Source organism: Mangifera indica, chromosome 1 (assembly GCF_011075055.1).
Source record: "Mangifera indica cultivar Alphonso chromosome 1, CATAS_Mindica_2.1, whole genome shotgun sequence".
In the NCBI taxonomy this organism is placed as follows: domain Eukaryota; kingdom Viridiplantae; phylum Streptophyta; class Magnoliopsida; order Sapindales; family Anacardiaceae; genus Mangifera; species Mangifera indica.
Window position 1 is genome coordinate 419631 of NC_058137.1, and position 115441 is coordinate 535071.

General features: G+C 35.1%; 22 protein-coding genes, 2 non-coding genes and 1 pseudogene across 41 annotated transcripts; 15 read left to right on the plus strand and 10 right to left on the minus strand.

Moving 5' to 3' along the window:
- The first annotated feature begins 3877 nt into the window (after window positions 1-3877).
- Window positions 3878-7297, plus strand: LOC123216139 (laccase-7). The gene is made up of 6 exons (XM_044636511.1): window positions 3878-4070; window positions 4172-4323; window positions 5145-5389; window positions 5482-5610; window positions 5824-6774; window positions 6981-7297. Exons 1-6 carry the CDS (start codon window positions 3978-3980, stop codon window positions 7109-7111), a joined length of 1701 nt encoding a protein of 566 aa, XP_044492446.1. The 5' UTR covers window positions 3878-3977; the 3' UTR covers window positions 7112-7297.
- A 711-nt stretch (window positions 7298-8008) lies between these two features.
- Window positions 8009-10539, minus strand: LOC123215671. The gene is made up of 3 exons (XM_044635870.1): window positions 10356-10539; window positions 9294-9614; window positions 8009-8401 (listed from the first exon to the last, which is right to left on the minus strand). The coding sequence occupies exons 1-3, from the start codon at window positions 10426-10428 to the stop codon at window positions 8211-8213; spliced, it is 585 nt and encodes a 194-aa protein (XP_044491805.1). The 5' UTR covers window positions 10429-10539; the 3' UTR covers window positions 8009-8210.
- A 945-nt stretch (window positions 10540-11484) lies between these two features.
- Window positions 11485-13837, plus strand: LOC123195213 (fructose-1,6-bisphosphatase, chloroplastic-like). The gene is made up of 4 exons (XM_044608873.1): window positions 11485-12119; window positions 12680-12904; window positions 12983-13489; window positions 13583-13837. The coding sequence occupies exons 1-4, from the start codon at window positions 11670-11672 to the stop codon at window positions 13652-13654; spliced, it is 1254 nt and encodes a 417-aa protein (XP_044464808.1). The 5' UTR covers window positions 11485-11669; the 3' UTR covers window positions 13655-13837.
- A 659-nt stretch (window positions 13838-14496) lies between these two features.
- Window positions 14497-17131, minus strand: LOC123195207. The gene is made up of 6 exons (XM_044608862.1): window positions 16852-17131; window positions 16507-16753; window positions 16090-16275; window positions 15331-15988; window positions 15035-15222; window positions 14497-14920 (listed from the first exon to the last, which is right to left on the minus strand). The coding sequence occupies exons 1-6, from the start codon at window positions 17023-17025 to the stop codon at window positions 14892-14894; spliced, it is 1482 nt and encodes a 493-aa protein (XP_044464797.1). The 5' UTR covers window positions 17026-17131; the 3' UTR covers window positions 14497-14891.
- Window positions 17132-17699: 568 nt separating this feature from the next.
- On the plus strand, window positions 17700-20334 carry LOC123228008. The gene is made up of 4 exons (XM_044653192.1): window positions 17700-18230; window positions 18504-18682; window positions 19488-19851; window positions 20051-20334. Exons 1-4 carry the CDS (start codon window positions 17805-17807, stop codon window positions 20132-20134), a joined length of 1053 nt encoding a protein of 350 aa, XP_044509127.1. The 5' UTR covers window positions 17700-17804; the 3' UTR covers window positions 20135-20334.
- A 4359-nt stretch (window positions 20335-24693) lies between these two features.
- LOC123227999 (L-type lectin-domain containing receptor kinase S.4-like) lies at window positions 24694-26412 on the plus strand. Its single transcript, XM_044653181.1, has one exon. It carries the CDS (start codon window positions 25066-25068, stop codon window positions 26158-26160), a length of 1095 nt encoding a protein of 364 aa, XP_044509116.1. The 5' UTR covers window positions 24694-25065; the 3' UTR covers window positions 26161-26412.
- A 1510-nt stretch (window positions 26413-27922) lies between these two features.
- LOC123209403 (tubulin beta-1 chain-like) lies at window positions 27923-29712 on the minus strand. Its single transcript, XM_044627466.1, has 2 exons — window positions 28956-29712; window positions 27923-28742 (listed from the first exon to the last, which is right to left on the minus strand). Exons 1-2 carry the CDS (start codon window positions 29617-29619, stop codon window positions 28063-28065), a joined length of 1344 nt encoding a protein of 447 aa, XP_044483401.1. The 5' UTR covers window positions 29620-29712; the 3' UTR covers window positions 27923-28062.
- Window positions 29713-31351: 1639 nt separating this feature from the next.
- Window positions 31352-31445, plus strand: LOC123196183. The gene has a single exon (XR_006497628.1). It is a non-coding gene; the product is annotated as a small nucleolar RNA snoR26 (small nucleolar RNA).
- Window positions 31446-31567: 122 nt separating this feature from the next.
- On the plus strand, window positions 31568-31659 carry LOC123196188. Its single transcript, XR_006497629.1, has one exon. It is a non-coding gene; the product is annotated as a small nucleolar RNA snoR27 (small nucleolar RNA).
- Window positions 31660-33429: 1770 nt separating this feature from the next.
- Window positions 33430-34265, plus strand: LOC123214193. The gene has a single exon (XM_044633958.1). It carries the CDS (start codon window positions 33466-33468, stop codon window positions 34126-34128), a length of 663 nt encoding a protein of 220 aa, XP_044489893.1. The 5' UTR covers window positions 33430-33465; the 3' UTR covers window positions 34129-34265.
- A 271-nt stretch (window positions 34266-34536) lies between these two features.
- Window positions 34537-35650, minus strand: LOC123221286 (annotated as a pseudogene).
- Window positions 35633-37903, plus strand: LOC123221275 (fructokinase-like 1, chloroplastic). Of its 3 annotated transcripts, none has more exons than XR_006503251.1 (3): window positions 35633-36462; window positions 36747-37598; window positions 37723-37903. XR_006503251.1 is itself a non-coding variant. In XM_044644076.1 (2 exons), the coding sequence occupies exons 1-2, from the start codon at window positions 35674-35676 to the stop codon at window positions 37437-37439; spliced, it is 1482 nt and encodes a 493-aa protein (XP_044500011.1). In that variant the 5' UTR covers window positions 35633-35673; the 3' UTR covers window positions 37440-37903. The 3 variants fall into 3 exon arrangements, 1 of the variants encoding a protein (XP_044500011.1); XR_006503252.1 differs by having other exon boundaries at window positions 37726-37903; XM_044644076.1 differs by having other exon boundaries at window positions 36747-37903.
- Window positions 37904-38111: 208 nt separating this feature from the next.
- LOC123221266 (O-fucosyltransferase 19-like) lies at window positions 38112-43357 on the minus strand. Its single transcript, XM_044644065.1, is given in 9 exon segments — window positions 38112-38717; window positions 39447-39923; window positions 40137-40369; window positions 40462-40559; window positions 40562-40593; window positions 41376-41464; window positions 41567-41637; window positions 41741-41813; window positions 42507-43357. Coding segments are annotated over 9 exon segments (1836 nt in total). The 5' UTR covers window positions 43014-43357; the 3' UTR covers window positions 38112-38461.
- Window positions 43358-47508: 4151 nt separating this feature from the next.
- On the plus strand, window positions 47509-49700 carry LOC123220907 (60S ribosomal protein L35a-1). The gene is made up of 5 exons (XM_044643509.1): window positions 47509-47669; window positions 47763-47798; window positions 47882-48110; window positions 48206-48248; window positions 49480-49700. Exons 1-4 carry the CDS (start codon window positions 47638-47640, stop codon window positions 48245-48247), a joined length of 339 nt encoding a protein of 112 aa, XP_044499444.1. The 5' UTR covers window positions 47509-47637; the 3' UTR covers window position 48248; window positions 49480-49700.
- An 823-nt stretch (window positions 49701-50523) lies between these two features.
- LOC123220884 (neutral ceramidase 2) lies at window positions 50524-57056 on the plus strand. Of its 4 annotated transcripts, none has more exons than XM_044643494.1 (10): window positions 50524-50954; window positions 52270-52660; window positions 52949-53157; window positions 53468-53797; window positions 54060-54324; window positions 54401-54671; window positions 54772-54897; window positions 55481-55544; window positions 55813-55982; window positions 56286-57056. In XM_044643494.1, exons 2-10 carry the CDS (start codon window positions 52317-52319, stop codon window positions 56832-56834), a joined length of 2328 nt encoding a protein of 775 aa, XP_044499429.1. In that variant the 5' UTR covers window positions 50524-50954; window positions 52270-52316; the 3' UTR covers window positions 56835-57056. The 4 variants fall into 4 exon arrangements, with proteins under 4 accessions (XP_044499429.1, XP_044499421.1, XP_044499411.1 ...); XM_044643486.1 differs by having other exon boundaries at window positions 52291-52660; XM_044643476.1 differs by lacking the exon at window positions 50524-50954 and adding an exon at window positions 51284-51424 and having other exon boundaries at window positions 52291-52660.
- An 874-nt stretch (window positions 57057-57930) lies between these two features.
- LOC123228413 (mitochondrial uncoupling protein 1-like) lies at window positions 57931-61452 on the plus strand. The gene is given in 10 exon segments (XM_044653823.1): window positions 57931-58198; window positions 58634-58852; window positions 58952-59030; window positions 59227-59360; window positions 59447-59545; window positions 59642-59746; window positions 60012-60086; window positions 60348-60363; window positions 60366-60433; window positions 61064-61452. Coding segments are annotated over 10 exon segments (915 nt in total). The 5' UTR covers window positions 57931-58114; the 3' UTR covers window positions 61100-61452.
- Window positions 61453-61928: 476 nt separating this feature from the next.
- On the plus strand, window positions 61929-65223 carry LOC123228406 (E3 ubiquitin-protein ligase HAKAI homolog). Its single transcript, XM_044653812.1, has 4 exons — window positions 61929-62079; window positions 62434-62728; window positions 63216-63289; window positions 63983-65223. The coding sequence occupies exons 2-4, from the start codon at window positions 62480-62482 to the stop codon at window positions 65127-65129; spliced, it is 1470 nt and encodes a 489-aa protein (XP_044509747.1). The 5' UTR covers window positions 61929-62079; window positions 62434-62479; the 3' UTR covers window positions 65130-65223.
- An 807-nt stretch (window positions 65224-66030) lies between these two features.
- On the minus strand, window positions 66031-68933 carry LOC123192612 (reticulon-like protein B12). The gene is made up of 4 exons (XM_044605228.1): window positions 68177-68933; window positions 67818-67998; window positions 66622-66833; window positions 66031-66498 (listed from the first exon to the last, which is right to left on the minus strand). Exons 1-4 carry the CDS (start codon window positions 68241-68243, stop codon window positions 66329-66331), a joined length of 630 nt encoding a protein of 209 aa, XP_044461163.1. The 5' UTR covers window positions 68244-68933; the 3' UTR covers window positions 66031-66328.
- A 624-nt stretch (window positions 68934-69557) lies between these two features.
- On the minus strand, window positions 69558-72108 carry LOC123192603 (ataxin-3 homolog). Its single transcript, XM_044605217.1, has 2 exons — window positions 71748-72108; window positions 69558-70332 (listed from the first exon to the last, which is right to left on the minus strand). The coding sequence occupies exons 1-2, from the start codon at window positions 71994-71996 to the stop codon at window positions 69742-69744; spliced, it is 840 nt and encodes a 279-aa protein (XP_044461152.1). The 5' UTR covers window positions 71997-72108; the 3' UTR covers window positions 69558-69741.
- Window positions 72109-73496: 1388 nt separating this feature from the next.
- On the minus strand, window positions 73497-77383 carry LOC123192643 (OVARIAN TUMOR DOMAIN-containing deubiquitinating enzyme 3). The gene is made up of 9 exons (XM_044605274.1): window positions 77338-77383; window positions 76586-76729; window positions 76295-76454; window positions 76020-76107; window positions 75794-75857; window positions 75232-75337; window positions 75060-75114; window positions 74353-74406; window positions 73497-73876 (listed from the first exon to the last, which is right to left on the minus strand). Exons 2-9 carry the CDS (start codon window positions 76605-76607, stop codon window positions 73733-73735), a joined length of 693 nt encoding a protein of 230 aa, XP_044461209.1. The 5' UTR covers window positions 76608-76729; window positions 77338-77383; the 3' UTR covers window positions 73497-73732.
- A 599-nt stretch (window positions 77384-77982) lies between these two features.
- On the plus strand, window positions 77983-84207 carry LOC123192616 (acetyl-coenzyme A carboxylase carboxyl transferase subunit alpha, chloroplastic-like). Of its 4 annotated transcripts, none has more exons than XR_006496906.1 (14): window positions 77983-78115; window positions 78217-78266; window positions 78461-78867; window positions 78957-79031; window positions 80251-80358; window positions 80473-80633; window positions 80762-80876; window positions 80960-81114; window positions 81564-81615; window positions 81705-81773; window positions 82031-82108; window positions 82187-83348; window positions 83450-83626; window positions 83886-84207. XR_006496906.1 is itself a non-coding variant. In XM_044605245.1 (12 exons), the coding sequence occupies exons 2-11, from the start codon at window positions 78541-78543 to the stop codon at window positions 83345-83347; spliced, it is 2301 nt and encodes a 766-aa protein (XP_044461180.1). In that variant the 5' UTR covers window positions 78122-78266; window positions 78461-78540; the 3' UTR covers window position 83348; window positions 83886-84207. The 4 variants fall into 4 exon arrangements, 1 of the variants encoding a protein (XP_044461180.1); XR_006496908.1 differs by having other exon boundaries at window positions 77992-78095; XR_006496905.1 differs by lacking the exon at window positions 77983-78115 and having other exon boundaries at window positions 78122-78266.
- Window positions 84208-84751: 544 nt separating this feature from the next.
- On the minus strand, window positions 84752-85742 carry LOC123192634 (steroid 5-alpha-reductase DET2). The gene has a single exon (XM_044605263.1). The coding sequence runs from the start codon at window positions 85649-85651 to the stop codon at window positions 84863-84865; it is 789 nt and encodes a 262-aa protein (XP_044461198.1). The 5' UTR covers window positions 85652-85742; the 3' UTR covers window positions 84752-84862.
- A 3789-nt stretch (window positions 85743-89531) lies between these two features.
- Window positions 89532-99732, plus strand: LOC123192666 (mRNA-capping enzyme). 8 transcript variants are annotated; one of them, XM_044605324.1, is made up of 18 exons: window positions 89532-89641; window positions 90233-90435; window positions 90858-90975; window positions 91443-91594; window positions 91740-91823; window positions 91899-91961; window positions 92437-92568; window positions 92665-92865; window positions 93022-93141; window positions 93621-93667; window positions 96187-96349; window positions 96455-96595; window positions 97578-97700; window positions 97785-97883; window positions 98275-98364; window positions 98478-98559; window positions 99005-99135; window positions 99221-99732. In XM_044605324.1, exons 2-18 carry the CDS (start codon window positions 90310-90312, stop codon window positions 99341-99343), a joined length of 1995 nt encoding a protein of 664 aa, XP_044461259.1. In that variant the 5' UTR covers window positions 89532-89641; window positions 90233-90309; the 3' UTR covers window positions 99344-99732. The 8 variants fall into 8 exon arrangements, with proteins under 8 accessions (XP_044461259.1, XP_044461289.1, XP_044461283.1 ...); XM_044605354.1 differs by lacking the exons at window positions 99005-99135; window positions 99221-99732 and adding exons at window positions 98661-98720; window positions 98848-99004 and having other exon boundaries at window positions 89569-89814; XM_044605304.1 differs by having other exon boundaries at window positions 89570-89814.
- Window positions 99733-100358: 626 nt separating this feature from the next.
- LOC123192650 (protein DEFECTIVE IN EXINE FORMATION 1) lies at window positions 100359-106429 on the plus strand. Of its 2 annotated transcripts, none has more exons than XM_044605286.1 (13): window positions 100359-100864; window positions 100962-101072; window positions 101169-101251; window positions 101447-101564; window positions 101696-101862; window positions 102189-102703; window positions 102805-102875; window positions 103124-103380; window positions 104294-104475; window positions 104928-105211; window positions 105304-105421; window positions 105511-105693; window positions 105807-106429. In XM_044605286.1, the coding sequence occupies exons 1-13, from the start codon at window positions 100722-100724 to the stop codon at window positions 106122-106124; spliced, it is 2550 nt and encodes an 849-aa protein (XP_044461221.1). In that variant the 5' UTR covers window positions 100359-100721; the 3' UTR covers window positions 106125-106429. The 2 variants fall into 2 exon arrangements, with proteins under 2 accessions (XP_044461221.1, XP_044461228.1); XM_044605293.1 differs by having other exon boundaries at window positions 100773-100864; window positions 101428-101564.
- Window positions 106430-107079: 650 nt separating this feature from the next.
- On the minus strand, window positions 107080-111906 carry LOC123229171 (probable anion transporter 3, chloroplastic). 2 transcript variants are annotated; one of them, XM_044654818.1, is made up of 7 exons: window positions 111282-111906; window positions 109897-110123; window positions 109011-109359; window positions 108890-108934; window positions 107949-108095; window positions 107720-107870; window positions 107080-107621 (listed from the first exon to the last, which is right to left on the minus strand). In XM_044654818.1, the coding sequence occupies exons 1-7, from the start codon at window positions 111711-111713 to the stop codon at window positions 107431-107433; spliced, it is 1542 nt and encodes a 513-aa protein (XP_044510753.1). In that variant the 5' UTR covers window positions 111714-111906; the 3' UTR covers window positions 107080-107430. The 2 variants fall into 2 exon arrangements, with proteins under 2 accessions (XP_044510753.1, XP_044510745.1); XM_044654810.1 differs by having other exon boundaries at window positions 107720-107857; window positions 111282-111905.
- Window positions 111907-115441: the final 3535 nt, after the last annotated feature.

The following is a 115441-nucleotide window of genomic DNA, read 5'->3' on the forward strand; positions in this document are numbered from 1 at the left end:
ACTCTGTAGCTCACATGCTTAACACGTTTCCATTTGTTAATAATTATTGGCCAACAAACAATTAGTGACCAACTACTTTAGACACAAATTAGAACAACGTCTTGTCATGTAACATCCAAAGCTCAACCAAGTGTGAATTAAAGATCAAAATGACTAATCAAAGTTAGGTCAGATTCATTCCATTGAATTGGTTTAATTAAAACTCATTGATCAATTTGATTTGAATTCAATGATTATGCTGACTGATAATAGCATGGCTTTAGCAAAAAGTTTCACGATTTTGAGACCCGAGTTTGAGCATACCTCCATGCCACATATTTGTATGGCTAAATATAGTTGTTATTTTCATTCAGAATATTTTTGTTTCAATTGTATTGTATTAATAGTGTTGATGAGTTAGTTCGGATTGATTAGATCGGAACCAAGTGTAAATATAAATTGAGTTGAATTTGAATACTTTTAGTTTGAATAAAAAATAGAACAGTTTGACTTTCACTCAAGTGCATCGAGCAAAATTAAAGATAACATAAGTTTAGTTTAGTTCTTAAATCAAAGTTCAACTCAAGTTTATGTTTAGGATTTATTGTTTAAGTTTATTGTTTATTAATAAAATAATATTATTTTATCCAAAATAAACAAAACAATATTGCTTTCATAATTACTTATTTAATTTAAATTAAAAAATAGATCAACTCTCTGAATTTGAGTTCAATTGAAGTTAATCAAAACAATTAGAACGGAGTGAAACTGAGTTTGGAAATTCACACAAGGCCGGCTTTGTCGGGTTAGATTAAAAATGAGCCCATAGATCATATTAGAGTCTTGGACGTTTTGGTGTCAATTCACAAGGCTTTGTCATGCTATGACTACCTTTGTTGTGTGTACGTAGATCAAGAATTTCAACATCTAATTATCTTAATAATTGGAAAAATAATGTATTAACGAACCTAATCACCAACTAACTATGAAAAAAAAAAATTAGATCGTAGGACTATATAGAAATTAATGTCGTTGGTATTATTTTAAAAAGCCTACCATTGTTGTCTCCTGCATGACGAAATGGGAAAAGGATTTCCTCTGAACAATTAATTCTTCTCGATCTGTTAGAACATTACATTTTAAGTTGAATCTTATGGTTAATTAGCTCCAAGTTATACAGCATTCATTAGTTCTTGACCGACAAAGACATTAATTTCCTAATATTCTACTGCCGTTTCAGTTAGTTTACCAATTCTATGTGCGTATTATTATTCAATAAAATCAAGTCTGTATACCCACCAGGCCACCTCAAGCGGAACCTAAAATAATTGGTTAAGAGGTAGAATATTAAGTATAGAGTTAGAATATTCATATTTAAATATGTATTTTTATAAATGGATTTGAATATATATACTAATATCTTTTCATATATTTATATTAAAGTGAGAGATCCTAATGATGGGTTGTTGGCTAGTCTTTCTAAGGTTTATTGATTTGGTGGTCAAATTTTATCAAATAATTTTTTTTTTGAAAAAAACAAATTTGCATCTGTTCATAATATAAATTAGATTTTTAAATTTTTTATAGTTGTCAAATTTATTATCGATAAAATATGAGAAATTTTGGATATTTATATAAACATCTTATATTGCTTGAGAATGGTAATATAAAATTAATTAAATAATTTATAAACTATTAAATTGGATTAGTAATTAGTTTAAAAGTGATATTGTGGCAGATCTTATGTTCAAAATAAATAAAATCTTCACGTTAGGAAACCACTCCGCCCACATCAATTGTGTCCTCTTAAACAATGGTAAATCCCTATTGAAAAACACCTTATTAGGGTTGGTTAACCAGAAAACGAGTAGAATTTAAAGTCAACATTAAACATAGATTAATTACCGATGCATGTTTTACTTTGTTTAGAAGACTGGATAAAAATATTCATATTTATAGAATCATCAATGAAGTGAATAAAAAGTCCAAAGTTTGACTGGGTATTTTTCCTGTGATCCGAGAGATGACAGTAACCATAGAAGGGAAGAAGGCAAGCGACCAACTCTCAGCTATCTCTGGGAAAATAAGTATAGTCAGCGACTACCTAACATTTAGCCAACTATAAAATTTTAATACAAGTCTTGAACGTTTCCTCTTCCAACCAATAAAATAAAATAATTACTTGTCTAAATAAAAATAAATTCTTTGATAGGTTTGGCATGCAGCAGCTGCCTGGACAAAAGTAACAAACTTGACGACGACCCTCAGCTTCAATAAAAATTATCTGACCTTCATATGCCACAGGTGTGCCTTGAGATCTAGTTTAGGGTTAGTTCGAATTCAAACTCGGATGGAATGAGTCTTAAAACATTGCTTAATATAGATTGCACGAAAGCATTATTGTTAGATACATGTGTAACCTAGAAACAGTTTAATATTTTTTACAACAATTTGATTAATAGGGTTGGAGATCTATTTAATTAATTAATTATTTATAAAACTATGTGAAAAAGCAATCTTAGCACAAGTCCTTCCAGCTTTCAACGTGAAGAAAATAATAGTCTTATATGTTGTTCATCCTACTCATGACCTTTTTATAACACTTTTGAGTTAGAGTTAGATATTATAGCTTCCACTTGAGTTTGAATAAACCCCAAGCTCATCTCATCTCATCTTAGAATGAATCTTCCCTTAAACTTGCCACTTAATGTCGTATCCAAGAGTTTAATTAATTGACTGAGAAGAGATTTTGACCACAAATCAGTATTCACCAAATTTAGTTTATTTTCTGTAAGTGTGGAGAAAAGAATAGTTCCTATGCATTGAAAATAAAGTACCTAAATTTTTCTATATTTTATCATCACCATCTGCCATTTAACGACCCAAAGCGTAGACAATTCCTTTTACCGATTGAATGTTATTGGTGGTGAAAATTAATTTGAATGTTGATTTCCAATGAACTACAAACGAACCGTGCTTTAATTTGCAGGCTATAAATTATAGTTACATGAATCTGTGTAATTTGAAATAATTTCCTTCAAATTAATGCTGGCTAACCATCAACCTGTGAATTGAATGATTTGGGTATTGCACATGGCTGATCGGCCGCTTGTAATGGGACAATTGCATTCTAATTAATGATTGGGACCAAAAAAATGTTTGCCCTAATTGGCGCTCTTACAATTGAGGATTTGTTTTATCTCTAAGACACAACGCTGGTATACACAAGGGTCATGTTATCTGGTCATTTGGCGTGGGTTTTGCTCCACAACGAACTAGGGCGACACCTTTGGACCCATAAATGGTTTGAATTTAATACATGAAAAGCCTCTTTAATTATTATAACAAGAGATGTGAAGATATATTAAAATAACATGGTATCTAATCATCGTAATTTTGTTTTGGGTAAATTAAGATAAATCTGCATATACAATTTGTGTGTTTTTGTTTGCCTCAGTGCTTGCTCCTAAGATATCTTACAAAAACAGCAAGCCGTTATTAATAGAACCATAGCATAAATGTGAATTCAATATGTTAAAAGTGGAAATTTGTACAAGATAACAACATATAAATAATTTATAAGTCATTGTCAGAGCAACGAATTTCAAAAGGGACGGCTTGGCTAGTTTGCTTGAAGAACTTAAATCTGAATAAGTAGTTTTAGTTTATGTATACGTTGATGGCCAAACTAAAGCTGTTAGACAACGAAATTCCTACTAACTCCTTAAGTCCCTTTTAACTATTTTATCACGCAACTGAATCGAAGATTCCAAATGTACATGCAGATGCTTTCATTTTTAATCAGTTTTAATTTCTATGTAGATATGGCTGTTGGGATTGTAAAGAAGAAAGGAAATTTAATCTGGAAAAGCACGCTTTGGACGTTCATTGAAGTTGACCCTCATATTTTTCTTATAAATAGAGCTTGCCATTCTCTCTGTGTCTTCATTGTTTCTTAAAACCCTATTTTGTCAAGTGTCTTCGTTCTTCTTTTCAGCATGGCACGTTCTATAGGTCTGCTAGTGTGTGCTTTTGTGCTTGTGGCTTGTTCTTCAATGGCTTCTGCGGCAATCGTGGAGCACACATTTCATGTAAGCTTCACTTTCTCTCCTCTGTTTTCTTTTGACGTTCAGAATATAACGAATGTGATGAAGAGCAATCAGGTAATAACCGGTTTTACTGGTTTGATCAGGTGCAAAACTTGACCATCGGACGGTTGTGCAATCAGCAAGTGATAACTGCTGTAAACGGAAGTCTCCCTGGCCCAACCATACGCGTTCATGAGGGTGACACCCTTATTGTTCATGTCTTCAACAAATCACCCTATAATCTTACCATCCACTGGTAATTAACCCTTTTATATAGGACGTATTCCGTTAGAAGTGGATACGAATCAAACTCAGTTTGAATATCTTCGATTTTAGTTTGGTTTAAATTAAAAATGAACTAACCCAAGTTTAGTTTGAATTTTTTAAGTCAAAGCGAAGGTAACTCAAGTTTATCTTGATCTCAAAGTTTTAAGTTAAAAACTTAATTCGAGTTTATGATTTATTGATAAAAAAATATCGTTTTACCTAATAATAAGTAAAATGATGTCATTTTTACAATTGTTTAACAAACTCGAAACAAGTTATTGCTTGGCTTGCAAGCTAGATTGAGTCAAATTCCCTCTAGTTCAAGATTCGATTTAATTTAAAAAACGAGTTAACTCTCTTAATTTGAGTTTATCTCAAGTTTGACCTAAACGAATTTGAGATCACCAACACAAGTTGAATTGACTTTCAAAACCAACTCAACTCAGTTAAGGTCTATAGTAAGTCATGATACCCAATTTAAGATAATGTATAATATTATTAGAAGGTTATAGATGAAATGAACAAAATCGTTAAAAGATAAATAAATAATATCATATAATAAATAAATAAACTAATCTTAAACTAAGTTGTTGAATTAGAATTCTAACTCAAAAATTGACTCATTCGAGAATAGTTAAGAATTTGTTATGAGCTAACTCGTATCAGATCCACTTCTAGTTATATACGATGCAATAATCAATTTCATTACTATTTTTAAATGATTTAGATTTTGACAAAAAGAAAATCAAGAAAATTTTCTCTCAAATCTTCGAAAACTAATTAAATATCATGAAATTTATGTTTACGTAGGCATGGAATATTTCAAATACTCAGTGGGTGGGCAGATGGACCTAGCATGGTAACTCAATGTCCAATAAGACCTGGAGGTAAATACACCTACAAATTTACGATCATCAACCAGGAAGGGACCCTGTGGTGGCATGCTCACGTCTCATGGCTGCGCGCCACCGTCTACGGTGCTCTTATCATTCGCCCAAGAGCTGGTCAAGCCTATCCATTCCCTAAACCTCACAAGGAAGTTCCCATCTTACTGGGTATTCCTTTTAACTCTCCAAGCTTTTATCTACCAGCAATTTGAATTCAATTTGTTTGCAAGCTATTTACTTAATAATGTGATTGTACGTAGGTGAGTGGTGGAATGCCAATGTTGTCGATGTTGAGAACCAGGCTCTCGCCACTGGTGGTGGTCCTAATGTTTCCGATGCTTACACCATTAATGGAAGGCCCGGAGACCTCTACCCTTGCTCTCAAAATCGTAAGTGTAGAATAAATGAATAAAACTCTCGTCAACAGAGTGAAAACAGTAGCCGATTTCATATCAATTGAGATTATGTGAGTTAACCAGTTAAAGTCTAGTTAAGATTGAGTCTTACTAAAACCCAAATTGAGACGATATAATTACGAGTATAATAGATTTTATTTTATTTTATCTGATATGGTTCAGTCTCTGGTCTTATTAATCTTTCAGAAACATACAAGCTCAAGGTGAAACATGGAGAGACTTATCTGTTGCGTATAATCAACGCTGCACTCAATAACCAGCTCTTCTTCAAGATAGCTAATCACAATTTAACAGTGGTGGCCGTCGACGCCGCTTACACAACGCCAAAGGTCACCGACGTTGTGGTGATTGCCCCTGGCCAGACCACCGACGTCCTCCTCAAGGCCAACCAGCCAGCGGGCTCTTATTACATGGCGGCTCATGCTTATTCTAGCTCGCCATTCCCCTTCGATAACACTACCACCAGAGCCATCATCGAATACCAAGGTTCAAACTCAGCCACTCCGATCATGCCAGTCCTTCCAGCTTTCAACGACACGCCAACCGCTCACAGCTTCTACAGTAACTTAACCAGCTTAGAAGGGTGCCCCCACTGGGTCCCCGTGCCACGTCATGTGGACGAGCATATGTTTGTGGCCTTTGGATTGGCGCTGGAACCTTGCGTAACAAACGCCACGTGTCAAGGTCTAAACGGTCAACGATTCTCTGCTAGTATGAACAACCAGTCCTTCCAGCTCCCAACAAGTCTGTCAATGTTGCAAGCCTTCTTCTTCAACAATGAGAACGGAGTCTACACGGCCGATTTCCCCAACAAGCCGCCTGTTACGTTTGACTTCACAAATAGCAGTTTCAACAACGCCACGTCACTTCTGTTTGCACCAAAGTCGACGAGGGTCAAAAAACTCAAGTTCAATTCGACAGTGGAGATTGTCCTGCAAAACACGGCTTTGATCACAACAGAGAATCATCCCATGCACCTTCACGGTTTTGACTTCTACGTGTTGGCTCAAGGGTTTGGAAACTATAACAAAACGAGGGATAGGAAAAAATACAATCTCGTCAACCCACAAAGGCGAAACACCATTGCTGTACCAGTTGGAGGCTGGGCTGTCATCAGATTCACCGCAAATAATCCAGGTGAATTTATTAATTTTCTTTCATGAGAAGATTAGCAAGTCAAAACATGATAATTAATGTGATTTATGCATGATCCTTTGAATGCGATAGTCCAACGGGCAAAAAGAAGTTAGAAATGTAAGAAAATTGAGAAACAGAGGAAGTTTTCAGAGAGACTTATCAGCCAATTTTTCATTTTTCTTGTTTTGTGACTGAACTTTATACAGGTGTTTGGTTCTTGCACTGTCATTTGGACGTTCACTTGCCCTGGGGTTTGGCTACAGCTTTTGCAGTGGAAAACGGACCGACGCCGTCGACTACGCTGCCTCCACCTCCAGAGGATCTGCCCTACTGTTAGTTGCATTCTGAAACAAAACTATTACACTAGCTAGCTCCGATTGCTTTCGGAAATCAATCCTTTTGTATCTGTTTGGCTTTCAATGTCATAATTTTTTTCGGTTTTGAAAATTTTCGATGTAATAATTTACTGCTTCATATTTGTTAGCTGAAATGAATCAAAGTCTATTTTTACTTTTTATGTAAATCCCAACCTCCCTGCTCCACATTCTTTTATTATCAGTAAGCTCAGTAATTTGATTTTTTTTTTTTAATTATCAAGGAAATGGACCATTAAAATTATATTTCGAAATTGAATTGGAAACGAATGGGCTGGCCTAAGAAGGCTCGGCCTTGCTTAATTTATTGCAGTTTTGTTGCAGCCCACTCATGATTCAGTTCAGTCTTCATAGGGATGGGAACAGAACAGAGCAGGATCAAATATTTGAATTCCTATCCCGACCTCATAGGAGGTACAACCCTATCATGTACTTAATACAGAGATGATAAAAAATTCCCGTTCTCCATCCAAGGAGACAATTTTCCTCCCTTTCCCATACTTATCCCTGGTGGAGATTTTTATTCTCTTCCCTTTTCAATTTCACATGAAACAATGAAATATGTAATCAACGACTAGATATATTTATAATAATTTAAAATTTTTAAAGAATAATTCAATTTAAGGTCGAAAAGATACAGAGAAGAGAATGGGATGAATTGAAATTGATTTCAATTTAAGAATAATTCAATTTAAGGGTTGAAAAGATATAGGGAAAGAGATGAATTAAAATTAATTTTAAATTAATTTTTTTTTAAATTTAAATTGAATTCAATCTTTATTTTATCTTTATCTATCTAAATACTTAATTTTGGAATGTTCAATGAGAGAAAAAAAAAATTACCTAGAGTGAAAATTATCTCACAAAATTTGGAGTATTTCCAAGATGAATGTATTCAATAAACACAATATGTATTATGATACAGAATATTGCCATAAATGAAATTCAGAATGTAAATAAGAGTAACAAGATCTCTCATTTCATTTATGAAAACAATCCTCCACCAATTTAACACCTTTATATATTTTAAAATTGGGAATGATTTTTGAAGAAAATGAATAACTAAAAGGGAGCTGGGGATGGTGAAATAGCAGGAGCAAAAGCAGGGCCGAGTGCAGCTTTGGATGATTCAGTTGAAATGGGGGTTGCGGTGGTGGTGGTGTCGGCTTCGCTGGAGCTTGAAAAAAGCTGGACTAACATTATTCTGCGAGGGTTCCTTCGGTGCTGCCGGCAAACATCTGGCAAGAAAGCTCCTGCATCACATCATCATCATCATCATCGTCAAGTTATTTCTAATATGCTACAGCAAGTGTCAAGTTTGGAAAAGCGAGGATAATTTTTTTATCAGGAATAAGCGAAAATTGTGTCAAGAAAAGGATACGAGTAAAAGATAAAACGAAATCAATTAATTTTTCTCTTTTTTTTTTCCCTCGAATCTATAAACCCTAAAGAAACTAATGCAACAATCAACTGTTACGGTATTTCACTTTACTATACAAACATATTAAAAGGCTATAGTCTATGTACTCAAGTTCATTATAGAATAGTGGAATGGAATATATACATAGGTTCTTTCGAGACATATTTAAGATTTTATATTTTAATTAATTATTTTAAAAATATAATTGAATCGAACTGAACTAAGCTTCGGATTATTGAGTTAAAAAATTCTCAATCTGAAAATTAAATTAAACCCCTTAATATAACAAAAAATTCCTTAAATCCCATCATTTATAAAATTTTCAATTACACCAAATTGAAAATTACATAATAAAATTTTAAAAGTATAATTACAAGATTTATAATTTTTAAAGGTTTGTTAAATTCACTGAATCAACAAACATTAAACTCAAATTTAATTTGAAAACTTAATTTTAAGTAACTTGAAATTATATGCAGTAATTGAACTAATCAAACGACAAACTACTTAAACCCTCAGTTGGTCCACTTGTGGTTGGTTTTTTACTCGATTTGTTAATGTTTGAAATTAATTTAATTTTTGCATCAAATGTATTTATAATATTTTTATAGTATTATCTAAAAAAAAAATGTAAATTTTCATTTTGGTTGTTTCTCTCGCTTTCTCACCAGCCAAGCAGCCAAGACAATTACAAATACTAACTACCATCAAAATAGATCTCATACCTTCGCCGGCAGCCAAATTGAAGTAAAGATCAATAATGTTGGGGCACTTCTGGTAACAATCCGGCGAACAAAGCTTGGAAGTGAATTGTGGTTCTAGGAGAGCATCTGAGGAAATCCCAACAGAGTTTCTATCGACGCCACAAGCTCGCACACATTCATCAGTCTCAATATAATCAGCCATGTTCGTTACAACAACTTCAGATGTTTTGCACTCCACACTTCCATGATTTTCATAGTCAGTCTCCAGTAAACATCTCTTTCCAGAAGACGATATTGAAAATGCACAAACATCCGTTGGCAAATCATCACAAACAATTCCACCTGCAAAACAACAAAAAAGGTCTGTCAGGAAGAATTCCAATTTGGTTGGGATGTGAATTGGCTGTGAGTATATAAGTTGAGGTAAAATTTCATCTTTATAACTAGCTTTTGGGGTGGGAGGGACTGTATTGAGTTGGTTCAACAGGTGATACCAAAGTCCAAAGTTCAAGAGAACAACCTCTTCCAAGGGAGGTTTTCGGTTTTTATAGCTCTCTAACTTTGTTTATCACCAAGCCTCAGTAGAGGGGAGGATTCATAACAAGAATCTCACGCAGTTATCTAACTTTGGCTATCCCCCAGTTTAGGGAAGATTCCTTAGAAGAATCTCAGATTGGCCGAAAAGTGAATTGGATGTCAGCACATGACTAACTATTTGGGTGAAGGCTATGGGAAGACATATAGTTTGGGGTGGGAGAGGCCCAATAACATTTTGTGGAGTTGGCCCAACAATTAAAAAGGAGAACCTCTTCCAGAGGTTTTCTGTTCATTTGCTTCTCTAACATTGCCCATCCCCGAACCCGAGACGAGGGGAGAATTCCAAGTGAATTGGGTGTAACTATACAACTAAATTTCCAGTCCATGTAGTTCTCTAAAGTTACCAATTCCAAGACCCTCCCTTAAGGGAAGGATTCTTAGGAAGAATCCCATTTTGGGGTCTAAGAGGCAAGAAGAATTAAATAAATCGCAATTGATATACTCTAAAAAGCCAAAACAAACTGATAGATATATTTTATACCATACCTAGAGCTGCACGGAGAAAGAAGGAAGCAAAGATGAAGAGAAGCAATGGCAACTTGATTGCAGGGGAAGCCATAGATGCAGTCCGTTACTGTTTTTGGTGTTTTATTTATAAGCTGACAAAATTGAAAGCCTAAGTGGGCTGAGAATGTTACTGTGAGATGGTTTCGATGATTCAAAAAAGGTGGCCATGGCTGCATATATATTGAAACGAGTGGCTTGAACAAGTTCTGTTGCTCCTTGGCTTCATTTGAATTACGCGTATTCATAGGGCTTTAGAGACGAAATAATGGTCAATTCAACCGAGATAATTATGTTGAAAGGAAATTAAAAGGTAGGAGACGGGCAAAGACTTGGAAATTAATTGGAAGTCAAGTAAAACTAAAATTAAATAGCATACATTAGTGTCACTATTCTGGTTGCCTTGTTGGTCTTCTCCAAAAGGTTCACTTCTGACATGTCTATTTTCGTTATAGGGTATTTGAGAGAAATTAAAAGTCACAAGTCTTCGTGGAAATGGAGAGAAATTACAGGCTCCTATCTTCTAAGCAATATATGACCAAGTCATTCTTTCAATTTTAGTCATTTCCCTCTTATACATCATAAATGAATTATAGAATGAGACATTACCAGGAATTTTCTTTATTAGAAAAAACAATGATTAATTATGAAAAAAAAAAACAATAAATATCATTTGCATACAGAACAATCCATAATATAGATAAACATTCTTCTTTACCAAAGTAATAAGAAAAATGAATTTTAATGACTTCTGTATATTACTATACATGTTCGATATATTACACCGTCAACAGATTTTTAAAAAATGGATCTCATTAGAAATTAAGATATATTATATTTAAAATAAATATTAAATCCAGTACGAGCGATACTATTACTATATCACATTCACATTTCAAAATACTATTTTAAAGACCCATAGAAATAATAGTGAGTCGAAATTGGGCCTGCTTTAAGCAGTTTGAACAGGCTTCACGTCTGCCTCTATCTTGGCCCGTAATTGCAGTAACATTGCTGACTGGGTAGTGGGCTTCGACTGATGATCTAAGCCTTAACTTCAGAGTCCAACAGCAAGTCTGCAACTTGTAGTTTGTTAACACCCATCACTCTCGGTTGCTGAACATTCCTCAACGAGCCTTGGTCACAAGAATGGATCTCAAAGAAAGATAAGTGGGACCATTCCAACAGAAACTATTTTCAACCTCACAAAAACCCAGTGCCTGTTAGAGAACAAAATGTCATCACTACACAAGAAGAAGAAGAAGAAAGTAGAGAGCTAAAGAGCTAATCTTAATCATGGTGGCAGCAGCAGCAGCTACATCTTCTTCACAGCTTCTTCTTTCAAGCTCTCGTTCTCTTTCTCATCTCTTCCCCTATCAACCATGTGGGTTTGACACCAAAGCCCTTGTCTCCTGTCCCAGCAACTGCAACAGCATCGATGTCAAGAGAAGGCATGTGGGTGCTGCTGGTGTCAAGTGCATGGCCGTTGGGACGGCGTCGGAGGCTGAAACCAAGAAGAAGAAAAGTGTGTTTGAGATTCAAACACTCACGAACTGGTTGTTGAAGCAGGAACAAGCTGGTTTTATTGATGCAGAACTGACAATTGTGCTTTCAAGCATTTCCTTGGCTTGTAAGCAGATTGCCTCATTGGTTCAGAGAGCTAGCATTTCTAGCTTGACTGGAGTTCAAGGTGCTGTCAATGTTCAAGGGGAGGACCAAAAGAAGCTTGATGTTGTTTCAAATGAGGTTGATACTTTCTCATATTAGCTTAACCTGTGCTTTATTAAATACTCTTTAAACAATGTGCATCTAAAGTACCTAGCCAAATCCCAAATTTAACAATGCAAACCGTATATGTTGATATCTTGTATCATTTGGAAATACTCAGAAAAGATTAATTAAGAGATAGTTTGGGTTTTGAAGCCTAAAACCAAAATCATCATATACTTTTTATTCAAAATAAACAAAATTTTAACAATTGAACCAAAGGCAAAATTATCATGAAAGTAACGCTTGAATGATGGTTTGATAAAATGCGGAAAATATAAGATTTGTTGTATTGTTTTTGAGCATTGCTTGCACTGTAAACATAAGATTTGTTAAATAGCCTCTAAGCATTGTTTAGACTATGTATCTAATATCTTAACAGTTAACCAAACTATTGGACCAATATGTTGCAATATATATATATATATATAAATATAAAAGCAGATTGTGAAGGTTGGTAGAACAAATTGCTTTATAGATTGTAGGTATCATGAAATAGCTAGTAGCAGTTACAGAAATTAAAAATTTTGCACTTACAGGTGTTCTCTAATTGCTTGAGATCAAGTGGACGAACTGGGATTATAGCATCAGAGGAGGAAGATGTACCAGTGGCAGTTGAAGCGAGTTACTCTGGAAACTATATTGTGGTATTTGATCCACTTGATGGATCTTCCAACATTGATGCTGCTGTATCCACTGGATCCATCTTTGGTATTTACAGTCCTAACGATGAGTGCCTAGCCGATATCAGTGATGATGCTAATGTAGGTTCAGGCTAAGCTGATGTTCATAATTTCATGGAAGATACATTTTAATTGCTTTTGACATTTGATGCATTGCAGCTCGACTCAGCAGAACAAAGATGTATTGTAAACGTGTGCCAGCCAGGAAGTAACCTGCTTGCTGCTGGCTACTGCATGTATTCAAGCTCTGTGATCTTTGTGTTAACTCTAGGAAATGGTGTCTTTGCATTCACCTTGGACCCCATGTATGGAGAGTTTGTTTTAACTCAAGAGAACATCCAGATACCAAAATCTGGAAAAATATATGCGTTTAATGAAGGGAATTACCAGCTTTGGGATGACAAGTTGAGGAAGTACATTGATGATCTTAAAGATCCAGGTCCCAGTGGCAAGCCTTATTCTGCTAGGTACATTGGTAGCCTGGTTGGTGACTTCCATCGGACCCTTCTGTATGGTGGCATTTATGGGTACCCCAGAGACAAGAAGAGCAAGAATGGGAAGCTGAGGCTCTTGTATGAGTGTGCACCGATGAGCTTCATAGTGGAACAAGCTGGAGGGAAAGGATCAGACGGCCATCGAAGAGTACTTGACATCCAACCAACTGAGGTGCGGTCATTTCTATAACCATGAGCTCATGCAATTTTCTTTGCTGAATTTTGTTGCTAAAATGCTTTGGCTTTGGTTGTTTCCTTTGAACAGATACATCAGCGAGTTCCACTCTTCATTGGAAGTCAGGAGGAAGTGGAGAAAGTGGAGAAGTACTTAGCTTAACCGAAATGTAAATCAGAGAGTAATTTTGTTCATGGAAGTTTCTCAAGAGTTGTTAAATTGAAGTTGAAAGAGCAGCAATCACTTTTTACCTCTATATGTTACTTTTTGTTGCCAGGCAAGAATACTTGTGTGTATTCGTTGAATACAGAAGCTATAAAGCTATATACAATTGGATTTGTGGAATCCAAGGAGCTCGGACTAATGTTTGGCTTGAATAAGTCAAACTCAAATTAAGGTAACCCAACTTGAGTTCAAATTGAGCAAGTCACCAGAAGGTTGTTAACAGACTCAACTTCTCCGATAACTTTTTATCATCTACGATAACTCACTGTCAACTCAAACTCCAGCCAAGCTTTTTTCGTTCAAGCCAAACCTTATACAGTTTTGGTTTGTCTCTATTCCACCTGGACCACCCCTACCAATGGCTAGGTCTCCTCCAAGAATCACTTAGTCAAAGCACAATTCTGGAAGAAAGTTTCAGTATTCGTGATTCTTGGACTATCAGACTTGTAACAGAACATTGCCAGGTCTATATGGGGCTTCAGCCGTGTAAGATTCAATCTATACTTTGGAGCTTTTTTTTCCTGTAGGAGAAAAGTGACTTTCGTCGCCACGCTAAGCCAATGGTGATGAATTTCCCAATTCTAAAACATACATCAAAGCAATGGAAAATTTTTTTTTGTGATGACTGTTGATATAATTCACAACGCATGTTTCATCATTTCAACAATGGATTTACATAGCAGTCACCACTATAGCACAACGAGAACCTGTCACTGTGCCTCATACAGCAAATAACACAACTTTTTTGGCAGATACACCGCAAAAATTGGAAGTCTGGATAAAACAAAGAAAATGTCATACTATTCTGTTGGTTGGAGCACTTATACGGATACGTCCAAGTGTCTGACAAGTGAACAAACATTCTGTTCAAGAAATTTCTACTTCTAACCAACCTTCATCAGAATTTACAATGACCCCATAAATCAATATAGGCCAAATAAAAGAATTAGATTGGCAAGCCGAATGATATTTTGCTTTGCCCAATCTTTCAACACAAATTCTGTGGGCAGGCTAAAGAAAATATGGTAATGGTAGTAACACGTAATGGAGAAATAAGTATTTGAATACTTAGATCACAGTCAATCATCTTTCTTCTAAGTACTGTGCTGGTACCGTGTCAACCTTGAGTCATCTTAATCTTCAAAATAAATTAGTTTCTTGCTGAAAAAATTTTCTAATCCAAAGAACTTCTGTAACCTTTTACTGCATTTCATAAGAAAAACATAAACAATTTTAGAATTCCATACGAAATAAAAAGTTACAAATATCAGAGACCATAGGAGAAGCTGAACTTAAAAGAAAAGAGTAGTAAAATACCAGGACTTATTATTCTTATGCATTTTGTTACGGACTTTACTGCAGTAAGGTTATCAGAGCCTGCAAGATGACATAAATCACCTTCAACATTCATGTCTTTTCCTGAAAACATTTCTGTCAATGTGGATGAATATTCTGACACAACCTGATCAGCCCCCAGAATAGCATCCCCAGATTCATGAGATGACCTGCAGATTTATGTTTAATATAACACATCAGGTGAACTGTATAGTGCTGAATAGCGGATCAATACTAAGTCATGAAATTTTTTACAGCATGATAGACAGAACAAATACCCTGAAATATTATCCAAAGAAGCACAAGCATCTAAATTTGGCTGGAAAGGATAGCCAATTCCTTCACAGTCAAGATCAAGATCAACTAGCAGCTCAGAGAAGGAAAAATTGGGTCCAAAGGCATCTAAATTAGGCAAATCCATGTCAAAAAAATCAGCTTCCTTTTCAGACTCAGATGTTGAAATTTCATTAGTAATTGGTTTATCCATATTCTCTGCAACATCGGAACCATCAAAATCTAGCCTTCCTTTTACATGATCCCTCATATTCAGCCTCTTTAAGTTTGTTTTGACTGGTGAGGAAGAGGAAATGCAGTGGTTTCTCTCCACTTTGTAGAATGCCATTTGTTTGTATGGGCTTATAGCAACTCTCTCTTTTGATATCAAAGTGCAGTTAGTAGGAGTGATCCCTTGAGGAGAATTGTTAGTACTTCCATTGAAAGTGAATGAATTTCCCAGCGGAGATTTATCATCTTGAAAGGAAACTGGTTGCGGTGGGGTCTCGGGACCAGATGAATTAGTCTGAGTAGGCAGTGAAGGCTGGTTAAACAAGCTCTTAGCAACACTGGATCTATTGGGTGCACGGTTGTGTGGTGATGATTCAACCACAAAATCCTGACTAGTGACTTCATTCTGTGATTTTGTGGCTGTTCTTACATCTGCAAAAGAGTTAAAAAACATTGCTCATAACCCCCAATACATTACAGTAAGAAAAACTGGACAGCAATATATAAAATGCATATCTTTGAAGAAACTTCACCTTTGTCTGGCAATATCCTATTGGGCAACTTATTTCGAGACTTCTTTACAGGCTGAGGGGGCTCTGATACAACTTTTGAGCCTGCCCTCTTTCGTGTTAATGGGAAACTTGTAATTGCTGGAGAAATATTAGTGTTGGGAAGGACGGACACAGGCACAACAATTGGTGTATATTGCACAAGACAACCTGACACAGAGAGCAAAAATCACAGGAGACTGATCACTTTCATGGATTGCTTTTTGTTTCAGGAGAAAAATAAATTAGGGAGTCAGAAAATCCATGCATACTCTCAACAATCGCATGAGACTGATCGCTTTCATGGATTGTCTTTTAAAGAATTCTAACTTTGATAAAACGCTAATATTTCCAATTTATGTTCTAAAATCAGGCAAAAAAAAAGTACAATTGAGAGATGACCTGAAGGGGATTTACTAGATGGAATAGGCTGATGAACGACGGCCATCGATTTTGTTGGCTGAATCGTTGGCGTTGACGAACTTGCATTGTAAGTGTTCATGACACCTTGCATACCTTGTAGCAACGTCTGTACTCTCATTTTTTCTTGCTCCAAACGAGCCTTCTCTTGATCCAACATCACTTTCTCCTCCTTTAAACTTATATACTCGTTCAACATCGCCATTAAACTCAACAAGCTCTTCGGGGCCTGCAAAAATAAATATAAAAAAGTAAACCCACTTGTTAGATCCTTAAACAACAGTCAAAAAAAAAAAAAAAACCAGATGGAAAAATAAAAATAAAAACCTCTCGAAGTGGGGATTTCGAGATGAGAGCCGAGGCTTCATTTCTGAAGACAGAGCGGGTTTCGGAGAAGTTGTCAGATAGATAGCGGTCAACGATGAAAGCGACTTGAATTGGAGTGACATTTCCCTTAGCGTAATTGTTATGTGATTCTTTCGATCTGTTTGGCTTTCCCATTGGAATGAAGAGCGGCCGAGGAAGCGAAAATGGAGAATTCAAGAGAGAGTGTGAGGAGAGAATTGGATTTGGAGGTTTAAATTTCAGCGAAGAAAGAAGAAGAAAAGGAAAGAGAGAAAGCGCGGGAGTGTTTGAATTTTTTGGAGGTAAATTGCCGTTGAAGGCGTGTTTTGGAGTTTTAGCGGTTAATCGGTATTTGTCAATTTGGGGGTTTTAACTGCGCGGGAAAAGCCGTAGTGGACGGTTTAAAGCGGTGAACCTCGCAAATTTGTACGGGAATTGGATCTGAGCGCAAATTGCTTACCACTCAACTCATATTAAATCAGGCTCTATTTAATTATTGTCAAACAAAATTTAAGTTCCAATAACTCAAACTCTTAAAATCTTTTTTTTTTTAATTTTTAACTTTGAGAATAACCAATATATACAAATGCTTTTTAAACTTTAATTCAATGAATTTGAATTATTTTATTTTTATTTAAATCAAATTAAACTTAAAAATATTCAAAAAAACATTTATTCGTAGCTATCATTAACTGTTTAAACTCGATTCATTTGATCAACTTGAGTTCTTCAAACTGAATCAACCGCAACCTTGAAGAGATTTAAACTTTTAATGTCAATTATCACTGCATTACAAAAAATTAAAAAAACCAAAGGGGCCGGGCAACTCTAAAACTAGTCCAATGGCATTACAGTAATTATCCACAACCGGCAAAAGCCTAACGTCTGCTCACCATTGGCACCAAATCGAAACTCAAAAAAATCTCACAAACAAGATGAAGCAAGGGCTTGTCCAATGGGGTCCTTGTCCCTACGCTCACTCTTTCTCTCGGCGGCCTCTTCCACAAGTTTTCTTTCCAAGCCTCACAGCCAAACACGCGCCTTCACGATCAATCTCCGCCACTCTAGACTCTATAACCAGTCAACAACAAGAAGAGCTATCGGGGAGAGAGAGGAGGCAGCTGAGAAACGAAAGAAGAGAGAGAAAATCCGGTTACAGTTGGAGAGAAGAAGTTGAAGAAAGGCTTATAAAGAAGCCGAAGAAACGGTATACTTCTTGGACCGAAGAGCTCAATCTCGATAATTTGGCTACGTTGGGTCCGCAATGGTGGGTGGTTCGGGTTTCTCGGGTCAGGTATCAGGAGATTGCTGAACGACTTGCTCGATCACTTGCTAGGAACTTCTCTGACATTGAATTTAAGGTGAGTTTTGTTTATCTAGAGTAGACGACATGTCAGCTGCCTGTCTTTTAACATTTAGACAACATGTCCCGTCTGTTTAACATGTAAACGACAGTCTTTTTTACGCATCTCAAATATGAATTCAAATTGGTATTAGGACTAATAGAGAAGTTGCTTAGAATTCATATGGTATTTATATTTGAAAGTTGGAAGCATGGATGTAATATTAGGGAAAAAAATAGTAATGTCTGAAAGAATTCACAAGTTTTGTAAATTTGTATTGCTGGTTTTCAGATGTATGCTCCAGTTGTTCAGGAGAAGAGGAAACTAAAAAATGGTTCCATCTCAGTTAAGCCTAAGGCGATTTTTCCGGGTTGTGTTTTTTTGAGGTGTGTGTTGAACAGAGAGATACATGACTTTATCAGAGAGTGTGAGGGAGTTGGCGGTTTTGTTGGTTCTAAGGTCGGAAATATGTGAGTACATACATCTCTTTTGTTACTTGTTAATTTCGGTGGAATCACTTATAGTGAATTGTGTGTATATATGTACAATTGTTATACTGAAAAATTGTAGAAAGGCATGTACATAGAAAGGTCATCTGAACTAGTGATTGGTGGCGGCTTGCTCTTAGCTCACCAGAGGAGAATACAATGCTCAGAAAGGAATAATCAGTAGCTTCAATGAATGCTGAATACTAGCCTATACTTGTACAGCAGGAAGGAAAAATCTAGAGCTGATATCGTTAGAGAGTTAGGTGAATTCCTTATAGATTTAAGGGAGAGAAGGATAATATATTCTGTTTGTTACAATGATAGCTGATCTGTCCAGTCACCTTTCATAGCCAGCTTGATGAGATATATAGTCTTATCCAGTTTCCTTGTCCATGTCTTCTGCTTATTCTATATATCAACTGGCAGTTAGGTTAGTTATGGAGTTGCTGTAATTTCTTCTTTTTTCTATTTCCTTTAGCAGCTTCTCTCTTTAATATATTGACTATACATTACCTGCATTTTATTGTCTGATTGAAGACCCCTTTGTTTGCAGCATGGTTGTCTAAATATTTCATTCTTAAGAGAATGGTATGCAGCTTTTAGGCCTGAATGAAGAAAGTTAAATGGAACCTAAGACCCAGAGTAGTCTGTTGGTTGAATGATTTGTAACCTATTAAGAAGATAGTTAAAATCTTGTGTTTTGTTGTCAAACAGTTTCCTAAAGAGCCTGGCTCATATATTTATCCACTCTAACAAGAGATATTCTTTACTTCTGTTCATGATGCAGAAGAAGACAGATAAACAAACCAAGGCCAATATCTATTGATGATATAGAAGCAATCTTCACAGAGGCAAAACAAGCACAAGAGAAAGCTGATCAAGGTTTTGAGGAAGAGCAACAAGGAGTAGAAAACCTCAAATCTGAGAAGCTCAATGGAGAATCTAATTTAAATTTCTATGATGCAGCAGAATCTGCCTCAGATTCCAAGCCAAAAAGGCTATCCAGAAAAGCTACTGACACACTTGCTACTGGTTCATCTTCAGCAAAGGGTGATAAAGGCCTTGCTCCAGGTTCAACTGTTCGAGTTGTATCTGGGACATTTGCTGACTTTGTTGGTAGCCTTAAGAAACTAAATCGTAAAACTAAAAAGGTATGTTGTTTGTGTCATATAAATAATTTGTCTTATGGAGGAGAATTTGAGGATCTTTTGCTAACTGTTGGTTGAAAAGAACCCTCTAATACCCATTTGTTGCTTCAAATTATATAGAAGGTCCTTATGAACCTACTGGTATAACTTTATTCTTTATATTACTAAAATAAATCTTCTGAACATGTTTTTTTTTTTGCAGGCAACTGTTGGCTTTACCTTGTTTGGAAAAGAGACCTTAGTAGACCTAGATCTCAATGAAATAGTTGCAGAGAAAACAGTGTAGAAAAGTTATTCATCGTCACAGATGGTTCACATTTATCAATTTTGTATGGTTTACCCAATTTCTTTTATGGATCTTCTCATTCTTTTTGAGAACCTTCTTGCATCATAGAACTCAATTAGGTATTCTTTGTTCATTTTATCAAGTTGCTTGTTTATTTCTATGCTTTTAAGTTCCTGAATACACCAGCACTATTATTTGCATGAATAGTAGCACAAAATATGGAATCTCTTTTCATAAGGTCATCTACATTCTACATACATTTCAGCCAGTTAATATCAGTTATCAGTCAAATCAAATGAGTTATGTTGTTTTCACATCCACATACATTTTCAAGTATAAGGAAATCGTTGATCATCTTCACAGATCTATAATTACTGGCTTGATTTAGTACTGTGATTAATACGAAAGTTCCAACAACTTTAGGGCCTTTCAAGATCAAAAATTTTGAATTAAATAGGTTAGTTTTGAACTTCACTGGGTTCAGAAAAGTAACCAGTCGGAGAGAGATGCACCAAAGATAACCAAGAAGGATTGTGACAGTACAGGGAAGGAACGAGCAAGTAAAAGTACAGAATAAAAAGCACACTTTGTGGGTTCTTTTAAGTGTCAAAAGTATATTGAAAGGGTTGGATTCTCTTTAATTTCTCTCAAAAGAAGTCTTTGATTAATTGATTATTTCCATTAGATCTTCATGTGTTTTGTTTGCTTCTCTAGTGTTTGATTCCAGTGACCATCTTACGACACTAAATTATATACTGGTGGCTGTAGTGTGATTTTCATGACCATCTTAAAATATTCATTAAGTTATGCAATGTTGATTCCTGTTCCTTTATTTTTCACACAGAGTGCTTGTTGATTTACCCTTATGGATGCTCAAAGAAAGTAATTTTGGTCCCATGTGTGTCATATATGCTTTTTAGTAACTCTGAAATTATCTAAAATTCATTTTTCAGAACCCTTTTGACTAATCTCCTGGAGTTATTTTGCCATTTTATCTGTCTCTATCGATCTAAAGTTGCCTGACTGTGTATGTCTCACATATTATAAGAACATATGGCAAGTCATTTAATGTTGATTAACACACAAGGAAAAGAAAATTTTGTCAGAGAATGTAGGATTAGATAATTCCTGTTTAAATAGATTACTTGCTAATTGTTTAACTTTACTAAGCCACTATAAAGAATTTTTTTTTCTTCATTCTTGCATGAAGAACCTGGAAGATATTGTACTTGACAGTGTCCTTTCAGTTATGTATGGATGAATACATAAGATTGATTCTCTTTAACCAAATATATTATGTATAATTTTGTTGATTTGCTGCCTCATTTATTTTTAACTAAATTTTTTATTTGCTTACTAGTTTCAAATCACTTCATAATTTCTTTCAAACAATGTGAAAAAGACAGAGGAGGATGGTGTGTATAATTTGGTTGCCTGGCATTCTATTTAAGCTGTAAATTAAAATCTCAGTTGCCTACTGTTTTCTCATGACATCAACTATTTCTTTTATGCAACCAACAAAACTCTTTAAATATTTATATACATCTTTTAATGAAATGATAATTCATGAGATCTTGAAAGATAAGGAATGGTTATGAATAAAAATATTAGCTAAGATAGAGTTGAATTGTTTATAGCAATTTTGTTCGTCTCCATTTTTTCCATCAACATTTTAGCAAGTTTCTTGCTGGTTGAACATTTGATTGACATCAACGTGCTAGAGACTAGGGAGATTACTTTTGGATCTAGTAAAGACTATCTGTTGAAGTTATTGGGAATTTTGTTGCCATGAAATCATTCAAGTGTCTCCCAAGAGTGTATAGAAATTTAAGATATGCTTATTAATTTTGCAACGAAGTGGAGATGGTCCACAAACCATCCTGATCCAGTTACCCTTATCTGCTTGCTTTCCCAAAATATAGGTTTCATTTTGCTTTCTACTTCCTTTTTTCCATTCTATAATGCTTAAATTGTCTGTCCCAGTCTAGTGGTGGTCCTTGCACTGCTTTAAATGAAGATTTTATAAGCTCAAAGGAGATTCAAAGTGCCAGCTCACTATACAGAAAAGTTTTGTCACCTTTGCAATATAGCTGGTAAAGAGTGATGGCTACTTTTCATTTCCCTTTTTTCTGTTGAGTTGCCATATCTTTTCTTTGTTCTTTTCTACAATGAGTTTTGGAGATAAATAATGCAGACCCATTAGAGCTAAACTCTTACCGCATCCTATAACTAGACTTACTCAATTCTTCTAAACTATCAGTTTGTTGTGCCAAGGGTTAATTTTATAAGTAAAATTACATGTACAAATTATGGATACATCAAGTATAAACAAACACGTTATTATGTGATTTAGATATTTAATATCTCTAATTTAGAATCAAGTCATATGATGATACTTCAATTTATTTGTGCATGTTAGGACTTGATCATATATACATTAAGCATTATTGTGATTTTATTAGCTCCTTAGAGACACAAAAACAAATGCCTTAGCATTTAGTCAATATGATTAAAAAACCTCATGCAGAAGGGAGTTTTGATTTTTGTATGAGTTTTTAGTGATTTTACAGATATATTTAATACTTTGATATCAATCAGGCGAATCAATTAACCCATTTGATAAATAGTTGATGTCTGCTGGAGCTCATAAATAAGACTGAAATGCTGAAGGACCCATGTCATGTGCACCAACCAAAGCTGCAGCAAGGGCTCATAGCGACCATATAAAGGAGGTAGCCACTCAACTTAAGTTCACAAGACTCACACAAATCACAAGGTGAAGTGGTCCAATGTTTCATTTTTAATGGTCATGTGCCCATGTCCATCCCTTTTGCTTCTTAAATTTCTGCACTTTGCCATTGGTGGAGGCACTACACTTTGAATTGCATGACAGCAACCTTCTTAATTTCTCTCCATGAAAAGAACTTCACACACTAGAGCACTGTCCAATAATACCCTGTCTTCCTTTTGCCCTGTCTCACGCGAGCCTTGCTGCTACTTGCATCTTCAATGATGGAGTTATAAGTTTCTCTTTCTACTAATATAATTATGATACCATAAATTTTGTTAGATAATATATCATTATATAATAAGATATTATTTTATTATTAGTGTAAAATTACATAATCACATGGATCCAATTTGGATAATAAAAAATTGAGGCCACGAATTTTATTGGTTTCAATTTATTATCTCAAAAAAATCCATCACAGAATATTGAATGCTTTTGCTAAAGAAAATGCAGACGTGAGTTGTATGTACCCAAACATGGCACCGGTAAGAAAAAGGCTTATCGAGGGATCGCTAAACGCACCTTATGGTTGGACAGTATTTCAATCAATGAAACCTATCCGTTACATTACCCAGAAGACAAAGCACGCGCACATTGATTGATGTGATAAATATTTATAAAGTAAGCACAAGACTGCACTACACCATCTTTTTGAGTCACGAGTCACCAAGGCAAGGGCCTATCGATATACATACGGCGCATGTTAGATATTGGTCTATGAAGAATCCTTCTTTAAAGTAACCAGTGCCGAATCAATATGAGTCGCTTTGAATGAGACAAATGGTGTATTCGCTGTAATTAATTCTACAGCTGTGGATTTGGAAATGTTCCAAGGCAAAAGGTTAAGAGTTTGTGGACACTCGAGCGTGCAGTTGTTGATCTTCCTTTTTGGGGAAACTCCGCAGACAGCAGTACTTTGATGCAGGGAATTTTTTTTTTTGGTAAATTTTTTTTCTGGTTGTTCAACATTATGGAACATAATTTTTTACAAACATTATGGAACATGATGCAGGGGAATTTTTTCAACTGTAACTCTAGAGTCTAAACTAAGTTCTAAGACTTTACAATTTGGTACTCTTTATTTTTTATATTATCATAAATACCCACAAAGGATATATCCCACACTCACATAGTCACACTTGTTTGATTAAAAAAACTCAAAGAAAAATCTCACACATGTGTCATATTCTCTCCTAGTTAAATTCACAAAATAGATATTAAAGCATAAGTTATAACAAATATATGTAACAACTAATCATGTCGATTGTACATGTCAATAAAACATAAAAAAACTTTCTATTTATAATTAACGAGAAGATCTTTTTATAGAAAATGTAGAATATGATAAAAGTGTTAGTTAGTTCAAAAGACTAATTAAATGGCTATTTGATACACAAAACTCGATTCTTTTACTTGTCACATAAATTGTTTTTGGCTTATCTCCTTTTATGATAGTGATAATTATTTTATTGATTAAGGTGAAGAAGTCTAAAGTCAAAGTGAATATTGTTTTTAATTGTTAAGTTACCTTTTTGACCATTCGATGCACAAGGTTCACTTATTTTGGAACAAAATGAGGACTCCCTAATCCTTTCCCAACAATACAAAAAAAAAAAATTGAGGGTCCTAGAAATTTTCTCCTTATCTCAACTGATCCCCTTCACTAATAAATGATAGTCCCAAACCATATAAAAGAGCACAAGTAAACTGTAAATCATGAAGCTCAATATAAATACGAGCTCAAACTAATTTAATTTGAATCTCAATCTGCATCCATCCATTGTCATTCACAAGCATGAAACTGGAAATCATAGAGCACATGGTTCAAATGGCATTTAAGCTAAATTGAAAGGGTACAACTGCAAAATGTGCTGTGAAATATTCCCTCTGTCAGCAACAACCAGAGAAACTGAGTCAGAGAGTTTGCAGAAACGAGTAAAACGTATTTAATTTTCACAGCCTCCAAGCCAAACCCATCCTCCCATTCTTTACTTTCTCCCTCTGCTGTGCCGTCGACATTCATTCGCTCCAAACCCTAGAAAATATTGACCTATTTTGTTGATGGGTTCACCTTACAAACCCAGGACTCGCATTTACAAGGCCTAACTGACCCCAGTTTCAGCTCCGACCCACTTCGGCAATGGCCGCGGATTTCTTGCTCAGGTACTACATAGCACTAGCTTTACTCATTTTCCACCTCAATGTCTTATGCGCCGACCAAGTTTCCTCTTTTTCCTTCAAAAGTTTTGTTAAAGATCCGAACTTTAACTCCAACATTTCATTATACGGGGATGCTAAGGTTGTTAATGATGAGTCTTCAGTTCAACTTACTAACTCTGTTAGTTCAAGTGCTGGGCGAATCATGTATAAGAAACCCATCAAGCTTGTTGTTGAAGGAAAGCCTAGGAATTTAGCTTCTTTTTCAACGAACTTCTCCTTTTCGATGTTTAAGGAAAATGGTGATGGTTTGGCTTTTGTTATGGTTCCAAGTGGTTTAGATTCTAATGGGTTTGGCGATAGCTCATTTGGGCTTTCTCAAGTGTTGGAAAAAGATAAATATAGAGTTATCGCTGTTGAATTTGATACTTTTAGAGATGCCAAGTATGGTGATCTGAATGACAATCACGTGGGGATTGATGTGGGTAGTCTTTCATCGATTAAAGCCAGCAATGTTTCATCTCACAACCTGTGGTTGAATAGTGGTAAAAAATTGACTTCTTGGATAGATTATGAAGCCAATTTGGAGAGATTAGAGGTGAGGTTGAGTCATTTTGGTGATAGCAAGCCTTCTGATCCATTGCTCTGGTATCCAATTGACTTATCAGAAGTGTGGAAAGATGAGGAAGTTTACATGGGCTTTAGCTCTTCAAATGGGAACTGTACCCAGATATGTTCTGTGTACTCATGGAGCTTTAATCTAAGGCGAGTTCCACATTGGATGCATTCCCAGCCATTGGATCCTGAAACTGTTGTTAAGAACACAAAAACACCCCTGGCTGCCCCCAAGCGGAGTGATTGCTTACTGAGAGTGCTTGCTGCTCTGATTCTTGGCGCTGCTGGTGGAGCTCTGGGAGCATCTATTGTGATGTATTTATGGGCCATCTTCGTAAATGGGCGTCCGGTTGTGCCTGTGACGCCTGAGGAGTGTGCCATGCGCCCTGTGGATTTCGAGTGTAAGAAGGTTGTAGCATCAGTAGATAAACCTATCGAAGATAGCAAAAAATTAGATTGGTAGATGGATCGTGTTGCAAGGTATGTGATGTAAATTCATCTTCGTTTTGTACTTGTAGTTGCAGTTTTGTTGTGTGATTGTAACTGATGATCAGTTGTGAAAAAAATTAGTTTTGACAATGAGCAACACTATCTACGCCTAGTATTGAGAATCCAATTGGATACTTGGATTATGTGTCATTATGAAATTGGATGTTGCTTTATGGTTAATTCAATATCATCCAATTATATGATAACACATCATTTAGATATCCAATTGGATCTTCAAAACTGGTTAAATATAGTTTTTATTGTTTGAAAATGGCCATTACATTTGCTTGAAACTGTACTTATAAAGCCATGCAAGAAGATCGTTATGAAGGATTAACAAGCAAGTGCTACTTAAATTATATGCCTTTTGGGACTGATAATCAGGCAGTCCATATATACTCTTTTACTAGTACTAATGATCCTACTCTATGTTTTACCATGTTCTGATTGACATATCAACGATGTTGTGTAATAGAGTCTGTTTTGTCAAATCAACTTTGGTGTCATCAACAAACTATTTGAACGAGCCGAGTTTGATCTTGAGTTGGTTTTTGTTCAAATTTGGTTCGACTTGAATCTACCCCTATCAGTGGTATCAGAAAATTTTAGTTTTAGGGTTGGTTTGGTTAAGCCTTACATCTTAATGCAGGTCAACAAGGCCCGCGTAAAGTAGGTGTACTAATGGATGGATAGTAGTGAGTATTAATAAATTGATTTGTCACTTATGTTATTGCATGATGAGTAATACAGAATAAATTGATTTGTCACTGATGAACTGAACTAACAGGTATTCATGGTTGATATATTGTTATATCATTTGTTGGATGATTTAATTAATACATTATCGATAATTAACATGTCAGCTAATAGTTATCTATAATTAATACATGAAATATTAATCTAATATGATCAGAAAAAAAGGGAACTTGATATGATTATTATCGTTATATTTGTCTCAAGAATCGATATGAGCAATGTTATGGATATTTAGTTTTGAATATTTAATTAAGTATTCAATTCAGATGATATGTATGTGATTGGGTGGTATTTTTTGAGAAATTAAGAGGTTTTATAGATAGGAAAAAATACAAAAATATGAAGGGTATACCCTAAACAAATATTATAAATGATTTAAAATAAAACAAAATGAACATATATGTTCTACAAACAAAACAAAACAAACTCAATAATTGCAAGATAGTTTAGAATTGAGGTGAAATCTCATACATTAGTTCCAAATCGATAATCTTATCTCAAAGTATCATAAATATATGATGAGACAATCTCTCAATGAGTTTTGCAATGCCTTTTTTTATTCTCCTAGTTGTAAATTCTTTGGTTTGTTTATAAGCTCTTTGTGTACTGCATTTGTCCTATCTATTTGAGCTGTTGTAACAAGGACTCCATCAAAGATAAAACTAATTGCACACGATGTAATGATCAAATATGTTATTAACACTTAAGTTTTTGTCGGATACAGTAAAGATGGTTTTGAATAGATACAGTACAGATAAAATGGAAGTTCATATTGATGCTAGCACATCACATTACTCTTATCATTATGAGAATTAATTTTATGTATTTTGCATTGTGGAATTTTATTGAATGGGTAATCTTTTGTTTTGGGTATTAATTATGTTTTTATTTTCAATTATCTACCAAAGTAATCTACTGCCAATTCATATAATAAGAAAAATTAGGGTTTACAGTGATTACCTGCATGTTCAAACTTCAAGTTTGTCAAATAGGAAAGAACAAGAAACTTGATATTCTACTTGAAAAACACTCATATTTGCCTACATCAAAAGCAGATTAATTCCTGTAACTGCCAGGAGTGGCAACCAGAAATTACAATTTCCAACACTAAATCAACATATCACTGCTGATATTCAGCTTCCTCTTCTTCTTCTTCCTCATAATAATCCTCATCAGCTGTAGCATCCTGGTACTGCTGATACTCAGAAACCAAGTCATTCATATTGCTTTCTGCTTCTGTAAATTCCATCTCATCCATACCTTCTCCTGTGTACCAATGCAAGAAAGCCTTCCTTCTAAACATAGCAGTGAACTGCTCACTAACACGCCTAAACATTTCTTGAATTGAAGTCGAATTCCCAATAAATGTGGAAGCCATTTTCAACCCAGTTGGCGGAATATCACAGACTGTTGATTTCACATTATTGGGAATCCATTCCACAAAGTAAGAAGAGTTCTTGTTTTGGACATTGATCATTTGCTCATCAACTTCTTTAGTACTCATTTTGCCTCTGAACATTGCTGAGGCCGTCAAGTAACGCCCATGTCGTGGATCGGCTGCGCACATCATGTTCTTTGCATCCCACATTTGTTGGGTGAGCTCAGGGACCGTTAGGGCTCTGTATTGTTGAGAGCCACGAGAGGTGAGAGGAGCAAAACCCACCATGAAAAAGTGAAGCCGAGGAAATGGAATGAGATTAACAGCAAGCTTTCTGAGGTCAGAGTTCAGTTGACCAGGAAACCTCAAACAGCAGGTCACTCCAGACATTGTTGCAGAGATCAAATGGTTCAAATCCCCAACTGCCCACAAAAAAAATTACATCAATCACTGTTACATAGATTAAAAAAATTTCAAAATAAGATAGAAACATGTTATTCGAATAGCTTATCAATATCACAAATACATTCAAAATTCTAAAATTTGTCAAATACACAACCATGTTCTACCTATATTGTAGTGTATGGCGTATCTTAAAATACTAATAATCATAAGAGATTTGAGACGAAACTTACAGCTCGGAGTGGTGAGTTTGAGGGTACGGAAACAGATGTCGTAAAGGGCTTCATTGTCAAGAACCATACACTCGTCTGCGTTTTCAACAAGCTGGTGAACAGAGAGAGTTGCGTTATAAGGCTCAACGACGGTATCAGATACCTTGGGAGAGGGGAACACGGAAAAAGTGAGCATCATTCGATCTGGGTATTCTTCTCTTATTTTTGAAATCAAAAGTGTTCCCATTCCAGATCCAGTCCCTCCTCCCAAAGAATGGCACACCTGAAACCCTTGCAGGGCATCACAATTCTCGGCTTCTTTGCGAACAACATCAAGGACTGAATCAATCAGCTCTGCACCCTCAGTGTAATGGCCTTTAGCCCAGTTGTTTCCGGCCCCGGACTGGCCGAAAACGAAGTTATCTGGTCGAAAAATCTGCCCGTACGGGCCGGATCTGATACTGTCCATGGTGCCAGGTTCAAGATCCATGAGGACACCCCTGGGAACGAACCTTCCACAACTTGCTTCATTGTAGTACACATTGATCCGTTCAAGTTGCAGTTCATTGTCCCCGTTGTACCGTCCAGTCGAGTCTATGCCGTGCTCGGCACAGACGACTTCCCAGAACTTGGCACCGATCTGGTTGCCGCATTGGCCTCCTTGAATGTGAAGGATTTCACGCATTTTGGGAAGAAAAAAAGATTGCTTTTTCTTTTTAATTCGAGAGAGAGAGTTTCAGAGACAAGAGGAATCGGGAGGACGATCAGTACCTAATAAAAAGAAGAAACGAGCAGTACTTTATAAAAAGATTTTGATCAACGGTTGGATTTGAATGAGATTTGAATTTGAATTTGCAAAGCGCGGGATTTGTGAATTTTGAATTTTTATGTGGTAAGTGAAACTGTGAAAGTAACGGTCGGATGGAGATGTGATTTTGAATTTCAAAAATTGGGAGACAGCTGGAATTGGTAGAAGAAGACAACCATCTATGGTACGTGGACTTGTAATTTATGCTGGCAGCTTTTGATTGGCTGAATTGGTAAATGTGAATAATATTTCTTTTAGGATTGGATTCGATTAGCTCTGTGACATTAATTCAAATTTAATAGAGCCAATTTAATGTTAATAATTAAGACTCAAAGTTGCTCAAAAATATTTAATTTTATATTTATTTTGAGTATATTTAAATCAGAATATTCGAATTAACTCATGTTATAAAAATAAATTCAATTCATAATTCAAATTTAATTTGTTTAATTTAAACTTAAATTAAAATTTGAATAATTTAGATCAACCCTAACCATAATTACTTGTAATATCAAATCTAATTATAATATACCACAAACATGAAGGATGAAAGTAGAACAACTTTATTAAATAAGGAATCTATTTTCTTTTATCCTATGTCATTTTTAGTAACTTTATGAGTTTCTTTCGTCTTTTATTTTATTAGATTCGATCTAAGTCTATTATAAATAAGATATAATTTGTTATTGGTTAAAATTCAAAAAAGTCAATTGAAATTAATGAATTAAAGCTCGTGTTTGACTTAAAAATTAGTCAATTATTTAAGAGTGAAATCAAATCGAATTTAAATGTGTAAATAGATATAAACTCAGCTCATTTATGAAAACAAGCTTGATTCTTGTCTAAAATTTGATTCATTTTATTCTAGATCAAAATCGAATTTAACACCAATATGTCAATTAAGATAAACTTAATTATTACTATTATTATCTTATATAATATCAAAAAACTGGATTTCATGATGTAAAAGTTTCATAAAAACATTATATCTATCAATATAAAGATAGGTTAAACACAAGATATAAAGTAATTGAATATGGAAAAGAAAAAGTCTATGTTAGAAATGAGGGTTGGATTTAATTCAAACTATATGAATTTAAATTTGAGTTCGAATTGAATGAGTATAATTTAGATCAAGAACTAGAGTCATTTTTATAAAATATGTCCGATTCAAGTTGATATGAACATTTGAATTTGAATGAATTAAAATCGAAAGAGTTAAATTGTTTTTGTATCAAATTGGAGTTGTAACTTGTTGATCTTAATTTAATCTTGACTGAACTCTTTTAAATTTGAATTAATCCAAATTATATTTTATTCGAATTGAAAATACATCTGATTTATTTTGGCATGGGCTGATATACAATAGTACTACTAGAATAGAGCTGCGCCTTTGGGTTTCAAAAGGGCAAAAGGCCTTGGCCACTAAACAGGCCGGAAAGGCTTCATAAACCCTCTCGGTTTCGAAGTTAGGGTCAGGAGGATCTTCTCCCCTATAAATACCATCAGTAACGGCTACAGCATTTCCAATTTACCCTCTGAGATGTCAGATTCATCTGGGTGTTTTTTATTTGTTCATTCTTCAATTTCTTGTGATAATTTTTGTTTATGGGCATCTTTGACGAGTCGATAATAAAATTGTTATCCTTGCACTTTGATGGCCAGTGAAGAAACTTATGGGGAATTTTTTCTCTGAGATGCTCTCCGTATAATTTATAATTTCTTTGCTTTTTTTCATTTCTTCATGGGTAATTTTTTCTCTGAGATGCTTTCCATATAATTGAAAATTTTTTCTCTTTTTTTCATTTCTTTTTTGTCTGATATATTTGGATCTACGATGTTACCGATATACTGCGTTATCTATCTGCAATTTCCCAATTGGAATTGAAGATAAATGTAAATACGCTGAGATCCATTTCAGCCCCCCTTATCTTTTTCTGTGAATTTGAATCTTTGTTTGATTTTCGAATTTGTGGGTTATGATCGGTCAATCAGGGTAAGCATCATGGCTTGTTTCTCTAATTATTAGCAGTGGACCGTAGCCGCCTGAGAGCTTCCGGCTTCGTCTGGGTTGATCGTTCAAAGGCCCGGTCCGGGTTTTCATATGTCCGGCTCGATTAGTAGATCAGACTGATGACATCTGCTATATAATTAAAATTTTGCGTATACAGATATAATATAATTAATCTAACATAAAAATTTGAATGTGGTATGATGAATTTAATGTCGATGTCATGATGGCCTGATGCACTCGGTTCAATTGTGGGTTGAAACATACTTGAATCTGGCTGATCACCGGAGTGAAGGTTTTAAACAAATTGTAGACCGAAATGGCATTTGAGAGATCATATCCCTTATCGGTGGGTGTTGAATCTGGTATTATGTATAGTTTAGAAATTCAATAAGCAAAAATCTGGTTTTGCCGAAGGAAAATAATAATTTTCACATTGAAGATCCGAGATCTTAATACTTATTAGCAAGTTAATTCAATGGGCGAGGGGCTTTATGGAAAAAAATTATTCTTCCTGAGGCAGAAAATAAGATGGCACAATTGTTGGAGTCTATGGCATTGTTTTAAAAACCGGACGTATGTGCCGGTTTGATTGAGAATCAATAATCTTTTAAACTAGATTAAGAGTTTTCAATTGGGATGAATCACGGTCAAACCGAGTCAACATAAAATTTAATAAATATATTTTATATGTGTGGACAAGTTTATGCCCTTGTGACCCTTTTGTAGATTGGTTCGCATGCTTTTAAGGCCATGCCGCTACTGTCTGTAGTTGAGAGCTTTGAATCAGGGTTAATAATGGTTAAAAGGGCTCAAACCCAGAAGTTAAAGGTTCAACCGTAGGAGAAGCAATAATCTTTTAAACTAGATTAAGAGTTTTCAATTGGGACATAAAATTTAATAAATATATTTTATATGTGTGCCCTTTTGTAGATTGGTTCGCATGCTTTTAAGGCCATGCCGCTACTGTCTGTAGTTGAGAGCTTTGAATCAGGGTTAATAATGATTAAAAGGGCCCAAACCCAGAAGTTCAAGGTTCAACCGTAGGATTATCTTGATCAAACTCTTCATCTTGATCAACTCTTATGTTGAAGTCAAGATAAAATTTGACAAATATTTTTGAAATGTTTGATCCGTGTATAAAAACATTGATATGTAATGTAGCATCAAAATTTTGAATATTAATTAATCATCTAGAGTTCAGGGATGGATTCAATTTAGGTTAAGATAAGATTAACTCAAATTCAAAAGTAAACACAAGATAGATGTACATAAGCTTAAACTAATTCAAAAACAATTTAAATTTGAATTTAAATATTTAAATCAATTAAAACTTGATTTATTCATGTAAATGAGCATTAATTTGATTCATTGGGTACAAACTTGAATGGCTATGCCAGAATGCAACGCTAAGTTCAATCTTAATTAATGCTAACCTCAATAGAAAGTTCATGTAGGAAAAAAAATGCCAATACTGAATTATCCTGACATAATATTAGCTCACCTTTCTCAAATTTAATGGCGAGATTCTAGTTTGAATATTCCTTGAGTAGGTAAGTTTGAAGAATTGTTTCAGTAATGTCGTGGATATACGATGGCCACAAATGCCGTATTCAATTCAAGCCACAGATGCAGAACCTCTGCTTTCATTCCACATCCAAGCCTCAATTTTCTTCTTCTCTACGTGTCCTTAAATGCCTCTACATATCTAGATGCTCACCATTGGTAGAACTGAGCAGCTCTCAGTTTTTACTAAAACTCCATCTAGATTCATCAACATGGGCATGGTTTTTGGGAAGATCAGTGTCGAAACTCCGAAGTTTGAACTGATTCAGTCGACTTCAGATTACGAAATACGCAAATATCCACCCTCTGTTGTAGCCGAAGTCACATACGACCCATCTCAATTCAAGGGCGACAAAGACGGGGGCTTTCAAGTGTTAGCTAATTACATTGGAGCCTTTGGCAATCCGCAGAACACCAAGCCTGAAACGATCGCTATGACTGCTCCAGTCATTACCAAATCAGAAAAGATTGCCATGACAGCCCCTGTGGTGACAACGGGTGGTGACGATGAGAAGAAGACGGTGACAATGGGGTTTATTCTGCCAGAGAAGTACAAGAAGGCGGAGGAGGCTCCGCAGCCGGTGGATGAGAGGGTGGTGGTAAGGGACGAAGGAGAGAAAAAGTATGGGGTGGTGAGGTTTGGAGGAGTGGCGACTGATAATGTGGTGGAAGAGAAGGTGGATAAGCTGAAGAAGAGCTTGGAGAGAGATGGGTTTAAAGTTATTGGGGAGTTCTTGCTGGCTCGGTATAACCCACCTTGGACTTTGCCTCCTTTCAGGACTAATGAGGTTATGATTCCAATTGAATGATCAGTTTGCAGGGGAGCTGGGTCTGTGCTATTTATTTTTAGTACAATGTTCTGTGTGTAGTTTTCAATCTATATTGATGTAATACTGATGAAGTATGTTTTGAAACAAATAAAATAAATTACCCCGCTCTTTCTTCACTGAAACATGTATTTCCTTATTTGCGTTCTTGGTCAGCAAGTTCTTCTCTGCAAAACTGGTTTAAGTTGGACTGTGACTGTTCATGAAGCAGCATTTGAATATTTCCTGAATAGAGTTCATAACATTTGCATATAATATTATGTACAGTCATAGCCCTGCAACTCAATCCCAACAAAGTTTAACCAAAATTAGGATCAAGAAAGCAATAATTTTATCAATTCACAACAAGTCTAATGAACAATGCCATGCCCTTGTCTGAGTTATTTCATATATAAACAGCAGAAAAGCAACTTATTCATTGACTTCATATTGTCAAACAAAATAAAGAGAAAAGCCCATAAATACAGCTATAAATTATAAGGGTAGACTCAAATTGATTCCAGAACAGTCAGCTTGCTTGAATTGGCGATGAGTTCGCCATAAGAAGAGCCGTCCGAGATGATGAAGAAGAAAAATCACCGGAAAATAATTCCGAGAGAAGAAAAGTTACTGTAATCACTCTTTAACCTTAACCAGAGACTAATTTCACTACAACGATGATAATCAGAAGTATAAGTGGCAATTTCATGAACTGGCATTCACGTATGTATAAGCCCAATGATCTGAACCTTGAGTGAATTTCTTTTACAGCTTGGAGTTCCGCCAACGTCTAACCGTCTTGAAGCAAGGAACGGGTGCATTGCATTAGCAAATAGCAGAAGACCTTCCAGCAAAGTCCAGAAGCCCATATTCTAACCAAAAATAAGCTGAATATCTAAATGTCAAAACAGGCTCAGAATATCAGTAACTCTCCAGCTAAAAATTCCAGGGCACCCTGAAAGACTCAAGAACCCTATCAACGCGTTCACAATTCAAGCACTAGAGCAAAGCAGCAGAACATTAGGACATTTCCTTGAGTCTGAACAAGATATTTGCGATTTCTTTGAAAAAGTAGTTTATTCATCAAAACTAATTTGATTAAAAAGATGTTTTTTTCTTTGCATACTATCGGCTTGACAAAAAAACCTGCCATTTTTATCACAAAATAATACAAATGTATCAAGTTTAGGGAGTGTAAATGACAGTTTTTGATGCGATCCGTAAACCGGATATGTAAAAAATGGGATCCAAATTCAGTATACAGCAGATGAGGTCAGAGTCGAAACCTTTTGATTTCTGAAGGAACATGCAATGTAATGTGGTGCCAATGGCTCCTAAATGTCCGCAGCTTAGAGAACACTTTTAATCCAACGGCTAAGGTATGTTCTTGTTCATGCATGCAGGCAGCTACAAGCCGTTGGATTGTAAAAACTGAAAATCGCCGATACGACCTATGTGGACCTGACCCGATTCAGCCCATAAATTACAACCCAATAAAATTTAGAAACTCAGAGAAAGAAAGAAAATTCATGGATAAACCCTAAACAAATGGCGACGTTTCTTCTTCTTCCTCATCGCTCGTTACTTCTAAACCCTAGCAAACCGGTCGCTCTATTTCTGGAAAATTCTAGAAAACCAAATACATTGAAGCAAAATTTGAACCCGCCAAAAGCATCCAATTTTGATGGTAATAATAACAGCAGTGGAGCTGTTGAAAATGAATCTCCTAAACCAAGTCGACGTGGCCGTAAAAAGAGAGCCACGGCAGCTCCTTCGACGAAGAATGCCAGGCGTTCGAGGAAAAGCGGGGGCGAAAACGGCGCCGTTGAGGCTAAAGAAGAGACTGTCAAAGTGGAAGTTTCGAGCGAAGAGTTAGGAGATTACGATGATGGCATAGACTTTCCGTACGACGATCCTCCGTTAATCTGCTGCTTCGGCCCCGTACAGAAGGAGTTTGTGCCGACGGTGAGAGTGCACGACAACCAGATGCACCCGGACATTTATTCCACCTGGAAGATGCTACAATGGGACCCGCCGGAGTTCGTTAGGGCTCCGGGTGGCCCGCCGTCCAACGTGGCTATATCGCACGTGAGGCTGGGCGGGAGGGCGGCTTTTATGGGGAAGGTTGGGGCGGATGACTTCGGGGATGAGTTAGTTCTGATGATGAATAAAGAGAAGGTGCAGACACGCGCAGTGAAGTTTGATGAGAAAGTGAGGACTGCTTGTACGTATATGAAGATTAAATTCGAGAATGGAAAGATGAGGACTGAGACTGTGAAAGCCGCAGCTGAGAGTTCGCTTCTTAGCTCTGAGTTGAACTTGGCTGTGCTAAAAGAGGTAAAATAGTTGAGTAATTTATGTTGAGCTTTAATTTTAATGATTAGCTAACATTTCATTGATGAAAAAGATTCAAATTCATTGTTATATATATGCCCTGTCTTCAACGCTTACCATTTTTTTCTTATGTTTGATTTCATGACCAAAGGAGAAAAGGGTTGGCCGAAATATTGAAAGTGGTGTAATAAATTGTATCATGTGAACAAAAATTTTGAAGCAAGTATTGAAATGGACTGAGTTAATTGACTGAATTTGTAATGTTTGTTATATACAATGCGGTGCAGGCTAGAATTTTCCACTTTACTTCTGAAGTTCTGACTTCCCCGCCCATGGAGGCTACACTTTATAAAGCAATTGCATGGTCTAAGAAGTTTGGGGGGCTTATATTTTTTGACTTGAATTTGCCATTGCCTTTGTGGAGATCCCGTGATGAGACACGAGAATTAATCAAGAAAGCGTGGAATGAAGCTAACATTATTGAGGTTTCGCGGCAAGAGCTTGAATTTCTTTTGGATGAAGAGTATTATGAAAGGAAAAGAAATTACAGACCACAATATTATGCTGAAAATTATGAACAAATGAAGAACAGGCGGAACTGTCATCATTATACACCTGAGGAAATCTCTCCATTATGGCACGATAGACTTAAATTTTTGTTTGTCACTGATGGAACACTTAGGATTCATTACTATACCACTTCGTTTGATGGTGTGGTGGTTGGAACTGAAGATGTGCTCATAACGCCGTTCACTTGTGATAGGACTGGTTCTGGTGATGCAGTAGTTGCTGCTATTCTGAGAAAGCTGACTACTTGCCCCGAGATGTTTGAAAATCAAGATGTGTTGGAGAGGCAGCTTCGCTTTGCAGTTGCTGCAGGGATTATCGCACAGTGGACAATTGGTGGGGTGAGAGGTTTTCCTACTGAAAGTGCAACTCAAAATCTTAAAGAACAGGTCTATGTACCTTCAATGTGGTAGTTGAGAGCCAATGATACATGTTATGAAGAGCAATATGATATTTTACTGGCAGACTATGAAAAATCATATCTGATTAGGAAGGGTGAGATTTCATGGTGTAGTAAAGGCTGCATCAAATTGTACATTTACGGGGTCTTTCGGGTTCCATCACTTCTTGAGGTACTATTTGATAAATTAGCCTTTGATATTCTTATAAGTTTCCAGTTGTTTTCACCTGAAATGAATTATAATCTTCTAGAGTTTCAAATTTTAATGTTCGAAATGATCTGGCACTTTGAATCAGAAGGCGCCTTAAGGATCTGGAAATGGAATCGTAATGTTGGCATGCAACTATATATGATGGCCCTTTCTTTCTCTTACCGCTCTTGTAATCCTCTTCAGTTGTAACTTTCATTTGCTTGGTTTCTCCAATATAACAACTGGATTTCTTAAAGGGAAAAGTATTTTTCTGGCGTTCTATGCAATGAACTTCTTAGAAAGACATTGTCTGGTAATTATTTGCTTATGCTGGATTTATGGCCTAACCACCTAAAAAGTTAAGGAAGAAAGTGATTTTTAGGAGGTGGATTTAAGTCGAGTCAAGACCAAACAAAGGTCAATGCAAGTTCGAACTCAAGTTGGTTTGAATGTTGAATAGTGACCCAAGCGTCAGAGAAAGAAAAGAAAGAATCATCAGAGAAGAATGATAAATTAATGGAATGCTGTAACTAACAGGTATTTTGTATTGTGTTATTCTCTATTCCTCTGTAACTAATCTCTCCATCAGATTTATACATGACTTTCTCTGCTTTCCTAACTGCAGAGAAAGTTCTCTATCCGAAATCCTAATAGCAAAACCAAATTAGTATTCTCCGAATACGCAAGAAGCCTCAAAAGCTTCTTGACCCTGCTAGTGGCTGCTACTTTCTCCTAACAGTTAAAATGCAGGTCAATTCAAATTCTCCCCATATCAGCCAACATTCCGAGCAATGTATTTGTTTAATCCGGAGAGTGAGCCACATTTATACTTGCCAAAGAACACCCTATTTTTGTGATGCAGCTCTCGCAGTCAACACCGTCTCAAGGTTCAAGCTGGCAATTTGTTCCCGAGTCTGGTTGCAGATGCAACCTGGAAAAGGATTTGAATAGAAATTTTCCTCATGCCTGGGCGAGTCTCCAGGTTGTCTAGGGTATGGTGCTCCCAGCCTCCTTGAATGTAAACTTTTAACCTCCAAAGAAAAGTCTTGCCAAGTTATTTCACCGGCGTCCAATTGATCTACAAGTCTAACGATATTTTGCCTGACAAGATAAAATATAACAATAGACAATATTTCAGGTTCTAATTTCAAACAAATAGAGCTCGCCAATTTTTACATGCCTGTTAACATGATATAAACTGACATAGAAACAGGTTAGGGTTGAGTTTTCTTATCAAATTTAGTTTTAGATCAATCTAACACAATTTGAAATAAAGTTGAGTTGTGGTCAGATTGATATAAAACAAATCCAGAGTGGTCCAATGCAAGAGTGTTATGTTATAGGTTTTGTTAATAGTATATTAGAGTAATTTGGGGGATTAAAATACTAAAAATACTTAGGAGAGTGAAAACAATGAATGTTTTTGGGTCAATCAGGTTGTATTGGGTTAACTTGAATATAATTTAAGTCAAATTAGGATTTAGAGATTTTGATATAATTCTAATTCAGATCGAATTAGGATTGCAAATAGTTGACTTGAGTAATTTGAGGAAAAAATTAAAACATTAAAAACACTCTAAAGAGTGGAAACTATAGATGATTTTAGGTCAATTTGAATTGTGTTAAGTCAATTCGAACATAATTCAAATTAGATAAAAGTTGAGAGATGTTACATTATAATTGAATATCTCTTACTTAAAAACTTGAATTAACATAAAACAAATACGATATAATGGTACGAGATATAATGGTACGAACTACGAGCTCAAAAATGGAAAAAAAAAAAAAAAGCACCCTTCAAATTATAGAAGGTTAAGTAAGAAGACAAACCTGTCGGGGTTGATGGACTTTCTAAACCCTTCAAATCGCCTATGCCCTTGCACTGCCTTGGCCATATTTCCATCGTATGTATAAACAAAGACATCACTTTCCAGGGCCAAAATATAGTCCAAGGCAGCAAGGCGATTTTGGTATGGTTTGAAGGGCTCCAACTCTTCTTCAGTGGCCAGAGTGGAATGAGTAAAGACATTTGGGAACTCCGAACGGAAGGCTTCCATGCTTTTCTGGCCATAAATTTCCCCTGCAACAATGTAAATGGTTGTGGTGGAAGGGTAGCCCATGGCCTTGAGGAACAGAGCTGCTTCTCTAGGGGACATCGGACATCCCCCTTGAAGCCGCCTTCCTACGCCGTCAATCTCTTTCTCCTTCCAATGCTTGACACTGTACCTCATTATCGTAAGATCTTCAGCTTCTTCAGCAGTAAGATTGTGGCTGCAGCCGGTGAAGGCAAGCATGTCCTTCTCATATCTGCAGTCAACATATATCTACTTAGTTTCAGAAGTTAACAAATGAGAAACTATTAATTGTGCTAAGAGCTAATAATCTAAGAATGAGATTTTGACACGATTTTAATTCAATTCGGTTTAGGATTTAGAGTTTTTAATCTAAATCCTAAACTAACATGATACGAATACAAGTCAACGGTACAAATTGTTGGTTTTAAATGTGCTTCAATATTACCTTAAATGCAAGGCAATGAAAGGTGCGCTATTGTTCCTGAGTCTACTGACCAAAACTTTTCCGAGGTCCTCAATGTCCTTCGAGTACCGGAGAGCCTCGTAATTGGCACGGCACCTAAGCCTTTGGATGGAGGATGCAAGGCCATTGTTAGCAAGTCTTGAATCAGTGTGGGTAAACTTTATCACCTTATGCTGCTTTAACAATCGGACCATATGATTTCTGTAATAGCTCGCCTGCACAAGGATTATGTCAAATACAATTCCAGAAACTGAGAAACCAAGAGCAACATTCACATGTATACAGAAGAAGATGGTTGCAGACAGACCTTTGACCATGAAATGGGAGCCTTTACTAAGGGCTTCTTTCCAGCATATTGTGATGGCAAATACTCCATTATATCAATGTCATCTTTTAGACTTTTATGAAATGCCTCCAGTCAAAGATATCCTTGAAATCACTGCACAAGTTTTTAGGAACTCATCATCATTATAGAGATTTTGTAATAAGAAGAGGAACCATTAACCAAGAGTGCAATTGAATTAAAATACGATAAAAGCACTTGCTGAACTATAGTTTTTTTTTTAATTTTCTGTTGAATAGACCTAATTTCGGTTTTTCCTTAGAAATTTTCAAAATTTTCTATTAAATATAACGTTATTTTGAATCAGGCTAGTTTGATTTTAAGAACTAATAATACTTGAATTTATTTGATCAAACTTAAGTTAAAAGAGTTAGCTCATTTCAAAATTAGATCAAACTTAGGTTAAAGATAATTTAGTTCTGTTCAAGCTTGACAACTTATTCAATTTAAATTATATTAAATAATTATTAAAACGATATCGTTAACTTATTATTAATAAAATGACGTTATTTTATCATTGAGTCATAAACATAAGTCACAAATCATAATTGAAAATTCGAGTCATGAAGTTGAATTCAGTTTTGAACCTTGAATTTAGGAAGTGACCCATACTCAAGCTCTCATCATAACTTTGGTTCAATGAATTTGAAATATCGTATTTTTCATTCTAAACCAGGGGTGTTCAGACTTAATTTGATTTGTATCCACCCTTAACTAAATGACCAATCTTTTATAATTTCTTTAAAAAGAACCAAGCTAATCACCTTTTCTCTAAAACAGGGAATACTGAAAGTTTGATCTCTTTGTAACAAAATCTAAATCCCTTCCAAAAAAGAAAAATAAAAAAACAGCTCAATACCTCCAAGTTAAAATAATACCTGGGATCAGTCCAAAATGAATCGTGATCAAGAGAAGGAAGAACAAGAGTGGCATTCATTATCTTTGCAACAGCCACCATATCACATATCTGAACCAGTCAATTATTTTATCAAATTAGTGAACAGGTCAAAACCAAATAATAACTAAATTCTGGCAAAAAATTAGGAGCTTTTTGAAAGATCAAATATACCCCAGTTCTCATCTGATTCAATCCTCCATTAGCATGAACAAGAAGATAGCCATTTGTGCTCGCTTTCGTCTCTGCAACAAGTTGTTCAAGTTTGCAATATTCAGATGAAATCAGATTCAAGCCTGGACTGCGGAGACGATAATCATCAAGCTGAAAAGTGGAAAAGACTCTTACTTATTTGTCTCTTAGGTCGAGCCACGCACTGGTAAAAATTATCACTGGTTGGCTTCATCCAAATTTCTGGAGTCTAAGAAACACAATCAAATTAGTAACAGAGACAAAAAATTCCCAGTAATAGAAGTCAAAAGGTAACCTTATATGAATGTAAGTATAGCTGACAATTTACAATAATGAAATAAAATAATAGATCAAAATCAATTTTTTTTAACACAAATTTAGTTATTATTAACCCGATCCGATATGAGTGAAACTAAATTAGTTTATATTTAGATTGATACGAAAATAATATAAATTTTATATTATAGTTGAATTGTTTGGAATATACTGAAGTATATGGTTATATTTCCGAATTAAAACAGTTAATTGTGTGCTTAGAATAGACTATTTGGAAATAGTTGAGTTTGGGTACGACATATTGAATACGGTTTGTCAGATTTTGAAGAGAATTTGATTGAGAATGTCTGACCCGAAATTCAAACTGTTACTTCACAGACACGGCGGGACGAGTCGACTAAAACTGGATTAGAATAGTAGCCGTGCGAAATCATAAGAAAGCAGGCAGAAACGGGGACTTTTGTCCCGTCATATAAAAAATTCAATTCAATGCACCAGTTCCGACCCACCCCATAACATCCTTTTAAGTCAAAGTTTCAATACAAAACCATTACGAAATTTTCCAGAAAGAAAAGCACCCTTTTTACTCTGTTTTCTCGGCAGCCAAACAAAAGATACAAAATAAATAAATTCCTGTTATACTTACAGATATCTTTTCCAGAACTCTCATGGACATAAAGGGTTCATTATGTTCAGCAACTATATGTTGCACGGCACCCCAATCTTCTCTAACGGTTTGCAAGATGACACGGCCGTTCCCTTTTTCTCTACTCTTCTTGCCATTAATCTCGACGTAACAACTCAAAAATAATACCTTAAAAACGACTGAAACCAAGGCCAACAAGAGAATTGCCCATAAAATTTTCCGGGCCAAGCTCCGGCCGAATCTCAAACTCCGAAGAGTCGTATCCGTCCACGTCTCCGGCACCCACGAGAATATTTGCCTACGAAAATAGCCATACTTGATCAATGGATGATGATGACGAAAATGGCTGCGATTATGGGCCCCGGCAAAAGAGCCATTACAGTTGTCCTCGTCGTCGGATATGTAATATGAGAACCTGTTGGCGTCGAACAATTCCAACACGCGTCTTCTCGTCGTTTTGGGGCTACCGATGACGTTGGTTACGTTGTTTACACCACTGGACGACATGTCACATGGCCCGCCGGTGAAAAAAATTCTTAGCCAAGTAAAAAGGAAAAAACAAACTTCCCTATTCTTCTTTTGATTTCTTTTACAGGAAAAGACGAGGGAACGTAGAAAAAGTGAAGGAAACGAAACCTGCAGGTCGGGGTCTGAAATGTAAGGGGCAGTAAAGGGTTGAATGAATTTGTCTTGGGCGAGATTGATGATGATGGAGTTCTTTCTTCTATATATAGGATTGTGGAAACTTCAATCTCTTACTTTTCGTGGGTTCTTGTCTTCTTTTATTATTACTTTTCACTTACCGTAAAAGAGAAATCTGATTGCATCAAAGCTGAAATTCTGAAGTTCGATTATAAGTTTTTGTTGTGAAAGAGTAAACCAATACTCAGTCAAGTCATACAAGAACTGTTAAAAGGATTTTTTTTTTTTTTAAAGGAAAGAGTAAATTCCCTTTCCATATAAGGTTGGTGCAAATCACAGATAGCGCCTGTTGGTTTTTGAAGTATAATTTGCACCCTAAACTTATTTTGATAAAGGATAAAGGTGTTTCATAGGTATTAAAAAGATAAATTATCATATAAACCTTAACTATTTCACTTTTAAAAATATAATATTACTCTTGAAAATGGTAATTAATAATATGTTCAAATTGGATAGCTAAAAACACACGAAAAATGTATTATTCTAAATGTTAGAATTGAATATTTAATGTTATTCAAACTGCTAAAATTACACATCTAGCATTGATTAATTGTCGGTATCTAGGGTGGGAATTGTGGTTTCCCAAACCTTATGTGTGAAATGAAAATCTTATAAAAGAATTACAAATAGATACCTAATTGAGCATTGATTAAGTATTTAAAATTGTATTGAGTAATTATAACAGCCTAATTATTTTTTAAAAACAAATCTTCAATAAAGTTGTTTTCTCATAGTAAGTATCCACACAAAACGAAGCTTCCTTCACCGTTTTATCTTTACTCGCCAAAAGTCTGGCGTCCCGGTATGAACGAAGATCTAGTCGGCGAATTATTTTATTTTATTTAATTCCTCCTTAATTCTCTCGGCCGTCAGATTTGGACTGTGTCCCCAGCGAGCTGTGTGAGAGCAGTTATCACATGCAACGAGATATCTTGTTTTAAGGAGCGTCGATTTTCTCTGACCCTTGATGCGATTGCATTTATTGATTAGGCAACATTTTGGGGGCATCAGCGGTAGGAAGCAAAGTAATATAATCAGATAGTGCGGTGGCAGTCACTGTCATGATAAAATATAATTCAACGCGGGGAAAAAAGAAAAATATAAATAAAAAGAGAATAATAAATTGGCCGTAAAGCTGGCACGTTGTAATTTATAACGATAATGGTTGGTGATATAGTTTCGGTAATATTTTAATAATATATTACATTATTTTTACCGTTGTTAAATAATAAATTTGATTAATTTATTATTTATATATATTTAAAATATTTTATTTTTTTATTGTTTGATAAATTAAATAAGATAATTTCAAAGTCAAAAGCCTAATTCTCACTTAAGGTATGCTTAATTCCCAAATTTTCATTTATAAATTTTAAAAATTCAAATATCTACTATTTTATTAAATTTTTTGTTAGATTTTTTAAATTAAAAAAAAAGAGATAAAATTTTATTTTTTTAAATTTTTGTTAAATGATGGTTTTATTTTAAACCATAACAAAAAATTTTAATAAAATTATGCATATATAAGTTTTTAAAATTTTATGAATAAAAGTTTGAAAATAGATTAAACTTCGTGTGGAACTAAGTCTTTTGACCTAATTTCAATAATAAAATATTGATTACTGAGGTTGTTCTTAGTATAGTTATTATATTCGGTGCAAGAAAATAAAGATATAACATGATTTTTAATGTTATTTGATGGATGAATAAAAAACATATGTACCCAATTATATTATTGATTGTTCGAAAAACATAATAGTTGAAGTACAACACGAATACATGAATACTTGTTCGATTACATGAGCTTACGTACAACTTTAAATCTATAGAATGAGAGATTAGAGTTACATTTATAACATAATATGTGAAGTGTAATATTTTGTGTTATCATCAGTAGGTGAACGTGTGCTTGTTATATGATTGGAGAGTGATTCTGCTTAATTATAAATGTTGAAATTATAAGAAATGACTCGATGATAATAGGAAAATTGTTACTAGATGTTGATAAGATTACGAAAATCATAATAACTATTCAACTTTTGTTTTTTCTATTATTTCTGGATAAGAATATCTCTTATTCGTTCCTTAAATCAACCCTCATGCTAACAATGTAACTATTTGTTGGTTGAACAATTTTGATTACAGGTAAACTCGAATCGAGTTAGTTTGGCTTAAATTAATATTTAACTTGATTTTAGCTAAATTTGGGTTATAGTTTCAATATGATACCTTAACTTAAAATTAGATAAAATCTTTCTCTAAAAACATTGTTCATTCTATCTTTGACATAATTTATATTGCGATAATACTATTTATTCTATCGATAACATTTTAATGATATATTTTATTAATTTGAATCTAATTTGAATTTGATTAATTTAATCTTATTATAATAGTTTTGAATTGAATTTAACTAACAATGTTTGGGGTTGGCTCGGCATAAATTTCGACGTAATGATAATAATAAATTCATAAATGTGATTTGTAATGGGTATCGCTAATGATACAAATATTAGATCATATGCATGTAATACTAGTGTCACGCCTCTGTATTGGGAAGAAATATAAAACAAAGTTCAAAGCCATATGTCAGAAGATGAGAGAATGTTGAATCGTGAGTAGCACTAATAATGCAAACAGCAGAAACTGAGGCATCTTAAGTTGTTGAAGTCTCACCCGGCCCACAAATGTCATAGCTTAGTGGAGGAGGACCTAGACTACTTGCGAAGAAAGGGAGGACCTCAAAATTTAATAACCCCAACCTCATCATAATAGGTGACCCATATTGGAAATATAATATTATGGTGGGTTTAAAATTCAAAATATGGATTAATTGATTTAATCGAGATTTGATGAGATTAGAGTGTAATAAAAACAAGTTTAATTTAAATTAGTTTAAATATAAAAAAAATTGTATTATCAAACTTAAGTTTCAATTTCAGTTATATGGTATTTGACTTGTCAAATATAATTATATATTAATAATATTGGTGTATAGGTATGATGAGAAAAGTTCGAGAGGGAACCTAGACTTTGTGGAAGCGTGATCCTTGTTTGAAAAGATTGCGTGAGACCACAAAACCATTTGCCAGGTCCACACGTTTTGGTTTATTTGAAGGAGACCAAGCACAACTGAGTCTCCACTACTCTCCACTCACATGTCAACGCTATTACGAGTTAGGTAGGCTGAAGTTAGGAAAGTTCTTGTACAGAATCTGAACCGTAACCATGAATTCTACAAATTAACAAGCATCGCACCGTCATTCGAAGTCTGATGACTCATAATACAGCTTTGAGGAGATTGGGATTTGGGATATAGAAGAAAGTGTTTGATGGGCTGGATTATTTATCTATAATTTCTGGATTATTTATAGGATAGGATAGTGCAGCGAATTGGAGGTTGGGTTGGGTTGGGTTATTAGCACTAGGGTGTGCTATCAATAAGATATTTTTGGATAGGTCCATGACTGATAAAGACATTTCGCTAAGGCGCGAAATCTTTAATGTAATTTTAAAGAATTCAGATTCTATTATGTGCTTCGACAAATAGATTTGAGTATACATTAGTGCACATATTGGTGACTTGATGGATTGTTGAACCACTTTGCGTAAGGTTTATTGGTTTGATGGTCGACCTCGTCCTAGATAACTAAAAAAATCCATATGAATAAGGTCTGATTTATGATTAATTTAAGATTAATGTGTTGATGTTTGAACTTAACTGAAAAAATAATTTGACTTTGATTTCAATATGAATTAACTCGAATTCGAATATTAAAATAAACTTATTTATTAAAATTTGAATTTGAATTTGATTTATGCAAATCGAATTTAACCTTGATTACAATAATTTTGATTTAGTTGTAAAAATATATTCAAGTCAAACTTAATAAGAATCATATTGAGCTTGAGTCAAATCCATAACCATTATTACGTTGCAAAAGTCATTAAAACTCCTTTAGAGAATTAGAAAAAGAGCCGCTAAAAAATGGAGAAGAAAAATAGAAAAAATAATAAAAAAAAAGTTTAATTTATCAGCAATCAAGCTTGGGTTTTATTCATTTAAACCAAACACCCTGCCAAGCCCGAGCCAACTTGTGTCCACCCTTAACGTGTGGTTGTCATGTCTATCCACTTCATATGGGCTCCTCTTCTTGGGTAATTGGTACCGTGGACTCAGGAGTCTTTCTTTTACGACACATGGGCTACGATGCGTTGGTTGAGTGAGTCTGAGAAAATAAAGATTTAATGCTATTTTAGTAAGAAGAAGAGAAGTTTATATATTTAATAACAATTGGCGCATATGACATGACATATAATTCCACACACTAGATCCCTGCCTTTTTAAAACATAGACCTACGTCTTGCTCGGATCGCTCTCAGTCTTTTACTAGGGTTTTCGTCGGGCGGCGGCTCTTAACCTGGAAAAATGGTCAAGGGCAGGCAAGGCGAGCGCGTCAGGTCGAACTTCGATCTCTCTCACTCTCTTTATGTTTCCCAATCCCTGATTATTTTGTTCAAAATAACTTAATCTTACTCTTTTTTCGTTCTCAGACTCTATGTTCGTGGAACAGTTCTTGGGTACAAAAGGTAAGGAAAAATAGAGCTGGTGTTTGCTTCCACTTTAAGTTGGACAAGATTTTGGATTGGTTTGTAATCTATTTGGAGTTTAGGTCGAAGTCGAACCAGTACCCAAACACCTCGCTGGTTCAGATCGAGGGAGTGAACACGAAGGAAGAGGTAGCATGGTATTGCGGCAAGCGGATGGCTTATATTTACAAGGCAAAGACTAAGAAGAATGGTTCCCACTATCGCTGCATTTGGGGAAAAGTTGCTAGACCTCACGGTAATAGCGGCGTTGTTCGTGCTAAGTTCAAATCCAATCTCCCTCCAAAATCCATGGTAACCTATAATCGATTAATTTTTTGTTCTTCTTTTTGTTGGCTTTGATTTTAAATTGGGTTTTAATCATGGATTTGGTTCTAATTATTAAACAGGGGGACAGAGTTAGGGTATTCATGTACCCCAGCAACATATGAGGTATGCTGTCAATTATTTTCAATTTGCCAATGAATTTTGGTCTCAATTTGGGAAATTTGTGACAAATGGTTGTTCTTCAATGTGTGACTGGTTGGCATTGATAAGTTGTTTAGGAATGTTTGCTTCTGGCTCTCTAGGCTAAGTGAATTTAACTTCCTCACCTGCGGTGACACTGTCTTGAAACATTTGAAGTCGTGTTTGTGATTCTGCTGTAGTCATAACTCAAAAGCTTTAGTGGCCTTTTACCTATTCTCGATCTGCATTTTTTGTATAATTATATAAGAGAACACAGTGACCCTACTATTGTTTACTAGGGGTGTAAATCGAACTGTGAGTGAGCTATTCACAGTTGGCTTTTGTTGAGGGAAGCTCGAGTTCTGTGTTGGTTGCCTTGACTTGAGTAAAATACCAATATACTTTTGAAAGATCAAATCTTTTACTTGCACCCTTGAAATCTTACTTTCTAACTTTGAATATGGGTAGTTGACATATATATAAGTTATATGGTTTAATTTAATTTGTGGAAAGTTGAGTTGCTTACATGTAATTTTTTGTGCTGAGCTTGAGTTGTGAAATTACCAGCTTGATGAGTTCGAGCTTTAGCTCAGCCTTAATGTTATTGAGCCGAGGTGATTACATCCTTATTGTTTACGTCATAATTAAATAATAAGTAATGAAATAGATTCTATAATTTCTGAATTCAAGGACTGAACCATTTTTAGTTTACTATTTAGTAAGGAAAAACATGGTTGTGTTTGAAGCCATATGATATCCTAGTCATTTGTTGATCTTGAAGCATTTGTAGTTTCCATTTAATAAGAAAAACACGGTTAGGTTTGAACCAATATGATTTCCCAGTCATTTGTTGATCTTGAAGCATTTGTAGTTTCTATTTAATGAGAAAAATTTGGTTGGGTTTGAAATTCATTTATTGATCTTGAAGCATTTCTTTTTAATAAGGAAAATATGGTTGGGTTTGAAACCGTTTGCTTTCCTAGTCATTTATTGATATTGAAGCATTTGTAGTTTCTATTTAATAAGAAAGAAACATTTTTGGGTCTGAAAGCATTTGTTTTGCTTGTTATTTATTGATCTTTGTGCATATATTGTATGATTTTTTAAATTTTATTTATGCAAGACTGATTGTGTGGATAGCAGTGTATAATTTTCTGCAGAAGTTGAAATTTGTGATATATTCTTTTAATTTACCTTTGTGCTTTTTGTTGAGCAGTGACAGTGTCTGCAGTAGATGCTAGAATGGCACTGTTAAGGTGTATCTGTTGAACTTGGGATTTATTCTCACAAGAGCTAAGTTTCAAGGTTTTGAACTCGGGGGTTATAGCAGCTAGCTGTTTTGGCTTCGCATTTGTTAGTTATTGTGGATTTGGAACAACAATGACAACTCCTATTCTTAGTTTTGTGATATGAAAATTTTGCTATTAAGCTTCTACATATTGGTTTTCTTTAGTGTTATTTTTCCATTGTGACATGACACTCTGGAAATATGGATATATGATCGAGGAATGTTTAAAAAGAGTCATACAATATGCACTAACATTGGATACAAACATGTTTACAAACATTGATGTGTCATGTAATCACATTAACATGTCAGCATTCGATTTCATGTTTGTATCTATTGTCAAGTGTATGAAGTTTTTTGGATTTTAAAAATTTGTAATAAATTTGGACTATAATAGAAGGGTTTTTAGTAAAATTATGTTTTGAACAATGTTTTTAGACTCATTCTGCATTGATCTGGTGAAAGGGTTTGTCAGTGATCTAAGTATGGTGTCAACAGGGTAAAACTGAAAATTTAAAATAAGTTTTACCCATGTGACTATGGCATGTTGTTAGTGTTAAGATCGTATTGGTTTTACTTGAATTGTGTTAAATTATTAATTTGTTTTGATCTTTGATCTGTTGGTCCAATGGATAAAATGGGTTTTAACTGTAATTTGAATTAATTTTTGGGGAGATCGGTTTCCAATTGTAACTAATAACTATGTCATCAATCAACCGTAAATCAGTAACAAGGAAGTAATTTCTCAACTGAGTTCAGTTTTTGTATTAACGTGTTTAGGGAAGGCGGACTTCCAAGTTCCAAGGATTGAATTGGATATATGTTTGGGACAATTAAGTTTCCAAATTTAGACCTTACCGAATCCCACTGGTATAAATTTAATGGTGTCCTGTGATTTGGGATGTGCCGACGGATTTGGGATTTCTTTCTACAATGGACTTGTTCAAAGCCGTGCTGGTTTGCACCAAACCCGTACAAAGTCTTCCCGGTCATAAATGCAAAAACCTGACCGCCCAATCAGTTGAATAAACAAGCATTAAGTCATTCAAGCGGTTGTTGGAATGCCCTACCACACTGCACTGCGAAGTCAATGCCAGCGAAAAGAAAAAACAGTTCATGCTTCTTGTTGGCACGCGTGGAGCCTTACAAATACAATATAGGTAATGGGAGTGGAGAAAATCACAATATGAGTTGGCAGTAGGTGGCTCAGTTCAGTGCGAAAATAATTGAGTTCAGATCAGAAGTGTCTTCGCCCGAGTCACTTCTTCACCAGCTCAAATGCTCAATTATGAAAGCCATTTCAGAAATGTGAGTGCCTAGTGCAACAACAATTCCTCGAGCTTCGTTGTGCGCACCATATGCCCACTCTCCATTATCACTTCTATCATGTTCATGTGTGAATGGTAAGAAAAAACACACTTAAGATTAGAATAGATTCAAGTTATTCAAATTTGAATAGAATAAATTGAGTTTGAATTAATGATTGAGTTTTTTTTCAACATAAAATGAATAAAGTTTGAAACTATATAAATATCTGAGCTTAGATTCGTATTGTTGAATACATGGTTCAAATTTAAATCCAAGTTAAGATTGAACAAAGGAGTTTAAACTAATAATTGAGTTTATTTTGATTGAATTAATATAAATAGGCTAGTTTAAATGGGCTTGGATCCAATATGCCGTTTATGCTCGAGTTAAATGGTAGTAAATAGTAATTCAACGGTGGGAAGAATATAAAATATAGTAAAAAGTACACTCGGTCAAGGCAATCTCATATTGTATATGCAACGCAGCTTCGTTAATTTTTTTGCCGAGTACGTTGGGTACACTTGGCTATTTTCCATCTTCCTTGCCGACACCACAACCGAAGAAAGTAGGTTCTCTTCTCAGTTTCCTTTGCTTTCACGTGATTCCGTTTTGGCTTCAACATTCAAGCTCCCCGTCATTGTTTTTTCCTTTTTATTCCGACCCCGCTTTCTTATTCTTGACATTTCTGTTCTACTTTATTCAAGCTCCCCGTCATTGTTGCTAATAGTAACAACCCCGCTTTTCTTATTCTTGACATTTCTGTTCTGATTTATACTGTTATTTGTTTTTATTTGTTTAGTGATTGAAATGTTCATTTTTTTAGCAACATAGTTTACTTGAAGCTGTATATTTTTTCCTCCTTTTGTGGGTGTGAAAGTTTATGTACATTGAAGTTATTTAGCAGAAATTTTCTATCTTTGCAATGCAATGGAATCGGAGATGATCTAGGTCTTTATTTATTAATTTACTTTTTACTGGGGTAAGTAGATGAGATATTATTACAATATATGTAGAAAAATTGATGGCGACTGTCGCAGATGAAAAAAATGGAGCATGTATTTGTAAAATTTATCCTGCATGATAATATTTGTATTTTGCAAGTGTTCTTTTTAATAAGACTCACCTAGTGGTATTACTTTTTTATACGAAGCATTCATTTTTTGAAAAAAAAAAAAAAGGTTCTGTTCAATCGGGTCATCTCTTATGGAGTACTATCTAAATGGCAAGAAATTGTAATTTTCAGATTCTCCTATAAGTTTTTTTTAAGAGACCAATGGTGGGATTTATGACCGAGTTGTATTTTAGTGTAATGCTTTTAGTGTTTCACGTCAATAATTTGATCTAGGCTTTTTTTTGCCTTTCCTCAAATGATTCATGTGCTCGTATATATATATTTGGTCATTTCTGAAGGATTGAAATAATTGAATGAAGGACAACTTTCTGTTTGGGGAAAGGCTATGAAGATGTTATCTCATTGCTATGGTCATCTACAGTTGCCAGTTGCAACCATTTGGTTCTCAATTTCTTTGTTATTGTCTGCCCAAAATTATGGAGGGTCTTTATCAGCTTCTGCTTATTTGATTGGCCTTGGAAGCTATGACATAACAGGGCCAGCTGCCGATGTCAATATGATGGGGTATGCAAATTCAGAACAGGTTACATCTGGAATTCACTTCAGATTACGAGCTCGCACGTTTATTGTGGCAGAACCTCAGGGAAACCGTGTAGTATTTGTGAATCTTGATGCCTGCATGGCCTCACAAATTGTTACAATTAAATTACTTGAGCGACTAAAAGCAAGGTAATTTTTAAGTTAATCAGGTACCTGAATTTGATACATGTTTGTAGATTATTGTCCAGAATTTAGACTTATATTATTGGGAACCATTTAATATAGTATTAATATTGGCTAATTTTACTGCTGAAAATGTTCATAGTCTCTAGGGAGAATTATAATTTTAGCTGTTGAATGCATGTTGAATTTCACTCTCCTTGCAAATAATATCTGGAGGGCCTACACTTATTTATCAGTCAGCTTCCATTGCTCTGACTGGTTGAACTATTGATGTTATATCTTTCCTATTTTTAGGTATGGTGACCTTTATACCGAGCAAAATGTTGCAGTCAGTGGTATTCACACTCATGCTGGACCTGGAGGCTATCTTCAGTATGTAGTGTATATTGTGACTTCTCTTGGTTTTGTACGCCAGTCATTTGATGTCATTGTTGATGGTATTGAGAAAAGCATCATTCAAGCTCATGAGAATCTTCGGCCTGGTTCAATTTACGTTAATAAAGGTAAGTTTGATTACTCAAAATCATGATCTCTCTATTTCCTCCATCATAGCGTGATCATATCTGTTTTTTCTGTATCTGCTATCGTGCATGCATATTTTTCTTTATATATAGCACATACTGTGCACGTTTGACATTGCACTTTTCCCATTCTCCCAGCTTTGGGACTGGGATTATAGCTTAACATGTGTCAGCTGGCTGGATTGTTATTTTTATTAGTTATACAACTTGTGCCGCCTATTTTTCTTCATGTATGGTTCTTTTACATTTAGAGACCTCCTTTCACTTTTAACTTTTCTCAATATATTTATAGGAGAAATCTTGGATGCTGGTGTGAACCGTAGTCCAAGTTCTTATCTCAATAACCCTGCCACTGAGCGGAGTAAATATAAGTATGATGTTGATAAAGAAATGACCCTCATAAAGTTTGTAGATAATGAGTGGGGAGGAATAGGCAGCTTTAACTGGTTTGCAACGCATGGAACTTCTATGAGTCGTACAAATTCATTGATTAGTGGTGACAACAAAGGAGCTGCTGCAAGATTTATGGAGGATTGGTTTGAACAGAGCGTTTCCAATAGATCCGGAACTGAGAGAATCCCTCGCAGAGTTTTAAGAATTATTCCTGATCCTCAAGAAAACCGTAAGTAAATTCCTTTTGTTCAAAAGGCATGCATAGAGTGATGAAGAGTTGGCTTAGTGAAACTGATTCAAATTTGAATTCAACGCACCCTATGATGCACTTGCTTAACCTTCTGGGAGGCCAACATAAAACCAAACCATCAGATATTTTAAACAGAATATAAGTTACCAATACAATGGGATAAATTTTATATAGGCCTTAAAATATTTTATGATATTGAACCAAATTTCATTTGCAAGAAGTCATTGAGTTATTGAAACAGGCACTGAGTTGATGAAACTTGCTGCGGCTTTTAAGCCTTCGCATGGACAACCTGCAACAAGATATATGAGTGTTTCAAGGCGGGTCAGGACTTCTTTAGTCCAGGCTGAAAAACCTCATTTTGTTTCTGCATTCTGCCAATCAAATTGTGGAGATGTAAGCCCAAATACTCTTGGTGCATTTTGCACAGACAGTGGACTGCCTTGCGACTTTAATCACAGCACCTGCAATGGGAAAAATGAGTTGTGTTATGGTCGAGGACCAGGGTACTTATAGAATGAGTCTGAATGTTTTTCACTTCTTTATTTTTGTTCAACTATAAAATCTATGGTCATTTTGCAGTTACCCTGACGAATTTGAGAGCACGCGAATTATTGGTGAAAAGCAATTCAGAAAAGCTGTGGAACTGTTTAGTAAAGCAACTGAGCAGTTGAAAGGGACTGTTGGCTACCGACATAGCTATATAGATTTTTCCAAGCTTGAGGTATCACTTCCCAAAGTGGGTGGGGGTACAGAGGTAGTGAAAACATGCCCGGCAGCCTTGGGCTTTGCTTTTGCAGCGGGAACAACCGATGGTCCGGGAGCTTTTGATTTCAAGCAAGGAGATGACCAAGTGAGAAGCTTCTGGTGATTTTTTTTTCCATTTATAAAAAAAATTCTTGGATGGTGAATCTCAAATATCTGGGTAATTATAATTTGGATGTTTCTTTTAGGGGAATCCCTTTTGGAAGTTGGTAAGGAATGCGCTAAAAACTCCAGATCAGGAACAGGTCAATTGTCAGCATCCAAAGCCTATTTTGCTCGACACCGGTGAAATGAAGGTTCCGTATGATTGGGCAGTGAGTATCCAATTTAGGTGGCGCTTAATATATTTGACTAAGATACTCCATAATTTTCAGATGAGTCTGTACATGTTTGGACACTCCACCTGGGGTTAGCTCCCATTGAGTTTAGAGCCTCAGTGTATTAGATAATCACAAACAAGGTACCATGCATCATAATATATGTTTGAACTGATGAAAATGCTAGAATTTGAGTCCATGGCACTGTGTGGAAGCACATAATAGGTCACACTGCAAATTAGACTTATTTAAAAATTTCCTTGTTGCTTTTCCTGTTTTCAACACAATTTTGGACCTTCCAGCAACCTTCTAAGTGGACACATTTTTTGGCATAAAGTACATTCTAAAATGATGCTTGGCCTCTTTAAATATTGAAAAGATTATTCTCTAGCATTAGTGGATTGCACATGGAGTGCTGGTCATTGGTGTTTCAGTTGTATGCTCTTAGAAGATTGCTTAAACAATTTTGATCCATTATTAAATTTTGGCTCAGATGATTTACAAGGTAAATGAGGTTTGGAAATCTATATATAGGGGTTGATTATTGTACTCACAATTTTATCTTCATTTATTTATGCAGCCTTCGATACTCCCAGTCCAAATTTTGCAAATAGGGCAACTGGTTATTCTCTGCGTTCCCGGAGGTAACTGTAACCTTAATGTTTTATTTGAGTTTTTGCTCCAATATTCATCAGAACATTCACATTGTGAGGTAAACAGTATTCAGTCCCAGAAACAAAATGCTTCATAGCCCTAGATTGCTTTGCTCGTAGTTGCTTTACTCCATAGCTTTTATTTTACCAAATCCTGTGAAGAGTGTTTAACTTCTTTTATGGCAAGAATCATCTCAATAGTTTACGCATTCCCTTCTCTACTGTGGTTTTCTTGTTTCCAATATATTTTTTCTTGCAGAATTCACTACCATGGCTGGCAGACGTCTTCGTGATGCTGTTAAGTCCGTGCTCATCTCTGGAGGTAGAGAGAAATTCAACAGCAATGTCCATATTGTCATTGCAGGGCTGACAAATACATATTCACAGTATGTGACCACCTTTGAAGAGTACCAGGTGCAGAGATACGAGGTCTGTACACTGGTTCAACATTCCCTATTTGTTCATGATAAAATTCTTGCATAACACTTTCATATTTTTATTTTAGTAAAAAAAATATGGTTCGTTCGTAGAGTTTAGGTATCTGGTAAAAGTATTTGACAACTCTGAAATTGGCAAAAGGTAAGATGACCAAAATTCATGCCATTTTCCCGAAGACTTGGTCATTTTACTTGGTACTTCAGAGAAAAATATGCAAATTTTGTCTAGTGGATATGCTCAGAATTCAGATCGTAGTAGTTTTTGTCCGATTCATTTGTGATGGATCCTTTTCAGGGAGCTTCCACCTTATTTGGTCCACACACACTCAGTGCCTACATTCAGGAGTTCCAGAAACTAGCAGCAGCTTTTGTAAGTGATCAAGCTGTTGAGCCAGGCCCGCAGCCTCCAGATCTCCTTGATAAGCAAATTAGCTTATTAACACCAGTAGTCATGGATGCAACCCCTGCTGGTGCAAATTTTGGGGATGTTAAAACTGACGTACCTCTGAATTCAACCTTCAAGAGAGGTGACATGGTGACAGTCACTATCTGGTCTGCTTGCCCAAGGAACGACCTCATGACCGAGGGAACTTTTGCACTTGTAGAAATTCTTCAGAACGAGAAAACATGGGTTCCAGCTTATGACGACGATGACTTCTGCTTACGATTTAAGTGGTCAAGACCCACAAAGCTCAGTTCCCAGAGTTTTGCAACAATAGAATGGAGGATTCCAGAATCAGCGGTTTCAGGTGTGTATAGAGTAACACATTTTGGTGCTTCAAAGTCTCTCCTTGGTTCGATCCACTATTTCACAGGTTCCTCCAGCGCCTTTGTTGTTGGCTAGGAGCAGGAAGTAGCCACTATATTTAACAGAGTATTTAGCACTTTCATATCTGTTCTTAATCACATAGTTCTCCCAAGGAAGGTGGACGAAAAAAAAGTAATGGCAGTAAAATATATTTATCTTAGCAGCAGTGAAACCTTATATATTTATTGTTGATCAGAAATTGCAACAGGGTTTTCTTTATTATTGAAATGTTAGGTAAATTTCTGCTTTTGAATTGAAGCCTCTGTTATTTATTCATCACTCTAAGTGAGTAGACAAATAGGAATAGATTCGAACTGAGCCAAAATAAGAGCCGGTCCGATCTCGCCCCTAAATGGAATGGTGATTCAAATTCACTACTCTACATGTCTATGGGAATCGGTGGCAAGATGGAGCGGCAGTCGACAGGCATCTCTATCTCTGTCCCCTCTTACGGAACCCACGGTAAGTGGTCCATTCGGACTTTCCGATTCTATTATGCCTTTACAAAATCACAACAATTGCCCTGTTTTTTTTATGCCAAAATATCAAAAAATAAAAACACAGAATCCCAAATTGGCTGCCTTATTTTGCTGCCAATGCAGTTTTCAAATGAACAACAGTTAAGTCATTGGAAACTTTGAAACATCCAACTAATATCTGACTCAGACTCTTATCTATTTGAAGGGTTGTATTTGATCCTAACGGTTCCTTAAGTCTTTAGATTAAGCTTACAGTTAAATTATTTTGAAATCAAGTTCAATCTTGATTCATCAATTTTAATCTGGTCATATTTTATTGAATTTACACCGATTTCAAATTAGACTTTATTTGAACTTAGTTTGGATCGAATCAGCCTAGATTCATTACCCTTCATAATTTATAATAACTGAATTACAAAGCGAGCCATTTTCCACTTAACGTTGCTGACTGCAGTTGCCATCTTCAGCATTAACAAAGTTAATTTCTGGCTGAAAAAGCAGACCAACTTATACCATATGAGTCAGTAACGTGTGAGACTGAGCTGTATAATTGAAATATTAGCTTATATAAATAAGAGAATTAATGGCGATGAGCAGGGAAGAGAAAAACAGAACTTGACACTTAAACAGAGAGCCATGAAAAGGACCCAGTTTGAGGAACCATCTTCTTCGCGTTGGTTGTTTTTACCAAGATTCTTATACCCACAAAAAACGCAGCTTCGTATCCATCACTTCTATCTCTCCATATTTGTGTCTTAGTCTCTTTTTAAACCACCACTCTTCTCTCCATTTCACTCTCCAACTGTACTCTGCACTCTTTGTTCCTCCGCCTTCAGCATGGTGGTCGATTCCAACGGTAAATCGGACATTTCTTTCGCCGGTACTTTCGCCAGTAGCGCTTTTGCCGCTTGTTTCGGTGAGGTGTGTGAACTCGAAGTCTCGTTCATTATTTTGTGTATGCTTTAAAAGTGGTCGCAAATGGTCAAAGTTTGGAATTTTAATCTTATGTTGTTCATGGTTGTTTTAGTTTTCGTATTGAATGCTTCAAAGATGGTTTTGAACGTAATGGCTTTTGTTTGTTATGTAAAATATTGGAATACATATATTTTCTGTAACAATCAACTTGTAATCTTGATTTTTAACGTTGAAGTTTCTCATATTTGGCGAATTATATTGACATGAATATATTTTATGGAGATGGTGATCAATATGGGCCCGGAGAAACTCTGTGCTGGGCTGTTTAGCTAATTTGTTTTTCAAATTCCATGACAAATTATCATCTTATTTTTTGTATTCGTGTATGTTTAGGCTTTGAGGCACTTTTAATTTATCCAATTTTTATGTGATTATATGTAGGTTTGCACCCTTCCTTTGGACGTTGCTAAAGTTAGACTTCAGCTGCAAAAGAAAGGTGTAGCTGGAGATGGATCGGCTTTACCAAAATACAGGGGTTTGTTGGGAACGGTTGCTACCATTGCTCGGGAAGAAGGTCTAGCGGCACTCTGGAAAGGTGTCGTGCCTGGATTGCATCGTCAATGCATAAATGGAGGGTTGAGGATTGCATTGTATGAGCCTGTAGGTTTTAATTTGTTTATATAGTGTTCATGTATTATCATAGATATCTTGTTCGCTTTCGAATTTCTGATACACGTTTGTGGACTGCTTGCTTGACAGGTTAGGAACTTCTACGTAGGAAGTGACTTTGTTGGAGATGTTCCTTTATCCAAGAAAATACTTGCTGGGCTTACAACTGGTGAGTATAAGGGTGAATGCATATGTAATTATGTTTTGCTTCTTCAAGTTTAGAGGGAAAATCATTTTAATTTTTATGATATACGTTAACTTTAATCGTATAGTTGGATTTCTAATTTCTCACTTGACAGGTGTTTAAATTTACTATTGTATTTTTTCATCTTATGATTTCTTAAGATGTGTCATCTCATCAATAGGTGCTCTAGCAATCACAGTTGCAAGCCCAACTGATCTTGTCAAAGTGAGACTACAAGCTGAAGGAAAATTACCTGCTGGTGTGCCGAGGCGCTATTCAGGAGCGCTGAATGCTTACTCTACAATTGTGAGACAGGTTGTGCATCTAACCCTGGAAAAAATTGAAATAGGAAGAGATTCTTTTAACTTTTCCTGTGCTTTTAACTCAGTTCTGATCCACAGGAAGGACTTGGGGCTCTTTGGACTGGACTTGGACCTAATATTGCACGAAATGCCATCATAAATGCAGCCGAACTGGCCAGTTATGATCAAGTGAAGCAGGTTAGCTCCCAAAAATTGTCATTGTCTTTGAAGTTGTTTCATCGGACTTAGTTCTGACCTTTATTCAAGTTCTAAAATATATATTTTTGAATGCAGACAATTCTGAAAATCCCAGGGTTCACAGACAATGTTGTCACTCATCTCCTTTCTGGTCTTGGAGCTGGGTTCTTTGCTGTCTGTGTCGGTTCTCCGGTTGATGTGGTACTCTATCTAATTTCACATCCGATATCTTTCTGATCAATAATGATGTAGTGCTTCTGATTCTACTCGTGCCATGTAATTAGTTTACGAAAGAGATGATTTATCACATGCATAGTAATTCAGGCGCCAATTGTAAAATTTTACAAATTACTCTTGGATATCTCTATATCTGTTAACTGTTTTGGTAACTTGGCTTCATCTATTAATTGTCCCATCGTCTTCCGACTAATCTATTTGATTTTTTATTTTTATTTTTATTTTACAGGTTAAGTCTAGAATGATGGGGGATTCTGCTTACAAAAACACACTGGATTGTTTCATCAAGACTCTGAAAAAGGATGTATGATTGCTTTGTATCTTTTTACACTCTTTTGCATATGGGGGACAAATTTCTTTTCTACTACGGGTATAAAATTATAATTTAGTAAATACCAGTTGTGTGACAGTATAATTTTTTTTCTTCGATAGCTGATAATGCTTCGCACCGGAGGCATTTGATGAATCAGATTCTTGATTTGAATCTGTCATCACTTGAATGCCTGAGTGAAGGCGACAGCCCAAACAAAAGACTTCAGCTTACAGCATTTGGTTTTTGTTGCAGGGGCCTCTAGCATTTTACAAGGCTTTATCCCAAACTTCGGACGGCTAGGATCTTGGAATGTGATCATGTTTTTAACCTTAGAGCAGGTAATTCCTTAACCTTTGGTATCTTTCAGATTTCTAGTCTGTTGCGACCAAATGTTTTATCGCCTTCATCATCCTAAACAGAAGCAAGAAAGTTGAAATTAAGTTATGCAGTTCATGATAGAACAGAAAATTGTCAACATTCTAGGTTTTATTTTTGGTAAGTTCAACCTTTGAAGTTAAAGCTAATAATAGTGTTATTATGGGAATTAGGGCTACAAATTAGCCAAGCTCAAGCTTGTAGTCTCCCGTTTCGGCAAGCTTGCGGTTTGGTTCAAGTATAATAACAAAAAACTGTAAAAGTTTGAAATTTTACACTTACATTTTCAAAATTTTCATTAAACTTTTATATCTTATTAAAAAATTTTATCTAACCCCCTCATCTTTTAAAAATCAGCTTATAGAAGCCAATGTTGAACTTTGAAAACAGGAAAAAATTGATAAATATATAAATTATAAGGTTTAATTATAATTGTTTAAGCCAAACTCCAGTCAATAGCTTATTTCTCAAGCTTAAGCTGCAAAATCAAGCTTGAACCAGGAAGATCTTGCTGGCATATAATTATTCTTCATTTGTGTGTGTTTGTGTGCGCTCATTGACAGGGTGATTTTCTTTTTCATCTTCCATGACAGGTTAAAAAAGTTGTGAGAAACATAGAATCAACTTGACCGTAAAGGGTGATGATCAATATTTAGTTTATGAAATCCTGTGTAGCGATTGCCATGGAAGCTATACAGCGAATAATGAAGTCCTCAGGAGCCATTTTTCTTCGCATTTTAACTATTAAGACGACGAATCCAGCAACAGACAGACAATTGACTGAAAAGAGAATTTTAGGAATTCAGAAACTATCAATATCTGTGATTTGTGAATTTCATTTTCTGGGAATTCAACATTGTTTCATTTTTGTATGATCTTTATATACTGATATTGCTGATTTCACCTACATAGGTGGGGGTCCTAATTGCTACTTTTTCTTCTTGGTAGTTCCCTTTGAAATCATAGAAGATGTTAAAGCTTCTCCATGAAATAAAATTTTTTGTCTTCTGCCAAGATTTTGGTTCTGATATATCAATAATATTTACAAACTTCATGCCAACGAGTCAAACTTAAATTTTACAGTTGTTGAAACTTAAATTTACCGTCCTATAATAAACATGGGACAAGTCATATTGATAGGTAAAAAGAGTAAGATAAATATGAGTTTAAATATATTTTTTTTTTTTGTACAAAATCAAAAACATTATAATTAGATTGATAGATTGGTTTTTGTCGCACATTGAATAATAAATTATTACAAATGACAAAAATACACAATTTAAATAACAAAAAATCTAATATTATTTGATTATTATATAAACATCTAAATTTATTGTAAACATATTCAATCGTTAATTTACCATGCAATCAGTTTAGTTACGCATGACATTAGATAATTTTAATTCTAATTAAAATTTTTAATTATATCCAATAATATATTTATTTATATATTATAAATCCCAGTGAAGTTCTCATTTACGTCGTCGTTTCTTTTCCACACACACAGGCTTTTTAGTTTCTTCTGCAATTGAATTTGAACTCGGTCCCGAGTCTGGCCATAATTGCAAGAAAATCATATATCTTTCGACTACTGCCACAGCCTCGCCGGGTAAGTTTCATTATTTCCCCCCAAAAAAATCGTATTAAATCCTCGCTGTTCTGCTTTTTTATCTTGATTTTCTCGCTATTTACTCAAATTTATTCATTATTATTTCATGTTATATTTGGGTATCTCGTGTTTCACCGCTTTGAAGTTTGAAGGATTTTATTCTTTTTTATGGATTTGCTGCATATCATTTTATTTGGTGGATTTTGATTAATGTCTTCAAATTTCATAAATAGTGGATTCTCTTTTTGCTTTAATTGAATTAGTTGAATATTCATTATCGAGTTTAGGGACTTCGTAATGATTTTAGGAGAGTAGAAATTGATTGATTTTATTTTTTACATACTAAATCTGGAGATTGGAGCGCATTGAGTAGGTGGGCAAAAGACTTTTAAGGTGAAGAATGCTTCAAATTAGGCTTAAAAAGATCCCATCCTCGGATGGTGGTGGAGCAGTGAAGCCTTTGCCAGTGGAAAATGTGACAGTTGCATGTCCAGACCATCTTGTTCTTGCTAATCTTCCTGTAGCTAAGGGCATTGGTGCAGCAACTGCAGCTTCACTTGTCAAGACTGTAGGTCGGAGGTCCAGGCGCCAGCTTGGTGAACGGGTCCATTTTTGTGTTCATTGTGATTTCCCAATTGCTATCTATGGCGTTTGGTATGTTCTTATAATAACTGCTTATATGTGTTAGTTGCATTTTAAAATTGTGAATTGTTTAGGTTGGTATGATGTTGATTTAATGCGCTTCAGTTAAAAAAAGGAAAGGGAGTAGATGTATGGTGATTTTTTTTACTATAAATTGACAGTGCAACCTTGTTTGCGTTGGTCAGTTGGGTTCTTCTCAAGGGGAATCAGAATTCTTTGTGCTAATTTGTGCTTTCTGTGGGAGGATTTGTGCAAAGTTTTAATCTAGCATTTCTTATGTTGTCATGCTAAATTGCAATGCTTAGGTACAAATACAATGCATATATGCTTGAACAGGGAATACTTCACCTAAAGTTTCAAAAAATCCAAGTTATATTAGATAGCCTGTATCTTGTATGACTGGGTCTGCCTGTTCCGTTGTCATTCATGTCCATAACGTGTACTGTAAACAATTTTTTAGTAGGCTGATAAGAGATTTTCTGTATGCTAACAAGTTTATGTCCTTGCAGAATCCTTGTGAACATGTCTTCTGTCTCGATTGCGCCAGGAGTGATTCAATGTGCTATCTGTAAGGAGTCTACCTGATATTGTGTTAATACATTCTTATTATTTCTGCAATGTCTGTTGATGCTTTTATTTTACTTGCTTGCCCACAATAATTTAAGGAACTCAACAATAGCCAAGTGTTAATTCTATAAAATATGATTCCTTTTTGTTTAAAAGGGGCCTGGTTTAGGGAAATTTTGCTAGGTGTGATGCATGAATTACTGTATAGGGAATTTGGAGCATATGAGATTTCACATGAGCTCAAATTTACAGTTCCACCTTAACTCAAGATGAGATTGAATTCCCATGTGTTAATTGGGAAGTCTTGTCCCACTTGTTGCACATGATTATCTGACCTGCCTGTTGGCTGGGAACTTATGCAGCTAAGTTCTTTAGGCAGCAATCAAGGATAAATAGTACACACTGGGTTTAAAATTGGTTGGTGAAGCCTAAAAAAAAGCTTTTCTTTAAGCAAGAATAAGACTTACCAATAAGTTTTATCTTGGTTCCTTCATATTTCCTTGTAGTATCTCATAACAAGCTTGCACCTTATTAAAGTTGTCATCAGTTGTTAAAGACTTAAAACTCCAAGGTTGAAATGGGTATTTGAAAATATCTGTACTGTTTTGCACTGTTTCCACCACAAATCCGCATTCAAACTGATTAAATAGTTGATGAATGTACTAAGTAGTTTCTCGTGTTTTGTTGAATGCAGATGTGATGAACGTATACAAAAGATTCAGACAATCAAGATGATGGAGGGCATCTTCATCTGTGCAGCCCCTCACTGCCTAAAGTCTTTCCTGAAGAAGACTGATTTTGAGTCTCATATTCATGAAACCCATGGCGACCTTCTACAGCCCAATGCAGAGAAAGAAGATGGTAATGAATCCGAGAGTCTGAGTTCCAAACAACCCACAGTTTCAGATTCCTCTGTCCGAGCTCCAACGAGGCAAGTCATTTCTTCTGGTTCCAATTCCCAGCCTACTGATCGTGAAGACAAAGCCCGACAGCTGCAGTCTAGAGAGCAACCACCACCAAGGGCTGTCATGCCACCAAAGCCACCAGTTTTTGGGCAAGTTCATAATTACCAATTAGAGGCCCAACCTGACACTAACCTTCCCCCAGGCTTTGAGAGGCCTGGCCCCCATATTCTCTTTAACCAGGGCTTTGACACACAAGGCATCCCACAACAAGAATCTAGCCAACAGCAAGGACTGGCATCAGAATCCCAATTTTCTGAATACCCTCCTGTTCACTCTATGCAACCACCTAATTTTGTTGTGCCTGTGAATTCAAATCCCTTGATGACTCCACCATTTGCCGTTCCTCCTTTCCAAAATGAAGGATCTCAACAGTTTTATGGTGCCTCCTATGGGATGCCTAGACCAGACATAGCACCAGAAATTGGATCGGAACAAACATCATTATTGGGTTTCCCAGCAGGTCCGCCCGGGGGAGTAAACTTTCCAGTAAATTATCCTCAGCTCTGGAACACTGGTCCCACTGGTATGCCTTTCGAAGTTCCCTTGGGGGTTCCAGAGGGTTATGGAAACATGTCGGATTCTCAAAGTAAAGCACCATTTTATCAAGGCTATGCTCAAAATCCAGGTAGTTTACCCATGATTCCTCCACCGCTGACAGCCAATAAGGGGATGGAAGCTGTGCAGGGTGGTATCGGAATGGATGCCTGGAATGTCAAGGGTATATTGGCACCACCACCACCACCAGGGCCACCGCCACAATCTCACTTGCCACAACATAAACAAGGTAAGTACTACTCTGGTGATATGGTTCGTGATGGTCAGGGTTTTGGATGGCCACAGGAGAGTCGAGATAGTTATGCCAATAGCCAAGACTAGAGAAACTGCCTCTATCGATGGGCATTATGGCATGTAATTTTTTGTCCTGAACTAGTTGTCTTATTCAGTTAGCCCACTGGGTCATGTTTCATTCCTTCTCTGAGAGTTCTTATTTCTGTTTCTTGTTTGTTGGTCATTTTGGCTTGCATATCTCAATCCAATCGGGGGCTCGCATTGCAAAAAAATATGAAAATCATGTCCCTGTTTGCCTGGCCGAAATCTCTATACCAAGCTTGTCTTTAAAATCATATATTTTCACGACTAGAATTGTATTATGTTACTCAACGGGATGGTAGGTCCTATCTTTTTTAACACCAAAGTCCAAAATGAAAAAGTTTTAAATTTGCCCCATGAATACATTTTCATTGAATTACATGAATCCTCCTTGCTTGGCTTGCATTAAATAAATCTACGATTGTCAGAACGTCATAGGTGAAAAAAATAGTATTATCAACAAGATCAGAAAATGATTCAAGTTAATTGAACGTTGAATTTAAGTTTGTTCAGCTCAAACCCAATTCTATTTATATAGAGAAGAATTGTATTGTAATAGCAGTTTCTAATTCATTTTATAACTTAACAAGGGATTGCATTAATAAAAAATTAAAAAAAAAAAAGAAGAAAAGATTTCCTGAATTTCTGAACCTTTTCCTTTAAGAACTAGGGGGAAAATGAAGCTTGTTTCTGCATTTATCGAGACTAATGAATACATAAATGAGTATAAAAGTGAAATTGAATTAATATATAGTAACTCATAATCACATAATAATATGTTTATATGTTGATGCTTAAAGAATTATTAATATCCCTCAACAATATGTTAGAAAACAATAACGAAGAGAAAGGATTAACACCAACCAAGGGTGATAAAACCAGAGAAACTTTCATCATCGAGACCACATTTTAATAACAAGTATTTCAAAGCCAAAACTTTCTCATTGTATATTTTTCAGATTCGCTCAAAGTGATTAGGGTAGTGGCTCCTATACTCCTTTTGATCAAAAACTGTCACAGCCTAAAAACTCAGGCATGTAAATAATGATACAAAAAGAAGAAACCATTTTCAAGTAAGTACATTCTCCCACACCCTGCAGCTCAATAAGAAAACAATCCAGTCATCCCCTTCCATTGACACTCCCCAGCTCCTCGCAAAAGAAAACCAACGTCAGAAAGGAAGGTAATCACGAAGCAAGGAGATATTAGCTCAGTTTTTTCTTTTCCAAGATTGATCTTCGGACTTTACTGACAATTTCCACATCAAATTTTGCATACAATTCTTGCAGTTTCCTGTAGCTCATAATCATGCATTTATCTATACAATCTTCATATCTCTCATACAAAGCCGGAACTGTAAGAATGATAATGAGGCCTGAAGAAGAAGAAAGTTAATGAACAGAATTATAAAAAGAACATTAACAAAATTATTAGAAATAAAAGAACTTTCTCAGAAGGCTGGTTAGTTTTCTGTAATAGAATCAGAACTGGAACTTACTGGTATAGCCTAATGTAAGAAAATCTGTTAAGCCACCAATGAAGGAAATCAACCATAAGAATACAGCTACCTTGAAAAACAACTTTGAGTCCTTTCCCAGGGCAATGTCCTGGGAGACACAGAGCAAATCATTTACATGGGTGCGAACAATAGCTGCCACTTCATTAACCTTTTCTTCTGAGAGATACAACTCCGGAAGGGGTGGCACAGGTCTGCTCAAGAGAAAGAAAAATACATTTTGATTGCAGTCTTCTAACATAAGGGAAAAAAAAAACAATGTTTTCATTATAGGGTGATAGATAAGGCATTTTAGGAATTGGAGCACAGCCGAAACTAATTGCAGCTTCCAAAGTGGAGTATACTTTTATGGTGTAAATGTTCATTCTTCCAACTTTCAAGAAGAGGAAGCAACAACTACCCACAAGATCAGAGAAAGAAAATGGCTAATGTCTATGAGAATAGCATGTTCAGATCAGTAATGAATTTGCAAACCGGAAGTCATCAAAGCAAAGCAACAATCTTGTGAAAAAAAAAACAAAGCCTCTAAAAGATAGCTTTGTTCAAACTTTGTTCTATCCTAATGAATTAACAAAAAATACAAAAGTAACTGACTTATAAGGGGATAATTTAGCTGGCCAGTATACACAGATGAACATCCTAACATAAGTATTCTGCATAATTTAACATCTGGCTTTGTTCACTAGGGCTCCAACTCAACAAGCTCCCTTAAACTAAGCTCGAGTTTGACTTGACTTGAGGGGACCAAACTGAAAATCGGTTTTGTTTGTATCAAAACAACGTTGTTTTGATATGTAATGGTTAAAATAATGTCGTTTTAACTGTGTCGAATCAAGTTCGCTCAAGTTTATGAGTTTGAGAGCCGAACACCCCCAAGCACCGAGCTCGCATAGGAGTCACTCATTTCAAGCTCAATCGAGCTGAACTAACAATTGAGCTCAAGCTAACTTGGGAATAATCCAAACCTATGATTACCACTGGCATAAAGAAGCCACTCTATGAGGACTGGCAGAGCAATGCCATTATCCCCATGCAAAAATGGAGGCATTAGAGCGGAGAAAAATAATATATATAGCATCATTCACAACCATTTATATTATGTTCATCATTTCCCTATATTTCAAAGGCACCAAATGACACCAACATGTAGTTAGAAGCACAAGTTAATTGTATATTACCGATTAAGAATGGCCGCAGATTTGGCCCAAAGAAAAAGAATGGCAAAGAGGAGAAGGAGAATACTAGAGACAAGCGACAAGAGAGTATAACCAGATCTCTCAAACACCACCCACGCAGTAAAAGTTACCATCAATATTCCCAAAGATAGATTTTTTTGCCTCCAAAGAATCACATCTGCAACTGTTGAAACAAAGATATTAAACATATATAATAAACTCCATTAAGGCAAGATCATCAAAGACAAGGACAATCTTTTAATAACCTTTTAAGTACATTATAAAGAATATAAAGCTCCTTAATAAACTATATATTAGATCATCAACAACTAAAAAGAAGAACCGATTTGAATTTGACTTACCAAGACCTCCTCCGAGGATTTCATGGACAGTTCTCTGTCTGTTAAACAATCGTTCACATGAACCCATTTAGGAGAAACTGAAATTAATGATCTTTAGAACTCCAAAAACAAGGAGCTTTGGGATGATCTTCAGAAATAAGAAAAGTAGTAGCTCCTGTTACCCACTGCATCTAAAACATTTCCTTTTTTTATTTTATTTTATTTTTTCTGGGTAATGTTTGGCGTGATGAATAGTATAATATAAGGGATGGGTATCGAAAAGGTCTGGTTGGTGAGTCAGATTCCAGCCTAAAAGTGTCATCCCACTCATAGCCCTTTGTTTTTCCTCCCATTTTCAAGACTTTCTCACAGTAAAAGGTGATACATTTACCGCCCACAGAATAGTTTTCAGTTTTCACGGTCGAATTTGAAGACATTCCTTCCTTTCATCTTCCCATTCCATGCGTTGGGATTTTCAAGGAGGGCATTCATGTCATCCAATGAGTGTATCTTTGACTATCTATGATGTCTGGGTACTTTAAAGGAGTTAGTCATTGTCATGGCGTCCCTCTACTTTCTTCAAGCATTTGATGGGCAACGTCCAATGCAAGTACTTTGTATCTTAAAATTGATACCTCCTTCAGTTCAGGATTTGAGCTTTGATCGTGGTTGATTCGAATATTTTTTACTCATATCATTCCAAGTTCCAACTCTAGTTCCCCGCCTCAAACCCAAAAATATTAGAGCCCAAAATTCCAACATAACTGACGATAGTTACTATCTGAGAATTCTTTGCCCCAACAGCTATTTATATTGATGAAAGGCTGGGCGGCGCCACAATCTTGACTCGATTATACACTCCTAATTACTAATATTTATATTCGTAAGTCATAGATTGTGGATCTTTCAAATTCCATCACAACGCAGTCTTTCAACTTCCATGTTAAAAGGGCACCAACTAACCTTCTGCGATTAGCAAGAAATAGGATTATGATTAGCCTTGGCCACAATCTCAGTCAAGTGTTTCACCCAAACGAGTTGAATTTAAACAAAAACAGCTCTAACGTGAAATTGAGTCAGACTAACCCAACTCAACTAAATCATTAGAAAATTGTTTAAATATTTATTTCTTTTAAATAATTTTTTATCTTTTTTTATAATTCTTTTTTTTTCCCTCTAACAACCTTCTTTCTTATCCAATGACATCTCCGATGAACTCATTGCTAATCAAATAAACCAAACTCAATCTCCATCTTACCGTTTTAAATTTAAACTGAGCTTAAATTAATAGTTGTTCAGGCTCAGTTCCACTCTAATTTACTCCTTATTTCACTCCCAATAGCAAAACAAAGAAATATCATATACAAGCAAACCAATACATAATCCAAGCATGTATACCAGATATTGAAATCTAAAATGTCATTTCTCAATATCACTTTGACAATGTTATTTGACTTGGATAAATAGTATAGGACTGTATGATCGTATACACTGCAAAAACACAATGATTCGTTTTACGGAAGTATATCGACATCTAACCCAATATGGATCATCATAATCAAACTGTAATTAAAATTTTCAAAAAATTATTCGTCTTGTCCGGTTTTTTCTTTGCTATCTTGATTTTCAATTTTTGGAGCACTAGTTTCAGCACTAACCATTGGTGGGGAAGAATCTAAGAGGCTGGCTGCTATTGCAGCCTTCAGATCTTCATCTTCAATCACTGAAATTGCATCCCCCCCTCCGATAGAAAGTAATGGACCAGACTGCTCTTCAGTTAGCTTGATTCTCTTGGATCCCTCCCTTGAGTTGCAAGATTTAGTAATCCTCTCAGCATCCTCAGGTAAGAGCCATTGGCCATAACCATTAGAAGTCTCGGAGGATGAAATGGGGCACTCCCTTGGGAAATTTCCCCTCACAAGGAAAATGCTCCAGCCAAAGCCTTTCAGAGAATCCAAATAAGCTGAGAGGTAAAACTTAGAGAGGTGCTCTGGGGCTGCATAAAGACTGTCAAAATTATACCATTCTCTGTTTACTTTCCTGATACAGAACCAATGGTCGTGAAGATGGCAAATAAATGCATTTTCTTGCTCAGGATCGATCTGGGCTGGTTCAGCAACAGGGCAATTAAGGGGAATGACTTGCAGATCCCAAACCTCTAATGCCTTTTGTAAAACCTACAAAATGAATTTTTAACAAAATCAATTGGAAGAATACTATGAACGTTACCAAGCAAGATCACCTGCAAAAGTAGCACATGTGCAAGGTGAATAAACCCAAAAGATGATAATCATTCTAATGTTCAAAATAGCTGGTCTTAAGAAGCACCATGCACACACATAGACTGAGAGACAAACAGAATCAAACAGCATAATCTGGTTTCCTAAACTAATTGCTTCATGAGTGCAAGTGTGTAATGCACATATAATTCCACAAAAGCCTTAACTACATGCAGTACATAGGAACTGGTTACTAACTGATGTTTTACACCTGTATTATTGGATTAAGGAGACAAGTAACATATACTATATAACCCAATGAGCTCCAGTATTGAGAAAAAAAATTTCTAGCCAAATAATTAAATTTGTGTTTGCAAAGGAGGAAAAATCTGCAACATGGAAAATGAAAAGGAAAAGGGGCGAAGAAGAGTAAAAGGTGCACTTAAGATAAATTAGCAACAACTTGAATTTGAAGAAATAAGCAACAACAAAAACCATGTACTAGAAAGGATAGATAGGAAGAAAATTTAGCAAAATATTGTTGTAGCTTCGCCAATTCACTTACCATAGAGAAAAAACAGAAGAAGAAAGTCCTAGTTCTAAACTTGGTTTCATATCATATAATAATGCAGTTCACATTTTCAAAAGAACTATTAATCACTCTAGAATTTCTTAGGTAATAACGCTACAAAAGCTTTATAATTGTTTGAATGAATTTCTGAAAGGGAAGCAAACATTTACATTACCAGCAAGTGGAAGTACAATGATCAATTAGCAACATTGCCAATAAAACAAACTATTCAGCTAACAGACTTCCCATAACCAGACCAGACTAAAAGATAAAGAAGAAAGCATGAATGATTCTCCTTACATACAAAACGATAAATCAATTTATAGTTCACATTCTTCATATATAAAGAAACAAAAAATATATATATATACTGCAACGCATAAAAGATTGTCTACTTTCATGCACTAACAATGGTACAAATAGGATACAAATATTCAATTTTTTAATTAAAGATAAAATAATTCACTTAAGTATTTGTACCATGTAGCATTACTCAAATTCTTAATTTTCCTTCACAGATGGCAAATAATAAGGATTCTAAAGAATATCATAATTCGTTTGTTCTAAGTTTTAGAGACATTTCTAGATTTGTGTGAAGATTGATTGAATCCATAATTGGTGTCAATTTTGGTCTTATTCTCAAATGTGATTGAACTCGGTACTATTACGAAACTGTTATATTTCTTGTTTCTTCATCCGTCCAAAACCTAAGATTGCTGATAATCGGATTATGAAATAAATTCTCAGCATCCTTTTTGTTGAAATCATCGGAATGATGTAGGGTTAATTTACAATAAAGTACCTGAATACTAAAATCGCCGTCGAGAGAAACGTTATGAGACTCCTCAGTGAAAAAATCGCCGGAAGAAACAGGGAGGCCGCCTTCGAGCATCATCTGGCGCTCCTTACCGTCGAGATCCGACGCCAGCGCGGCCAAATCAAATTCGGAGAAAAAGGGACCCTGCAACACCGTGTTGACGCAATGTACGGCGCACAGCTTGGACTCTTGTACCTCGTGGTACAACATACCTCCGTTACTTGCTCCATCCATTCGTGCAATGTAATCAATCAAAATGCAATGTTTTCAGTATGAATGAATTTGTACAACCCTAAAAATGATGACGAAAGGACTGATATATATACACGTACATATACATACATACATACATACATATATAATGTCCATATTATATATGGGTTTACTTCTAGTTAACAAGTCATAGGTGTTACACTTGCCATTTTGCAAAGTATTAATGAATTGGCTCGAACACTCTTTAAAGGGAAACTGGCTATTTCTCACCCAAATTTTTGGCCATTTTCAAACCTACATCCATGAAAGATAAAAAAACCCCAACTCTCACTCATAACCAAACTTTTATTAATTTTTTATGTTAAAAGGAGTGATAAAATAGTTATTTTACTATTTATATTCAAAAGTTATAAAGTTTATTATTTTCTGTCTCCCGAGGTTTTAGAAACTAATATTTCACATTCACCTAAAGTTTTCAATTTTAAAAAGTAACATTTTCACCCCCCAAATCTAGGGTTTTTATATTTTTTAAAACTCGCTGCCCTCCCATAACTTTCAAAAAGAGCAATTTCACCCCCATTCTTCAACTTCATCTTCCGATGTCATCTCCGACCTTCTCCTTCTCTTGGTGCGATGACGATGATACAATGAAGAGATTTGGGCGACGAAAGGTCGTCTTTTGTACTCAGAGATGAGAGATCGGTGGATTGCATCGACTATCGGTGGTGGCCGAAGAAGGAAGCAAACCTTAAGGGTGAAATTTAAACTTTTTAAACTTTAAGTATGGGTTGAGGTGTTAGTTTTTAGAACCTGAAGAGGGAAAATAATAAAATTTTAAAGTTTATAGATAAAATAACGATTTTATTCGTGTCTCTAACTGAAATTTTAGATGATAGTTTGGTCATGGGTGGGAGTTGAAGTTTTCTTCTCTCATATATGTAAGTTTAAGAATGATCTAAAATTTAAGTGGGAAATAGTCCTTTTCCCCTCTTTGAATTCAAAACAATTGTTTAAAATTGAGTTCAACTTATTATATGAGGATGAGTTAATAAGAAAAAAAATAAAAGAATGGTCAAAAAAAGAAATTTGACAAAAAACTTTTCGACAACTTAATTTAGTGAAGCTGACTTAATTTGATCTCAAAATTGAAGAGGTGACCATGTTAAAAAAAGTTTTACACTTGTCACCTGCAAAGCGCCAAAGGGAGGGGTGGATTTAACCTAGACCAAATGCAAACAAGATTGAATTTTAACCCTAGTTTAAATCTAGACCAATAAAATTTGAGATAAAATTCAACTCACTTTGATTGGTAATAAATTCATTAAAAGCCGTTGAAAAGAAGTAAAAAGATCACACTAAAAAAATTGAAACATTTCCAGACCAAGTTAAGGGAGGGAATCACTTTAATTAGAAGCGCTTTTATAAATTCTTAGTCCACCAAACATCCACCTTATTTCGTATGACTTGCAAGATGAAATAGATAAATTGACAAGCATGATTCTGGAGATATTTCAGATAATATGATCATGGAAAGGGTTGGTAGTATAAAACTCACATGTTTGATATTACAGTACTCATATTACGGTATAACTGAAAGCTTAATTCATGCCTTCAATATATCTTTGGATATTTTTAGAAAGTCTGCAAAATTTTACAGCTTGGAATACAAAATTGGGGATGACATAAGCATCTGCATCTCCTTTCTTGGTAGGGAAGGGTGGGGTCACTATTAATTTCCTCCTGTCATGGTTTGCATCTCAGATAAGCAGATCATAATGGTTTCTACCACTGTACAGGAGCCTAACAACTTTCCTAGGCTTTGCTTTTATCGAAACTCTGAGAAACTCAGCTCCATACTCTGCAATCGGAATAAAACCAGTGCCCCCTCCACCCCTTTTATGCTGCAATTCAATTCGACACAAAGAAAGCTGTTAGCAGATGAGACAAATCCATTCTATACCATAACTATCTGTTAAAATGAGTTAAAGCGGCACGCAGCTGAGGAGAACATAATTATGAAGACGTTTTGGCTCTCTGATATAATATTCATCATCCTGATCTAATTAATAAATATGGATAAGGCAACAAGATGTCTTGCAGTTGAAACTAAGCATGCAATACTGATATCAACTCAGCAAAAAGAATGTGCAGTCCGCCATGGAAAGTTTCGCATGGCTTACCCTTCTGATGGCCAAAGCTCCTAAATTACATCCATTTGGATGCCAAAGAAACAACAATAAGGACAATCGTATTCACTTGAATGTCGAATTTCAGCAGTTCTAAAACCAATTGTACTGACAAGGAAATAAACCCGACAGTAGGCAGGTCATACTAAAGCAATCAGAACCAAAAATCATATTTAAGAAAGTTCACATACCTCGTGCTCTGGTATGTAAACAATGACGGGCTGACGACACAATTTTGACAACACCTGGAGCAGAAGTCATGGTCAACGGTCATTATGTAATATTTCACACAGGAGTATACATAACTGCCATGTGTAGGCATACATATGCAGACTAAAGGGAAAGAGAGATAGAGATAATGAAAATCAGCTATAAAATGTTTGCTCACTGAAAAACAAATAAAAGCTCCTATTGTGGTTTTTTCTCCACTCACTCCACCAAAAGAGAAATCAAACTCTAAAGCAGATAAGTGGCTTAGTACCTTTCTTTACAGTGGCATATTAGAAAAGTACATCCATGTCAATACAAAGCCTATGTGGTTTTAAGAAAACCTAGAAGCTTGCCAAGCATGATAATTTAGTCTTATTCAGCACTCGGTTGAAAGCTAATTGGGATTGCCGCAAAGAGAATGAACGTATAAATTAAACTCGGAGCTAGGGCATGGAAAACAATAAAAGAACAAACATTAGTCATAACTATATTAGCAAGCCAAATGACACCTCTAGAATTCAATCCACCTCTAGAAATTCAAACTTGCTAACTCACTAAATTTTTCTTTTGTATTTTCTTCAAGATGACAATATATCAGCAATTGGCAATGCAGTTATCAAGCAAATGATCAACATGCTGAAAAGTATTAGGATGAATTCAATCAAATATACATTAAATGGGTACAAACCAGAAGTTCTGACTCCCCTCCCCAGAAATCAGATCTGTTAATGCGCTGGCAGTAACTGCAGAAAGAATTAAGAAAATGTTCAATAGAAGCAAAGCATGAAAACTTGATAAAAGCATACTTCATAATACAAGAGGAGAGCTTCCATATTAAGCGATTAGATTAAAAAACCTACCGTTTCAAAGACTCGTCAACTGTGATTGTGATCAATGCCTCTTCAAACTGTCGCCGTTCACTACCATTATCACATATAACCTCCTTTACAGCCATTCGTAATTCATCTGCATTTTTATAAACAAAGTAAAACCACTCACCTAAAACTTAAAGCTATATTACTCTGACCAATCTATGGAAAACAAAAATTATCATCATTTTGATAGCTCAACTTTCTTAACTACGTTTTATACATAAAGAGCTTAACAATTAAGCCCCAGAATCCTTAATCTTTATATTTTGCACAAGCTCAAAATGACAGAAAAGACCGTTAAATTTGCCACAGTTTATATTTGGAAACAAACTTTATGCACTTTAAGAAGCTATGCAAAACAGAACAATTCATCCACGGTGATCTCATTAATGCTAAATAGAAACAGCATAGCTATCAACTCGTATGTCCATTTTCCAAAAATTGCAAAATGAAATTATCCATAGCATCATCGTATAAGATCAGATAGGATAAAATTTACACTCGTAAATGCTTAAACTTCACAAAGAGCAATATAAACACATAAACATACCTGCATCATCTCTCTCTTGGCGTGAGTTAAGAGAGACACCCTTGTTTAAAGCCATCCCTTTAACCTAATTCACCAATCAGAATTTAGTTCATCAGGCAACAAACACATGTTGCAGAGGTTGGTTAAAATCGTGCTGCAATTCTAAATACCAAGTCTATCTTTCATTTGCCAACCCAATCTATAAAAATTTAAAAAAAAAAGGGAAAGAGGAATAAATAGGTGATACCAGTGCTCTAAATAGACAGCGCCCATCACCAGTAACCTTTTGAACTGAATAACGCTCAACTTTCTTCATTGCAGGTCCTCCATTGCCTCTAATAAACAAAATAACGCAAAATTCACAAATTAGAACATAAAAAGTTGAGCTCCATTCCAAATTTTACTTTAAAAACTTTTGAAATTCATGATAAAGCTGACTCTGGCATCCGTGAGTATGATTTAACGGCAAAATTGGGATGCAAAAGGCTGGAGGGATTTAGTGCTTATCAACATAAAACTTACAGTGGCGGTCCGATTCTGGCGAAGAATAATCGACTGATATCTCTATGGAACGACGCCGTGGTGCATGTTTTTTGGGAGCTTGGATTTGAAATTGAAGCAACTGGCGTAGAGACAAGCTCGAACTTCGCAGTTCCATTCCTCAGCTGCTCAAGAACACTCTCTGCATATGCACAATTTTAGGGAAAAAATTGTTAATTAAAGAGAAACGAGCCGACAGAGTTACAAGCAATCCTAAATCCTGGTACGATCTGTGTGAGAAAATCTCTGAAACAAAAATCAATATTGCATTACGGTTTAAAGATTTGCCCGCCATGAACAGCTACGAGAGGAGAGGGAAGGAAAGGAAAGACTGAAGTGAAAAACTTGAAATCGGGCCGCAGATGATAAGGTCCATAAGACTATGGAAATCGACGTCGTTTGGAATCGGACGAATCTTGGTAACAAACTATTTTCGTATTTACGCTGAAGATTTTGCATATTTATTTCAGTCTCTCCTAATATTGAACATAATTGTAATGGTTTTTTTTTTTTTCCCCTTTAAGATTAATATTATGTGTATTCATTTTGAGTATATAAATATAATTATATTTATATGTGTTATTATATGATTAAATATTATTTTATTTTAAATTCAAAATCACTCAATTATGTTATGATATATAAAGTATATATATATTTATATACCCGAAACAAATACATATAATTTTATTATAAAAACAATGGGTAAGCCACCTAACAACTACGTTTAAAATTCCCTCATAAATTTTTTTTCCCAAATCTTGCATTATATTATAAATGACATTTGTATTGGCGGTGCATTCGAGCAAGTTGGATTCGAATAAGGATTAGTAGAGACTCGATTCAATTCTAAAGTAAAAAACTTGAGATTAAGTTTAACTCACTTGAGTTTGAAACAATCACATTAAATAATAAAAAGAATTGTTTAAAAAAATATTAAAAAAGACAAAAAAAATCATTGATAAAGACAATTTTCAATGTAACAACGCAAAGTGAGACATTGATCTTAAATCGAGTTCTTAATTGATGAAATGAAATTTTATATTGTGTTTGTTTCATTTGAACCATATAATCAAATTGGCTTAGAACATATCCACGTCTACTTTTATTTGTGACTAAAATGATATATCTTTTAAATTATTTATTATTAAATCAAATTTAAAGAAAAATGTCACGGAACCCTTATATTTAGTTGGAATAGTTTGAATTAAGTTCAAATAAAGATTGATTTGAATTCATAAAATTTGATTCGAATTGATGATAAGGCGTTGGACAAACTATAGGAGAGAAAAAAATAAAGGCCAATGAGGAAAATGAATTATTAAAATAGATAAATATATTATCCTTGTTAGTGAAAAAAGTCTTTAAAAAAAGATTACCCTATTAATAATTTTCTGACAATTCAACAAATTTAAGATGACTTAAATTCAAATTAAAACTACCTCAACTTAATTAAAACTTGAACCAAACATTGAGCGGACTCTAATATTATTTAGTTCAAATTATGTAGTTTAGTTTTCATGTAGTCAAAATAAACCTCAAGAAATAGTTCCGGAAATGGAATGGAAGTAAAAAAATGGCTGCTAGTGAGATGGAGTGGAGCCCCAGGAGAGGCAACATCGAAGGTATCGAGACATTAACACGTGCCAGAGAAGGCGGTTAAGGGTTTACAAATGCATTGTTGAAGTTCAACGGCCAAACCGAAAAGAGCTGGCTCATTATGAGCCCAGCAGGTCCATCTTTCTGCATAAGAAGTATCGATGCACACATACATACACACAAAGTTTCTGCTCTCTCTGCTTAGTAACTTTTTTTACTATATATTTTCTTGACGATCTCCACGATGTCTGATCGTGTCTTTCATTGCCTTAATTATAATCTCCATTTCGTTTTTCTCTTTACAGCTCTTATTCTTCCTCTACTTGAAGATCTCTAATCGTCCGCCATTTTCCTGGTAATTGTTTTTCCCTATATTTCAGCTCATTTATCTTTAATTTTGCTACAGTTTTGGTATTTTTGTTTTATTTTTGAGAAATTGATTTGAATTTATTTTGAGTGGTGAAGTAAGCTCAACGAAACTGGATAGTTGTAGTAGTAATTGTTTTGTTGAACTGAAAGTTTGTTTTTATTATTATTATTTTTTCACAGATTTGATTCAATTTGAGACATTCGAGAGGTGTTGGGATCTAATTGGTGAGAGGTTAGAGTGATTGGCTTTTGATTGGAGTATGGCGAGTATGTCTCATTCTTCGGTTGCATTTACTGGAGCTTCAGCTTCGGATATTTTTCGGAGCTCCAGGAACGGTGTGAGTGGTGTTCCGTTGAAAGTGTTAGGTAGGACGCGGTTTAGAGTGAATCAGAGTGGATTAGGTGTGACTGCAAAGCTTAGGAAGGTGAAGAAGCATGAGTATCCATGGCCGGATGATGCTGATCCGAATGTGAAAGGTGGAGTACTCTCTCATCTCTCTCCTTTTAAGCCATTGAAGGAGAAGCCAAAGCCTGTAACTTTGGATTTTGAGAGACCGCTTGTTCAGCTGGAAAAGAAGATCATTGATGTAACTGAAACTGTTATGGTCGTTTTCTTTGTTTATGTAGTCAGAATGTGAAGTGGTTTGATTTAATTTTAAGATTTTGTTGGCTGCAGGTGAGGAAGATGGCAAATGAAACTGGTTTGGACTTCTCTGATCAGATAGTATCTTTGGAAAATAAGTATCAACAGGTTTGAAGAATGATACATAATTAGCTTTTGCATTGTAGTTAGTGTAATGAAGCTGAACTTTGCACCTGGTAATCCTATTTATTGTAACGCTATTTGAGAATGTCTTGTCTGCCTTTGTTGAAATCCTTACATTGGTTTCTTCTTTGTTGTTCGTGGATGACAAGTAACATTAATTGGGATATTAGTTAATGAAAAAGGGTATTGAGGAAATTAATAAACAACAAAAAATTCTACCATCTGGCATATGGACTTTGGGTTTGTGTAGTTTGCTGTTTACTGATACATTTGACTGTTGTTCCATAATCCAACATTTTAAAATTTTGGGTTAAGGTTGTGTTCTTTCTATAGGAAGGTCTACTTGAAAAACTCCTCTGATGTTATTCTTCAGAGCAGAAGTGTCTGCTCTTCTTTGCATGGGAGTTTTTTTTTAAGCCTTGATACTTGAAGTTTGAAAGATAGGAATATATTCACAAATTGATGATTTAGGAAAATTTGTAGCTAAATACTGTGTAGAACCTTAAAATTTGAGGGGAGAAAAAATCTTATTCTCTGCTTTTTTTTTCCTTAGCCATTAAATTCCATGGAACTAAATGATGCATATTTTTTTCTTCTCTTAATTGGTTGGGAAGTGTAACATCCTGGTCCAATAGCATGACCTACTGTTCATATTATTGTCTGCTTTGAATACAATCCGTTACGATTTTTCTTTTGGACTTTATAACCTAAAACATGTTTTGACAATTTAGGAGTTCATAAACTATTTAACCAATTTTTTGTTAGTATTCCCAAGTGATGTGAAATGTTTATATATATCCAACATCTCATCCATGTTTTATCAATATGAGATTTATCTAAGAGTGTTACAAGAAGTGAAGGTCTTTATTAAGATTAGCTTACATAAAATATCTTTCCTATATATTGATGCTTGACTGTAAACATTTTTTTTTTGCTGCTTGCTGAATATGACAATGTATAATAAGGACACCATACATGATAAACTAGGTGTTATTATAGTGCATGCATATAATTGGTTTATTGTAAAAGTGCTGCATAGATTTGGATGGCCTTCAGAAGCTGAAGGAGATGGTAATCAAGGCTGCGCTGTGTTATTGATGACTTTTCATGTGTAGTTTATTATGTTGGCGCTTATCATTTTACCATTATAATTTGGATTGTTTCTAGCTTGAATTCATCTCAAACTTTTGATGGTTGATTTCAGGCTCTAAAGGATTTGTATACACATCTGACCCCTATACAACGTGTGAATATTGCACGGCATCCTAACAGACCCACTTTCCTTGATCATGTATTTAACATTACTGAGAAGGTCTGGCAATCATACCATCTTTAACATAAGTTTTTTTTATATTAAAAGCCCCAGCAGTGAGATTCATACTAAAACGACTACTCAAAATTTCTCTCTTTATACCCATGTGTCTAGTTTGTAGAGCTTCATGGAGATCGAGCAGGATATGATGATCCTGCAATTGTTACTGGTATAGGAACCATAGATGGCAGGCGGTACATGTTCATGGGTCACCAAAAGGGTAGGAACACAAAAGAGAACATTCAGCGTAACTTTGGAATGCCTACTCCTCATGGGTATGTCCAATACTAGTTATATAGTTTATAATTACCTCAAAACTTTTCATTACTTTGGAATGAAACTGGCTCTTTTATTAAACTTATTAAGTTACTCATCATATGTTAATTGACAAATGTTTAAACAGTTACCGGAAGGCCCTCCGCATGATGTATTATGCTGATCACCATGGGTTCCCCATAGTTACATTCATTGACACACCTGGTGCATATGCAGACCTAAAATCTGAGGAATTGGGTCAAGTATGTGGAGTATTTAAGTTAAAAACTTTAGATAACTCCATCTACTGCTGGCTGAATTGATTGATTTGCTGCTGCATTTGCAGGGTGAAGCCATTGCTCACAATTTGAGGACCATGTTTGGTCTTAAGGTACCAATTATCTCCATTGTTATTGGCGAGGGTGGCTCTGGTGGTGCGCTGGCCATAGGCTGTGCTAATAAATTATTGATGCTTGAAAATGCTGTTTTCTATGTTGCAAGGTAATTAGATATTATTGGCATTTTTTTAACATGTAAATTAGTTCATTTATACTGTTGAGGAAGCGAATCTTTTTTCTCATTCACTATGATTATCCTCATTACTGGGACAAAGAGAGTGGATTTTTGCCATACTTTAGCTATTAAAAACTTAGTTATATTTTGTTTGTGATCTGTTTTCAACTATGCATACTACACCGTTGTTCTCTGTCTTGATTCACATTTCAAAATAGAGAAAAAGTTGTTGGTCATGCTAAATGAAGGCCAGAAATCTTCTCTTGATAATTCCTGGCTGTGTACCTATTGGAAAAGCATAGGCTATACTTTTTTTTTTTTTCAGCTATAGCTTTAATTTGACTGTATCAATTTTCTTCTTTATTCATTAATTTTGTGAATCATATCTTTGTCTACATTTTCGTCCGCTGATTCCATCTTCATTTTTTATGGTGTAGTCCAGAAGCATGTGCAGCTATATTGTGGAAAAGCGCCAAAGCTGCCCCAAAGGTTATACAGTGTCAATGATCCCGTGCTTGTCTATCAACAAATCAAGATTTATTTGATTAAGATGGCTGAAAGATTTTTTTTTTTGGTAGGCAGCTGAGAAGCTGAAGATTACTTCTATTGAGTTGTGCAAGCTACAAATTGCAGATGCCGTGATCCCTGTAATAAATTTCTCCTACATTATTCATCTTTCATTCTTTGTCCATCCTAGGTATTTTTGAACCCTTGATAGAAAGCAGTTTCTCCTAACTGGACTGACTTGCGCATTCATTCCAATTTTTGACATTAAAAAAGAATTCTGTATCATTTCTCTTTTCTCCCTTCTTGGTGCTGTCACAATAGATGAAATTTGTTATTTACTGACAGTACTATATGTTAATTTCTGTGGCATCTTAAAATATTTTCCATTTATACACAGGAGCCTCTAGGAGGTGCACATGCTGACCCTTCTTGGACTTCACAACAGATAAAACAAGCTATAAATGAATCAATGGATGTGAGTACAATAATACTAGTTCTTCAATGATATACTCTTATCTATTCTTATTTTAACGTAGATCTTTGGTTTTTACAGGAGCTTCTGAAGATGGACACACAACAGCTACTAAAACATCGCATGCTTAAGTTCCGGAAAATTGGTGGATTTCAAGAAGGAATCCCCATTGATCCGGAGAGAAAAGTCAACATGAAAAAGAAAGAAGAACCTATTTTTGGCCAGACTTCAAATGAAAAATTGGAGGGTGAGGTTGAACATCTGAAACAGCAAATTTTGAAAGCTAAGGAGACATCAACAACACCTCCAGAAGTGGCTCTGAATCAGATGTTAGAGAAACTGAAAAGAGAGGTTGATCATGAGTTTTTTGAGGCAATTAAAGCCATGGGCTTGCAGGACAGGCTTGCTATGTTGCGAGAAGAATATTTGAGTGCAAGTTCTGGGGATCAACTCATGCATCCAGTTTTGATGGACAAGATAGCAAAGTTTAAAGATGAGCTTGACCAAGGCCTGTCTGCAGCTCCTAATTATGGAAGCCTGAAATATAAGCTTGACATGTTGAAGGAATTCTCTAAAGCCAAGAGTTTATCAGAGCGCAAAAGCAAGGCTTCTAGATTGAAGCAGGATATCAATGAAAAATTCAAAGAAATCATTGGTCAATCTGATTTAAAAGAGAAGATGGAAGCATTAAAGGCTGAAATTCAGGAGTCTGGGGTATCCAATTTAGGGGATCTAGATGAAGAGGTGAAGGAGAGAATTGTGTCAGTGAAACAAGAGATAGAGTCAGAACTAACCAATGTTCTCAAGTCCATGGGTCTGGAGATTGTGGATGTAAAATCAAAGAAGGCTGGAGAGCTCAGTGAAGAGACTTCATTTTCAAACTTCAAGGGTAAGATGGACAAATTGAATGAAGAAATTAACAAAAAAATAGAAGATGTTATTAAATCGTCAGATCTGAAAGCCACGATTGAATTTCTGAAGTTGGAGAGAGCAAAGGCAGGGAAGGCGCCAGATATTACATCGAAAAATAAGATTGAGGCACTAGAGCGACAAATTAAGCAAAAGCTTTCAAAGGCTATAAGCTCCTCTGAATTAAAGAAGCAGCATGAGGATCTGATGGCTGAGATCTCTGAAACCACAGAGTCTGTTGGAGGATTAGATGAAAGTTTGAAGACCGACACTTCCAACTATGATGAGTCCACAGTAGAGATTAATGTGGGTGCAAACAGCAGCTTTGCTTAGTGTAAGTTGATCTTTTCTCAGCACTCATAATTTCTTTGATGATTTTAGTTAAATCTTACATGGAACTTAGAATTTTTATGTGACTGTTTGGAATGATTGGAGATCAAGAAGGACTCTTACATCACCACCTCAAGGCCTAGAAGATCAGATTCTAGTTATAATGTTTTATAGTGTTGCATACTTTGTGCTTACTGGATAATTGGTGATGAAAGATTGCCAAGGTTCGTAAATCCAATTTTTTGAAGGGGTGGATTCGAACCAAGTCGAGTCTGAACAAGGGTAAGCTCAAAGTTATCTCAAATCTATAATGATTAGCTCATGATTGAGTTTGGCTTGCTTGATTGACCATGAGTTTGTTGGAAAATTTGTTGGAGATGAAAAAGAAGATGAATTTGGCAGCAACTTAGTAGCAACTAGATTGAGTTGAGCTGGGGCTACTCCTACTCAAGCTCAGCAATGAGCCAGCTCAAGCCATTTTTTGTTTTTATGAAAATAATTCCCTTGAATTGCCTGATTAAAATTTTCTTGTGTTGTGCAGTATTTATGTTTCTATCAGAACATTACTGGTGAAGTGCAAAGCAGTTAGCAGTGATTGATCAGGCACATGGAATTGCATCAACCTTCTTTCAGACAGGATACTAGCACTGCGTGGTCACCTTTGCTAGAGGTCTTGCAGTCGCACAAGCACAAGGAGTACACTGTTCCTGGTTGAGCACATTTCTTGCTGTAACTTTTTCTGTTCATTTATCCTTGTTTTCATTACTTTATTTTGGTGGAAACAGTGTATAGATTAAGTGAGAGCAAAGGGGAAACTAAATATCATGCTTCCAAATGTCAGGAATAAGCCTTTTTTCTGAGTATTTCTATTTTATGTCACGTTATCACGTAAAAACCCATCTTTTGCTGTCAACTTGTCATCGTTATAATTTATGAGTATGGGAACGCGGTATACATTTGGTTAAGGCAGATCACCAGCTCTGATTTCTATTGCGGTGAAATTTGTGTCGGATCTTTGTTTGACTTGCATTTCTGATTAGATATCTTCTCAATTTAGCTCTTAGTCTGAAGAAATTTCATTTTGAATTCAGCTCGGCCTCAAACCCTCTTGCCTCCCTTGTGTTGTTGCTATGGAGTTCATCTTATTGCTAATTCCTCTTATTTGGTGACTTTTGTTTTTTAACGATTCTTCTGAATTCAAATATATTTCTTCAAATATTCTTCCTTTTGTAGACAAGTTTTCTTCTTTTGTTTAATAATTTGAACAAATTGAGTTTGATCTCAAGCTGATGATTCAAGTTAAACTTATACTGGCCCTTATTTTGTTTAGTAGAGCTTGAATCCACCCCTAACCCTAAAACTAGATGATACTTTCCACGTAAAACAAACACAATCTGAAGCCAAATCTGAAAAACGAAGTCCAATCTTTTCCATAACTGAAGTATTTTACAAACTCAAAACACTACAAATTACATCACAAACGCCCAAAAAAAAAAAAAAAAACACCAAAACAAGCCCTTAATACACAAAAGGAATAACAGCTTTCCGACCCTTCGGATAATCCTCCCCAAACTTCTCCAAATACCACTTATGATTCCCAACCGCTCTAGGCACCAAGTTAGCACACGTGAACAGAAAAAACCCAAAACCTGCCGATGACCACGTCATCACTCCCCAACCTAACCACTCCACAATCTCCCCAAAATAATTTGGGCAGCTGACCAACTCAAACCACCCTCCTCTTGGAATTTTATATCCACCGCCTTGATTCTTTAACCCGACCAATACTTTATCAGACCAGATATTAATCCACATCCCACTTATAAAAATCCCCAACCCAATAAAAAATCGCCACCAAAACAGTCGCCCATCGTCGCCCTCGTCGTAATCTTTATAATGAGACACCCACCTGGCTTGCAAATAAGCGTTGAGAAGATTGAACCCAAATGCCATTAGAGCCACGGTGACCGGGAAACCCCTCTTTTGGGGGGATTTTTTGTTGAGGTAAAGACGGATCGGGTAGATGCATGTTCGGTGAAAGTAATGGAGGAGAAAGGGGGAGATGAGGATGAGAGATTTGGGGTTGTTGAAGTTGCGACCGAACGGGAAGATTAAGGAAGTGAACCAGAGAGTGGGGCTTTCCATGAGAAACCAAGCCAACGGTGGTGACATGGTGGGACCCCACCCTGGACGGTGGTGCTTGCCGTATGGGGCTTGGAGGAAGTGGAGAGCGATGAAAGTTGGTGGGGCTGTGATGTAGAGAGTGAGAAGACAGTAGTGAAAGAGAGTCTGATCTGACGAAGCCATGGGAGTCAATTGGCAAAGTCTGAGGGGTGGAACAAAGTGCTCTAATTTGTACGTGGACAATAAGAATCACATTGGGGAGGGCGAGAGTCAATAAATGTGAAAAAGGATAGGGACTCGGGTAAGCAAATAAATGTTAAAAAAAAGGTGAGAGAGGACTTGGTAAGTAAATTAATAATAAAATCTCCTTTGATGACAATTTTGATTCACATTTAAGATCTTTAATCCATTTTAACTATAATGGAGAGAGATTTTTAATAAAAATGAAAAATGGGATGGAGATAAAGATAAAAAATATCTCTATTCTAACTTTAACATTTGATAATAATTAGAATGTATATGGAGGGGATTGACTCTCATAGGGTCGGAGAGAAAATTTTTCACTATGGATAAGGGATGTAGAATTCTTGTCATTTTAGTAACCTGAATGGGGAAGGACAGGTTGGGAATGGGGCCAGACCGGGAGGGGAATTCTTTAACAATAGCTTTCCCTCTATAAGAAATGACTGCCTCTGTGGGGATACAAGCTTGCCTCCGAATTTGATCTATCATCTTGAATTTTTTTCAACTGCCTTAGCATCAGGTTATATAATTATGACTAATCTGAATTTGCAACCTCATCTTCTACCTCACCATTTCTCAAGGCTGCTATACATAAAATATGAAAAAGTCTTGTATGTCAAAGATGACTGGAAGTTTGTATAATTTGTTGACTCTGCCATGATGCCGTGCCTCTTGGTCCGTTTCTGTCCTTGAAAATCTTCCAAAATCCATGCATCAAGTTGGGTATATGAAACTGTGTACGCTTGTACCTACAGTCGTTAGTATTTGCCTGCAGAATCTGGAAGATTCATTCGTCACTTGTTTCCATAGATATGATGTAGTCCTTGGTAGTTTTTCATGAGCTGGGAATTGGCAAACCATAGAGACGCACGTGGTTGTGTAATACTAGAAAATTGGAAAAGTCGATTACAAGGGAATTTGGCCGTGAATAGAAGCTGGAGAAAAGAAGGAAAAAAGACAATTTTTTCTGGATTTTGGCCAGCCTGATTGGGAGACTATGATCCTGGGATCTCTTTTTGTCAACATTTTTCTTTTTTTAGTTGGGTTAAATCAATTTAAAAAATAATTGTTCTTTTTGCATAGACATCATCGTGTTTGTGTTGACATGTGCGGATAACTATCACCATTAAAACTTATCAGAACAAACCAAAGTAAAAATTGCAAGACCATAACCATCAGCATACATATGCATCACTTGGGACTCTTTTTTACAAGGGGCTACACATCAAGCTTTGTGCAGATAACCGGAGGGACATTTAGGAAGAGATGAACAGGATTTGGTCTGTAAAGTAAGTAAATTAGTCATATAATTTAATTGGAAACCAAAAAATTAATTACATTCATAATGAAAAAAACTGAAAAGGAGAAGATATATAGATTCATGAACTGATATTTCTCAATCACTATTCACCAAAGTCAAAAGTAACAGACAGAAATGAATTTGATCCTCATGCACTTTACCCTAGCCTTAACTGACAACAGAGAAATAAGAAGAAGAAGAAGAAGAAACCACTCCTTGCATAAACATGTGTTTTGAAACTTGGATTGGACCGACATGCAATGCACCACCAGATTAGGTCATAGTACAAATGGCCAAACCCAATTTTGATTAAATCCAATATGAATTATAGTTATGTGTGCTATTAGGCTATATTCTAATTTGGATTTAATTTTAATGATTAAATAGATAAAAATATTTTAAAATATTATTAAAATTTTATATTTAATAATTAAATTGTAATTCAAATTGGGTTTATCAATTAATAATTAAATATTATTTAAATAATTCATCGATTTAATCATTAGTCAATTTGGCATAAAGTTTGAAGTAGTTCTACTATTTGAACCTATCTTTGTCCAAAAGTATATATAACATTAATAATTTATGTATAGTCTCACGTCATTAATTATTTTTTAACCAGAGATAACACCAAAACATTTGTTTTTATATACCTATTTTGTCAACTAAGTGGGTCTGGATGTTCTTTATTGGGGACATGGAGGCCACGACTTTTATTCTAATTTTTTAAAATTAGAATAGATATATAGCTAATATACAGTAAAATCTTAAAATTATATCTTTTAATTTTTAAAAATATAAATACTCACTTATAAAATAATTTTTATTAAAAATTTTAATTAGGATTAAAAATAAAACTATTATTTAATAAAAAAATTTTAAAAACTAAACTTTTATCATATTTTTTCCCTTAATTTGAAAACTCATAATTTCACCCCCAAATTTTCTTTCAAAGTTTAAACAGTAGTAATTTTCTCTTTAAGTTTTTTTCTCTTTTTTCTGAGATAATCCGCCGTCTTAGGCTGTTAGCTGTCTTCCCTCCTGGCGTCTCTCTCTTTGTTCTTTAGCCCTTGATCAATGACAATTATCTAAAAATTTAAACAATTTTTATCTAGATAATGATGTTTAAATGAATTGTCTGAACAAAGACGTGTCCAAGCAGTTTTCATTGATTTGTGGTCAAGGAAAAAGAGAAGAGAGATTGAAAGAGAGAAATAAGGTAGAAGAGAGGATAGTATGGATTTGTTATTGAAAAAAAAAACTATGAAAAGTTATTATTTTTTAAACTTTTAATAGAAAAATTATAGATTTTTTAAATTTAAAAGGTACAAATTTTAATAAAAATTATGTAATAAATATTTGAATTTTTTAGAAGCAGAGAATTTGGATTTCATTACACCAAAAGTGAGAACAAATCTTTGGCAGGAAATCAAACTAGAAAGTGCCACGTGGCAGACGAAGTAGAGAACCATGCAGAACTGGAGAGGGATTCATCCGTTGCTTGTGTGTGACGGAGGTTTATTTGGGAATATCGGGTCGTTGTTTGTCTTTTAGAAGTTTCGTCTACATCATCATACACGCCAATAGTTGTCTGAAACGTGTTTTTTCTTCTTTCAGTTTTCACATTGCTTTAACACTTGTCTCATTGTCCAACCAATGGCCTTTTACCACATGTAGACCGCCGTGCTGCTGGCTGATGTGTCGAAACAGCATTTGACCTTTACCACATCGCATCATCACCCTCACCAAATCTCATTTTTATTGGTGTTAATAAAAAATAATTACACAAAAATTTCCCCTAAACTCAACGAATAAATGATTAATATTGTAGACTTACTCCATTCAACTGTTGGTTTTGATAATAATTTGGGTTGGTTTCAATTTGAATTAATTTATATAAAACTCTATTTAAGATTAATTTAAAATAAAAAATTTATTTGAGGTAGATTTAAAATTAATTAATTTAAATTTAAATTTAATATAAAAATAGTTTAATTTTCAAGTTGATTTGAACTGATTTAAATTCAAATATTTAAACTATATCAAATTCTATTTATTTTAAATTGAATTCAATCAATCTAGCTATATTAGATTTATTATTCAACTTGATATAAGTTAAATTCAAACTAAAGTTTTAATTTTAGTAATTCGATTCAAGTTCTCTTTTCATTATATTATTTTTTTCATCGATAATATTAAATATTTTGTTTAATACTATTTATCTTATCAGTAACTTTCTTACAATATCTCTAACCAATTCAAGCAAATTTGAATTATTTATTATAATTTTGAATTAAACTCAACCTAATCAATGTTGAGTTTTGTTGAATTCAAATATAACATTTAATTTATTTATAAAAATAATCTAATTTTTAATTTAAATTTATTTTACTTTATTATCCTTTTTTTTTTTTTTAAATCAATGAATCACGAACTTTTCCTTTTACATACAAAAATAACAAATTTATAATTTAAATAAATAATAATAATAAAAATCACCAAAATATTTCTTCGAGATGACTAAACTACCCCTTTTTAAACTTGCAATTTTGAAGGATTCGTCCGTCGTCACTAAAGGATTCCCATGCTCGCTCTTTCACTCTCTCAATTCTCCCTCTAGGGTTTCCAAGGCAAGTTCTCTGTGCGAGGTTTGAAATACTTGTTTCTCGCGATAATAATTACTTGATCGGGTGGCTCGTCAATTTCTCGTCGGTATCGGAATCAGTTGTCATCTGTTTTTTCCTTGCTGTTTCGTCGCAGCTAGATGTAATTTCGTGGTCGATTCTCTGCTAGTGAGCCTTTGGTTCGTTTTAATTCTTTGGTTTAGACGATGCTTTGTCTTTTAATTTAGTCTTTTCTTTTTGGATGCTTGGGAAAGTGGAGTATGGAAATGGATGCATTCTTGTTTAATTTGCTGTTTAGAGTTAGAGGTTTTGATTTGATTTGTAAATGATTAGTCTGTCTGAGCTGATACAAGTAAAATTACGCGTGAATAGAGAATTTTATTAGTTGGGTTTTTTTGTTGTTTCTTTTCTTATCTGAATTAGTTACACCGTGCAGTGAGATTCTTGGTGTTTTTGTAATTTCCAATATGAAGTTTTGGTTGGGAAATTTTGTATTATTGTTGTGCATATAGGCTTAATTCGTTGTATTGGTACATTTTTAGTTTTTTTTCCTAACAAAATAAGAAAATTTGTCTTATGAGTGTGGTTTTTTGACAGTTCAATGGCTTGATAATTACTATAGATATGGGCGAATGAGACCTTGATGTCAGTGAATGCTTTTGGGTGGATGTTGAATGATTGGTACCATGGATTTAAATGCTTCTCCATTACCTGAAGAAGATGAGGATACTTTTGAAGGGCATATAGAACAGTATGCGGGACATGACCGTGTAGAATCTGGAGCTGAAATTTTACGACGGGTATGTTCATTTATTTTCTTTGTGTTTCCACCTTTTTTCTTTAACTCTTTCTACTATTTCTTCTCAATTACTTCTCTCTCACACACACACATATATATATATATTTATATAGTGACAGTTGGCAGGTCTTTTTACTCTTTGTTTTTAGAAAATTACTTAAATTAGGCTAATTAACAGGATTGTGTGAGCACTCTTAGCTTGGCATAATGGTTTGCAATATTCCTATCTTTTTTGTTTGGGTGGGAATGGTATCACTTGCAGAGCTAATTGGTTCTTTCTTGTCTCTCAAGCGAACAGAGACATGCAGCAAGCAGGCAGAGTTATTTGTGTCTCTTTCTATTATTATTATTATTATTGGAAAATTTAATAAATTTTCATGTGTGCTTCCCCATGGGTTTGGCATGTGTGCCTGCTCTTTTCAGGAGCGTGAAGAAAGAAGAATGCGCTTGAAAAGAGATCGACCTGACGACAGAAACATGCATGATCAATATTTTCAAGCTGGGAGATTCAAGTCTTGTGAAAAAAATAAGCTCCCCCCTGGTATGCTCTTCAATTTCTTTATTGTATTAAACTAATTTAATTCATTGTGACGGCATTGAGGTGCTACTTTTTGTTGTTATTGGGTAAACATGATTGCCACATCTTGTTCTTATTTGCATCAAGGTGATACTTTATGTCTTATAGTTTTTTTTGTTCTATTTCTTAATTCTTTGATTTTCTAAAGCAATCCAATGGTTGAGATTCTGAAAGGGTAGTATGTACCAGTTGTTTACAGATATTGCATTTTAATTTTTCATCAGGCAGCATTTTGCCTTTAAACAGTCAATAGATGCAACCATGCAAGTTAATCAACATTCAACTTGAAGATGAAAAATTGTTGGATGAGTGTCTGTTTCTGGATATTGGATACATATTATGTTTTATAATTGGTATATAATGTGGCTTCTTATATTTATATTGTCAATATTTTTATGTGTATTTTGAATGTTATTATCTTTGTTTTGTAGGTTGGTTGGACTGCCCTCCATTTGGTTCAGAGATAGACTGTATGATCCCTTCCAAGGTTCCTCTTGGTGAATCCTTCAACGACTGTATTCCTCCTGGTAAAAGATACTCCTTTAAACAAGTGATTCATCAACAAAGAGTTTCAGGAAGAAAGGTAAGTCAAATTGTAATACGCTTAACCTCCCTTTTTATTTGCATGGCAACGTCAACAAATTTTCTCCGAGTTGCTACCTACTTGCTTTCCGTACATTTGTTTGGACAATTAATTTAAGAAAAACATTTCTTGTGATTGTTGTCAGCTTGGCTTAGTGATTGATTTGACAAACACAACTCGATACTATCCAACAGCAGATTTGAAAAAAGAGGGAATTAAGCATGTCAAGGCAAGTATTGAGTCATCTTGATTCTTATGACTGAACTGTTAGTTTTTTAACTTCTTTTGTTTGTTTGTGTTCTAGATTCAATGTAAAGGCCGAGATTCTGTACCTGATAATCCTTCTGTAAATAGCTTTGTGTACGAGGTATGTTTCTTCGATGAATATGGATATTTCATTTGTAGACTCTTGTGGAAATTCTGACATCTTCTATCTCTTTTCCAACATTTGCTTTGTTGTGATAAGTTTAGTTATATTTGCTGTGATCTTGGTTCAGAATCAAAAGACAAGATTTAGCAGTTATTTAAGGAAGCCCTTTTAATTTCAGAATTTTAGAAATCTGTATTTTATCATGACTCATCAAGCTTATATTTGTATTTCTATTTAGGTTCCTTAGGCTGTGGGTTGACCACTATATTTATTGACCTTAAGTGGTTATGTACTTCTTTGAGTGTACCTTGTTTCTGTCAACTCTACAATTTTTTTTGGTTTTCCTGAGTTTCTTTTCCTTTCTTCTCTCACTCTCTCCCTCTCCTCTATTTTTGTCTACTTAGCTTATATGAGCTTCGAAACAAAATATATCCATATGATATTTGATATATATAATTACTGGTTCTTGCAGGTCACACAGTTTCTCTTTCGTCAGAAACACTCAAAGAAGTACATCCTTGTGCATTGTACTCATGGACACAATCGCACAGGATATATGATTGTTCATTATCTTATGCGTTCACAACCAATATCCGTTACTGAGGTTAGTTTGTGTTACATTATTTCATGTTCATCCAATTAGTTTTAATTTTTTTTCATTATAAAATTTTGGATTTCCTTTAATTTGGCCTCTGTGCAGGCTATAAAAAGATTTGCTGATGCACGTCCTCCGGGAATCTACAAACGTGATTACATAGATGCTTTGTATGCATTTTATCATGAAAGGAGACCTGAGGCGGTCGAATACCCAATGATTCCAGAGTGGAAGAGAACATCTGAATTCGATCTTAACGGTGAAGCAGTACCAGATGATGACGGAGGATCAATTGCTCCTTTGAATGTATGCATAATCTAAAGAAGTAATCTTTATTTTGATTCGTTTGATACCTTTTATATAAAAATTTATTGTTCCTATTTTAGCTTGAATTTTCTGCAGACGCATGAAATGATATATTTCTGGTTTTCTCTCTCTTAGTAGAATATTCTTATTTTTCAGGATAATCAGGAGGTCCAGGTAGAAATGACAAATGATGACGTTTTGGGTGATGAAATTCCTAATGACCAGCTATTTTCTCTGCGTAATTTTTGCTATCAGATGTTGAAGCTGGATGTCAGGGTAGGTTTTTTGAGGACCTCTTTGGTTTTTGTGTTTGCTGCTCCTTTATGGTTGTTACAGCCAAAGAAATTTTTGAATTAGATGTGCAAATATTTCATTGGTACTTAGTTACATAATTTAAAGGTTAAAATTGATCTTATAAACAAGCAAGATCAGTATTTTAAGTGTTACCAGGCTTTTCCTTTTGAACTTCAGTGTTTTTGGCCCATATTAGTCTTCTTCTGTTAAATATTTATGTTGAATGATAATTTCTAAAATATATATGCACAAAGTATTTGCAGAAAAGCCAAAATTGCTAAATTGTTTTTTAAATTTTATTTTAATAAAAATTTCATGAAGGCAGCCAAATTTCCAAAATAATTGAAAATAATAAAATATGTAGCAATGACAACATTATTTATTTCCTCTTATATATGATATGCCCTTGGTAGCCGTTTTGTTTAACTTGGGGTCTGTTGTGGTCTATTTCTGAAATGCAGGGGAGAAATATGCAGTTTCCAGGGTCACACCCAGTTTCTCTCAACAGGTCCAGCTTCATCTTCATTGATTATAATTATACTGCAATTTCAATTTTTTTTAGCAGCTGAAACCATGATGGTGTGCTTTAAAGATGCTATAACCTTTGTATTTAGTTATCCTAACACCAATTTTGCTTGTAACACTCTAGAAACTGTGATTTGGATGATAGAAATATTAGTAGGTAGTATTCATTAGGTTCTTGGGGCAGGATTGATTAGGTTGAAATAGTATTGTCCTTTTTTCAGTATGTTATTTACTGGAGTTATTAGGTGCTTTATTGTTACATTATTGTTATCATCTCACAGGCAGTGTATGTTACATTATTTATTGCAATCTCACAGGAATAACACGTACTTTATTGTTTGAAAAAGTAAAAATAATGAAGTGGTTCTCTTTGTTTTTAAATGGGAAAAAAAGATCCGTTTTATTTTTTTTGAGCTTTCCAGAGCTTTGTTAGTCTATAGATTTATTTATGTTATGTTGCCCTAATTTAATAAAAATTTTGTTAAAAAAGTTGTGGTAGGTGAAGGCTGAAGATCAGCCAGTAGAAAACTCCTCTCACTATGGTGGGGGGACTTCACACTGGTGAAAAGGTACTTTAAGCTTTATGCTGTTTAGTAATAAAAGCTATAATCTAGTGAAACTTGTAGCTTATATTGGTAGAGCAAAAAGCCTAGGGTTGGAGGGATTTGATGCGACAACTGAGTGAGAAAATGTGACTGCAGTCAAACATGACTGTTTGAAGCAGGATTTTGTTGTTCTAAGGTTACTTTTGATTGAATGATAAGAGAGAATTTTGTGGACATCCGTTTTCCAATGTAGTGTGATCTTTGTTTGATATATTTCAACTTTATAACTGTATACAAATGGTGGAGTAGAGCATAGTTGTCAAAGGTGTGCCTATATGAGGTTTTACTTAAGGTAATGTGGCCATCACCTTTCAATGGTCGAGGCGATCAGTGGTTCAAAGGCCAACTTTAGCATTTTACTGACGTCTTTGGAAAAGTATTAGGCGCTGAAAAAGTGTGCTTTATTATCACCCTATGCTATCTCCAACTAATTGTGAGGGTTATCGATAATTTTTGGGTTAACTAACACATTCTTAGACTTTCTGACAACTTTTGAGCTACTTTCAGACAGATTTTTTGCCAGATATGTGGGTTACCAACAATTTTTGGGTTGTTTTCGACATTATCTCAATCTCTCTGTTTCCAGTAGATTCTGGGCTATTTCTTACCATATCTGAAGGTTATCAGCAATTTTTGGTCTGTTTCTGGCACGGTATCAGACTTTCCACCAGGAATGGAGTGGTAACACAAATCCTATTTTGCTTGATACCATTGATGATGGCAAGTAATGGTTGATGTGGAAAATAGAGGGTGTTGCTGATGATTAGGAATTGGTGTTTGAAGAAGATTTGTTAACTTGGGGACGTGTTTCTAGGGCTAGTGGGGCTGATGAAGCTATTTATGCCACCATAGTTACTAAAAGTTCTGGTATTGGTACAACAACAAAAAAAATGGTCAAGATTTCATCTCTTTTTAATCCTAAGTCAAAGTATAAGGATAAGGAGGTCTTATAATACAAACGTTCTGATGAAGAATAATTCAATTCTTTTGATGAAGAAATTGATGAAATCAAAGATTGGAAATCTAATCATAAGGAAGCGATGGATGAAATGTTCCACATTGTAGATTGTGACTCATCATGATAAGATTACAAGTTTTTAATTGCCTTAGGTAAAAAGGTGACACCTTTGCCTCCCTTTTTTCGCTTAGGTGATAGGACCCTACATCACCTTTTGGAGCTTTTCCCCTTTGACAACTATGGAGTAAAGATTTGAAGTGCACTAGAATGGATTAGTATGGGTTGGTTGAGCTATTGATTTCGTAAAGTTGTAGCTTTGACAAACCAACATATTGGAGTTTGTGTCCTCTTTTCATCAGATATGCTTTATGTTCTTTGAAGGTTATAAGTTTGGAAGTGTTAAATGGGTGACTAGATACTTTTCACATTCTTGGCCGTAGAGTGGGAACTCAGACTGCCCTTTCCTGCCTGTTTTGGGTTGCCTTTGGCAGGAGGGAGTGAGCAAACATCTAATGTGAATTTCAACTCTACTATGTCTGGCATGTTAATATGGTTTGGCCGCATTGAAGCTCCTGAATGTGTTGTCATTGCTTGATTGTTTAAATTTTTTGTGTTTGATATATTTAAAAGTCAAGCAGCACCCACTGAGACCTATTAACTGAAGAAATTGAGTGATGTGCCATCATTTTTATGGTGTGCTTGTGCTGTTCAATTCGTACCTTCACCAGACCAGATTTTTGGGACTAATGTGTCACATGATAAGATGATTACTGTCTCTTGAATATTAGAGTAATTGCAGAAGCTGTAGATCACATCTTTTTCTTTGCTGTGACTTGTATTAGTTTACGTCTCTTAAATATTTTGGATTTAATAATGGCAGCTATAGTTTATTCAAGCTGCTTCTTCTCTAAAACCGGACTTTATTTTTGTGGTATGCAGGGAAAATCTGCAATTGCTAAGGCAGCGTTATTATTATGCAACCTGGAAAGCTGATGGGACACGATACATGATGCTCATAACAATGGATGGATGTTATTTGGTTGATAGATCTTTTAATTTTCGAAGGGTTCAGATGAGGTTTCCTCTCAAATTGCCAAATGGAGTATGTATCTCCAGTCTGTGCCTTGAGGAAGTTTCCTGGTATTTGGATCCTAATTACTTTTATTATGGATGGCTTCTAATTTGTTGTATTGTTTTGCTTGTAAAGGCTGGTGTGAGTGAGAGAACGCACCACTATACATTGCTTGATGGGGAGATGATTATTGATAAATTGCCAGACTCGAATAAGCAGGAGAGAAGATACCTTATCTATGATATGATGGCAATCAACCAGGTGTCTGTCATTGAGGTGGGTTTTCAATACAGTATGTGATGATTTATGTTATTTACTGCAGGAATGCTGTTAATTTTTTGTTTTTTATGTTGCTGTATTACAAATTTATCCTGATAAGATATTGAGGTTTCATAAGTGATTGTGCTTTGTGAGACCTTTGCATCTGTCGGCCATGGACTCATGCAAGTAATACTAATATGCTAGTGTCAGTTTCACCTTAAATAATGTCACTTTTATCCTTGTTTACAAGTTGATTATTTCTAATCTAGAGCCATGTTTGAGGGAATCCTTAGAACCATTTATGTTCTTACTGTCTCTAGCCATGTTGTAATATACCTGTAAATGGGTTTCATTCATCTTGTCCTTGATATAAACATTCACAATACCATTTGCATTGGTATTTGATTTTCATTTACTTTTGTTAATTTTAATCTTAATCATCAGATTGCATGCATTTAGGGTTGAAAACTAGCCAAGCTGCTTGCGAACAGCTTGCAGCTGGGCTTGTCTCAACTCGAGCTTACCTTGATGTTGGCTGGTTCTATGATATCGCAACCTCACATCTTAGCCCAAGCAAAATATCAATTAACTCTAGAAAGTTTCAAATCATGTACTTATACTTTTAAAATCTTTTTTTAAACTTTAATTATGGGGGGTAATTGATAAATGTATAAATTATAGTGGTTTAAATGTAATCTTTGAGTCGAGATCAAGCCAGTCATTTCTGTCTCGAGCTTATACTTGAGCTGAGATTACACTGCTCAGTGAACTCAAGCTCTAGCCTCTATATATATGTATGTATGTATGTATGCATGCATGCATGTATTCAAGTCGGAGCTCAAGCCAAGCACTACTTGGCTTGGCTTGGCTCGTATACAACCTTGCATGCATTTGAGGTGCCCCTTGTAGTAGACCATATCCTTGTATGTGCATGTATCTTGACTTATGAACATAATGGAGAGCAACTACTAATGTCTGGTCATCAAATTTGGTTCAGCGGCCCTTCTATGAACGGTGGAGGATGTTGGAGAAAGAAATCATTGAACCTCGGAACACTGAGCGGCATAGTATTTACTCAAGTAAAAATCCTTATTACAGATATGACCTGGAACCCTTCAGAGTATGTTTTGATAACCTTCAATGAATCTTTTACTGATTCTTCCTCCTTGTGATTGGTTTGTGACTTGCTCAATTTGTTTATCAGGTCAGGAGGAAAGACTTTTGGTTGTTGTCCACTGTTACCAAACTTTTGACTGAATTTATTCCAAGGCTTTCGCATGATGCAGATGGCCTTATTTTCCAGGTAATTGAGGATCATAACTTGATTGCAATAATAAAATTGGGAACTTCTTTTGACAGTCTTGTTAGGTTTTCATCCCTAAAGTCAGATTGAGTAGGAGGGAAAAAACATTTTCTTTCTTCCCATGCCATTGATTTCTTTCTTGGCATGTGATAATTGCTCAGGCTTTTCCAGGTCAAAATCTCATCTGCCTATAACTTAATTTATCATCTAAAATTTTGTTAATTTATCACCAATTTCTTGCCACTATTGAATCCTTAATTTAATTGGAATTAGTGACATGTTGTTGATGAATAATTCAGCTTCCAGGCAAAATTACCCATGTTTTAGTTAAGTTGAGACTTTCATTATTAGGTTTGAGCAGCAGTTGTTACCAGTGCTCATTATGGTGCAGGGTTGGGATGATCCATACGTTCCACGCACACATGAAGGTCTTCTGAAGTGGAAATATGCCATACTGAATTCGGTTGACTTTTTATTTGAGGTATAATATGATATTTCTTAAGGTTGGCTGTTGCTTTGTGTCTCTTTATCTGTATTCAATAGCATGTTTGTCTATGAACTCCTATGATATTTGGTTGTTACATGTGGACGCAGGTAACTGATGATCGTCAGCTACTTTTTCTCAATGAACGAGGGAAGAAGAAACTGATGGAAGGGAATTCTGTTAAATTTAAAGGTTAGTACAGTTCTCTTTGTTTTTCTCACTTGAGTTTCTTTAGATGTTTGATGCATCTATCCTTTATCATGGAGTTGAAATTTCTGAACGGTGATTTTCAGCTTTATGGATGTCTTATACAGCTTTCACAATCCAACAGTGACACCCACTTTTGATGTCAAGTGATAAGATAATCAAATTTTTAATTATGTTCCAAATATGTGTCTAGGTTAGGATTTATTATTCCAAAATTATTAGGCTTACAGAACAGAGATGGTACTTAGATAAAACTTTGCATTCTATTATCAGTCTGGCATGATGGTTTATATCCTTGTGGAGAATGCTGCTGTCATGGGAACCCAAACAGCCTGAATCTTGATTATTTGGCCATTCAAAATAAGGTGGCATCATCATTAGTTGTAGATTGGCTCTTTACTTACCTTCCCATTGCTTTTTAAACTTTCAGATGGTTCCGATCCCTCTCTTTACTCTGGGAAGATTATTGAATGTGGTTGGAGTTCAGAGGAACAGGTATGGGTTTACATGCGGATCAGGACTGATAAATCGACACCGAACGAATTCAATACATTCAGGAAGGTCGGTCCATTTCTTTCTCTTTGTTATTATAATGTTCTGAATCTGTCGCCTATATCAGACTAAATAGAATTTGCTTTTTAAACAGGTTATGCGGAGTATAACAGATAATATAACTGAGGACATCCTATTGAATGAGATTGATGAGATAATTCGCCTACCAATGTATGCTGATAGAATACGGAATGATAGCAAGAGACGACTAAGGTGATTGGGGGGGCAGGCTGAAGCGCAGATGTCCAACATGTTTCAAGAATACCCAGAAATAAGAGAATAGGTGTATGTTTTTATTCTTTGCTTGCATTGGCCATTGCAGTTCTTAGTCCCGCGTCTGGGTTAATATTGTAATTAGCTATAGCTCTTTTTATAAAGTTCTAGCTTGTACTATGCTGGTGAGCTGTTTGATCCAGTGAGTACACTTGAATAGATCTCGACTTCATCTGAAATTATTTACCCAATCATTGTCCCAATCAAGAGAAGTAGGTTTAGCAATACCGATACCAATGCCAGTGTATATTATTAGTATTATCTCTACCTTGCCAGCTGCATTTTATGTAGTAGTGATTTATAAGTTGCTTAACATGTAACACAGTTCCATTTTGTGGACTTGCATTTTCCTTTACTGTGAATATTACTAACATGGCAGTTGGTGAAATTGGCGGTCCTCCTCATTTCCTTCTGCCTTGTCTTCATCATGCTATTGCAACTGGCGCAGCATAGTGATAGTGGTCAGGACTAGGCCTGTCAGTCGGCTCTAATGAACAGGCCCTGGGGAAGCTCGGCCAGTTTTTCGTTCAGATTTTATTTATGGTGTTAAGTGGGCTCTTTTAAAAATTTTGGGTTTTGAGCGTATGTAACTTCCGGATGACATTCTGACATTCACAAACCCTAAAAAATTTTGAACAATACAAATACAAAATTCTACAAATTCAGAAAAAACACAAAACATAGAAACAATGTGCATTGAGGTGAGGTGATCGGCTTGGAAGCAATTATAGCTTAGTTTGAGATGGGTGAGGTCGGGATTTGGATCAAAACGATGTTTTAATATGTATTAATTAAAATATAATAATTTAATTTATTCAAATTAAATCTTTTTACATTGGTGAATTTGATGAATTGAACCCTTAACTGACCTGAAAGTCACAATGATTTCATTTATTTTATCCTCATCTGTGCCGTGGATGAGTAAGGCTAGCTAAAGCACCACTGCTTGGGCCAGTCCCTGCTGAATAACAAAGCCGTTAGTCAGGTCATAAGGGAGGCTAATATATTTTTCACCCACCGTGATAAAGGTCGTTGGCTCAACCCTATGTCTATTATTATTGGTTTATCGATAATATATATGTTTCAGTGGAAACGGTTCAAAACTTCTCATTTTGGGCTCTGGTTTCAAATTGTCACTTCACGAGTTGAACGAGAACGACGCTGCACTCTATTAGCTTTTGTCGCGGCAGTGAGAGTTGAACTTAGACCCTTAGAAACCCAATTCAAATATATCGCCCATTCCTATGTTCTTTTAGGGTTTCTGTATATTCAAACCCTTCAATAACCAATCCATTCCTTCTTTTTTTGTTGTTGTTGATGATATGAAGTCCTTAACGACCAGCGTATTTTTAATTTCTTTATTACTCTCCGTCACGTTCCTCAATTTCGTTCACGGCGCCGACTCAAAGCAGAATAAGTTTCGTCAGCGACGGGCTACAGATGATGACCTCGGTTACCCTGAAATGTGAGTACATGATTACTTTGTACTTTGATTCTATTCTTCGATTTGAATTGTAAATTTCTGATTGCTTTGTTTTTTCAAATCATTATTGATTTTGTAGAGATGAGGACGGTTTGGCGAATACTCAGTGCCCTAGAAATTTAGAGCTCAGATGGCAAACTGAAGTCAGCTCTAGCATCTATGCCACCCCTTTGATTGCTGATATCAACAGGTTTACTTTACTGTTCTAACAATTATACTCATCTCAAATCAGTTAATTTGGATATGACTTTATATTGGGTAATTTTTTTTTTTTTTTAAATTTTAGTGATGGGAAACTTGAAGTAGTGGTTCCTTCTTTCGTTCACTATCTTGAAGTACTCGAAGGAACTGATGGAGACAAAATGCCAGGTACAAATAATATTTCTAATATGTATTTGTATGTTGGTTTAGAATATCCTGAGTGTAATGGAAATTCTGTTGTGTTTAATTATAGATATCTATATATATGTTTTTTTTGCGATATTCAGAGATATCTGATCATTTGGTAGAAAGAATGTAGGTAAATATAAAATCGTTTGATGTAGGGATTCTGTGATCTATTAGGTTGGCCTTCTTTTCACCAGTCAACTGTACAAGCCAGTCCTCTGCTGTTTGATATCGACAAAGATGGTGTGAGAGAAATTGCACTGGCAACCTACAATGGTGAAGTACTGTTTTTCAGGTAACTTTTCTCTTTCTATGATTCTTATGAATAAATATAGCTATTTTGTGATATTTGGTAATTATGGTGGTTCTCATTTGTCATTGTGCCCATGTTCATTGTAGTATATTCATCTTATTTTTTTTTTTTAGGGTTTCCGGCTACATGATGATGGATAAATTAGAGGTTCCTCATAGGAAAGTTCGTAAAGATTGGTATGTTGGTTTGCATCCTGATCCAGTAGATCGGACACATCCAGATGTCCATGACGATCTACTTGTTAAGGAGGCTGAGGCTGCTCAGATGAAATCAAAGACAGGTAAGTTACACCTGGATTTAGAGAAGTTTATGTTCTTCATGGTGCTGATCAACCTATGCTCTTTGACTTGTGAATCAAGTAGATCCACTTCTAGCCTGGATTTCTCTTATCTTATGATCTTTTGCCGAGACTTTAGCTACTTGACTGTATCATTCATTTTAACTTGTCTTTTCATGACATTGTCAAGATTTTTATGATTCACATCTATTAAAAATATATAAAATGTATAAATAGTTTATTATTGTGAGTGTCAATGTGTTTATCATTAAGAGTGTGTACCTGCTGACAAGAATCTAGTTAGTAATTCATGCTAGTTATCATTGTAGAAAAAAAAGAAGGTCTACCTGAACTCAACACAACAGCTTCTACTTCTACAGAAAGTCACCTGGGAGTGGCAAACATGTCAAAGTCAGGAGATGATAAGAAAATGAATGAGAGTCAAACTGAAACAAACATAAAGCTCATTAAAACTGTGGATAATTCATCCTTGACTGCGGGTTCAGGGGGAAATAGTAGTTCAGAGAGTAGAAGAAACTCCGGGAGACGTCTTTTGGAAGATAACAACTCTGAAGGGTCCCTTGAAGGCAGTTCAGAGTCTAAAGATGATAAAAAAGATGATGCTCACAAGGCAACTGTTGAAAATGATCCTCAAGCTTTGTCAGATGATGCTGATCGATCTTTTGAACTATTTCGTGAAACTGATGATTTGGATGATGAGTATGGGTATGATTATGATGATTATGTGGATGATGCCATGTGGGGAGATGAGGAGTGGCAAGAAGGGCAACATGAGAAAATGGAGGATTTTGTCAATATTGACGCACACATACTGTGCACACCTGTGAGTGGTCTTTAATCATTGCAATGCTCTTTCAATACATGTGAATATTAACTTGCTCATATTTTGGTGACGGTGAAATATATTTGTCCATTTTTTGTCAGGTCATTGCAGACATTGATAAAGATGGGGTATTCGAAATGATTGTTGCTGTTTCCTACTTCTTTGATCCTGAGTGAGTTCTATTTTATGGTGTCACAACTTGCTATTCTAGTTTCCTTTTTTCCTTTAAAATATATAAATTTAGATTCATGATTAAAGTTGGCTTTTTTAGTGAAACTTAAGCTATAGCATTGATTGTTGTATGAGAAGTCAGTCATCAATCATATACTCATATAGCCTTATAATTTCCAAATTTAAAGTACACGCCTTGTTCTTTTTTAACTAACCAGTCCAGCTAATAGACATCTTATGAGCTGACAGGTATTATGCCAGTTCAGAGCGTTTGAAGGAACTAGGTGGTATTGATATTGGGAAATATGTTGCCGGTGCCATTGTTGTTTTCAATCTTGATACCAAGCAAGTTAAGTGGGTCACAGATCTTGATCTAAGTACAGACACTTCCAATTTTCGTGCTTATATACATTCTTCTCCAACTGTTGTGGATTTGGATGGTGATGGCAATTTGGACATTCTTGTTGGAACTTCTTTTGGCTTGTTCTATGTCCTGGATCATCATGGTAATCTCTTTAGAGTAGCTACTGATTTTTTTCTTATAATTTGTTTCTGGTTGGAGCAGATACTTTCATACTTATCTTATTTCTAGCTTCAATTTTATTCATTTTCAAGAGCATGAGTTGCTTTAATCTTTGACACAGTGGTGCCTAGCTTGGATTTTGATGCTTTGTGGGGATTATGGATAGAGTTATTTCTTTTTCATGAAAATTGTGCTTGACTCTGATGCGAATTTCTTTATTTGCAATTGCCGATTCACAGTTCTGAAAGTGGTTGTATCAGATTCTTTAGTTTTTGTTTTCTTTCTGCTATATTATTCCTTACCACTTATATTACTGTTATATGTGCAATATAAGAAAAGCCAACTTCGTCTTTATTAACAAGCACTTCAAAGTAATTAAATTGATTACATTCCAATCTAAGTCTCTGGGATTATGCTTTTCAGGAAATTATGTGGATAGTAGGCTCTGATTATGTCCTATTATGTTTACAATATATAGCTGTCTTATACCCAGGATATGCCTACTCTCATCTTTAATTGGAATCTGAGAGAATCCAGGAGATCCTTTCCAGTTATATAGCGCCACTGAACTTATTTAGATCACTCTACTTTTTCCTATTTTCTTTATGATCCAGCTGCAGGTCTAATCTTGATGAGACAATTACATGTAGAATAGAACTTAGAAGATCATTCAATATGATATTGAGACAAATTCTTGATTTCAAGCTGCTAGGGACTTATACTCGGGACTGCTGCAGTGAAGAGGAATTTGCTAAATACGTTTTCATGAATGAAAAATATGTTTATAAAATGATCTCCCTGTTTTTTTTTTTCAAAAGACTGATTTTGAATGTACTACCATCTTAGTGAAAAAATCTCTTTAGCAATTGTGAAACTAAATTGTTTCACTTTTGCAGGCAAAATTAGAGAAAATTTTCCTCTTGAAATGGCAGAAATTCAAGGTGCTGTTGTTGCAGCTGATATCAATGACGATGGCAAAATTGAGCTAGTGACCACTGATACACATGGAAATGTTGCTGCATGGACTGCAGAAGGAAAGGAAATTTGGGAACAGCATCTGCAGAGTCTCGTTACTCAGGTTTATTGTAGTGTCAACTTCTTGATATGAACTCGTGCAAGAATCTATTATAATATCAACCATGCATGGAGATAGATTGTTGACTGGTGTGCCCCATGTATCAGTTCATGCATGCCTTATTTATATTTGGCTATTTGCTAGTACTTTGTCTTCAATTATTTACATAGGACATCATAGATGTGATTATGGTATAACTGCTTATATAACTCTTGTTAACAATAAAATGCATACTCATGCTTGGCACAAATAAGTTGAACCTAATGATTTATATTCCACACAATGTTTGACATCATATACTTGGTCTACATAAAACATTGCACACAGTGATTTTCTTTAGAGGTCACTTCATGAGTCTTGTTTGTTTACGCTTTGATGTAGGCCAGTGATTGTAGATAAGCATGGATACCTTTAGTTGATTGATTATTGAGCTCTTTGAAACACTTCATTTGCAGGGTCCATCTATAGGTGATGTTGATGGGGATGGCCATACTGATGTCGTTGTTCCAACCCTATCAGGGAACATTTATGTTCTTAGTGGCAAGGATGGCAGAAAGGTTCGCCCTTATCCATATCGAACTCATGGGAGAGTGATGAATCAAGTTCTTCTTGTTCATTTAAGTAAACATGGGGAGAAAAGCAAGGGGTTAACACTTGTTTCGACTTCATTTGATGGTTACCTCTACCTAATAGATGGACCAACATCATGTGCTGATGTAGTTGACATTGGTGAAACTTCGTAAGACATTCCTTTCCTCTCTTGGAGCCATATTCTGTCCCCTCTTTTTCTTTTCTCAAATATCTAAATTAAAATGTGTCCCCACATGACAGATATAGCATGGTCTTAGCAGACAATGTTGATGGTGGAGATGATCTCGATCTTATTGTTACAACAATGAACGGCAATGTTTTTTGCTTCTCAACTCCTGCTCCACATCATCCCCTCAAGGTAAGATAAAAATTCCAACCTTCATTTGTAGATAATTACTTAGAGATTTCCCAGCATGTTATATATCATTTTCATGTAATCATTTTCAGGCATGGAGATCAAGTAATCAAGGAAGAAACAATGTTGCACAGCGTTACAACCGTGAAGGGGTCTTTGTTACTCATTCATCAAGAGCTTTCCGAGATGAGGAAGGCAAAAATTTCTGGGTAGAGATTGAGATTGTAGATAAATACAGATACCCATCTGGGTCTCAATCACCTTATAATGTCACTGTAAGTAGCTTTCCTCCATGCAAATTATTATTTTCAGTGACAACTTGTATCTTTAAATCTTTTTAGATCTGAATCTCCTAAAATCAATTCCTATGTTCTGTTAAAAAATGCAGACAAGCTTGTTGGTTCCTGGCAATTACCAAGGAGATAGGACCATTAAGCAAAGCCAAATCTTTGAGCAGCCTGGTAAATATAGAATTAAAATGCCGACAGTTGGAGTAAGGACTACAGGGACGGTGCTGGTGGAGATGGTTGACAAGAATGGACTCTATTTTTCAGATGAATTTTCTCTTACATTCCATATGTATTACTATAAACTACTGAAATGGCTACTGGTTCTCCCCATGCTTGGAATGTTCAGTGTGCTTGTCATCTTTCGTCCACAGGAGGCCATGCCTTTGCCATCATTTTCACGGAACACTGACCTGTGATGATCATCCCCTATCAGATTTTCATGCCAATTTGTGAAGATATGAACAGATTTTCACTGAGATGAGGCCAAATACCTCGATGGATTGAGAATGGAATTAACTGGAAAACAGGGAGACAGTTTCAAACTGGGAAGTTGTACAATCTGATTTTAGACTGCCTAAAAGGCAATGGCCTCAACTGGATGATTTTTGAACCAAGAAATTCGGGACTTGTAACATAGTTTAATTTGAGTTTCAAATGTTTCCATAGACCATAGTTTTTACAGATAGTTAAATGAGGAAATATATATTTATTGAAATTTGAAGCCTTGCTTTCAATGTGATTTCAAACGGAGATGTGATATAGGGAAGCTGTTAATGGTTGCGTATTCTTCTTAAGTTATATCTTGACCGACGAAATTGCCTGAGTTTGAGCTACCGATTGTGGATTTGACTTGAGCCCCGATAAGGGTCCATTTGAGCTTGACTTTGAATTCCGAAATTCTTAATGTTTAGTTTTATTAACAGTCTCTGATAGCTCTTCGAGCTAGTGTAAAATGTTACAGAAGACTATTGACAAATAATTAATGTTGTCAGCGAAGCAATCGATATTACTACAGAATAAATAGTATTATTGAAAAGGTAAATAAACTAAATTTAAAATGAATTATTAAATTAAAACTTTAATTTGAATTTGGTTTGTTTGATTCAAATATAAATTCAAGTTTAAGTCTGTTTGACTCAAATCAAGATAGTAATTTGTCGTCTTTTCTCTTAGAAATAGATTAGCATCAATTTAAGAAATTTAAGTACCAATGTGATGGGGTGATTTCGAAATTTATATCACAATACAATCAGTTTAAATAGAGAACATTTGTTCAATTTCAAAATTGAGTTATTTTTTTGAATCAGGCTAAATTAGAGTTTAATTCAAACGAATTTGAGATACGTCAACTTTCAAGATTGAGTCTGTATATATAAGAGAATACGAGGTTTTTATAATAACTGCATTAGTAATTTTAGTTTCACACATTTAATACAAAACTATCCCATGCCATCTCGCAATTTCATTTTCTTCTTTATCTGTTTCTTAAAGAAGAAACAAAATAAGGCAGGGTTAAAAACCAAAGTCATAACCTCACGGTATGCGAGACACAATTTTGCCTGCCTTGCTACACAAAGATACCAAAGAATATTGAGTTGTACATGATCCAAAATTTCCACGGCATATATGACCTTTTATGTTCACTGGTGATTTTTTTTTTTTTAAATGGTAATTCTTCAGGGTACAATCCGATTTCTGGGCATTTCAATTCAGAAGACTCGTTCACCGCTCGCATACAGGTTCCAGAAAACAGTTGCTGCGAAGTATAGACCGGCAGTGACAGCGAGGAATGCTTGAAAGGATCCAAGCCACTGGACAAAGTAACCAGTTCCAATTGTGCTGACTATTGCAGCTAATGTTCCTGCTGAATTTGAAATGCCATGGAGAAATCCTGCAGAATCTGGTGCTATTTCCTGATAAAATAAACGCCAGAAACTAATTAACTTGCTCGCGAAAATTGTTGAATATTGTTCATAATGAATATTTTGTTATGGCTTAATGGGGAACTTACTTGCATATTTAGAAGAAATCCTGCCTGGCTGAAAGAGCTGAAGCTCAGTGCAGCTGTGATAAGTGCAGCTGCCACTGCCGGCGACTTGGCAAAGTTCAAGCAGAGCAACGACAGTCCAGGGCCGATGAAACCGATTGACTGTTAAAACATACTGGTTATAAATCAGAATTGTGATTGTCTGTGACAAAACTCTGAGCTGAATGTATTATGTATTTGATAGAGGATTTACCTGCATAATCTTTCGGACTGAAGTTATGGGATGGCCTGCTTTGATTAAGGAATCCGATGCTTTACCAGCAATGTAGCCACAAACAGCCATTGTCCCCCATGGCACGGCACTGAACCAAGCTGCTTGCTTCAAGTTCACATTGAATACCTATAATCGCCAGAAATGAAAATTTTTAGTCACAGTATACTCTCTGTAACTTCCCCTTTCAGTAACATTCCTTGTCAAGATATGTTGAACTGATATTCAATTATGCAACCCAAATTTTATTACTTTATTGATATGAGATTTGTTTAGGTTTAGGAAGGGAATTCAAATTTTCATTGAAGGATAGGATCAATAAAAATGGGTCCAGATATCTTGTGGAAATGATTTCGAAGACCCAAAACAAAAACTAGTGGTATTTGTTAATATTGTAATGAAGACAATCAATCAAATTGGATTTAAATCAAATTTAATACCAATAAGTATATACAAAATATATTAAATCGATTCTTTTTAATGACTTGATCTGATCACCTTTGAATATAAAATTCAAAGGGTTGACTCTTGAATCATAACACCTTTGAATATAGGCTTATTTTTATTTCTCAAACCGAGAGATTTATAAAATTGTGATCCTAATACATATACTAATGGTCCAATGGGAGCAAGAATTCCCAAAAGCATTTGGAACATTTAAAAAAAAAAAGAAGTTGTTTTCAAGTAGTGTTTGATTGATTGACACGAGGTTATCATCAAAAAAATATTTATCTCGATCACTTTTTTATTATGTTTTATTATATAAGATTTGTCCAAAAATGTTTACGTAACCTATCACCGATAATCTAATTTTATCATTTTTAAAGATATATAAATATCCTATAATTTTTATATATTTTGTTAATATAAGATTTGTCTAATGATATTTAACAAAACTTGGGTGAATGCTAATTGTTACTTACCGTTTTGAAATATATAGGCATCCAAGTGAGAAGAACGAAGTATCCCTGCATTGTGGGGGAAGAAAAACTGTTAAACATGTCAAATGACTCTTGTGTTCAGATGAAGAATCATAAAACTCACCCAATTGTTAGTAATATTAGCCACAATAATTGCCCAGGTTGGCATTTTTGACAATAACAGTCGCAGAGATGGAAAATTTCCTTTCTTCTCTATAGAATCAGCCTTTCCAGCTTGGATTAATCGCAGCTCCGATTTGCTGATGAAGGGGCTCTCTCGAGGATCGTCAGTGGCGACAGATGACCATGTTGTCATCCATAGCAGCCCAATTGACGAGAAGAGGAAGAAAGGACCAGTGATCCCAGTTGTCGCCAACATAACAGGAGTAAGAACCAAACCAACAACATTGCCAAGATGAAATCCAGCCATGGAGATTCCTACTGCACTTGCCCGTTCATGACTCGGAAACCACCTAATTGACCAAAAATACGCAGTAATTCATGAGTTTGTCATACAAAAGGTTTGCATAAATGATAAATTTACCCGTCATAAGTAAATTCGGTTAAATAAAAGCGTAGAAAAGTCACCACATTTTTTTAAAGGTGTATTCTAATTTTTAAAAATATTATAGGTGGTAATAAAAATATTTAAGGGATTTTTTTTAATTAAAGAAAAAATTGATAGTGTTTTTGAAAATTTTAAAAATTTAATCTATCCAAAAATAATTAGAATTTTGATATTTTTTAAGAGTTTAAGTGGTAATTTTTTCAACTGATAAATATATATTGATATATTAATATCTGTATTAAATATTAATAATAATTTTATGATTTCAATTAAAAGGTAAAATAATCATTTTCTATAAATTTTACATAGAATATACTAATATTAAATAAATTATGAATTCAAATTTAGTTTTTTGATGGTTAAATGTTGCCTCCTCAAAGCTTGGGCGGGGTATAGTCATAAGGCTTGCCATAAATCATTGCAACTCATGTTGGCATTATACCTTGATGAGAGAGTGGTCATGGCTGGGAGAGCGACACCTTCGGCCAGTCCAAAGAAGGCACGAGCGGCCAAGAGGGCGAGGGTGGAATGGTTGGCAGCCCAGGGAGTGAGAAGTGTAGACAAAGACCATAACACCACCCCACATGCCAGCACTCTTCTTCCTCCGTATTTATCCACCAAAACTCCTCCCACCACAGAGGAGAATATGTATCCCCATAAAAACGATGACTGCAACATATCCATCAGCATATCTATCAATGACCAGATAACCATGACCAAACCAAACAAGGAGGGAGTTGTACCCTAGCGTACAATTGAATTGACTTAGAAATAGACAAGAATGACGTGTGGACCCAAACGATCCCACATGTGGGTCCTTATTTCTTTGTCTTACACAATTTCCTCACGAAGAAGAAAATTGCAAATTGGCTTCGGAGAAAAGGACACCACACCCCCAAAGACGCCCCAACTTCCCCTTGCTAATAAAAGCACGAAGAAAAGCCTATAAGGTTTGTTAGGTCACTGTGCGCTTGCTGCTCTTACCACAAACAAATAAGCATCCCACCAGCACAAAAAATACAACCAAGAGAGATGGAAAACATTCCATATATATATTTTTAAAGGTATAGAATAAAGAAAGCTAAGATTATTTGTTTTGTTTTGTTTTAAAATAAAATGGTTAGTTTAATATTTTTAATAGAAAATAATAAAAACTGAATTTCTTTTGCATAAAAATCTCAAAGTTTTGTCTCTTCGAAAAGAAGATTTGATAATTCAATTTTTTTATTAAAAAAAAAAGTTTGACCAATTAAATAGAAAAAATAATTAATAATTTAAGTATTGTTATCCTTTAAAGAAAAATTGTATTTATCTATCTATCATATCAATCTTGTTTGAATTTAGGTTGGTCTCTGGGTTCATACAATCCAAATTGGCTTAGATCAAATTCACTTGACTTGAAACTCCAACTTTATTTGAGATCAAGTCGTTTCCCTGTCGACAAAACTATGCACCCCACCAATATGTTTCCAGTGATATTGCATAACAGTTTGAACTCTAAGTTAGAATTATGGCTTCAACTATGATCATTTCATTGCTTGGGTTTCTTTTTCCAATAATATAATTAACCCGTATATAGTGACACTCTATCTTTTCTTTTATGCTTCATTCTGATCTTTCTACCAGAAACTACAACGACAGGAAGATAAAATTTTACTCTGAAGAGCCCGCAGAATTGTTTATATTAATTATAAAAATCATTATTTTCCTTTAAAATACGTCCACAGAATCCAACTACCGGTTCTAGTACTCTGATGTATAGTATTTTTAAATTAATAATAACTCTTGACCCTCAAACCTATAAGAACAAAGATAGAGAAACATTACCTGAACGATGCCCAGGAAAGCACTGGACCAGCCATATTTGGCGGCCAGAGGAACGATAGCCACGGACATGACGACTCTATCAGCATTACACAAACACATGACACATGCAAGTAACGCCACCACCTTGTATCTTTCTGCTATCAAAACTTTCGTTTCTCCTCTCCCTCCGATTTTTAATAAACTCCTCTCGATTCCCTCCGCCGTACACTTCACCACCATGCCTCCTTTCTGTTGCTTCTTCTTCGTTTTTATGACTCTGCTGATCATTGAAAAAGAGATATTTTCCCCCCATTTGACGTCGTCCTCTGCTTTGAGGTTTCTTGGCTTAAACCCCAACTGGGACGTTCTGAACTTGGTTGATTTTGATTCAGAGTTGAAGAAACAAGACGGCTTTGGTGAAAAAGAGGAATGCAGCAGAGATTTAGCTGCCATGTTGCTGAGAGAACGAAGCGTTTCAGAATGTCCGTGTGGAAAATAATAAACAAAAACTCTTTCAATAAAGCACTAAAATATTCCAGAGAGTTGCTGAGAAGGATCAGACGAAATGCAGAAGAGTAGATTTCATAATGGCAGCGAAAAAATAAAATTAAAATACTGTTTCTGTTCTGGGGCGGGTGACAACCACTAAGTGCTCCTTAAAAATGCACTTGGAGGGTATTTTCGTCCACGAAAAGTTTACCGAGGGGAGTCTCTCCTACGTGTCAACACGTATTGCTTACTCTGCACGTGTCACCTAACCGTTTTACCAACCCCAGAGTGACCGGCTACCGGGACTTTCGGTCAATCAAAATTCTAGTCTCCAGTTAATCCTGCCGAAATCACCGCGTCATCGTTGTACTTTCTCACAGATATTGTAATTTTTTTCGGTAATGTTACCTCTGATTACCAAAGGTGGTCACAGAGTTTACGTTGCCTCTATTTAGTCATGCAATTGTGCGGCGTAACGTCGAAGTAGGTGGGTGGGAGTGTACTGTATCGTTTTTAGTCTGACAGATGGATGTTTGGTGAGTGCGTCAACACTGACGGGGGATTGTTCATTGTGCGTTGCAAATTGCTTGCAGCTAAAACCTTCCAACCTAGCTCCGTAACATACGTCCTTGTTAATAAATAACCCGTTCCCGTTTCTAATGAACTTTCAAAAACGACAAGTCGTTTATCCGAGGATTGATTTACCGGTACAGGTTCAACTCCAGTTCATTAGATTGAACTAGCATTTTGGAAGTCTATCAAATTCTTCTTCTCTCTTTATTTTTCTCTGTAATTAATTGAACTCAAGCCTGAATGACCCAATGATAGGCCTTAAAACACTTTTCACCCTATAAAAATGTAAATAATGTTTTATTCACCTATAAATCTAACTCTATTAAAAAAAAATTAATGTTATAACAGTAAAATACACCATAATAATTAAATAAGATAGTTTAACTTGATATATAAATTAAAAATTTATAATTTTATCCTTATAATTTAAATTTGGAGATCTTAGTCACCAAAACTATCACTCATCTAAACTCAAACTCATCGGAATCTCAATTATAATATTTGTCCTTTTCACAATTTTAAAAACATATAATTTAGGTTTGAAAACATTAGCCATTATAATCACCGCCCATCAAAACCAAAATTGTCACCACCAAGCCTAAACCCACCAAAACCATCACCTTCACAAACTCAAACTCACCAAAACCTTCAAACATAATAATTTGACTCTTTACAAGTTTTAAAACATACAATTTAGTCTTTAAATTTCAAGTTTAGAATCCTCAATGTCACCGTCCAAACCAAATCCCACCATAAACTTAATGGAACCAACATAACAAGAAGGATGAAAGTAAAAGAAAAATAAAATACATTAATAACAAATTTGATATGCAAATGACTATTTTAAATTTAATATGAGTGATATGTTAAATTTTGTAAAGTGAAATGGTTAAGATAGTATGACAAAACTTTCTAATATTATGAAAAGATTTTTTTCGGTAAGAGAATCAAATTTTAGATGAAAAAATTTGAATTATGTGTTAAGATTAAACCTTAAGGATGAAAAACTGTAAATTACTCAACTGTTCAAAACATGAATACAGTCCGAAGAGGACTAAATGAGTGGGTCAAGCAATCCAATATCATTAAAGTTTTGAATAAGATATTGAGATATGCCTCCCCTGAATCCAACCGGGGGCTATAAAATCCAGTGCAGGGGACTCGAAATTGTCAAATTATAATTAGTTGAAATGAAAGAATAAATCATCCCCAAGTAAATGGGACATCTTTCATTGAAGACTGTTAAATTTTAGTGGGGTTGGGACTATTTCCGTGGCAAGCATTACTACTATTATTGATTGCCAGCCATTTGTCAATCAACTGAAAGTTGGCTGGGGGGTTCCTGAAAAAATAAATTATATTATGTGATCAATGTATGATCTAGTGGGATTATTTAATCAATTGAGAAGATGTTGGGTTGTCCCAAAAGTTAGGTGGAATTGGATTATAAAATTATCAGAATACTCATCTCATTTTCTTCTAAAGTAATTTGTCATCTATAAGGTTGAATTCGATTCTTGAATTTTCACATTTTATGGAGTTCTATAAATAAAAATTGTTAATTTTTTTGGTCATAGACATTTATTAAATATATTTAGCAAAGCGAGAAGCATATTTTTTTCATGGGAAGTATCAAGATGAAAAGTTTCGTTTTTTGAGAATGTGAGTGCGAAATAGTAGTCCTCCTCCCGACTTTGCCTTCATCGAATTTGCGTGAGAAATTGAACCAGCTGAAGGTACATACATACCTTGAAAGTGTGAATGTGATGGCAGCCAAATCTCTAGGGTTTACGTGCCTTGCATCAATTGTGTTTCCCACAAAATGATAAGGCAGGAACGTGCGCATGTCTCTAGGTATATCACTTTGTCTATGGGTGTTAAGGATGATATATTAATGAAAGATTATATATTATTTTATTTTTAATTCAAATTTATCATATATATATATATGTATATAAAATTAAGATTAAATTTAAATGAAGTTGATTTAATTTTACAAATTGGTTAAATTTAGTTCGATTTAATTTAAATTTATTTACATCAAACTTAAATTGAACTTAAGTTAAGAGAGTTGATTTATTTTTGAAATTGAGTCAAACTTTAGTTGGAGAAAGTTCAGTTCGATTCAGCTCATGAGCTAAGCAGTGGCTCAATTCGGTTTGAACTTTTCTCGTAATTTAATTTAAATTATGTCAAACAATTATTAAAACGATATTATTTTTTTTATTAATTGATAAAATAATATTATTTTATTAATAAGTCACAAACTCAAACTATGAATTTTAATTATAAATTCAAATAGAGTTTCCAATTTTAAATTTAATTAGAACCAAATTGAAATCAAATTATCCTTAATTTCAGTTTAATAAATTTAAGTTAAACTCAAATTGTCTTATTTTATATTTAGGTATGATTTGGTCTGTGTCTATCTTTATTGTACAAAGCTATCATTCACTGTCACCAATATTTATAGACCATAATTTGATGTAAAATCAATGGGTGTGTGCGTTTTCATCAATGTAACCTACATTTTCGGGCACCAAATTTGAGGGTTTGGTAATTGGTATCCGCGTTATGTGTTAGTTCAATGGTACGCTCGGACTGGGTCGATCTAATTAGTCCGGTATTAATTCAATGGAAAAAAAAAAAAATACTTGATCTTTTTGAATTATATCTTATTAGACCGTATTTTTACATACGGCATACTGAAATTTCTAAATTATATCTAATTTATGTTGAATTTAATAAATTAAAAATTAATATTCCATTTTTTTGGGCTATTTCAGGGTGTATTTTATCTAATTTAATTTACATCCACCTAGCCCTAGATGGGCATTTGGGCAGTAAAAAGAAGAAAAATCAAAGTCTTGGTTATTGAGGAGGGAGGAGAGCTAATGCTACAAGAGAGGATCCAAATTGAGTCGAATTTGAATAAAAATCATTTTAAATTCAATTTAAATTTATAATATTTAATTTGAAATCAAACTCAATCTATTTAAATCATTAAATAAAAAAAAATTATCAATACAATAATACTAATATAGTGAAAGGTTTGAATCAAATCCTTTAACTCCAATACAATAATATCAATTTAGATATCAACTTAGATTGATTAATCT

Excerpts from the sequence above, each read along its gene's own strand:
- LOC123216139 (XM_044636511.1), top strand. The coding sequence starts at position 3,978 with ATGGCACGTTCTATAGGTCTGCTAGTGTGTGCTTTTGTGCTTGTGGCT. Across the intron at positions 4,324-5,144 it reads TATAATCTTACCATCCACTG|GCATGGAATATTTCAAATAC; the intron begins GTAATTAACCCT and ends ATGTTTACGTAG. Across the intron at positions 6,775-6,980 it reads ATTCACCGCAAATAATCCAG|GTGTTTGGTTCTTGCACTGT; the intron begins GTGAATTTATTA and ends AACTTTATACAG.
- LOC123215671 (XM_044635870.1), bottom strand. The coding sequence starts at position 10,428 with ATGGCTTCCCCTGCAATCAAGTTGCCATTGCTTCTCTTCATCTTTGCT. Across the intron at positions 9,615-10,355 it reads CTTTCTCCGTGCAGCTCTAG|GTGGAATTGTTTGTGATGAT; the intron begins GTATGGTATAAA and ends GTTGTTTTGCAG. Across the intron at positions 8,402-9,293 it reads CAATTTGGCTGCCGGCGAAG|GAGCTTTCTTGCCAGATGTT; the intron begins GTATGAGATCTA and ends GATGTGATGCAG.
- LOC123195213 (XM_044608873.1), top strand. The coding sequence starts at position 11,670 with ATGGTGGCAGCAGCAGCAGCTACATCTTCTTCACAGCTTCTTCTTTCA. Across the intron at positions 12,120-12,679 it reads TTGATGTTGTTTCAAATGAG|GTGTTCTCTAATTGCTTGAG; the intron begins GTTGATACTTTC and ends TTGCACTTACAG. Across the intron at positions 13,490-13,582 it reads TTGACATCCAACCAACTGAG|ATACATCAGCGAGTTCCACT; the intron begins GTGCGGTCATTT and ends TCCTTTGAACAG.
- LOC123195207 (XM_044608862.1), bottom strand. The coding sequence starts at position 17,025 with ATGGGAAAGCCAAACAGATCGAAAGAATCACATAACAATTACGCTAAG. Across the intron at positions 16,754-16,851 it reads CGAAATCCCCACTTCGAGAG|GCCCCGAAGAGCTTGTTGAG; the intron begins GTTTTTATTTTT and ends TTATTTTTGCAG. Across the intron at positions 15,989-16,089 it reads TAGGATATTGCCAGACAAAG|ATGTAAGAACAGCCACAAAA; the intron begins GTGAAGTTTCTT and ends ACTCTTTTGCAG.
- LOC123228008 (XM_044653192.1), top strand. The coding sequence starts at position 17,805 with ATGAAGCAAGGGCTTGTCCAATGGGGTCCTTGTCCCTACGCTCACTCT. Across the intron at positions 18,231-18,503 it reads TCTCTGACATTGAATTTAAG|ATGTATGCTCCAGTTGTTCA; the intron begins GTGAGTTTTGTT and ends GCTGGTTTTCAG. Across the intron at positions 19,852-20,050 it reads TAAATCGTAAAACTAAAAAG|GCAACTGTTGGCTTTACCTT; the intron begins GTATGTTGTTTG and ends TTTTTTTTGCAG.
- LOC123227999 (XM_044653181.1), top strand. The coding sequence starts at position 25,066 with ATGGCCGCGGATTTCTTGCTCAGGTACTACATAGCACTAGCTTTACTC.
- LOC123209403 (XM_044627466.1), bottom strand. The coding sequence starts at position 29,619 with ATGCGTGAAATCCTTCACATTCAAGGAGGCCAATGCGGCAACCAGATC. Across the intron at positions 28,743-28,955 it reads CAAACTCACCACTCCGAGCT|TTGGGGATTTGAACCATTTG; the intron begins GTAAGTTTCGTC and ends TTTTGTGGGCAG.
- LOC123214193 (XM_044633958.1), top strand. The coding sequence starts at position 33,466 with ATGCTCACCATTGGTAGAACTGAGCAGCTCTCAGTTTTTACTAAAACT.
- LOC123221275 (XM_044644076.1), top strand. The coding sequence starts at position 35,674 with ATGGCGACGTTTCTTCTTCTTCCTCATCGCTCGTTACTTCTAAACCCT. Across the intron at positions 36,463-36,746 it reads ACTTGGCTGTGCTAAAAGAG|GCTAGAATTTTCCACTTTAC; the intron begins GTAAAATAGTTG and ends AATGCGGTGCAG.
- LOC123220907 (XM_044643509.1), top strand. The coding sequence starts at position 47,638 with ATGGTCAAGGGCAGGCAAGGCGAGCGCGTCAG. Across the intron at positions 47,799-47,881 it reads ACAGTTCTTGGGTACAAAAG|GTCGAAGTCGAACCAGTACC; the intron begins GTAAGGAAAAAT and ends TTTGGAGTTTAG. Across the intron at positions 48,111-48,205 it reads ATCTCCCTCCAAAATCCATG|GGGGACAGAGTTAGGGTATT; the intron begins GTAACCTATAAT and ends ATTATTAAACAG.
- LOC123220884 (XM_044643476.1), top strand. The coding sequence starts at position 51,334 with ATGCAACGCAGCTTCGTTAATTTTTTTGCCGAGTACGTTGGGTACACT. Across the intron at positions 53,158-53,467 it reads TTCAATTTACGTTAATAAAG|GAGAAATCTTGGATGCTGGT; the intron begins GTAAGTTTGATT and ends ATATATTTATAG. Across the intron at positions 55,545-55,812 it reads TATTCTCTGCGTTCCCGGAG|AATTCACTACCATGGCTGGC; the intron begins GTAACTGTAACC and ends TTTTTCTTGCAG.
- LOC123228406 (XM_044653812.1), top strand. The coding sequence starts at position 62,480 with ATGCTTCAAATTAGGCTTAAAAAGATCCCATCCTCGGATGGTGGTGGA. Across the intron at positions 62,729-63,215 it reads TCCCAATTGCTATCTATGGC|TTTATGTCCTTGCAGAATCC; the intron begins GTTTGGTATGTT and ends TATGCTAACAAG. Across the intron at positions 63,290-63,982 it reads AGTGATTCAATGTGCTATCT|ATGTGATGAACGTATACAAA; the intron begins GTAAGGAGTCTA and ends TGTTGAATGCAG.
- LOC123192612 (XM_044605228.1), bottom strand. The coding sequence starts at position 68,243 with ATGGGTTCATGTGAACGATTGTTTAACAGACAGAGAACTGTCCATGAA. Across the intron at positions 67,999-68,176 it reads AATCCTCGGAGGAGGTCTTG|TTGCAGATGTGATTCTTTGG; the intron begins GTAAGTCAAATT and ends TTGTTTCAACAG. Across the intron at positions 66,499-66,621 it reads TCTTACATTAGGCTATACCA|GCCTCATTATCATTCTTACA; the intron begins GTAAGTTCCAGT and ends CTTCTTCTTCAG.
- LOC123192603 (XM_044605217.1), bottom strand. The coding sequence starts at position 71,996 with ATGGATGGAGCAAGTAACGGAGGTATGTTGTACCACGAGGTACAAGAG. Across the intron at positions 70,333-71,747 it reads ACGGCGATTTTAGTATTCAG|GTTTTACAAAAGGCATTAGA; the intron begins GTACTTTATTGT and ends TTCATTTTGTAG.
- LOC123192643 (XM_044605274.1), bottom strand. The coding sequence starts at position 76,607 with ATGGCGGGCAAATCTTTAAACC. Across the intron at positions 76,455-76,585 it reads GGCGGGCAAATCTTTAAACC|AGAGTGTTCTTGAGCAGCTG; the intron begins GTAATGCAATAT and ends GTGCATATGCAG. Across the intron at positions 75,338-75,793 it reads CCAAGAGAGAGATGATGCAG|ATGAATTACGAATGGCTGTA; the intron begins GTATGTTTATGT and ends ATAAAAATGCAG.
- LOC123192616 (XM_044605245.1), top strand. The coding sequence starts at position 78,541 with ATGGCGAGTATGTCTCATTCTTCGGTTGCATTTACTGGAGCTTCAGCT. Across the intron at positions 80,359-80,472 it reads TATTTAACATTACTGAGAAG|TTTGTAGAGCTTCATGGAGA; the intron begins GTCTGGCAATCA and ends CCATGTGTCTAG. Across the intron at positions 80,877-80,959 it reads AATCTGAGGAATTGGGTCAA|GGTGAAGCCATTGCTCACAA; the intron begins GTATGTGGAGTA and ends CTGCATTTGCAG.
- LOC123192634 (XM_044605263.1), bottom strand. The coding sequence starts at position 85,651 with ATGGCTTCGTCAGATCAGACTCTCTTTCACTACTGTCTTCTCACTCTC.
- LOC123192666 (XM_044605324.1), top strand. The coding sequence starts at position 90,310 with ATGATTGGTACCATGGATTTAAATGCTTCTCCATTACCTGAAGAAGAT. Across the intron at positions 96,596-97,577 it reads ACCAGGTGTCTGTCATTGAG|CGGCCCTTCTATGAACGGTG; the intron begins GTGGGTTTTCAA and ends AATTTGGTTCAG. Across the intron at positions 97,701-97,784 it reads ATGACCTGGAACCCTTCAGA|GTCAGGAGGAAAGACTTTTG; the intron begins GTATGTTTTGAT and ends TTTGTTTATCAG.
- LOC123192650 (XM_044605286.1), top strand. The coding sequence starts at position 100,722 with ATGAAGTCCTTAACGACCAGCGTATTTTTAATTTCTTTATTACTCTCC. Across the intron at positions 103,381-104,293 it reads CTATGTCCTGGATCATCATG|GCAAAATTAGAGAAAATTTT; the intron begins GTAATCTCTTTA and ends TCACTTTTGCAG. Across the intron at positions 105,694-105,806 it reads AATCACCTTATAATGTCACT|ACAAGCTTGTTGGTTCCTGG; the intron begins GTAAGTAGCTTT and ends TAAAAAATGCAG.
- LOC123229171 (XM_044654818.1), bottom strand. The coding sequence starts at position 111,713 with ATGGCAGCTAAATCTCTGCTGCATTCCTCTTTTTCACCAAAGCCGTCT. Across the intron at positions 108,096-108,889 it reads TGCCTATATATTTCAAAACG|GTATTCAATGTGAACTTGAA; the intron begins GTAAGTAACAAT and ends TGGCGATTATAG. Across the intron at positions 107,871-107,948 it reads CAGTCCGAAAGATTATGCAG|TATGTTTTAACAGTCAATCG; the intron begins GTAAATCCTCTA and ends ATTTATAACCAG.